The sequence below is a fragment of the Dermacentor silvarum genome, chromosome 1 (genome assembly GCF_013339745.2).
Source record: "Dermacentor silvarum isolate Dsil-2018 chromosome 1, BIME_Dsil_1.4, whole genome shotgun sequence".
In the NCBI taxonomy this organism is placed as follows: domain Eukaryota; kingdom Metazoa; phylum Arthropoda; class Arachnida; order Ixodida; family Ixodidae; genus Dermacentor; species Dermacentor silvarum.
Window position 1 is genome coordinate 259,510,811 of NC_051154.1, and position 144,179 is coordinate 259,654,989.

The window sequence follows — 144,179 nt, forward strand, 5'->3', positions numbered from 1 at the left end:
CCGGCTTCAGTTCGAACCTTTATCAAGGCGAATATGTTATGACGTTGGCGAAATCTCCCGAGCTCTGGTATTTATGACTACTTAGAGGAACGATGAAGCAATAGAAGGAAGTGATTTGGACGCACGCGCGGAGGAAGGAGGGAAGCGTTGATCACCTGAATTACATTGCATACAACGCAGTACCACGAGATGTTTGCAGAAAAAATAACTACCGACGTGACAGTTACTGTTTCCTCAAGAAAAAAAAAGAAATACTAAGGTGAGATGGTGTATACATACCTGGGAACTTTCCCGAACTTTCCGCAAAGATTTTACGAATGTTGCATGATGTTTAGCGAAAAATAAATTCACTTTGTAAAGTAGTTTTAAAAGATTTGAGATAAGTGGTGAGTGCAAGATTTCAAGAATACTCGTATGCTTGACGATAGGCAATTGTGATGGTACTTGCGCCGCCTTCTTGTAGAAGTTTAAGATTCCGTATATAGTATTAGAGTCAATGAAGCCGAATGAGTGGAAGACGAAGGAGTGTCATCGGAGAAGACGAGAAAGAGAACGTTCTTGCCCGTCTGAGGCTCGCCCTGAAGCCTGTTCAGTGAACCCCGCTTTTCTCGCGTCGTAACAGTTTGGTGGAGGTGCGGGATACTTGAAGTAACGACGAACCTGGAGCCATTTATTCTTCGCTGGAGTCGTCGCCTCGCCGGACTACCACCTTGGCCTGTTAACATGTGCAACGAAGGAGACACTCAGGGACCGATGCCTGCCGCTCCGGGATCAATGGCTGCTGGTGCGTGGCGCTACTACCGAGAACCTCCGGTTTTCGCCTGGAAAGCAGGTGAAGATGTAGACGAGTGGCTCAGGCTTTCCCACCGAGTAAGCAAGTCCAACGACTGGGACACTACCGACCAACTAACCAACGTTGTCTTCGCACTCTTAGGAGAACTGCCACTGCCCTGATGTGGTATGAGAACCACGAATAATTGTTAACGACATGGAAACGTTTCGTTCATGAGCTAAACGAATGCTTTGGCAACTCGGACGCAAAAAAGAAACGCGCCGAGCGCACCCATGGCACAGAGAGCACAACTACCAGGTGAGACTTGCACTACCTACATCGAGGACATCTTGAAATTGTGTAAGCAAGCCAACGCAAGAATGTCCGAGGAAGACAAGGTCGGCCACCTGCTCAAGGGCATTACAGCAGATGTGTACAATTGCCTGATCGGCAAGAACAGTCTCGCTTTAGTGCCTGTTGTCATGAAGCACTGCCTGACGTTCGAGGCACTCGAGATGTGCCGAATAACGCCAAACTTTGGCCGAATAGCCAATGTTACCACTGTGGCCAGTATCGATATAAGCTGTTCATTTAGCCTGGCATCGACCATAAAACCTCGCTCTCGTTACGCCCGCTCCTCCGGACGCCCCACCACTGGCAGTCATTCGTCTTAGGCGTGCTGACGGGTCTGACAGTTCTGAAGACTAGCGCAGAAGCCGTCCGCTTCCGACATGCTACACCTGCGGCGTTCTTGGTCATATAGCCCGCTTTTGTCCTCACAGCCAAAAGTCTCGGTACGATCAACTTGCTGTCCCAGCGCACAACAACCAATGGCCTTCTATTGCGCAAACGCCTTCTTGCAGCAACTTTTTCGCAAAGATACTTCCGGAACCGCTCACTTGCCTCCGGCCATAGCGTGACCCCGCCTCCTGTTCCTCAATTGCACTGGTCGCCTTCACCATGGCGTCGTTCAAGGTTACCACCACCAGAAAACTAGAGAGCGCGGCCAATGGAGGTGAGGTCGCTGGAGATTCGCTCCTGAAAGATATGCCTCCGCCTATGTTTATGTTGAAGAACAAAGTGGAAGTCCTTGTTGATGGTGTGTCTACATTGGCGTTAGTGGACACTGGTGCTGTTGTTTCTGTGAGGAGTCTCGCTTTCAAAAGGTTATAAGCACGCAAAGTGGTATTTCAGTGGAACCAAGTGGCAACAATTTGTGGTAAGAGCGGAAATTCGTTGCGGCCGGTTGGTTTTTGCACTGCACAAGTGTCACTGGTTGGTCATGTTTTCATGACTGAATTTACAATTCTCCCCCGTTCCTCACATGATGTTATATTAGGTATTGATTTCCTACAGATGTGCGGTGCCACCGCTGATTAACGGGTCCCATCCTTCTCATCCTTCGGACGACGGGTCCCATCTTTCGGGTCCCATCCTTCGGCAGGAGGATAACGCGCCGTCCATTCCTGCGTCTCGAACCATGCACACAATTAACACGGGGTCGGCGCAGCCTGTTCGACAGAAACCCTATTGAGTATCACCGTCAGAGTGCAATGTTATTGACGAACGCGTTTACGAAATGCTACATAAAGGAGTAATCCAGGAATCACACAGTCAGTGCGCTGCTCCAGTTATACTTGTGAAAAAGAACTGCGGTACTTGGTGATTTTATGTGAACTACCGCCGTCTCAACTCCATTCATTACCAAGAAAGACGTTTGCCCTCTTCCAAGGATAGATGGCGCATTGGATTGCCTTCATTCAGCATCCTATATTTCTTCTGTTGATTTGCGATCGGGGTACTGGCAAATCCCAATGAACCCGGCGGATAAAGAAAAAAACGGCCTTTATAACCCCTGATGGCCTTTTTGAGTTCAACGTCATGCCGTTTGGGCTTCGAAACGCACCCGCGACTTTCGAAAGATTTATGGACACCATTCTTCGAGGCCTCATATGGCATATTTGCAAGTGTTACCTAGACGGCATTGTCAACTTTGGAAGCACTTGTGAAGAGCACAGCAGGCGTCTGGAAGTCGTCTTCGACTGCATTGAACACGCCAGCCCAGAACTCAATTCTAACAAATGTCACTTCGATGAGCGCCAGACATTGGTGCTTGGCCGTCTCGTCTCGTAGACAAGGATGGTATCAGGCCTGATCCACAAAAGACAGCAGCTGTTGATGCGTTTAAGCCTCCTCGATCTGTTAAAGAGCTTCGTAGTTTCCTAGGCCTCTGCTCTTATTTCCGCCTATTTATACCTGCTTTTGCCGATGTCGCCTATCCCCTGACTTGTCTGCTGCATAAGGACGCCGTTTTTGAGTGGACTCACGAGTGCGACGCTTCTTTTCGTCAACTGAAGATCTTACTGACGACGGGTCCCATCCTTCGGCATTTCGACTCAGCCGCACCGAGAGCGATTCACGCCGAAGTGAGTGGCGTGCGTGTCGATGGAGTCCTCGTTCAGCGATGCGACCCGAAAGAGCAGGTCATAGCTTATGCGATTCGTACTTTAAGTAAGCCTGAACACAATTACACCATTACAGAGCATGAATGCCTAGCCGTAATTTTTGCTGTGCAACGTTCCCACTCGTACGTGTATGGACGCCCATTCACAATCGTCACAGATCATCATTCGTTGTGCTGGCTTGTAAATCTTCCTGATCCTTCTGGTCTACTCGCTCGCTGGCCTCTAAGTCCCTAGGAGTACAACTTCACAGTTTCATACAAGAGTGGTCGCCGACACGCTGATGCTGACTGCCTTTCGCGAATGCCGCTAAACACGACACTTTGCGATGCGGATAACTTTGACAATTTGATTGCTTCTTTGGCACCTGCGTTTCCTGATAAAGAAACCTTGGAGAAGGAGCAGCGAGAAGACTTCAGCTTAGAGCCGCTTTTGAACGCTGCCCATGATTCCAGAACAAGCCCAGGATATTGTGTTCATGTTGGCCTCCTCTACAAGAGGAATTTCGCAACCACTGGTGCCCGCTTCCTTCTTGTATTTCCGGAGACGCTACGCTCCACTATTTTGCTGGCCATTCACGACGATCCTACCTCTGGACATCTAGGAGCAGCGCGTAGATTTCATCGTGCCCATTAACGGTTTCAATGGGCACCCGAATGCGTTGGTCGACTGAAATGTATGTGTCCAGTTGCGCTCAGTGTCAGGACCACAAACGCTGGCCTCTTGCAACCACTGACGCCTCCGAGCTCTCCTTTCGAGTAAGTTGAAATTGACGTCATGGATCCCTTTCCTCGCTCATCGAAAGGGAACCGTTCCGATCATCGTATGTGCCGACCATCTGCCCCAGTACTGCGAGACGGCTGCTTTGCCATCTGCCACCGCCCGCCAAGTTTCCTTTTTCTGCTACATTCGATCATTCTCCGTCACGGCCCTCCACGAGTCATCATCAGCGACCGCGGCCACCAATTTACTGCAGATGTCGTAGAAGAGCTTCTTCAATTGTGCGCTTCCAGCTTTCGCCATTCGACACTGTGTCACACGCAAACAAATGGGCTGGCCGAGCGTACCAATCGCACACTGGTTAACATGTTGTCCATGTACGTCGCATCGGACTATAAAAACTGGGACGACATTTTGCCCTTCATTACATATGCCTTTAACACTGCAAAGCGCGAGACTACTGGCTGCAGCCCGTTTTTCCTGCTCTACGCTTGTCCGCCGCGTCACACACTGGATACCATATTTTCTTTCTCCACCCACAACGATCTCACCATCGCCGAGACTCTCTGTCTCACTGAAGAAGCTCGACGCTTGGCCCGCATGCATACTGTGGCTTCGCAAGACCGGTAAAAAGCGCGGTACGACAGGCACCATCGGGATGTCACCTATTTTCCAGGGGATCTAGTCTGGCTCTGGTGTCCGGTGCGCAACGTGTCCTGTCTCAGAAACTTCTCGCCAACTATACTGGCCTGTACGTTATTACTGATCAGCTCAGTGAAGTAAATTAAGGACTGGCGCGTCTCACCGCAGCTGGACGGCGCTCCACCAAGACTGCGGTTGTGCACGTCGCTAGTCTCAAGCCTTTCACTTCGAGAACTTGACTGGCCCGGCAGGCTTCGTCTAGGAGGGGACAAATATTACAGTCAATATAGCCGCATGAGTGTAAGACGTAGGAGTGTCAGCGGAGAAGACGAGAAAGAGAACGTTTTTGACCGTCTGAGGTTCGCCCTAAAGCCTGTTCAATAAACCCCGTTTTTCTCGCGTCATAACAATACTATACCAGCGTGGAACTTTCTCCGAGCAAGTTTATTCAGTATAGCGTCTGAAGCAGGCCAGGTTGGCAACAGAAAAGTCGCTTAAAAAGATTGCAATCTAGCCAGAATGTGTTGCTTGTCAGTCTTTGCTGGGCCAAGTTTGCTACTGCTCAATTGTGTACTGCTTCCAATGTTAAAGCATCGTAATAAATCGCGTACGTATACCATAAAAGATGTGTGCTCATACCAAAGTTCTTAAAAATGCGTGCCATCCTCTCTCTCTCTGCCCCCTCCCACTCCCGCTTCGCGGGATTGCAGGTATGTGTACAGGATGTTCATTTTTAAGTTTTACGGAATTTTTAGAAATCCCCCGTGGCAGGTAGGATAATCTTATCATTGAGTTGGGTTATTCAATGAAGCGAACACTTGTAGCACGAGAAATTGAAACACATATTCAACTACTGAACAAAAAATCACTAAATAACTTCTGTCTGAGTTGATTACTTTACGATACATATTGCAATTTACGCATTGTAGGCGGTGCGCTTGTCAGGCGTATCCACTTCGAATGAATTTCTAGAATGACACTAGTTGGAGATATGCCCCATCAAACTCGCCGTAACATGCACTGTTGTTCCACTTACTGTTTCTACCAAAATTATGTTTCATACATTGAAGCACAAAAGTAACTGGAACGCCCATTTATTTCGTCCCACGCTTTGGGAATATCTCTAAACTGGTGTCATCCTAGAAATTCATTTCAAGTGAATGCGTTTTGCAAACTCTCGGGCTACAAATCGTGAATTGCAATATGTGTCGTGAAGTAATTACCTAGCAGTTCATTAGTCAATTTTTGTTAATTAGTTGAATATGTGTTTCCATTTCTCGTGCTGATAGTGGCGGCCACTTCGACTAACCCAGCTCAATGATAATAATTAAGGCCCAACCGCATGCACGCGATATTCAAGCGACAGCGACAACCGACGCGACAGGCACACCCTGTCGCGCTGTCGTGTCGCGGCGTGGAGCAACCACATGAACGCGATATCACGAAAAAGTGTAGAGACGGATTTACATTGTTGTGCGAATAAATGTTATCGTGCGCGCGTAAAGAAATCTCAATTTTGTCAAAAGCTCAACGTTTTATCTAGACCTAGCTAAAATATGCTATCATCTCCAGTGGAAATCCGTCCCATGCCGCCAGCGTAATATGCCGTGGCGCCATCTGTTGAGTAAAACTTAAAACACTTTCTCTGCTGTCAGTGGCACCTCAGGCCTAACAGCGTCAAAACAAACAACCGCTCTCAATAATAACGACAAGAGAGCGCCGATACTTAGTCCTCGGCTAGCGATGATGTGAAGCGATGACTGATTGTACTATTAATTTTTTGCTGTCACAGCAGAGAGCAAGTTGCAAGAGCGAATTCAGATCGAAGCGGGCAGACTGATTGCTGCCATGTTGTTGCGCAACCGCTGTCCCCAGCGGATGTCGTCGCGTTGACTTCTGGGCGACAAGCGATATTTTCTGGCTGGCCAGAAACCGGCGACACGACCAGCGACAGCGACGGATCGCCCTCCGCGACGGCAAAACCTGTCGCTCGTCGCCGTCGCTTGTCGCTGTCGCTCGAAAATCGCGTGCATGCGGTTGGTCCTTTATGCTACCTGCCAAAGGCAATTTTTAAAATTGCGTAAAGCTTAATCTTGAGTACCAAGTATATGCTCGATATAATTTCACTTTGGGAAATTGCAACAATAACGACACAAACATAGATTTCGCTTTTCAGAATTTTCATCAGCTCGTCGCTTACAGCTAAATTTAAGAGCACTAAAAACTGACGTATGTGCGTATTCATGTGGCCATCTATATTTACAATGACGCGGTGCATAGCAGAGTGACAAAGAGAATGGGAGGCATCCTCAAACACAAATACTCAATGCGGAACACTGATAACATACCATCGTGGTACAGAAATTAAAAGTGCCGAGGCAAACGTTGCATATTATTGCATCATTTGCATAAAAATGGGCGGACCTGAAGGCGCGATATGCTCTTTGCTTGCGTGTCGAATCAATGTTTAACATAATGAAACAATTTCAAGCCTCCTCACTGCCTAAGCAGATGAGGAAATAGTATCCCAAATGGTACCAATATGATAACTTAAAAGAGTGTTTTGTGCCTGAGTAGACAAATTATCTGATCTTGTAAGGAGTGCTGAAAAACACGAAAGCTGCTACCTTCTCTTGTATTTAATTCCAGCAGGTTGTCATGTGGCGTGTCATGGTAGATCTTGAAAGCGTTCAGGGCCTCCTCTTGTAGAAATTGTTGGAGTCGCTTACAGAGCTGCTTGTTGTCATTTAGCCAGTGCGTATAACCATCAGCTTTTCCACTTCCTTAGATTGGCAGTTCTCATAATTTTCTCCCATGTAGTCCTCAGTTCTTGGTCACAGCCAGAGAAGCTGGCGAACTTCCGATGTGGTCGCTGGAGCAGAATACTACAAACAGCTTCAGTCTTGAGGTGTTTGACCCAAAGTCCATATGAGGGAAGATGTAAGGGCCGCTCCAACCTAAAGTTCCATAATAGAAAATAATAAAATGGAAAATATAAAAACTAAATTCGACGGTTTGACGTGCCGAAACCACGCTTTGATAATAGGCACGCCGTAGTGTGGGACTCCGGATTAATTTGACTTCCTGGGGTTAACGTGCACCCTAGACCTCAATAAAAAGTGTTTCTTTTTATTTCTCCGAAAAGAAACATCCTCGACGAGGGAAAGGTTACGGAGAAGGGTGCAGATAAACTGAAGAACTAAGCCAGGTGTGTCCTGTCCTACAAGTGATTTTGGGGCTACATGTATAGAGCGGAAGTCTGAATTGACGGAAGAAGGTAGGTCTTCTAATGTGCAGACAGAGTGAGAAAGTCAGCATTTCGGTCCGCTAGATTGTTGTATTGATTCTTACGATATTTTTTTGGCACCCAGAGTACATCTGGGATTAATAACAAAGACTTGTGAACATGTTATCGTAGATTGGTGGCGTCTTGAAAAATTGCTTGAAGTGCTGTACTGCGCCAAGCAAATTATTTTTGCATCCAACATTAATGTTGGTCAGTGTATTGGCAGCTTTATTTGCATCATACATATCATTCATAAGCAGCTAGTTTTCTTATGAAAGTTTACTGCTCGCGCCTTCATCGTCGTCTTCTTCCACAGCTGGCTCCGATGCCGCTCATCATGCCAGCGTTCGCATACTGCCCCTCCCTCTGCGAAGGCGCTGACGGCACTGGCCCGCTGCCAGTCGGTGCGGTGACTTCGGTCTCAAATTAATTGCCTCAGTATATCGCGAAATGAAAACACGTATACAGCTCCGCTCAAATTTCGCATTAGGGAGTATCGTAATCGTCAGACGTATTTTTTCTCCTTTCTTAATTTTCATCCCTAACCTCTTCTTTTTAGCTAGGGTAGCAAACCGCGCAGGTTAAGAAGACTGTCTTTCCTTTCCTCTTCTCTTTCTCGCGATTTCAGCCGCCATGAATGCTATGTTGCCGAGCAGACAGTGTTCGTCATGTTCGTTGTACTGCTTTTAATATTCAATTATTTCTTGAAACACTTGGTTTTAGTCAAGTGAGTTAAATGAGCTCTGCAGCACCTATCACCAGCCGTGGCAATGACATTGCGCTACTGAGCTCGAAGTCGCGAGTTCGATCCCCGACTTGGTGGCCGCATTTCGAGGGGGGGGGGGGGGTGGAATGCAAAAAACGCTCGTGTACCATGCATTGGGTGCACATTAAAAAACCCCAGATGGACAAAATTTATCTAGAGCCCCCGCAATGGCGTGCCATCAAATCAGATCGCGATTGTGGCACGTACAACCTCACGTAAAACTCCGCTAGCCTTGGCCCTGGAGTAACTCATGATTATGACCAATCGGCCATTAGCTGATGTCTGTGGCTGTCGCGTTTATTTACAACCTCATATGAGGGACATACTGTATAAGGGGCCTCTAAAGCTGCAGAAGAAAACGAGCGATTTTTTATGCGAGATTGCGAGATTGTGGGTTCCCTGCTTCACGCAGCGGAATAATATTTGGCTCCGATTTGCACGGTAGCAATGCATACAAATCGGCAACCTATTTGTAAATCGTCCTCAAAATGTGATGCAGTGTTTCCTAAGTGCCATTTTTCAGGTTATCTTGTGGCTGGATCCTGTCCTTAAAGGGCTTGAACGACTTTGGCTGGTGTTATTCGTGTGGTATCACAGATTCCATCGGGGACAGTGACCCGCATAAATTTTCCAACCGAAGGGGACGTGCAGTGCATAATGCTTCCTAATGTTTTCTCCCATTTGTGGTTAACGCAGGAATTTGTTTGAGGTTACTGTAAAGACACCCAAAAGGCTCCAAGCGAGCGCAAGGTGAAGCAGTAATTAGCAGAGTGATTTTGGTATGCTTTGGCCAATAATGCTCCTTTCCTTAAAACTGGAATTGCACCTTTCTCTTTCTCTCAATCGCTGCTCCAAGGAGGCAGCTTCTTTCTCTATGCACTACACGTCGGTGCGTTATACGCCAGGCGTTGCTGCCGACCAGTTGGGCATAGATAGGTTGCATGAATGTGTGACGCGGACTTGTGGCTTTCCGACCTTAAAATAAATCCAATAGCATTACCGTGAACTTTTGTGAGGCAGCCGTTTATTTTCGATAGGACAACCATAGGTTGTGAAACGCATCTTCGTCAACGATCCAAATTAGTTTCGACGTTAACTGAACATCTTGAACCTGCAACCGACATGTGTGCTTTTCTTCCCTTTCTCTCGAAAGGAGTCCATTCTGTCCCAATAAGCACCAGTGGGCTTAATCAGAGGATACTTTTCCCATGTGAGCGACAATGATGTGCTTTTCATGGTTTACTGCGCGGAAAGACGGAGAGAAGCAGAAGAAGGCACGAGACAAGCGCTGTCTTGAAACTGAAATGTTGACAGGTTTTTTTTTTCTTATAAATTTGACTGACAAGATGCGAGGAGCTAGCCAGTCCAGGCTAGCGCAGTCGAAGCAGATAACCGGATGAAGAGGGTGGTGCCGGAATCTGTCATTGGTCCGTTTCCCCTTGCTTAGCTTGCGGAGGTTCGTAAAAAATCGCGCTGGCGTGCAACGGAAGGTGAAAATACCACTAGAACGTATCCTCAGCAAACAAGAGGTGGCAGAGTGATGTCGTATACGTGCCTAAAGAGCTCGACAAGCCAGAGCGATGGTTGGATAGCCGTCCTTTATCCTTTCGTAACAGGCCAGTTTACAAGTATTCCGAAAAACCACAGTTTTCTTCGGCATAATAATACATCTGTAGTGCATACACGCAACTTTGACGTGTGAGTTTTCGCGCTCTTGTGGTGTCATGAGACAGACAGGTGAAGTGGGCGCAGCCTCCCCAAATTTTGACTAATAGATAGGGCATGGCAAAAGAAGCCTAGAGTGGCTAATATTTCTTTTACAGCGGAGCTTTTATACGCTAGTTTCTGCGTGCATAGACCGAGCGCGTAGACCAAAAACGCCGTACCCTCGATACAATGCAAAAGCGTATCGCCGGTGTGCCCCAGCTGTGTGTCTCTTTGGCTGGTGACGTCACGCACTGCTAACGCACGTTATCTCAGTTGTGTTCCGGCCGTGTAATAGGAAGGCCGCGTATTGTGTGGACTGAGGAAGTACAGCATGCCTACGAAGAACGACGACGTGAGCTTCTGCGGGAATGGGCGCGAAAGTGGCTGGAGGCTGCTGAAGCCTCCCACCGCCTTTGCGCCCATTCCCGCTCAAGCATCGTCACAGAACACATGGTCGTCTACCACAGTGACCACAAAGCTATAGCCACCTTAGTGACAAACTAGTAAAGACGGTAGAAAATCACAATTCGTGTGGTATGTGTCCTTACTTAAATCAATGTAGTTTATCACCATATATACAGCACCGCTGCTGATGCACCTTCACAGAGTGGAATGACACTGAGTTTTTTTTTCTCGACCTAATTATGCACAATCTTGGGTATACGTTATATGAGATGGGGAGTACTTGCAGTTTTCTTGACGTCGCGTGACAGACAGGCGTAGTGGGTGTGGCCCGAAAAGTTTTTGACCACTCGTGGAGAGCTAGTGGCAGAATTGAAATAGACACAGATTTGAATAGCTTTACGTTATAGCGCCCAAAAAATTATTTAGCTTCAAGTCGATTAACAAGAAGCTCGTATTCCAACAGCCCTTAATGTAGAACTCTGCGTCAAACCAGTCCAGTTCAATCAGTTTGCATATTTGATGTTTTTGATGAACATCGTACGCTGATGCTATACGCCACAATAATTTTTCTTCAACAGCAACGACCGTTTCATTGCGCTCATCAAAACTGTTGTGGTCAATTCCACGGCTCCACTCAACTACCTTTCTATGCATGCGACGGCAACCAAACAAAGACACCATGGATGCTTTACTACCGGTGCGCTTCAACCTTTGCTGCTTTTCATCCACTATTTCAAAGAGCATCAAAATTGTCAGAGATAAAGTAAATTACCATGCGGTGATACTGAATGGTGGTGCCACATGGTGCTGCATGGTGATACCACCGGTACCAATTCCCCCGTTACCACTGATTCCAGCGGTAACGCATGGTAGTGCCACTGGCATCGATACCGCCTGTACTACACAGTGATACCATACATGCCACTATTACAGATACCAGCGATACCACACAGAGCTTCCAACAATACCACGGACCGCATGGTGGTGCCACAGGTACCGATTCCCCCGTTACCGCTGATTCCAGTGGCAACGCATGGTGGTGCCACTGCAGTAGTGGTACCGGGCGACCACTATTCCATCCATACCACCATTACTGATACGAGCGATACCACACAGAGCTTCCAAGAATACCACGGACCGCATGGTGATACCACAGGTACTGATACCACTGAGAGCACCGGCACCACCAGTACAACATCTATCTTCGGGGTCAGCACCCAACCGTTACCAGTGGCACACTCAGTACCGGAAGGTGGTACCTCCTGTACAATATTACTGGGCGCACCGATACCACACAGAGCTTCCAACAATGCCACGGACCGCACGGTGGTTACTCGCCGTGGTGGCCCAGTCAGCTAAGCCGTTACGCTGCTGAGCACGAGATCGCGGTTATCAAATCCCGGCCGCGGCGGCTGCATTTAGATGGAAGCAAAATGCAAAAACGCCCGTGTGATTGCGTTGTAGTGCACGTTAAAGAACCCCAGGTGGTCAAAATTAATCCGGAGCCCTCCACTACGGCGTGCCTCATAATCAGAAATGGTTTTGGCACGTACAACCCCAGAAAGAAGAAGACCGCACGGTGGCGCCACAGGTACCTATACCACTGAGAGCCCGGCTCCACCAGTACAAGATCTATCTTCGGGATGAGCACCCAACCGTTACCAGTGGCACACTCAGTACCGCAAGGTGGTACTACCAGTACGAATATTACCGGGAGCACCGATGCCACTGGTACCAGATTGATCTTCAGGATTGGCGCATCACCGATAATACCAGTAGCGATATTACTGGGAGCAGCGGCACCAGACCTATCTTTGGGATAGACGTACCGGCACTGATACCACCAGGAGCGCCGTTCCACCGGTACCGCATATTCGGGATAGGCGTACTGGTAACTATACAACCAGTACCAATAGCACCAGGAGCACCATACAACCGCTATCAGATCTATCTTCAGGATGAGTGCACCACAGGTACCATCGGTACCAATACCACCGGTAACACTGGTACTTCTCCGGGATGATCAGGCACATTTTATTGCAATAGCAATTATATGGACACTCCATGTTGTGTCGGCTGGCGCTCAGTTGATAAGAGCACTCTGCGAATTGCGCGTGCGCCACTAAGTGTTTAAAGCAGAGTGCCGCTCAGTGGCGGGATTTTTTCTTGCCCGAGCCACGAACCCACTAGCATTAAAGTCCCTATATAAGAAAAGTACCGCCATCCTTTGACAAATGCCGCTTCGCTCTCTCCTGTGTTATCCTGTATCTCCGATTGGACGATGATAGCGCGCGCTTGTCACTTCTTTATATTTTCTTTTTTTCGGCCTCAGAGCAATGTTGAAAGTCCTCTGCGCAGCCGCAGTCGCCGGCGGCGGCACGCGCCCGGCCTGAAAGCTTCAACGTGGACTTTCTAGGTGCGCCACCGTCGACTTGGCTTTCGCAAGCAAAAAGTAAAGAAAAAGCAAGCGCTTTAGGAGAGGAGGCGGCGGAGGAAAGAGTAGATGGCGGTACTTTTCTTATATAGGGACTTTAACTAGCATGGGTTAATAAATGTCGTTCACCCGGAACTTGTCTGATCCTTTCGGCACGTCTGGCGCAAAACGTAACACGTGGCGATGAGGATGGGATTTTGAAGAGTTGCACAGCGTCAAGGAAGGCAAGTGTTCTGGGTATCCAGCTTCTTTTCAGTATCGACGATTGAAGAGTGCTGCTAATTATTTTCTTCGCTGACTGATATCATAACGAAGAAGCCAGTGCAGGCTAGACGCAGTTTGCTGCTCAACTCAGCCAGATGGAACCATTCGACGCTTCCACGAATGGCTGGGCGTCGTACGAAGAACGGCTGACGTCGTTTCTAATCGTCAACCGCCTTCCCGAAGGTGACAGAGTACATGCATTCCTGAGCACCATCGGCCCCAGTACCTAGTCTTCTGAAATCGCTGGTTGCCCCGGAGCTGCTTTCAGCGAAGAGCTTCCAGGTACTAAAGAAACCCTGTGGGACCATCTGTCGCCCAAACCGTCGGTCATTGGCGAGCGAGCAAAATTCCATAAGAGGCAACAAGTCGAAGGCGAGTCCATTTCTGATTACGTTGCCGAGCTACGGAAGCTAGCACGAACCTTTGATTTTGGAAGCGCGTTAGACGAATGCCGCTGGGATCGCTTCGTGTGCGGCTTGTTAAGAGAGGATAGAAAGGTATATGTAAACGGGTAGCGTAGCTTCTATAGAAGCCCACATGTCAAGAAAATTACCGGTCGTAGCAATCGTCGCCATCTACGCATCGGGGGGACAACTAACAGCAAGGAAAAAAAATAAGTGACGTCACAACCGGAAATGGCAGTGACGTGAAGATCTCATGTTGATTTCAGCGAATGTTTGAACTTCTTCAGTGTCCGGCAGTGACCGCGGCGCCAGCAGCTATCTTTTTTTTTTTTTTTTTGAGGATGAGGCAAGCTTGCGACTCGCCTCAGGTGAAGTGCCAGCACGTCATTAAACTATAGGCACCCTGCGCTAAAGCTTTGCAGAGTAGACAGCAGTGCCAGAACACACAGCCTAACGAGTGGTTGAAGCAAAACTGGAGGGACGCTGCATACATTCGCCGTGACACTTTCGATCGCTTATCACGGGGCAAGAGTGTCCGAGTTGTGAAAACGTTGAAAGTGCGCATGCGCAGGGCATAATGCACAGACGAGAGACGAAATTACCGCTATCGTTTGGAATGGCGTATCATTTTCATCGTCTCTAGCAGCCGGTGTCGGCAACGCTGTGGTGAAAAATGAAAATGTCGTAGCGCCCTCTGAACAGTGCAGGGCTGCCCATAGGAGTGGTGTATGTCTTATTGTGGCCATAATTAGGATGTTATTGACGGCAATTGTTCCAGTAGATTCCTTAGGAAGGTGAGCGAATGCGATGGAAATCAATGACAGTGCCACAGATGTTTCAAAAGCAAGTTCACATTTATTCGTCTAGAATAATGCAAACAATATAATTGACCAAAGAAAACGTGTTTCAATGGATCGAAAATAATATGGATCGCAAACAGTCATAATGTATAGCAACATATGCGAAACCTTTTCACAGAATCATTCGCCATTCCGGCGACACTATGTATTGAAATGCAACAGTTGTCAGACAAAACATTACCCCACATTATCATTTAGAAAACATTAGACTTACTAATTTTGCTTCCTGTCGGACACTCAGAGCCTGTGTTAGGGGGAGTGAACGAACATAGCGCGACGTCTCTTCGCGGAGCGCTCCGCATTTATCGTCACGACGAGAGACAGCGCGTCAGATGCCGTAGCGGAAACTTGCACGATAACAAAAAACCTGCGCTCACTCTTTTCGCCAATGAATGCCGTGTGCTAGGCAACGCAAAAATTTAAGTGAAGCGCATGTGACACATTGAACAAACAGGCAAGGAAAGAAAAAACTCGGATGAAACCGCCGCGTTCAAGTGGGCAGCGCCATTCCGCACGACGTAATAGCTGGTTTGCACAGTTTTTCCAAGTCTTTCGCCAGAATCCCTGGTTGGTAGGGGTCACCAAGAACGAACTAATAAATTGTGATATAGAAACAAAATTAACATTTGTTGTTTTAGTTGAGGAAAACTATTTGAAATGGAATATTTACTCGTATGACAGTATTCGGATTCAAACATTTTGAACATTTTTTTTTACATAGGTTTCCTCGTTTCAGTGTTTGTCCCCCCCCCCCCCCCCCCCTCACCTAGTGGCGCTTCAATCGTGCACCACTAACTGATATCTCTGGCGATAGGTTTTGGCATGCTTTTCGTTCCAAGCTTTGCGACATCTTTAGATCGACCTTGGAGGATGTGCAGCGAGTGCTGTTCACTGAGGATAGCAAGCTCACGTTTCAGAGAGCGGTAGAGCGCGCTGTCGCTATGGAGGCGGCAACGAAAAGCACTGCTGAAGCCCGCACGGGTGTGTCTGCAGCCAACCCCATGCATAAGGTACAGGCGACTTTGAGTGTCCAGTCGCAGGCATGTTTTCGCTGCGGGTCGCCGAAACATTCCGGCAAAGCGTGTCCCCACGTAAAGTACAAATGCTATAAGTGCAACAAATGGGGGTACATGGAACGCGCTTGCCGTAGCGCCACCGGCACGTCGCGTGGGAAACGCCCCATCAAGGACACTGTAAAAACGTTATTGGTGGTATCCCGCTCGGAATTGGTAGCCGTTTGCCGTAGTGCCTCCGGCACGTCGCGTGGGAAACGCCCCATCAAGGACACTGTAAAAACGTTCTTGGTGGTATCCCGCTCGGAATTGGTAGCACAGCGGCAACACGGCAAGTCTTCCTTTATACGTCGTCGACCAGGAGGGGCCACCATTGCTGGGCCGGGAATGGCTTCAGACAATTAAGCTGGAGTGGCGCAAAATCTGAAACGTCCACCATCTGCCAAGGTCAAAGCTGGCCATTTCTTGTCGCTTAGAGGAAAGGCTGCACGCTTTTATTAGAAAGTACGACTCTCTTTTAAAAAAAAGCTAGGCATGATTACAGAAGAAATGGCCGAGCTGTATTTCAAGCCTAACCAGGCACCGACGTTTCTCAAAGCAAGAAACTTGCCGTTCGCGTTGCTGAAGGCGGTTGAGGCTTTCGAAGATGGAAAAAATTGGCATCATAACAGCCTTGCCACATCAGATTGCGCTACGCCAGTGGTACTTGTTATCATGAAGGACGGTGAAATAAGCCTCTGGGGCAATTATAAGGTGACAGTGAAGTCGTGCTTTTAAAAAATTAGATTATGGGGTTTTACGTGCTAAAACCAGTTCTGATTATGAGGCACGCCGTAGTGGGGGACTCCGGAAATTTGGACCACCTGGAGTTCTTTAACGTGCACCTAAATCTAAGTACACGGGTGTTTTCGCATTTCGCCCCCATCGAAATGCGGCCGCCGTGGCCGGGATTCGATCCCGCGACCTCGTGCTCAGCAGCCCAACACCATAGCCACTGAGCAACCACGGCGGGTGAATTCGTGCCTTGACGACACACGTTATCCGTTGCCGAAGGTCGATGACTTGTCCGCAAGTCTGTCTGGAGGCACGCAATTCTCAAAGATCCAACTGAACCACGCTTATCAGCAAGTGGTCATGTCTGATGCCTCAAAGCAATACCTAACCTTGAATACGCACAAGGGATTGTTTGTTGTCAACGAATTACCTTTTGGAATCGCTTCCGCGCCGGGAATTTTCCAAAAGATAATGGACACGATGTTCAAGGAGCTGAAGGGTGTTTTCTGCTACCTAGATGATATTTTGGTAACTGGGAAAACAACACAAGACCACTTAGCTAATCTCGAAGCGCTGCTGGAGCGTCTTCAAAGTCGAGGCGTCACGGTAAAGAAAGGGAAGAGCGCCTTTTTTGCAAAGTGAACTTCACTACCTTGGCCATAAAAACAGCGCTGAAGCCATTTTCCCATTGTCAGATAATGTTGACGCACTTCTCCAGGCACCAGAGCCGAAATCAAAGAAGCATCTTCAAAACCACTACCGCAAGTTCGTGCCCCAGTTAGCTACAATAGTTCAATCATTTTACATACTTCTGCGGAAAAAGGTAGCGTGGCACTGGGACGAGCATGCTAGAAAAGCGTTCAACCAATTGAAAGCTCTATTGGAACAACCACCTATGCTCACACACTATGACCCTGAAAGCCAACCTAAGCCGCTATTCTGGACATTCCGCCTCCGACACTCCGAAGCGTGACGTACGCGCGACGCTTACAAAATGGCGCCGATAGCCGCGAATTGCTTTCGTAACGTGACTCAAGTTTGACGTTTCGCCTAAGAAACTGTAATGTAGGCATTGAACATAGCGTGGTTGATAAAGCAAAACAGTTTTCCTCCCCAGTAAAAATAAAGCAGCTAGCTCAAAGCGTACGATTATTCCATCGAAATTGTTTCTCGCTTCCGTCGTCTGCTTCATTAACTATAGTCGGATACAACTTTAGAAGACAGCGGCATTTGCCCCTCAAAGGCGGATGCACACGAGCTGGCACCAATAGGCGCGCACTTCAGGTGACGTCATGAGCCGGACGGCCGGTGTCCCCGCCGACGCTTGTCAGCGGGAATAGGGGCAACATTTTTATAGCGTATCAAGGCTCAAGAACAATCATACTTTTGGCTTTACGCATTCGTTGCTAATCGAATAAATAGCACTGAATGCATCGCTTGTCTATTCATACGTGTTGTATTTTTTCATAAGGTGAGTATCGCATGCTGGACGTCAACTCTATGGAATTCGCCATACCACACTGCTGCCATGTGATTAGCGCCATCGTTGCTGCTGCTGTGTCTTACGTAGTATTTATTAACGATGTCTACGTCCCGGAGTTGATTGACAAAGTGTTTATTCCCCCTTTAAATATCAGTACCGGCAATGTTCAAGCTAAACACCTGTTTTGGTCACTTGGGGTGCTATAACGTAAAATGATTCCAAACTGTTTTGATTCCAAACTCCTGACGTCAAATTTAAGTAACCACCAGCGCAAGCATCGGGACGGTGACCCGCAGTGTTGTCTGAACAACCCAATCAAACACTCTCCCCGTTTATAGGAGGTCGCCTTTGTTCGCTTTCAAAACCAATAACATTGTCCACACTCAGCGGCTTTTCTTATATAATTAGCTAATTGTCTAATCTAATTGTATAATCTAATTGTATAATCTAATTGTCTAAAGAGGAGAGGAGCACGCTCTAGTGGAGAGGGTATCAATGGGGCCTGAACCAGCACAGTGAAAATAGACAACCGCATGAAGAGGGTGGTGCCGGCTTCTCCGACTGGTCTCCTTCGCCTTACATAGCTTGCGCTGGCTGGTCAAAAATCGCGCCGGCGTGCAACGGAAGAATAAGAATGCCGCTAAAACGGATCCTCAGCAAAGAATTGTTGGCAGAGCGATGTCGTATACATGTCGAAAGGGCTCGATATCGTTTTACTGTCACGCAAAAAGGTTTATCATACGCAAATAAATACATGCTCACCGGCAGGTGCGAGGAGCGAGGGCCTGAGCGATCGACGGGCAGCCACCTGCTATTCCTTTCGGAACGGGGCAGTCTGAGAAAAATTGAGAAAATTTTTCAGTTTTGTTCGTCATATTAATGCATTTTTTTCTGGTACACGTCACTTTGACGTGGTGAGTTTTCGCGGTTTTATGAGGTCGCGTGACAGACAGGCCAAGTGGGCGTAGCCAGAAAACGTTAGACCAATAGCAGAGGGCTAATGGTGAAAAGGCGTTGAATCAGGAAGGATTATTTTTCTTTTGTGCGGTTTAATCATGCATAATCAGTGTGTACACGTTATATTAGATGAGGAGCTATCGCGGTTTTCGTGACGTCGCGTGACAGACAGGCGATGTTGAGAGTGGCCCAAAAATGTTTCGACCAATCGTGCAGGCTGATTGCAGAAATTGGAATAAAAACAGTTTGGAATCATTTTACGTTATAGCGCCCTTGTAGTGCAACACAGGGTTTAATAAAATTGCTTTGGTGATGCGTTGGTCCGATGCAACGTGTATAAATATGGTATGTTGTGTTGTGGTTGCATTATGACTAATAAAATGCGCGAAAATTGAAGCGCTTGCTCGTGTTTTGTTTAATCTTCTGGTGCAGCTATGTAGCACACTACGCTTCATTGCTTCGAGCTCGTCACGACCATATTTGTGCTTCCCCCTACTAATGTTTTGCCAGATCGGCTGGGTTAGCGTTGATATTTTGCACACGTTGTTGCAAAATGTCGCACACGTTGTTGCTAAATGCCTACTTTAATGATCAATTTCAACATAAATAACGAGCCTCTGAGGTGCCTGTTAACTTGCATACTAATGGAATTGGCACACTGGTGGTATTGCTGCTGACGGATACCTGTTTCAAAGAATATAGCTGGTTTTAAATACGGTTCGTGTTTTTTTTTTTTAATTTTTTACAGCGGAGCTGCATATGTCAACCCTTCCATATATTTTATCAATATCCGTGCCCCAAACTCCTGCGCCATCTATGAGAACGCACAGCAAACCAGTAAGGCATGTGCTGACGTATCCCAGGGGTAGCAAGAGGAAAGCTTCGAAACCACCCAATATTACATAACGTCGCCCTCTATGAGGAGCCGGAGCAAACTAGTAAGGCATGTGCTGACACCTGGCGTAGCACAAGGAAAGCTAGGAAACGGGCAGCGAGTAGCAGCAAAGATCGGGCCTGAGAGGCTGCCCGTAAGCGGTGGGCTCGATAGGAAGGAGGGTGCCGCGAAGCCGAGAGAGCGGTGAAGCGACGCAGGTGCCACGTCAGTAAATTGGACGAGCACAAGCATGCGTATGCGAAACTTCAGAAGGACTTTCGGTACAAACATTTCGGGTTCAGGTGTGCAGTGTGCGAAAAACTGTGGTTCTAGAGTGATTTGATGGAGATTGGTAACGTTCCAAATGGCGAAGGCGGAATGTGATGCGGTTTCGAGAGCTACCCCAGTTCCTGACTTATCCAGCTTCTCGGTTTGGCTGCGCCGAGGGAGCGCTAATGGCCCTAGTGCGCATGAATCATGTGGTGGGACAGGTAGATGCTAATAAGCCACCTGCTGCATTCCCGTGCCTGCGTAAAGAACCGAATAGGCAGTTAGTATTTTGCGTGCGCTGGTACGGGGAGGCCGCGGGGAAAGCAACGGGGATCGCAGCCATTCAGAGAGGGGAATGGCTGCGAATTACAGGCATTCTTAAGGTGCACTAGGAACTCATTTGTGAAAGCGCACATTTCATAACTGTGCCCTTAAATGATGCATTAAGTTAATTAGAAAACAAATTAAAATCCACGCCCTCGAGAAAGTCGGCATCCATGGTTGGTGTTTCAGCCACTATCAGTAGTTGGCATGGTGTTTTCGCCTGTGTTCTTTAATATATTTATTTTAATGAAGAAAAAAAAAGCAATGAAGAAAAAAGTCGCAGTTTCGCTCCGAAAAACGAAGCATCAATTTCGATACCAAACATGTGGACAGCTACACGAAGTAAGGATAGTAGTTTTATTGGCCGTATAAACTTGTAGACAAAGGGATACTAACAAAATTAACAAGCATGGTGTCACGCGCGCACAAGCAAACATGAACGCATCTCACTCGATGACCGCGGAAACTCGCCGTCAAAACGTTGTAGTGAGTAAGCGCGGCAGCAGCAGAGAGCGAATTGACCTTCGTCCCGCCTCTCGCATCAACGCGAACTAAGCCGCGAAAACACAGCGCAGGGAGGAAGGACTCCGCCCCCGCCGCAGATGGTTTCAAGATACAGCCGCCCAGGCGGAAGCGCGCGGCGTAGTACGCAGCCCACCCTCCCCCCGGAGCCTTGGGGCCCGGCGGGCGCGCACCTTCGCTGGGGCGGCGTGGAGTAAAACGCCCCCCTTCCCACCCTCCCTCTGCAGCGCTGTGCGTGACTGGAAGACGTAGCTTACGGTGCCACCGTAACGTTTTGCTTCCATCCCGCTTCCCGCTCTTGCGTGCGCGAGATTGAGCCGCGATCGCCGACTCACCCTCGCACGATTTCTCTCGCACATAGAGCATATGGCACGCGGCGACAATTTTATCGCCCATGGACTTTATACGGAACCTCACGGCGACGGCGACGCCAACGGTAGAAATGCGCCCGGAGTGTCCATATAATTGCTATCACAATAAAAACAACTCCTACGGGACTTTCTTCGAGGTGCATGCCTACTTTAAATCCATTGCCTTGCTCCTCAGGAGCTACAGCAGCAAGCTGTCGTAGATGACTTTTGGGAGGCAAGGGTACCTTTTGGAAGTATCCCGTCGTTCAAAGCATTGACACAGTTCCGTAGCCCAGCAAGGCAGCTGTATAACATTGCCGGTGGGCGATGACCCACCCATATCACGTGGTACGCTACCCAAAAGGTCCCCTCTAACGTAACATCAAGGATTTTAGAGGCAAGCCAAGCAGTGTGCTTGGAAGATGGCAACTTACCCCAGCACTCATTAACAGACCTCGACACGAATCTTTTCATCGACTCCACCGAATGATGCAGACCGACGCCCCTTCGCTGATTATAATATCAGGAATCGCCGTGAAAAAAAAATAGTGTAGCATGCACAGGAGGCCCAATGCTAAAGAGACAGCGGAGCTGATCGGCACCTACCGAGTCCTGGCTTTTGGGCTAGGCTAAGCACTACCAAGTCATCCCCAGCATTTCCTGGAATTTATTGATTATTGATCGATTATAGCTTAGCGATTGTATATATATAGTATAGATTAGTATAGATCAGTGATTATAGATTGGCTATCGATTGGCTATCGCAATGTATTGGCCACGTATTTTGGCTAGGCTAGCACTACCAATCATCCCCAGCATTTCCCGGAATTTATTTATGATTGATCGATTCTCAATTAGCTATTCACTGGCTATCGATTGCCTATCGATGACTGACTAAGCTTAAGTAGTCCCAACTATGCTTAGGTTAGTTCACAGGGGTACGTGCCATTGCGCTTGGACCCTTTCTGGACTGCCGCCAGGATCGGGCCGCATTTTTTCCGACGACGGACGGACTAAGGGCCGGCTTAAACAGCTGCGCTGTTAAAATTAGGTCGAGGGCCATGGGCTATTTTTAGCCTGCGGGAAGTGCCGAGCGGTGGAAGTTTCTAGAATACCAGGGTTAAATAAAGGAAATAAGAGAGAAAAGGAATGATGGTAGCCTGAGTACCGTGCCGATGGTTCGAAAGGAAGGAAGGTAAGACGTCCTGTCAAAACGTTGGCATTTGAATGAGGCCTTCCTTTTCACTAGTTCTACTCAAGTTACTTAAAGTGACGTATTTCAGGGCTGAATCAGTGCGCCCTTGGTGCTACTCATTGTTGAGCGAAACACGGTCCAGGAATCGCAAGAACGAACAAGCTGTATTCCGGCTCAACCCCTACATGGCGCCTTGTCCAACGCTTACTTATTCTCCTCCCAGGCGCGGCACGGGCTACTTATTCATACTCGTGTCGTGGCGGACCGCGCCTTGATGAGTGCAGCTGAATGCGATGGGATGACAGATTGTGGATTTATTATTGTGAGCAGTGTCACAGATGTGTGAACAACAAGTCCGGCGCAAATACTTGAAGGGTGTTGTCACGTATTTGGGTTCGTTTTACGAATGGTAAAAGCGCAGCAAGGCTCTAGATTCGCATGCCCAGGGGCATAGACAATCAGCGAAAATGCCCTAAGAGATCTGAAGTTAATATTTGACCAACCTGGCGACTTGCGTGATGGCTCATTGAGAATTGAAAAGTCGCTGTTGCTGTACCTGGATGAAACGGACTTCCATGCTTATATTATCTAATTTCATTCTCACGTTATGCAGCGTAGCATCCGAGGCGAACGAAAATGAACTTAATAAAATGATAAGGCAAAATACGAATATACATTATGAAAACTGTGTTCTTTGCATCAAATATGTCAATGACGCTTATATGTAACGATGTTATTTAATAATTTATTCATTTAACATTTATTAATTTATTCAAGCAGAGTCTTGTTTTGAGATTTTTCATGAGTCGTACGTCAGAAAGTCAACGGCGCAGAAAAGATACAGACAAGGCCCTGTCGTATGTGTTCTTTGTCCGCATCTTTTCGCGCCGTTGATTTCCCGAAGCAACAATTATTCCTTTACTCTAACTACACGCTTAGAGTGGAAAGTGAGTTTCAATACAAAAGTGTTAACAGCGTCACCACACCATCCCTCCCTATCGAACGCCGTGGATGGTGTCTTCATCGCATCTGCAGTGGGCTGACGCCAGATGATACAATCTCATCAGGCGAAGTGAATTTATCGGTTTTTCGTAGGAATGGGAGCTTATTATTTCATGCACAAGCTACGTTTAAATTGGTCCTCAATTGCCTAGAGGGAACTACAGAAATGAGGAATAAGAATGGTTGAGCTACAAACAATCCATTGGCGATAAGCATATAAAGTTGCCCTGCACCGACTATGCTCGACTTATGCCGCTCCGGACCTCTTCGAATAAAGTTTTAATTCACACACACACACACCGACTATGCTCGTGCGGCCACCTTACGTCGTGAAAGCTTGAAGAGCAAAAACCTTCCTTTTCTGTTTTAAACAATGACAACGCCAGTTCCTCTCTTCTTATTGATGGCAAACACGTCTCTAATATTGTTGCCCTCTATTTAAATTTGTACAGTCGGCGTCACCCTCGCGTAGGGTGCAGGAACGGCGGCCTCCGGGGTGATCCTGAGCCAGCCAGCGACGTCTAACGTCAGCTGCTGGGATAAAACGGGCCCAGCAGCTACAGTTAAGACGTCGGATCCAGCAGCTAGCGTTAGACGTCACTGGCTGCCTCCGGATCAGCCCGGAGGCTGCCGTGGCCGCGCTCTACAAAAGGGTGACGCCGACTGTACTGCGCTTGCATCGGCCTTTTTATTGTTACTGTGATTAATCACACCTTATTTTGTCGCGAGAATGCAACTGGTTTATGTTTTCGCAAAGATAAGCACGAGGTAAATAAAAACGCACCGTGATACACCCATTACAATGCACGTAGCATTGCCTTAATTTTTGCGAATATAGCCCAGGAAGGCTTATATTTTGCCGAGCACAACTGCACAGGCACTGTGGCCGAGATTTTAAGGCACTGTTTCCGAACTATAGAAACTTGACGTTAATCACAAGGTTGCTAGAAAATGCGCTTTTTTTTTCATTGTGCTTTATGTTTTTTTTTTCTTTTTCTTACCGTACAGTATTTTCAGCCGATGTCACCGGCTCACAGGTGGTGCCTACAAGATTCACCTGATTGCATCACCCTCTCAAGTCAATATCAAGTCAAAATGAAACAAAATATAAAGATTGCATAAGTGCTAGCTTGCCAGTGTCCGCGCACCGCAATTTTGTGTTTCCCCCACGAATATTTAAAGAGCTGCAGTTTGCGCAACTCAATTTTCGTTGAAGCCCGATGCATTAGCGAGCGACCCAGCGACCCCGGTGTTGTAATTCTTAGTCGTCTTATCCTGGATGGCGATCACGGTCGAGTTTTCGACGTTTTTCCTGGTAGTGCCACCGGTTTCCAATGAACACTCATTCCTGATGAGCATATTAACCTTCCGTTGGTCGCGCGTGAATACCAACGTTTGTGCTTATGACGTTGGTGAAGGTCAAGAGCAGGAGGCGTCCAGAAGACGATAAAATAGCGGTGATGACGTCAACGGCTATTTTCAGCGTAACGGATGGACACACCCAATTTCAAGCACTGAACTGCTGCCGCTGGGGAAAAATGCTACGGCTACACATTCATGGCAGCAAAAGCCCTGCATCTGAAAGAGAAAGCACTCGTCGAACAAGCGAAGTCAGAATGTCTTTATTGCTGCTACTAGGTTTCTTTGAATGACGTGGGGGGGAGGGGGGGGGGAATTATCCGCATTCTGCAGGACAGCAGAGCTGAGGAAAAATACTATTGTGCTGACGCTTTTACGACAACGACGTTTTACGAACCAATAGTTTAGTTTGTGCCCTCTTAATAAAGAAAGGCAGATCATGCATTAGTGACGGAAAAACAACATATACGTAGTTCTAGCACATGTTTGAACACTTGGTATATGACATGTTGCCAGACAGTTACAGTTATTTTGTTGAAAACGTGCGATTACGCTTTACAATTTAATCTGCTCGCACGCCGATTTAATAAAAGAAGCAATATGACTGAGGGCTACCTTAAAATATTTAAAGTCCTTCGTTGATGGAGGACTCAGAACATACACTATTAGCTCATGTCCAGATATTCGGGACATTGACCACGAGCGCAATCTTTCGGTGGCGGGCGCTTTGCCGTCGTGTCACTCAATGGGAAACGAATTTCGAAAGCTGACTACGGAGCAACATTTCTGTGTACACCCCAGTGTTTTTATTCAAGTAATCTGTATGTCGCCCTCTCGCCATGTGCAATGTTTGGTTTTAGTACAGTTACTTTTCTGGATTCAATGTCCACTTATTTGTACCATTGTAAAGTCGAGGTAGCGATGTTTAGAAATTATTACCAGATAAATGCACCTTCATCAGCCTAAGTCACTGAAAATACGTAATCACTATGACTCAACTTTTCGTACGTGTGGATTTTTGATTTTTTGCGCAAAGTTTGCGAGGTGAAATAAGCACGTTTGTAAAGCTGCACTGCAGTGAAGCCCCATTACGGGGCATGTGCCTTTTATGAGAACATCAGACGCCCCAAAACACATGACATTTGCAGCGCTTTTATGGAAACTAGCATTTTTGAAAGGGTACAACGTATCTCGAACACACCACGGGGTAAGACGACTTTCAAGTGAGATTTGCGTTGTTCAAAATTTCGCATCCACCAAACCGCGAAGCACTTTCGTAATGCAGTGAAAGCAACGCATAGGATTGAGCTGAGAACGAACAAGTTGGAAAAAGTTACTCGGTACATAACAAAATTATTAAAAGAGCAGCTGCAACACAGGAGGTATTAAAAAAAACAATGACCGGTACGCGTATTTTGCTTTCCGCGGATGATTCCGCACGCAAGAGAGAAAAAAAGGAGGGCTAGGAGGAGGGCGCAGCTCCCGCCGTACACCCTGGCACACTATTAGTTCTCGCCATGAGGTCATGTGGCTGTGCACGCGTTCATGTTTACAGCTGTTCCAGCCTACGGGAGCACCCCTGCCCCACGCCATGCCGCCGTTTGGCCATTGTAGGATCTGAAAGCTAACGTCAACTTTGTTGGAAGTGCGCAATTTAGACCTCAGGGCACATCGCGGGTTTCTTTCTATTGCGCGTTTCAGGCAACAAGTCGTGATAGCAGCAGCATAAATTTTCATGTACAGAATTTTCCGTGCGTACCGCTTCCCCTACTTTTCAATTATCTGTGATGCTCTTTTTGCTACTTCTGGCGTGTGATGAATACAACCCTTGAAAGGTGCCCTTTACCTAACGCGTGAGTGGTGTATATTCCAGTTTGACGAATGCATTACTCCACGCTGACTAGTTCAGAATTTGGTTGTGCGCGCAGCGCGCGTCCAAAGCAGCCTTCGCTAGGTTACATGCACCTAGTAATAAGCTCGTTCACGTAGACTGGTGCTTGCTGATGTTTTAACCGTTCGCGTATGTGGCTTCCACTCGTGTTCCTTCGCGCCAGTCCGAGTGCTAGCTGTGAATTTATTACCGCTGGGTTCTCAGGATTTTACCTACTGAGCAACTCACAATATCTTATTATCAATCATTCTGTGACACTTTAGGGGACTCTGAATTGGGAGTATCGTTTATAATTATCCGATAGTGTGGCAGAAGCATCGCGACAATTTAGTGAATTTAGTAAGCAATGTACATTTTTTAATATCAGACTGTGACATACGGCATGACAAATATTGTGTAGCCCCTTTATAGTAGAAATCTGAGGTATTGTATTGCTCCGTCATGCAAGAATCGCTTTATTTCGATTGCACTGATCTGACTTCAGCTTGACCATCCAGTACATTGCCGAAAAAATTGTCCCTGTGTAGCTCTCCAAGAGCTTTTTTTTATTGCTCTGCCCTACATTCAATCCCATTCCTTTTTATGCAGTGATATGTTAAGGCAACCTGGAACATTGCTTATATTTCAGTTCAAAGCCCAAAATATTTATGAACAGGAAAACATAGCATTTGAAGCACATGAATGTCCTGGTGCCTGCCATGCCAGTCGGAACCACGTTGGTCATAGAAACGAATAGATTTCTAAGGCCAGAATCCTACTGCTTTCCACTGTAAATACAAACAACGCGGAAGGCACTTCTCCGTTCTTCAAGTATTATTGATCCACTAGCAGCGCGTACAAAACAGGTAGCGCCGAAACGGGGCATCCAGCATCTGCGCTCGTCTAACAAAACGTACGCGTGGCGAAGGGCCCGTGCGCGCGTCGCGGTTTAGTGGGGGGGTTGCCGGCACTAATGGGAAGAGCCGCGTAGACAGCACGTGACTTCCAAGGGGATAACCAATAGTGCGTAAGGGGCTCCCGATGCGACCTGTGCCATCCTCCTCGCCATAGGCGGCAAATTTTCATTGTACCGGGGGGGGGGGGGGATGGCTGGGACCCGACCAGATTTCCAAAACCTACCCATGTATGTATATATATACATATATATATATATATATATATATATATATATATATATATATATACCGTTTGCGAACAATTTCATATTTATCGCTGTATGGCGAAACTAATTATATCGACACTCCAGGCAAACTTTCGCTGTTGTCGTCACTGTGATGTTCCGTACTAATTCCAAAAGCCATATAAACCAGCTTTCGGAGACCTACCCATGTGTGTGTGCGTATGTATATATATATATATATATATATATATATATATATATATTATTACAGTCAATGTAGCCGCATTAGTACAAGAGGAAGGAGTGTGAGCGGAGAACACGAGAAAGAGAACGTTTTTGCTCGCCCTGAGGCCTGTTTAATAATCTGCGTTTGTCTCGCGTCGTAACAGTTTTCGGTGAAGTAACGACGGACCCGGAGCCATTAATTCTTCGCCGGAGTTGTCGCCTCGCCGGACTACCACCTTCGCCTGTTAACGTGGCCAACGAAGGAGACGCTACAGGACCGATACCTGCCGCTCCGGGATCAATGCCTGATGGTACGTGGCGCTACTACCGAGAACCTCGGGTTTTCGCCGGGAGAGCAGGTGAAGATGTAGAAGAGTGGCTCAGGCATTACCAACCGGTAAGCAAGTCCAACGACTGGGACACTATCGACCAACTAAACAACGTTGTCTTCGCTCTCACTGACACTGCCCTGATGTGGTTTGAGAATCACGAAAAATTAACAACGTGGGAACAATTCGTTCATGACCTAAAGGAATGCTTCGGCAACTCGGACGCAAATAACGCCAAAGTTTGGCCGATTGGGCAATGTTAACACTGTCTCCAGCATCGATATGTGCTCTTCATTTGACTTGGCGTCTACCATACGACAGATCGTCCGCGAAGAGCTGGACAGGCACAACGAGACGACACGTCGCCTTGCCTGATGTCTCTGATGCCTCCTTTTCGCAAGCCTCGGCGACTTCTCCACCTTTGAATGGATGGCAACCGCCGTCAACGATTGTGGATTTATCAGTAGTACCGACACGCACCGGCATCGAGAGGCCACTACTCTTCGGATACCCGATTTGAACCTAGCCCTCCTTACGCACGTTCCTCTGGACTGCCCCACCACTGGCAATGCTCCACGTTACGACCCAGTCATTCGTCCTAGGCGTGCAGACGTGTCTGACAGCTCTGAAGACTACCGCAGAAGCCGTCCGCTTCCGACATGATACATCGGCGGCGTTCTTGGCTATATATCCTGTTTTTGTCCTCATCGCCACAGGTCTCGGTACGATAAGCTTGCTGCCCCATCGCCCAACACCCAATGGCCTTCTATGGCGCAATCGCCTTCTAGCAGCAACTTTTGAGAAGGAAACTTCCGGAACCGCTCACCTGCCTCCAATCGTAGCGTGACGCCACCTCCTGTTCCTCGATTGCGCCGGTCTCCTTCACCACGGCGTCGTTCAGGACCACCGCCGGAAAACTAGAGAGCACGGCCAATGGAGTTGAGGTCGCTGGAGATTCGCTGCTGAAAGATATGCCTCCGCCTGTGTTTATGTTGAAGAACAAAGTGAAAATCCTCGTTGATGGTGTGTCTACATTGGCGTTATTGGACACAGGTGCTGTTGCTTCTGTGATGAGTCTCGCTTTCCAAAGGTTCTTAGGACGCAAAGTGGTATTTCAATGAACCAAGTGGCCACATTTTGTGGCGTGAGCGGGGATTTGTTGCGGCCTGTTGGTTTTTGCACTGCACAAGTGTCACTGGGTGGTAAAGTTTTCACGACTGAATTTACAATCCTCCCCCGTTCCTTATATATTAGGTATAATTTCCTACAGATGTGCGGTGCCACCGTTGATTGCCGAACAGGGGAGATGTTTGTGAGTGGTGGCATTTTGTACGAGCTCATGCAGGATGCTCCAAACGAGGATGGCGCATTTCATGCCTGTGAGGACACTATCGTGCCTATTTTGTCAGCTGTGTGCCGGCGGGCTGCGCTACTATACCATTCATCAGGCTTTCGACGCCACGCTAGAGCCGGCGTATTTACCGTGCATGAAGAAGAATATTTTCCTACCACATTGTCTTGTGTCTGTTGCTCAGCGGTGCTCTAAATTATGGGTTGTCAACCCTTAAGGCGAAAACGCAGTGGTACCTGCTGGCATGAAGCTTGCTTCCTGCAAAGAGCACAGATCAACGCCAGTCGCCGTGCTCACAGATGCTCCACATACACGAGTTGACGTCTGCTCGGAAGACTCGAAGATTCTGCCGATGATTAGCAAGTCGATCAGCATGGACGAGCGCCGGTACATTAGTAAACGTCCTGACTAAATACTTAAGCATCTTCGACTTCGCCCAGGGGGATAACGCGCCGTCCATTCCTGCGTCTCGAACCAAGCACAGAATTAACACGGAGTCAGCGCAGCCTGTTCGACAGAAACTCTATCGAGTGTCACCGTCAGAGTGCCAGGTTATCGAAGAACAGGTTCACGAAATGCTACAGAAAGGAGTAATTCAGAAATCATCTAGTCCATGGGCTGCTCCAGTTATACATGTGAAAAAGAAAGACGTTACTTGGAGATTTTGTGTGGACTACTGCCGTCTCAATTCCATTACCAAGAAAGACGTTTACCCTCTTCCAAGGATTGATGACGCATTGGATTGCCTTCATTCAGCATCCTAATTTTCTTCTGTAGATTTGCGATCGGGGTACTGGCAAATCCCAATGAACCCGGCGGATAAAGAAAAAAACGGCCTTTATACCCCTGATGGCCTTTTTGAGTTCAACGTCATGCCGTTTGGGCTTCGGAACGTACCCGCGACTTTCGAAAGATTTATGCACACCATTCTTCGAGGCCTCAAATGGCATATTTGCGTGCGTTACCTAGACTGCGTTTTCAACTTTGGAAGCACTTTTGAAGTGCACAACAGGCGTCTGGAAGTCGTCTTAGACTGCATCGAACACGCCGGCCTAGAACTCTATTCTAACAAATGTCACTTCGGTGAGCACCAGACATTGGTGCTTGGCCGTCTCGTCGACAAGGATGGTATCAGGCCTGATCCACAAAAGACGGCAGCTGTTGAAGAAGAAATTTAAGGCTCCTCGGTCTGTTAAAGAGCTTCGTAGTTTCCTAGGCCTCTGCTCTTATTTCCGACGATTTATACCTGCTTTTGCCGATGTCGCCTATCCCCTGACGTGTCTGCTGCATAAGGACGCCGTTTTTGAGTGGACTCACGAGTGCGACGCTTCTTTTCGTCCACTGAAGATCTTAATGACGACAGGTCCCATCCTTCGGCATTTCGACTCAGCCGCACCGAGAGCGATTCGCGCCGAAGTGAGTGGCGTGCGTGTCGATGGAGTCATCGTTCAGCGATGCGACCTGAAAGAGCAGGTCATAGCTTATGCGAGTCGTACTTTAAGTAAGCCTGAACACAATTACACCGTTACGGAGCATGAATGCCTAGCGGTCATTTTTGCTGTACAACGTTCCCACTCGTACGTGTATGGACGCCCATTCACAATCGTCACAGATCATCATTCGTTTTGCTGGCTTGTCAATCTTCTTGATACCTCTGGTCGACTCGCGCGCTGGGCGCTACGTCACCAGGAGTACAACTTCACAGTTTCATATAAGAGTGGTCGCCGACACGCTGATGCTAACTGCCTTTCGCGAATGCCGCTAAACACCACTCTTTGTGATGCCGATAAGTTTGATCACTTGACTGCTTCTTTGGCACCTGCATTTCCTGATAAAGAGACCTTCGAGAAGGAGCAGCGAGAAGACTTCAGCTTAGATCCGCTTTTCAACGCTGCACATGACTCCACAACAAGCCGAGGATATTGTGTACGCTATGGCCTCCTCTACAAGAGGAATTTCGCAACCACTGGTGCCCGCTTCCTTCTTGTAGTTCCGGAGAAGCTACGCTCCACTATTCGGCAGGTTATGCACAAAGATCCTACCTCCGGACATCTCGGAGCAGCGCGTACATTTCATCGTGCCCATTAGCGGTTTCAATGGGCACCTGAATGCGTTGGTCTACTGAAATGTAGGCGTCCAGTTGCGCTCAGTGTCAGGCCCACAAACGCTGGCCTCTTGCAACCACTGACGCCTCCGAGCTCTCCTTTCGAGTAAGTTGAAATTGACGTCATGGATCCCTTTCCTCGCTCATCGAAAGGGAACCGTTGGATCATCGTATGTGCCGACCATCTGACCCAGTACTGCTTTGCCATCTGCCACCGGCCGCCAAGTTTCCTTTTTTCTGCTACATTCGATCATTCTCCGTCACGGCCCTCCACGAGTCATCATCAGCGACCGCGGCCGTCAATTTACTGCAGATGTCGTAGAAGAGCTTCTTCAATTGTGTGCTTCCAGTTTTCGCCACTCGACACTGTATCACCCGCAAACAAATGGGCTGGCCGAGCGTACCAACCACACACTGGTGAACATGTTGTCCATGTACGTCGCATCGGACCGTAAAAACTGGCACGATATTTTGCTCTTTATTACATACGCTTTTAACACAGCAAAGCACGAAACTACCGGCTACAGCCCGTTTTTCTGCTCTACGCTCGTCCGCCGAGTCACACACTGGACCCCATATTTTCTTTCTCCACCCACGACGATCTCACCATCGCCGAGACTCTGTGTCTGGCTGAAGAACTTGACGCTTATCCCGCATACGTACTCTGGCTTCGAAAGACCGGTCTAAAGCACGGTACAATAGGCACCATCGGGATGTCACCTATTCTCCAGGCGATCTAGCTCTGGCTATGGTGTCCGGTGCGCAAACGTGGCCTGTGTCAGAAACTTCTCGCCAACTATGCTGGCCCGTACGTTATTGTTGACCAGCTCAGTGAAGTGAATTATCGACTGGCGCGTCTCACCACAACGGGACGATGCGCCGCCAAGACTTAGGTTGTGCATGTCGCTCGTCTTAAGCCCTTCACACCGAGAACTTAACTGACTTGCCCGGCGGGCTTCGTCTTGGAGGGGAGAAATATTACAGTCAATGTAGCCGCATTAGTAGAAGAGGAAGGAGTGTGAGCGGAGAAGACGAGAAAGAGAACGTTTTTGCTCGTCCGAGGATCGCCCTGAGGCCTGTTTAATAAACTCAGTTTGTCTTGCGTCGTAACAATATATATATATACCCTTTGCTGATAATTTTCTATTTATTGCTTTATGGCGAAATCAATTATATCGACACTACAGGCAAATTTTCGCTGTTGTCGTCCGCTGTGATGTTACGTATTAAATCCAAAAGCCATATAAATAAGCGACCCATACACTGTGGGTGCGTGAAAAAGCACGTAACAGTGAGCCGAAAAGCATGGCGGCTTCAGGGGCATTATCTTCCCACGCGCTCAATATGTTCGGGTTAGTTGTAGGTCCCTTAATCAAATGCGAATGGGAAGGAGAGCACGCGTCTACTCCTCTAACTCTGCTGCAGCTGTGAATGACCGTGCGCGGCTGACGATTATCCGTCCCTCGTTTTATATGTAATTGTTGGTAATCATTGGTGGGTGCAATGGTAAAGGGCAAGCAGGGACGGCTGCTAACTTCATGCACGCTTTCTTCCTTTCCGGGCTGTCTTTCCATGTGCCTAGTGTTGCGGAGTTGAGACAGGTCGTTGCAGATCGCTGACAGAGGCCGTCTGTAGAGGACATAAAAATAATACTGATAATGTTGATGAACCTAATTTTACGAGTTGCGGTGAATCGCGCGGCTGTACGAACCGTTCGCCTCCGCTGCCGGTGTTCTTCATAATGCTTGAGTTGTGAAAGCGAGTGCTCGAGGTTATCCAGTGAGGTATTTAGAGGTTTACATGGTCGGTGCATTACACCATTCTTGCTATTTTAATTTTAGGTGTATGTTTCCGACAATTTATATGGCTACTATAACTAACGTATAGACTCGTGTAAGGGCCGCACTTTTCTGTCGCGATTTTGACGGGCCTTTCATGGGACCGGGCTATTTTACCTAATTGTTCGAACTACAACTAGGAAATCCGCCGTAAACCTCCGCGATCGGTTCCTCTCCACATCCAGTAGCGACGCGCGAAAGTACGCTGCGCGCGACAATTCGCTGTTGCGCTCGATCAAAATAAGCGCACGGAACGCGATTGCTTCTCAGTTGGATGTCTTTTCTTTCAATATTGGCAGTCAAGTGGGGGGTGCGGCACTTACACGGGTGCGATCCTTACACGGATTTACACGATAAGAATCTTTCTTCCTGTAATTGCCTTCCACTTCGCTATCAATAATACTGCTTTGCCTTCCCGGCCAAACTGCACTCTTTTTTTAGTACTTTGAGAAGGAGTATTAGCGCTGCTGCGCTTGACTTCTAGATTTCTATTTATTCTGATTTAGAGTGAATCCAGCTTGGCATCATTTCGGTTGCTGAGTGAATTCTATATATACAGGGTGTTTCAGCGAACACTTTCAAAAATTTTTAAAGGTTGCCTGTATCAGATAGCACAATTATAGTTCATGAGCTCGTCAACTCGAAGAGGTGGACATTACATGCACAAAAAATTGAATTATATTTACAAAATTAACCAAATATGTTTTCAGCTAATTACCTTATGGCCCATGTTGCAATTTACAAATTCTAGCTGCGGAGTTCGGATCCACTTGGAACTAATTCTAATTAATACCATTCTAACTAATACATTATTAGTAACATTATTAGTTAGAAGGTAATTATTGCCATTCTAACTAATACATTAACTAATACACTATAACTAATTCTAACTAATACCAGTGTAGAGATATTAATTCTCTGACTTTGCAGAGAAATACATTAGCGTGCCAGTCACTTTCTTAACAAAACGTCGTTTTATGCATCGAAGAACGAAAGTATGAACAGATATATAAATTATGTGGATTTACATGCATAAAACATGATCCGATTGTGAGGCACGCCGTAGTGGTGGGCTCTGGAATAATTTAGACCACCTTGGGTTCTTTACCGTGCACCTAAATCTAAGTATACGGGGTTCTAGCATTTCGCCCCCATCGAAATGCAGCCGCCGTGGCCGTGATTTGATCCCACGACCTCATGCTTAGCACTCCAACACCATAGCCACTAAGCCAACATGGCGGGTAAGCACAAAAGTAACTGGAACGACAATGCATTTCTCCGCAATGTTCGGGAATCAATATCTCAAGAAACTAGTGCCATCCTGAGAATTAGTTCCTAGTGCATCCGCCTTGCAAACATCATCGCTAGAATTTGTAAATTGCAACATGGGCCATAAGTTAATATGTTAAAAACCAATTTGGTGGATTTTTGTTAATTAGTCGATTATGCATTTAACTTTTTTGTGCAAGTAATGTCCGCCTCTTCGAGTAGACCAGCTCATGAACTAGAATTGTGCTATCTGCCACAGGCAACTTTTACAATTTTTTTGAAAGTGTTTGCTAAAACACCCCGTATTTATGGCCTCTGCATGCAAGAGACGATGTTTCCATTCCTAATGCGTAAATGCTGTGAATAATTAGAAGAGCTTTTTCTCTTCTTTTTTTGTCGCCAGTCGTTAGCATTGCCTACTGGAAAGAGAATCAATATTGAGACACACATCATCTGACGGGCTTTCCACATGCCGTCGATAGAAGACTCTGCCGAAGGGGTCACTGAAGTCTGCAGGTTCTTTTTTTAGGGTAAAAAAGCACGCAAAGTAACTTGAAGTGAGATGCAACATACATCAACATATTCATTCTCTAGGCATAGGCTATCCATTTAGTTGGCTACCTCCTTGTCTTTAAAAAATAGAATAAATTTTGTCCTATGTATATATTTCAATATATTGTGTCTGTCCATGGTGTTCTCAGCGGAAATTTACAAAAAAATGAGGAAACACGGATCAGGTATATAGCTGCCGCTTGTGCTTCTCATGCGCTTGCCCTCCTATTCTCAGTATTTGCCTAAGTAAAGCTAAATTATAAATTAAAAGCCGTGCACGTCCGCGCCAACAATGATGCCGTAAGCTTTTAGCCACACCAAAAGGTGAAAACGCGTAGAGGCAACTTTAGCGGCGGGGGGCTCTGCCCCTCCCCCCGGGAAAACTCCGGAGGGGGCTTGCTGCCCCGTAGCACCCCCCCCCCCCCCCCCCGTAGTCGGCGCCTATGCTCCTCGCCCTCCTTTTTTTCTCTTTCGCATGTGCAGTCATCCGCGGAAAGCAAAAAAAGAAAGCCACCCGGAGCGTCGTCCCCCCAACCCCCACCCCCGCTCCTTTCATAGTGTTCCAACTAGACAGCAACCTCAATGCATCAAGTCAAACTCAAACTTCAAACGATTAACGTCTTACCCTACCTCGAGGTGTTCTCGGCATTCAGTAAGGTGTTCGGAGGCCGGAATGTTTGTTTCGCATGTTTTCACATAAAACACTCAAAGCACGAGTAAATTGTGTCCACCTCCCTTGTACTTCAAGCGATGGCCGAAACAAGGGGCGTAATGTCGTACAAAGTGAGAGCACAGCCAATACTGCCGAGACTATGGATTTGGCTTATTTCTACTTGCGACCGCCGTGTTGTGTGAATCCGTATTTGCAACGTTATAAATCTCTCATTCTCGGTTCTTTTAATTCCAGATATACGTTCATCTAACAGGAACTTATAAGGCTTTGCGTAGGTAGCAGTGTACTTTTTTTAACGAAAGCTGTGCTCCTGGGGGTGCGCACGAAGCGCAATTTACGAGTGCGGTGCCATAACGGACAGGGACACGAGACTGGCCCCAGTGTCCGGGACCTGGATCGTGACTTATTAGCTATAATTGATAGTTTAGAGTGCGGAAAGTACGCGCTGATCTCTGTGGTTTGAATTAACGCTGATGTATGCCAATACAACACTATATATATTATACGGGCGCCACGTCACCTCAACACTTGACGCCATGCTACTTGTGACTGATAATAGCCCGACCAGCGAAGACGTGGAAGAGTTTGTGCAAAGAGCCGAAGAATCCCAGAAAAATATAACATAGATCGAAGACGGAGTCTTGAAAAAATAGACGCTTCTCTTTAATGGCGGGCCAGAAGAAGAGCGTGCAGCCTACGCGCTTCGTCGTCTTTCATGGCGCCGACCTTCGCGCGGGCCATCCCGCGGTGCGGGAGCCCCACATCATTGTGTCAATTGCCCCCCGTGCGACAAGCGACCGTCTCGTGCGCGTCAAAGAGTTCTTTCAGCCACGATAATAAATGGAGCTCCTCAGGTGCATCTTGGCGTTCACGTGCGCGCATATATATATATATAGTGTTGTATTGGCATACATATGCGTTAATTCAAACCACAGAGATCAGCGCGCACTTTCCGCACTCTTGAAAGGCAGCCGCACAGCTGTTGTCTCGACGGCTTTATTCGGCTGAGCCACGCGTTGAACGAAGATTACGTGCACAGTGGTGCTGATTTTAGACAGGCGAAGAGGATGTAGGCTGAATATTGTGCTCATACTAATTACCCCATCACGCGGAAGTGGCCAACCTGGCCGCTGTGTATAGCGGTGCGGTACGCCGTAGAAATGGTTTTAGGCGCGAAACGTGGACGATTTGAGCCCGTACACACTAGCCACGTACACACTAGCGGCAAAACGCGCGCGGCGCGCCGCCGGCGGCAAGACGCGCGCCGCGAGAGCAGCCGCGAAACAGGTTTTTCTTGCCGCGGCAGGGATCGCTCCTGGACCGATTTTTTGCGGTTTGCCGCGTGCCGCGGATGAAGGAGACCAATGAGAGCGGCCCGCTTCTGTGACGTGCGCGCGGGAAACTGGTGACATGCGGACCCGCCCGACCGCTCGTTTCGTACTCGCGTCCGCTGTTAGCAGGAAACTCGTTTCGCACTATCATCTGCATGCATCAGCTCCCGGACCGAGCTGACGGATAGTTCGAGAAGGGGGGAGAGAGTCTAGTCTGTCACGTGATTGCCGCAGCGGCGCGCCGACGGTTGGTGTGGCCGCCTTGCCGCTGCTGCGTTTTGCCGCCGGCGGCGCGCCACGCGCGTTTTGCCGCTAGTGTGTACGTGCCATTAGCGGTGCATCACTGCATGCTTCGCACCTCCCCAGGTTTCACGTTAGTGGAGCTGCATTTCGCTTAATGGGTCATTTGACACTTACGAATAAAATTTAATTCACCGCTCACACCGAGTCTATGACTTAACTCGTGCTAACTACAATAACTAATAAAAACTAAAACAGTATGCAAGGCGTCCATAGTGCCCAAATTGCTGAGGGAGTTAAAGCAAAGAATGATCATTTCACAGCATACAGATCAGCCCTCGTTTTCAAAATAAAAACCACAAAACAAGCATCAAAACCACATGATAGATGATATAGCGCGTGTGAACAATGGCTACACCTTCCGACGCATTCCGGTAAAGATAAGGTTTGCAGCGGCTTCGAAAGGGGTTGACGTCATTCAAAACCCTCGTATGGAGTGCAAACCGTATAATGTATGCTAACGACGTCTGCCAGTACTGCGAAGCACGTTCCTTCTCCCACGTGTGTTTCCCGGTAAAGATTACGGTTGCATACGCTACTCCGAGTGGAAAAGTACCCAACCGCATAGAAATCACGTAGTGACGTCACCACGGTCTAGCAACTCGTTCAGTTCATTCCAGGCTACTATGGGTAGACCATGGAAAGTAAAGACGCCAGAAGAGCCGCGTGAATATTATTATTATTTTCAAATACTGTTGGCCGTCTTCGCCGTAACAGGGTGGGTACAGCAATATTGCACATAACATAAAGAATGTAAACACCTTACAAACGTAAATAGGACATGAAGCAATGAATGTTGCAAATACAATGCAATAACCACCAAAACAAATTACTAAATACAAACACAATACTTTGACTAAGAAATACATGTTTGTGGCATTTTGACAGTGATATTGCAAGCAACATAGAAGAAATACTACAGTATGTATTCAAGAACAGTGTGACAACGTTTGCACGACAGCACTAAGATTTCATTTCATAAAAGGTTTTTAACACGTTCTTCAAAACCTTCGATGCTACTCGACTGCAAAACAGACACCGGCAAACTGTTCCATTCCTTAATCGTTCGTGGAAAAAATGAGTAAACGTACGTGTCCAGATATGATTTCGGAATTGAGAACATGCAATGATTGCTTGACCGACGTTTCTAGACTGCCTAGAAGCGAGATAGGGTGTGGTTTCAATATTGAAGTGGTCTTTTGATAACAAAAAAAGAAATTTTAGTCTAGCCAACTTTCGCCGTGGAGCCAGTGGAGACAAATCAAGCAACCGAAGCATTTCAGAAACAGAGTCAGTACGATCATACCGGGAAAGAATGAACCTTGCGGATTTTCTCTGTATCTTCTCAATGCGGTTTATTATTCCTGATTGAAACGGATCCCACATGACACTGGCATACTCTAACGTCGGTCTAACGTAAGTTAAATATGCAAGCAGCTTGACGGATGTGGTTGCTAGCTTTAATTTGCGGCGAAGGAGCCATGACGTTTTTTTTCTGCACCTTCCCAAATTATATCTATGTGTGGTTTCCAACTTAAATCTCTCGAAATTGTTAAACCTAGGTATTTTATTATTTCCGCTTCAGTTGGAAATGTTGAATTCATCTCATAATTATACTCAATAACATGCTTTGTTCTGTTCGTAACTCTGAGCATGACTGATTTAGATTCGTTAATTTTCATTTTACATTTCGCGGGCCAGACTTCTACAGCTTTAAGGGCCTGACCAAGTGACGTCCGATCCTTTTGGTTATTGATTTCACGATATAATAAACAGTCGTCTGCAAATAAACGGACGGTTATGTCGTTACTAATGTGATGAGCAATATCATTTATGTAAACTGGAAAAAGAAGTGGACCTAAAACAGATCCCCTGTGGAACGCCTGAGGTTATCTTTAATTGGTTCGATTTGTTACCATCTATTTCTACGTATTGTGTCCTATCTGTGAGGTATGAGCGGATCCACATAACAACTTCATAATTTATATTCATTTCCATCAGTTTATTAATTAATTCATTAAGTACGACCCGATCGAAAGCCTTCGTCATTGTCTTCGTCAATATAATGTCATTGTGAAGTAATTAAGGGTGTGGTTAAGTACATTTCACTTGTCTCTGGTTTCACTCTTTGTAGAGGCATGTGTGTTAATTCAAGATGCGCCACAATGGGTAATAGTTATGGGTGTAGTTTACAGCTTCGCTGTCCAACCACCCTCACAGCGTGGATTGCAGCCACAGTTTTTTTTTTGTCTTGGTCAAAGTTCTTTTCATCTGAAAAAAAAACTGAGCATTTCAGGCTCCTGAGGTCTCATCAGCTTGCTTAGCAAGCGCTTGGACCGGAGCAGGCGATTCTCCCGAGTTTTGTCGGACATGAAAACTTATTGGTCCACTCGGCCATATCGTACACTGCGTCACGTTTAAATAATGTGCTATCTGCGGATAGATTTTATGCGGACTTGCCGTAGTAGTGGTACTTTTCAGCCGCAGGACTTTTACTGCTGCCAGTAAACCAGACGTATTACACGTAGTCATCTTTTTTTTTCAAGCATCTATATGACGTCAGTATAGATGACAAACTCTGTACAATGTTATGACAACTACATGTTGTCATCAGCTACCTGAAGGCTCGAGTAACTTTGGTGCTTCATAATGAAATAATTAAGATTTAAGAGCACCTACGTTCCCGCACACACGTAGAGAGTACCGCGCTTTAGAAACGGGCTGCGCGGATCGTTTTTAGTAATGGTATACGCTACAAATTTCTTTTCTCTTCGACATATTATGTAAGGGTACGTCTAAGGCTGTGCATGTCTCGAACGTGTATTTAGAAGACGGCAGCATTTGAGTTTCATTTATTGCGTGGAAGTACTTATAAATAAGCGCGAATCTTCTTGTAGTCCTTAACGCTTAATTTGCGCATTCATTTGTGCTTTATTAACGGATGTAGAGTATGAACAGACAGTTCATGACGTTTGTGCCGCATATGATATTTCAATGACCATTTATTTAGGGTCATCCTGCAGTTAAGTTGGAGGATTATGGTGTTGAATACCTAGACGTGTATTGTTCTGTTCGGTTTTTTTTTTGTAGTAAGCTGAAGGTCGTAAGTCCGAATACTCCTCCAGTCCACTACATTTTCAGGCATGGAGTGGCACCTGACCGCCGGCCAACAAAAAATATCAATCACCGAGAGCTAGTGGGGCTATACTAGTCAAGGTGCCACAAAATCAGGAAGGCCCACTAAGCTTCAACAAAGTCACTCCCACACCAAAGCAGGAATTGGCCTCTCTGGTGCAATATTCGGCCGCTACCTCCAAAATGACTCCTACAATTTACCCATGGCCCTCATTCTCCAGCAGCTGCGGAGCACCTGACCAAGGCGGTGGTCAGACCTGCTATGCGGCAGAGGGTGCTAAGAATCTCTGGGTCCAGACAGGCCGCCAATGGAAACTGAACCCGGCCACGTTGAACACGCGCATCCTATCGAATGAGGATAGTTTAGCAGGGCTATTTGAAGAATTATCAGGTATTGCCTGGGATATTATTGGCCTTAGTGAGGTGAGAAGAACTGGTGAGGCTTATACAGTGCTGACTAACGGCCACGTCCTCTGCTCCAGAGGTGTTCTAGATAGGCCAGAATGCGGAGCAGGATTTCTAGTCCATACGGAAATGGCGGGCAACAGCGATGAATTCTGCAGCATTATAGAGAAGGTTGCAGTCGTCGTAATAACGCTGCATAGGAGGTACAGAATCGAGGTTGTAGAAGCCTACGCCCCAGCCTCCAGTCACGATGATGAATAAATAGAACTGTTTTATGAAGATGTTGAATTAGCAATGAAAAAGGTGCAAACTCCGCATACTGTAGTCATGGGCCACTTCAATGCAAAAGTGGGAAAAAGCAGACTGGCGAGCAAGCAATTGGCAACTATGGCATCGATTCTAGGAACACTAGAGGAGAGATGTTGGTAGAATTTGCGGAAAGGAATAGGCTCCGAATAATGAATACCTTCTTCAGAAAGCGCAGCAACAGGAAGTGGACTTGGAAAAGCCCAAATTGAACAACAAGGAATGAAGTGGTTTTCGTACTCTCCGATGGTCCCAGCACAGTGCAAGATGTAGAAGTGTTAGGTGGGATAAAGTGCAACGACCCTAGGTTAGTGAGGTCTAGGATTTCTCTCAATTTGAAGAGAAAAAGAATAAAATTAGTCAAGAAGAAACAGGCCAACATAAACGCAGTAAGGGTAAAAGCAGACCAATTCAGGCTGGTGCCTGCAAACAAATATGCGGCTTTAAAACAGGAAGATGAAGACAACATAAGGTAATGAATGAAACCGTAACTAGGCTGATCTAAGACGCAGCAATTGAAGGGGGAGGTAAGGCACCAATGCAACCAGTAGGTAAGCTCTACTAAGGAACAAAGGACCTAATAAAGAAACGTCAAAACATGAAAATGTCAAACTCAAGACTTCAGATAGAATTCGCTGAACTGTCGAAACTGATCAACAAGAAGAAAGTAAGGGATATCCAAAATTATAACGTGGAAAAGGTTGAGGAAGCCGTAAAATATGGACGCAGCATGAAATCAGTGAGAAGAAAATTAGGCATAGGACAAAGCAAAATGTATGCACTGAAAGATAAGCACGGTAATATCATCAGCAATTTCGATGACATAGTAAAAGCAGCGGAATAATTCTATACTGACCTGTACAGTTCCCAAAGCAGCCAAGCTAATTTCTTTCGAAGTAGCCATGAACAGGATACAGAAGCCCCTTCTATAACAAGCGATGAGGTTAGAAGGGCCTTGAAAGACATGACCAGGGGAAAAGGTGCTGGAGAAGATGGAATAACAGTCGATTTAATGAAGGATGGCGGAGATATCATACTTGAAAAGCTTGCGGCCCTTGATTCGCAATGCCTCACGACTTCAAGTGTACCAGAAAGCTGGATGAACGCCAACATTATGCTCATCCATAAAAAGGGAGACGTTAAAGAATTGAAGAATTATAGACCCATTAGCTTGCTCTCAGTATTGTACAAGAGATTCACCGAGGTAATTTGAAATAGAATGCGGGCAACACTTGACTTCAGCCAACCGAGAGAACAGGCTGGCTTCAGGAAGGGATATTCTACAATGGATCATATTCATGTCATCATCAAGGTAATAGAGAAACCTGCGGAGTACTATCAACCTCTCTATATGGCTTTCATAGATTATGAAAAAGCATTTGATTCAGTAGAGATGCCAGAAGTCATAGAGGACATTACGTAGACAAGGAGTACAGGATGAACACCTGAATATCTTAGCAAACATCTGCAAGGATTCCACAGCTACCTTGGTTCTTTACAAGAAAAGTAGAAAATTACCTATCAAGAAAGGGGTCCGGCAAGGAGACACAATTTCCCCAATGCAATTCACAGCATGCTTAGAAGAAGTATTCAAGCTCTTACCCTAGAAATTAAGGCTTAAGAGTGAGAATCAATGGCAAATATCTCAGCATCTTTCGGTTTGCAGATGACATTGTCCTATTCAGCAACAAAGGGGACGAATTACAGCAAATGATTGAGGACCTTAACCGAGAAATTATAAGAGTGGGGTTGAAGACTAATATACAGAAGACAAAGATAATTTTCAATAGCCTGGCAAGGGAACAAGATTTCAGGATCGCCAGTCAGCCTCTAGAGTCTGCAAAGTACGTTTATCTAGGTCAATTACTCACAGGGTACCCTGATCAGGAGAAAGAAACTTCTAGAAGAATAAGATTGGGCTGGAGTGCATTCGGCAGGCATTACCAAATCCTGACTGGGAGATTACCCCTGTCGTTGAAAAGAAAAGTGTACAACCATTACATTCTACCGGTGCTAACTGATGGGGCAGTAACTGGGAGGTTAACAAAGAAGTTCGAGAACAAGTTAAGGACCGCACAAAGAGCGACGGAAAGAAAAATGTTAGGCCTAACGTTTAGAGGCAGGAAGAGAGCGCTGTGGATCAGACAACAAACAGGGATAGCCCATATTCTAGTTGACATTAAGCGGAAAAAGTGGAGCTGCGCAGGCCATGTAATGCGTAGGATGGATAACCGGAGGGCCATTAGAGTTACAGAATGGATACCAAGAGAAGGGAAGCGCTGTCGAGGACAGCAGAAAACTAGGTGGAGTGATGAAGTTAGGAAATTCACAGGCGCAAGTTGGAATCAGCTAGCGCAAGACAGGGGTGATTGGAGATCGCAGGGAGATGCCTTCGTCCTGCTGTGGACATAAATGTAGTCTGATGATGATGATGATAATGATGATTTTATTGAACAATGTCTACGGCCACATTGTCAATACTAGCATTTCTGTCATATTTCTAAACATCAGCTTTAGTTCCTTGTGGTAAGCTCAGTATTCAAGAGTTCTTTTTCGTGTTCAAATAAAAGCCCACAAAACTTCAGAAAGGGTGATGGAGCCTTCAGGTAGCGCACCATATCAACAGTGCACTCAAACACGCTCTACACGAAATAAGCTTGCTCCATCCAAAATTCCACCATTTTTGTTATTTTGATAGAGCTATCTTGCTTGCTGTGGCCGTGAACATGCTACTAAGAGCAGGCCTCACATTTTGCCTCATTCTATCCGGACGTGGCAGTGTGAGAGATACTGATCAGCAATCTGCAAAAGGGAACTAATCAGGAGCCGTGGCACGTACTCTCGGTTTTGCGCAAGAGGCGAGCACACACGTGTGTAAGTGTGCTGCAGCGTCAATTTCTAATTAAGGCGACGTGTCTCATATATGGGCCAGACAGGCTAACTGAATTAGTTTATTCACAGTGCACTTGAAAGCAGCACTGGTTTGATGTGCAAACGGGAAGCTTCGTGTGCTTTACTTTTTTTTTGCCGGCTCTCATAAACTCGGAGCAAAAAGATAGGCATTCGCTAGTGCCACGGAACTGACAGAACTGTAACCGAGTTTTTGAAAAGTGCTCTAGAATACAATTTTTTCAGGACGCGGCCTCAATATTTTACTAATAATTTACAATAGTTAATTGGCAATTCACACATATTTAACTAAGAACACGTATGTTTTTTAGGTCTTTCAGGTGATTGCGAAGAGCAAAATATGTTAGGTTTCAGGCATATAAGAGGCTTTCTGCGTGTCTTTTTTTAGTTTGGAAGTGTTCACGGGGACGTCTTGTAGATCCCAACTGTCCAGGTATACCAGATGATACATTTTGTTGAAATTAGTGTCAGTGTCTGCGGAGTTTCCACCTCATATCGACATGAACCACATAAGCCTTACGCGTGACTAACGAGCGTGTGGTAATATAAAATGCAACAACACGAAATGTGACGCAGTGAAAAATCTTCACAATAGTCTCACGTCTATTGTAAGGATTTGTAGAGCACGCATCGTCTAATTTTTCAACCACTGTCACAGGGCGCCGCCCGTCAGGACTTCGCCAAAGCTGGTTTGCCTAGACATCATTAAAGAAAGAATATCTCATTTAGTCATATGGCGTCCCAGCTAACGTTAGTCAATCTTTTCAACAACAACATAAAATATTTTAAAGAAACTGTGCAAGATACGATTTTAGGGCCTACGTTGTTCGGTCGTCAGATCTCTCACGACCAAACACCTTAGGTCTTGTAGTTGTATCTTGGACCGTGTCTTTCTAACTTTTTTCGTTGAAGAGATTCGCAAGCGTTAGGTGGATACACAATATATTTGGAGTTTTTGAACACGTAGAATAAGCGCTACGACAGAGCGCACCAGCCACACCAAACGAACAGCAGAGGTTCAAAAGCGGTGCTGTACGAAAGGCGCTGACGGCAAAAGTTGCTCACTGAACACAAATAGTTCTAGTACAAAATATCAACGGAAGGTTATTGATCGAGAATTTCATATTCTACAAGTGCCAAATTTTCTAGGCATGGGCCTCATCAGAAAAAAAAACAAATATGCTTTATCATAAACGACAATACCAAGCGTTTATTTGACATGTTTGTCATGTTAAATAAATGCATTGTCATGATTGACATGATTTCCATGGCACTAAGGCGTAATGCGACAACATGAGTCACCTGACTAGACCGCCAGCAGCATGTTCCACTTGTACACACGCAGAGGAAAAATATCAAGAACTTGTACAGTAACATCATTGTAGAAAAAAATTACAGCATACAACGAGATAATATAGGTTTTTTAGTAAGAGATATTCATTTACAGGAAGGCCATATAGTAATCTGTTAAACAATGAGTTTCAAAAGGGAATCAATGAAAGTTGGTGAGAAAAAAAATAGTTTCAGTATATGACAAAAAAGAAACGATACAATATAGGTACCACAAGGGATGTTATTAACGATACATATAAGCATTGTGAGGGTTGCGCAATACATTTGTTTACACATTTACAACACGAATGCTAACTCTTATTACGTCCAACTGTAACAGCACAAAATGGCCCTGAGAAAAAGAAGGATCTCATGAAAGAAGAACATGAAAAAAGGCTCTCGAGTGCTTCCTAACAACAAGAAGAGAAGATTATTATTCCATACTGGTGAGTAATAGAGCGTGACAATTTGATAAGTGTGGGTTTCGTCAGCTCATCAGTGGCATTCCATAGTTAGTTCTGGTTTTAATTGTTCTGAGGTTATGGGCTTTATGTTATAATTTCTTTCAGTGTTACGGTATAATAATAAAAATAATTCATGTCCATATTTATAGGATAGAAATATATTTTTAGATAGCCTACTTTATACATGAATTGCACGCCTAAGATTTTGTCCAGCCTAAATACGCTGATGTGGGATCCTATTTGGATTAGTTGTGGATGTGGTGAATTGCCTTCTTTTGGAATAAGTGAAGGATATTCATAGTGGTCTTGGAAGTAAAGCTCCATAGCACCAAACAATAGTTTAAACGTGAATGGACAATGCAAGAATATAACTGTCGTTTCAGGTTTACTCGCTGCAACGTACGTTATCCCTTCAGCATTACGCTAGTTTGGTCAATGTTCTGTTTAAAGAATTAACAATATATGTCCAACGAAGGTTTTCATGAAACTGTATGACTAGAAACTTGCATTCTGCAACATGTTCCAGTGGCTGCGAATGAAAGCGTACGACTCCGGAGAGGCAAACTAGATTATTACTAAATTATTTAAAGCGACAAACAGACGACACAAGAAGGGACACGGACGAGCGCTTCCGTGTCTCTTCAAGCGCTCGTGCGTGTCTCTTGTGTCGTCTGTTTGGCGCTTTAAATAATTTAGTAACATGCACCAACTAGCCCAACAAAAAGTTATGTTAGATTATTAATTGGCGTAAAATTAAGATAATTTGTTTTTAACATTTCATGGTAGTTATTACCATTTAACTGTGCGTCAAACCGTCCGTCAAATCACTTACTAGAAGCTTGAGAGCAGATGGGTTGTTACAAGAACAGAACACACATGTATCATGCTCGTAAAGAACAACGCAGGGGATCTGAGGGATTAGAACAATATCGTCTATGTAAAAGAGAAATAATATCAGCCCTAATGTTGAACGTTGTGAAACACCGTACTTTATCAATTGTAAATCAGGGTTAACACCGTTAATTGCAACATACTGAGACCACTTCAATAAGTAACTGCGTATTAGGTCAAGGAAGCTGGCTCTAATTCCATAACAGGGTGTCTTTTCAATGAGAATATTTTGTTTAATGGAGTCGAATGCTTTATGAAATTCTAAGAAGATACCTAAAGTTAATATTCGATTTTTCAGCTTCGTTGCAAGTTTATCACGAATGTTTCATGAAGTGGTTTCTGTTGATTTACCTTCTTGAAACCCGTATTGAATAATAGATATTAAACTCTACTTATGAAGATGACCTATTTTCCTTGAAAAACTAACCTTCACGACAACTTCTAAAAAGAGAGGGAAATCTGATATGGTTCTTTAATTGTTTATGTCATTAGCTGCGCCTCCTTTATGCAGAAGATTAACCCTTGCAGCTTTCATTTTATCTGGAAATATTCCTGTTGACAATATTATGTTAGTGACACCACTATTAACTTCACATATTAAGTCAGAAACCGCTGGCTTTGGAGCTGCTTTAATGCCATTGAATCCTGCGAAATATCCTGCAAACGAATTTTGCTTAGATCATTTATCACGTTAAAACTTTTTAACAGATCAGTAGAATAAATAATTATGAAATGAGCTAAATAATTGCTGGCAAAATTGTCATAAACATTGGAGCGTGTTGGTTCAGATGCCCCAGAGGTTAGAAAATGCTCATACATATTTGAGAGAGCCTTACCACTTACTATTTCGTCACCTATCCGAAGGTTGGGCTGCTCTGTATCCTTCATATTAAATTCCTAATATTGCGCCAAGTCTTCTGCCGGTCATAGGGAATCTCTGAAAACTTATCAGTACGGTACTGTATACCACATTTCTTAGTATCAGCTCGTAACCTCTTTCTAACTTTTTTGTATTCTCGTACCCGAGATAAATTTTTAGTTTGTATGAACTTACCAAGTAATTTATTACGTGCTTTCTTTTTGTATATCATGATTTATTCAAGGGCTTCTAATGTTTTTTGTTTGCCTCGTAACTATAGGGAATGTGCGATTATACAAGTCCATAATTTTGCTTAAAAACATGTCATAAAGCACGTTAGGATCAGCAGTGTACCCTTTCAAGATTTCATTCCAATCAACAAGTGAAACTAAATTGCGGAAGTTCTCAATGCTATTTTTCATTATCCATCGCAAAGTTATAGGTGACTTTATAGTGCTCATAGGTTGAGCAGACCATTCTGGGACGAAGCATATTAGTGGCATATGGCTGCTGGATATCATTCCTGCATCTGTAGCCGTTTCTTTTAAGTTTGATAAGCAGAAGTCGATGATATGACCTTCGACTACGTAAAATCTTTTCTCAAAGACAGAACGGCGACCCTGCACATGCAGAGCCTCAGCTCAGAAGAGATTAAAATAGGAAACAGGGGCACCCAGCAAGGAGCCATCCTATCCCCCTTCCTATTTAATTTATTTATGAAAGACCTCCCGCGCAAGTTAGGAAAGATCGAAGGACTAAAGACGAGCGTCTACGCAGACGACGTCAACGTTTGGCTCAATGAGGGCAGCGATGCGTCTATCGAAGAAAGGCTTCAGCGGGCAGCCGACATCATAGACTTCTATGCCAAAAGTAAAGGACTGAGATGCTCCCCAACGAAGTCGGATATACTACTCATCAGGCTCAGGACGAGGACAGACAACGCATCTCCTCCCAGAATCTCGATAGACTTAGACGAGAAAGAAATTCCGCAAGTAGATGAGATCCGAATTCTGGGCATGCTCATAAGCAAAACAGGAAACAACCACACGACTATAGCTAAACTAGACGCGCACGCAAACCAAGTGGTAAGCATCATTAGAAGAATCTCGGTCAGAGGCAGAGGGCTAAAGGAGATGAACAAGTTAAGGCTGGTACAGGCCTTCATCTTAAGTCGGATCTGCTACTCAACCCCATTTCTGAACATCAACAAAGCAGAAAGAAACAAGTTAGACGTAATAATAAGGAAATGCATGAAACGTGCACTGACACTACCAATCTCGACTTCAACTAAGGCACTAGAGGTAATGGGGGTGCATAACACATGGCAGGAGTTAGCGGAAGCGACGAGAACGGCACAACTCGAACGCCTGAGTCTAACCGAGACAGGACAGCAGATTCTAAACTGGGTAGGACTACAAGCGAACAGAGGAACTAAATAGCAGATGTTCCACATTGAGTCCAAAATTAGGAAAGCCCTCACGGTCGCACCGATACCTAAGATCATGCACCCACAACACGATCAGGAAAGACGCCAGCACAGAGCCAAACACTTGGCAACAAAGCTAAGCAGAATGCCACCCGAGACAGTTGCCTTCACAGACGCCGCCCTTGGTGGAGACGGAAGCTCCATCTCAGTGGTAGTCGACAGGTCCGGAGTAGAACAGGGCGCGATATATACAAGCGGAGTAGACGCCACGGCAGCGGAGGAAGCGGCGATCGCCCTGGCGTGCGTTAGTACGGACGCGTGGGTGATCGCCAGCGACAGTAAATCGGCAGTAAGAAATTTCTGCAGAGGCAAAATATCAGACTACGCGTACCACATAATATCGAAAGGTAACATAGACAGAGGGATCACCATAACCTGGGCCCCCGCTCACTCCAACATAACAGGAAACGAAGCCGCCAACGCCCTTGCCCGCTCGAGCGCTCATTATCCGGGGGGGGGGGGGGGGGGGGGACGGCCGCATCAACCTAACTTTAAGGTCGAGACGTCGCGACCTAACACGAGATCACAGAGCACTACAGATTAGGACGCCGGAAATATCCACTCCCGGATAGGTCCCTCACGTCCGCAGAGGCAGTCACCTGGCGCCGCCTGCAAGCCAAGAACCACATGTCTCCCAGATGGAGATATCTCACGCAAACGGGAAATCCGGAGGACCAATTCTGCAGATTCTGCGATAAAATAGGAACTTTAAGGCATATCCTATGGAGTGCAGCTACTCCCAAGGATATAATTTATTCACGGACGAAGAAGCATGGGAGACCGCGCTTCATAGCGAAGACCCGGCGGCACAGGCCAACATTGTCCGTCTGGCAGCTGAAGCGGCAAGCGGCTTCGTCTACTAACCCCTGCCCCTTGGGGTGAAATCGGGCTCCCTGGATGCCTACGTGCGATAACGGAGCTCCGGTGTCACCCCTTACGAACAATAAAAGTTTTCTCACTCACTGACTCACTCACTCCACTACAAGACGCGATACGTGTAGGCAGCTTGCAATAAAAAAGCGGGGCTGACAGATGGAGTAGCACACGTGATATAAAGGTTATAAACAGGGTTAAGGTGCCTCAGAAAGACTGGCCAACGTTTCGATAGGAGGACCTATCTTCGTCAAAGACGGCCTCGTCATCCTCGGCAGGTAAGCTTTAATGGGTTAGTGAAATAACGTCACGTCAGGTCACCTGAGTAGAGGGACGTCACGTAGAGTGACAATCTCTAAGCGTGGCCAGAGACAGTCAAACGACAGCGCTCATTTTCTTTTCAATCTCCCCCTTTACAGCCAGCCGCCACCGACATTGACGTGACGCCACTCTACTAACCCGTCAAAACTAACTTGCCGAGGATGGCGAGGCCGCCTTTGACGAAGATAGGTCCTCTTATCGAAACGTTGGCCAGCCTTTCTGAGGCACCTTATCCCTGTTTATAACCTTTATATCACTTGTAGGGAGATTAGTCATATTAAATTACCATTAGGAGAAATGATGTCAGCGAAGTCATTAACTACTTGCGACAGCTGTAAGAAATTAATATTTAAATCACCCAAGACATCAACCCGCATTTTGAGTGATGAAAATTTGTCTGGCAGGTTTTCAAAGAATTGAAAGGAATCATTAATCAACACTGATGGAGGGCCATACATGACGCCTAACACAAAGTGATTAGTCCTGACAAAGAGAAATTCATAGCTGTTACTAATGACACAAAACTCAGAAATGACGCCGCAGACAGTTATTTCTGACGTACAGCGCTACCCCTCCACCGGTTTTTTTTTTTTGTATCAGTTAAGAGGATTTCCTGCGAACTGTATTCATTTCATGGGCACTCTGTAAATGGGTGCAGTGCCCACTTTCTCAAGACCATCCGAGTGTCAGCTCCCTGGGTGCTTTTCACAGAAGCACACACACCGGAAACACATCGTTGTGAGAATGCAGAAAGAGGAAGAGAAATGCTAGTTGTCGCACACTTCTCAAAGCGCATGGTTCAAGCACCTGGATGGCACGCATAAACTTGAGCAAGCCGAAGCTGCACTCTGCCGATGTATCAGCCTGGAGTAACTGCGGAGAAAATCTGTTGCCTGCAGTAGACATGAGATGCTTGATCTCTGCGTGCAAGCTGTCGAGGAACTTTCATTTCTCTGGTTGACCAGTGGCAGACGCTACCATTAGCGTCTACCACTAGCAGTAGAACGTCTAGCAGTAGAAGCCTTGGTAGTGTGCAATGTCCCCGCGGCATAAATCACGCTGCCAGTAGCCCTTTCGTCAACGAACTTTACCGTTGTGCTGATGTAGACTGCGTCAGCTCCACAAACTTGAAGAGCATTGACTCCGTTGAATTCGAGGACCTCATCGTCGCGACAGTCCGGTCCTCCTGAACGGCAGCTTCCTCAGTACTTGCCGTTCTCTTGAAGGTCATTGCGATAGAAGTTCATCTGTCTTCTGGAACTGCGGTTAATTTTTTATATTGGAACAATTAACCTGTCATCTCGAAGGTCGCCGTGATTTGCGCTACCACGGGTGACCTCGAACTGCTACATTCCACCTGCATGAAAACTTAGTGGATACAGAGCGCATGGATGCGGATGCCATTTGCGTATAGCTCTGTTGAAGCAACAGAAGCATCCCATACTAAAGAGGCAACCAACAGACAGGTGTTTTTCCATATCCTATTTCCTTGCGAGAATACAGCTTATGTAGCGAGCAGTGAAACCGTGTGTCGATATCGCTGTCTTCGCGGTGGCAAAAGGTCAGAAAGATCGTGATCTATGCGTCAGACCTTGCGCAACTCTATTCTTGACATAGTTAACCCAAGAGGTTGGTCATAAGGGCAAAAATAATCCGTCTAAAAACTTCAACTAAACCGTTTAGCTATGCTAGGCTGCCATATTTGAGACTCAAAAGTTCAGCCGGCAGAAACCTAGTTGACTGTTTATTTGCTGCGCCAAGCAATGAGCTTGTGGTGCCTACGCACCGACTACGAATACGCGTCTACTGCATTAATCAGGAGATAGCTCATGAGAGCGACGCCAGCCGCACTAAGCAAAACATCACCTTTCGCGTATTATTTATTTTTATTTTTTACTTTTTTTGCCCATGTAGTGTTTGCGCAGCCTGTATATGGTTAGGAAAGCTCTTGAATACAGCTGTAAAAAATTATGCGCTCGTATTTCTGCGTATGCTGTAAGTCACGCCCGTGGACGTTTTGCCCTTCAACGCAGTGAAAAATGAAAACTGGCTGGGGTTTTCGAGCAGGCACGTCTTCTTAGTTATGAAGGCGAGTCGATGAAACTGGATTTTGTTCAGGTGTAATGTTTCGCCTCAAGGTTGAATGGCTCTCTTTCTATAGAGCTGTGGTTGCTTAGTGGCTATGACGTTGCGCTGATAAGCACGACGTAGCGCGATCAAATCCCGGGCACGGCAGCCGCATTTCGATGGGTGCGGAATGCGAAAGCGCTCGTGTATACTGTGCCTTGAGTGCACGTTAAAGAACCTCGGCCGGTCAAAATTAATGCGGAGTCGCACACTATGGTGTGCTTCATAATCGTATTGGGATTTTGGCATGTAAAACCCAAAAAATAATTATTTTCAATTTTCTAGTTGTCGTCGCGACCATGGGCTTGAAGGGGCCCTGCAACACCTATATGAGCATGGTATATGTATAATCTTAACCAATGGTTGGGTAGTGTTGTAAACGCCAGCCTGTAATATTACAAAGAGCTGGCTGCTTAAGCCCTGGTTGGCGAAACATTACTTCAGACAAAAAAAACTGTGTTTTAGTGCGCAAAACGTGGAAGGAAGGAAGAAAGCGACAGGACAGAGCGCCCATTGTAACAACCAAGTTTATTGCTCAGATGGCCGGAATGTAAATATGATCGGAGGAGGGAAGAGAACGGGGCGAAATAATGGCTTAGCATATGTACAATAACACGCATCATCTCAAAAGATACTGCTATTCAATATCTAGTGAAGTAGTAGGCGGCTCACTCTCACATTTTTTTTCACCTGCACCGCGAATAATATAGGCTTCATGAATTACACGTTCCCTTCTTTCACTGTATTTGGCTATAACTTTGCAATCGTGAAAACTAGGGGTGCACTTGCACTTGGAACAGTGACTTGCCTGCTGGCTGCCTAGCGACCCGCGCATCATATTGCGGTGCTGCCTTAGGGGGTGGTTATAGCGGCCTGTTTGGCCGATCTAGCAGCGACCACACGATAACGAAATGCAGTAGACAACTCCCATGGTGCATTCCACATACTTTATTTACCCTTTCTTCGTACAGCCTAGATGGTTGTTAATGTACGCTGTTTCCTGTCGCCTTCTTCATTCCTTCCTTCCACATATTGTGCAGTAAAACGGATTTTTTTCTCGTCCCAAGTACTGTAATATTACGGAATTCTCCTTTTTTATGGCAAAGATCCTGTTAAAGCGACATCATAATTTCGTCAGAACTCTGTAAATATTTTCGTTGATCGGATCAAGCACTAGCAAAATTTGCAAGAGTATTTGAAGTAAATATTAAGTTGAGCAAGGAACATCTGGTATATTTCGACAGCGATTACTTTCGAAAAACACGTCGTCTACGGTGTGCACATTTTCTGTGGCATGGTTACGCTTACAGAAAAGAGCGCAAAAGACGAAACGTGTTCCTCAAAATAAAGTAGGTGTCCAATGCTCAGGAACGAGCTGAACGGTAAAGTCTATATTTTCAAACACGTGCTTGACAAATGAGTGCGCTATTTTACTTTTACTCTCATGATGTGAGAAAGTTCCCAGAGTAGCTACTGGGAGCTAGTGAATCACTCTAGGTCACAGTAAAAGGAGGCTGTCAGGGGTGGTGTGCTTGGCAGGCCCTGCTTCTGACGTGTTACAAAATGCAGCGTTTTCTTTTTCTTGCACACGTGGATAGAAAGCACCAGAGAATAAGTGCGCGCACATAGTACTTCAAAAGTCTCCCAAAGAATTGACGCTTGTCATAACAAAAAATGGTGAGGACGATATCAGCGACACTATACGCGTGCATTTCACAAAATTATTGCAAAGGTATCAAGGAAGGAAGGAAGGAAAGAGTGGGGAACGAAAGTCAGGGAGGTTAACCAGTTCAGCCCAACCGGTTTGCTACCCTACACATGGGAGCGGGATGAGGGGGAATAAAAGATGGGGAGGAGAGAGAGAGAGCACACAGCACAGCACACACATCGTCAGTCACAGTCCGTGAGCAATCTTGCGTGGTACGTGACATCACTGTCACAGCCGCTTGTCCAAGCCAGTTTCTTTTAAAACCCTAAGTAGTCCCTTAAAAGGCACTCATTGGGGGTGTAGCTGTTGAGAATGAGGTCGCACGTTCGATTCCTCACGGCGGCAGCCGCATTCCGATGAAGGCGGAAATCAAAGACGCTTGCGTGCCGTACTTAGTGTGCACGCAGGTTAAAGAAACCCAGGTAGTCGAAATTAATCCGGAGCTGTCGACAAATGCGTCCCTCATAACCGACTTTGCAGTTTCGGGATGTTAAACACCTGTAATTATTTTGACAACGCATGAAGAACGACACCTGTTGATGACGCGACATATGTCCTTTACATTCTGGATTCGAAAATTAACTCTGAATCGCTCCTCCGAGTAAGTAACCAATGGAGCGCATAATCGGGATTTTCATTTGAGAATGATAGCCAATTCTTCCCAGACAACAAGGCCCGCTTATTGAGTGACGCGACATCATTAATGAGCTCATAAAGCCAGCTAGAACAACGCCTCGAAATAAAGGTCATGGCCGTAAGTGTCACATCGCGTCCGCCGATCTCTGCGGGCGCTTGACGTCACTGCTTAACGCGCGCAGCGCTTCTGTCGTCCTAGAGACGCTGTAGAGCTTTAGTTTCGCCCACAATGGGTTATATGATATCAGTGTATATAGTAGTTAAGTGCATGTATATGTGGCGCTATTTTCGCTATCGTTGTTGCATGTGGTGTGTACTATGGTTATTTTCTGCTGTCTTGTTTTGTTGAGTATGGAGTAATACTGGCTACATTATACTTTCACGCGCAGCCAAGTATATTGGGCCTATAAATACTTGTCTGAGGCCCTCAGTTCACTCTCATTCTTCTGATATTTATGCATTCAGTGCCCGCTTCATTGGTCCTAGAACTGCTAATGTTATAAACAAATAAATGTAAGTAATTGTTTAATCGCACGCGGATTTCGGCCATGCGCACACACATACGCTGTGATAGATTTCGCCTCGGCGGAGTGGCCGGACTTGTTAGGAGAAGATGCACAAAGAAATAAAATTAAAAAAAACTGAAAAGCAGCATGCTATCGAGATCGTAATGTGCAAATGAAAAGCGCCCGTGCTCTGTCCGTCATTTCCGACTGCGTTCGAAGGCGGGAACGCCAGAAAATTGAACGACTAAGCGTCATGGTTTCTGTATTTCTTTCGCTTGTAGACCTGAATATGTAACGCTTGTAGGGTGGCAGCTGAAGGTCGATATGAATAGGCCGTAAAGCTTGGAACGAAAAGCGTGCCAAAGCTATTGCCAGAGACCAATAGCGCACCGTTACCTTTCCTGGGGGCCAATGTTTCCCGTGAGAGCGAACAATCGTTATAAGGACGTATTGGTCATAACGAAGTAAGCGCGGCGTTCCTTCAACTTGGTCATGGCGAGGCTTCTAGTTGCAAGACTTGTAACAGTTAAATGCACAGCATGAATTGTAGGCGTGTTTTCCACTTATCTGAGCACCTGTTTTCCTTGTAATAGTTCTCCCACTCGAAGCGGTTTCTTTCCTTTTTTTCACCTAAATCCTAAGCTTCTGATCTAAAGACGCCGGTTGCCACACGACTAAATGCGACTGCAATAGTTTTTTTTTCTGTGTGCACAGTATTTTCGATGAAGCTAAAGTTCCTCGAGTCTTGCCACTTCAGCTGGAATTTAGCCTAAGCGATTTTCTAGTCCTACGGGAAATATGCACTGTATGTTTCCATTTGAACTAGGGTTGCATTGGCTACAACGACATTTTGCTTGTCCTCTGATTCTCTGCTCCGAACGCGCTTGCTACTTGGGGGTACGTAAAGCATCCTTCCCTCCTGCATGCTCTGAGGGGGAAATCTGGTAAAATGGGGAACATCACGCATTACACGAAAGCGCAGCCATCGGCCATGTAATTGCAAGTCCGCCGGTTCTACTCAGGTCATCGGTGATCCGCAGAATCGGGTTATCCACTGGGATTGAGATCACCTATGACCGTCGATATCACCTTTGGTCTTCGACATAGTGACAACCATGAATTATTATTGAAACAAATAAATAAAAGCAAATAAATACATGGGAGTACTGCTGGCTCCTCCTGAGTCGAGAGAATTATTCGGTGGTTCATGTTAACTGAGGCATTTCCAGTGTGCGAACAAGACGAGCCCGATTTTTTGCTTTAGCAATCCGTGCTCCCTGTTGTTCTTCTCCACTGCAGGGTGATTTGGTAGAACGTATTTGCCTTTGAATAAAGGGCAGCGAAATAAGCTACCGTCAATGTAAAAGAAATGTGGAAAAACAAATCTCCTAAAAAAGTAATGCTGGCAAAATGCGGCGAAGCTACATCTTGATTCATTTTTGGTTGACCTCAATCACGCTGTTAAAATAGATTTTAGAACATTGTAAAGCTCCATTATATACTGTTTATAGCTGGAGTCCATGATGTGCACCAGTCTTAGGAATGGTACACATCAGCCGCTGTATCAGAAGGAAGGGTGTGGTTTCATTTGATTAACCATGCCCGTAAGAACTGGCATGGTTAAGTAGGTCGATTCCAAAGAACGAGACAATGAGGAAGCAGACCCGTTAAGCGTATAAATGAAGATCGTCGGACACCTCACTAACGTAGCCCTGATGTCATTTTGCCGATAAACTAACGCATCGACTTCCATACATCCTCCGTTCTTTTGAAACGCATCTCTGTGAGATAATTTCGGGCATATCACCACATTCACTCACTGGCAAGTGATACCAGTCATCAATGAAAAAGCGCAAATATGCTCTGCGATGCAATACAAAATGCAATCTTCTTTTCAGGGCTTCTTTATCTTTCGCATTTTTGCGTGACAGTCATGCTTCCGCACAAACATTAAAACCTTCCGTGTTTTCATGCACATGTAGATTTAAATTTCGCGCCATTTTCTTTTACTACTTCAGGTCTCTTTTTTTCTGTAACACTTATTAAAATGTATGGTCTCCACTAGGGTACTGCTGTATGGTATGAATGTTAAGTTTATCATAATGGTAAGTTTCTCATGATTTTCCCAGATTTATTTATATATACGGATGATGGCACGTATGGCGGCGATGTTTGTTGCTAGCTTTTCCACGGTGGTTCTTGAACGTATACACTGCAATTTCAGTGGTATTTTATTCCACCTTCTGCAGAATGCGGTAACTGCCACCAAAAACTAAGTCCGTGACAAGGTCCTTTGCAATTGAACACGATAGAATATGACCCACAAAGGCGTGTCCTTCACCAAAAATTGAATGTGGGAAGTCAGAGCTGTTACTGTGATAAGTGCCTGAATAAGTGCACTTGTTAGACGAAAAGAAGGCGCTCCTTCCTGGGGACGCTGAAGCGTAGAGCTCTAGAACTGTTACTGTAAGTATACTAGTGTTGCGAATTTGTCTTGTTTAGTTCTTGAAGTTCCTAAAACTCTGTCCTCGTCCGAAAGTTTGTCCATGCGCATTAGTTGCTCGAGAACTTATTAAGCATTTTATTTTGTTTTGGGGAAATCCCGTACGTACTATATTCTGCGTGTGGGAGAAAGAGTACATCATAGCGCAATTTTATTTCGTTGCGTTTGGCAGCACGCGCAGCAAGTCTTCGATAAATGAAATAAAAAAAAGATGGGGCGTATATTAGTGGGTGCATATTGATTTTAAATAGGAAGTCTGGAACTTTGCCAACGACCGTGCGGTGAGCGATGACATCCTACGCATTGGCCTACTCGGCACAAAAGATTGGTCTGGATGATGTGTGATAGAAGTGAAGTTGAACGGCTGACGTAAATTTCAGGTGTGCGAGAACAAGTGTTTATGTATTTCTTCAGATCAAGTTCAGTACTAGGAATGGTTACTTCAATGTTCTAAAAGACGACGATGTTTGTGTAATTAGAAGAACAGGAGGAAAATATCCTCTTGGGACGCAGGAATGTGTGTTCGATTCTCACCGTGCAATGCCCCCGCATGGTTCAGACATTGCAGCCAGTACTTAACATGTTGCACTGACAACAGCAATCGCCATACTTGCGTCGACGCGAGCATTTTATGAGACGTCGACAGGAAAGAAAAAAAATAAAACGCTGGCCGACGTCCGTTGGCATGCCGAGCTTTCCGATACTCTCCGCGGCGTTGGCTTACCTCTCACATCCACACGTGCCAATTCACAGGAGCTTGACGTCACGGGAATATACGGCGCGCGTCGTCGACTTCGATGTAGAATTACAAAGAGGGTAGGTTACTGACGCACACATGTGGACGCACATATGCTAGCTGCTTTCGATACGATCCCACTTGAATATGCGGAGAAATATCTTGCGCTGCTGTACGTCGGCTCGCTTTTGGTCGTGAAAATGTCTAAATGGCATTTATTTTTATTTTACGGATATAATAATTTGCCAGTTGTATTCAAAGTAACTCTAAAAATTGAAATTGTGGGGTTTCACATGCCAAAACCACGATCTGATTGTGAGGCACGCCGTTTTGGCGGACTCTAGAATAATTTGGACCACCTGGGCTTCTTTACCGTGCACCTAAATATCTAAGTGCACGGGTGTTTTCGCATTTCGCCTCCATCGAAATGCGGCCGCCAAGGCCGAGATTTGATCCCGCGACTTCGTGCTTAGCAGCCCAACAGCATAGCCGCTAAGAAACCACGGCGGGTGCGAAGTAATTCTATGCTTCCACATTCTCAATGACACTTGCCATGAATGCCGACTTTTTTTCAATGTCAAGCGTGCGTCTTCGTGTCATGTGGAAGCACTGCAAAATTAAATTTCTCCGTTGAGAATGATGTGCAATATTTTGATGTAGATCACGAAGTCGGCAGCTCGTGTTGATAGAGTATTGCAGATGCAGATGGCCAGATGTTTCTTCTTTTTCTTTCCGACAAGGCTGATTTTAAAGCATAACTACGGAAATATGATGGATGCAGCAGTGATGCGTTTGGAAGTGGCTGTCTGAAATGGTACTTTGTGTAATATATAACGAAACATAAAGATACTTGTATTGAGACAGTTTTCGGGATTGCTCGTCAATCGAGTGGTTTAAATGAGCATCTGAATCAGTGTAACAAGCCTTTACAGCTTTGCAAAACCAGCTCGTGGTGCTATATTTCAGTAGTCGATTTATCATAGGTCTCCTAGATAAGCCTAGCTCTCATCGATACCAGAATATTTGAATGTTTAACATAGGCTCTCTGTCTGAGTTAGAACATCCTGCTCAGATCATGCTAAAAACGGTGTACTTAAGCATTAGGCAGAAGTTCTGCCGTAATAACCATAATTTCCATGCAATCGTTATTTACTATAGTTTATTCCGTGTACTTAGATTTAGGTGCACGTTGAAGAACGCCAGGTGGTCCAAACTTCCGGAGTCCCCCACAACGGCGTGCCTCATAATCAAATCGTGGTTTTGGTACGTAAAACCCCACAATTTAATTTTTTTCAGTTTCATCCTAAAGATCGATAACAAAATTGTCCGCGCTAATTATATTTGCCGATCAGACTTCACACTAAACTTTCGACCCTTATTGTTAACAAGTATGATCCGCAAACGTATTGCCCATGCAATGCATTGATATACCTTTAAAGTATTTAGAAGAACGAAGTTACTTGCTGGAGTAATTACCAATCTGCATTCCACTTTAGGCACCGGACTCCATTGCACGACGTATTTTTAAAATTTCTAAATCAGTTGTTTGTGTCCCCCATTACAGGCCGATCATTTAACTTGCAAAGTATAACTTTCTTCCAGGCTTCAGTACACTTACATTATTGATTCCAGCATCAACTATGACGTAGTCACGTCTGACGTACTTTAGGGAAGTGTTCTTGCGCCACTGTTTTTTCAAGCGAAGCTTGTATACGCTAGCTGGCGCCGCCAATGTAACGCTAAAAGTCATATTCGCATTGGATATGCGGGTAAGAGCCAGGGACAAGAAATAAAGAAAGACACAAGGAAGGAAAGAAAGAAGGCAGGAAGGATGGAAGGAAAGACAGAAAGGAATGAAGAAATAGAGAGCAGGTGCGGGGAAAGCTAGGCCGGCGCCGGCATCACGTGAGGCGTGTGACCAATAAGGATCGTTTGGTGTGTGCTCGGAGGAAAAGGGAAGGAAAGGGGGTTGGCGGGCGCTCCGCCGGGCTTCCCTCGCCTCAGATCAGTTTCGGCGCCCGGATGGGAAGGCTGCGCGTGGTGCGTTCCTCCGAAGAGCAGGCTGCGTTTGAGAAACGATGCCGCGAACTCGCTCGGGAAAGGGCTCGTCGTCGACGTGCCGATTCTAGCGTGAGGGCTCCCGAAGCCCAGGCGAAACCCCGAGTTGCGTACCCCGAGTTGCGGGAGCGCGATGTAGAGGCTAAACGTCAGCAAAGAGCCGCCTACTCTGAGTTTAGAGCAAACAATGCGGAACGTCGTCTTGCGACAGCGTCGCATTGCCACGAGCTAAGCTTACCCCCATTTCCTCGATAGGGGAAGGGCTCTGAATTTTCTTAATATACATAATGATTTACCCAACTTTACTGCGTCCCGTACTAGACTGTTTGTTGACCACTGTACACTGTACAGTAACACCTCGTCTAATAATGATGGTGAAGTACTCTACAAAGACCTAGATGCAAATATCGTGTAACACAAATAAACGACAAATTTATGTCGTTAACCCTTTATTGACGAGTGTTGCACAGGCAACATACCAGAATTTTTTTCTGTTTTTTTTCTTGCCATGTTTCAGTATTGAGTACAAAGTTTCTGGCTAAATGTCTTCGGCCAACACTGAATGACAGGCAGCAAGCGCCATTTGTTCGTTTAGTGCAGGATAACTGGACGAGGAAGAAGTTTGGCACGTGACCTACTATCTTTTGAAAGTGTGGTTTGGGCTGTGCAACATTATTTATATTTTCTATGCACACACTAACGTGTCTTTTTATTATTGAAGTATGATGTTTTACGTGCCAAAACCACGATCTGATTAGGCTATCCATGCTTATAAATCGGCTACAGAGTAACTACACGTCGCACTTCCGTGTAAATACGCGCAAAAGGTAGTCTTTGCTGTTTGACTTTCAAATTTTCAGCACTTCATGTACCTCTCAGCGTGATGACATCGGTGCTTCATTACAGGGACATATGCATAATGTTGGCAAAATGTAAGGGCGCGCCGATTAAAATTATCCTTGTTTTGCATCCCTACCGACGCGGGGATCTACGGGCAAGAGGAAGCGAGCCTATCCGCGGCGAGGGACTCTTGATTTCACTTTTACTAGAAACACGTTTGTAAGTGCGCAATACATTTTGATGTCAAAGACGTTATTCGTGGAAACGTGCGCACAGTGAACGGAAATGTTGGGTCGCTGTAAGGTTTTGATGGCCTGCCGGCGTTGCTTACTTGTCTACGCCGAAAGAACAGCCTCATCCAGGGACAAGGCATTCTCCGCTGACATGGTAGTTCTTTGCAGTAACCGTCCAATAAGCGCTTTATGATGGCAACCATTTGGCTCACTGGTTAAACCCTTAAGACTTTGTTATTTTGAGCAAACGTGACCTTATTTTGCTTTTTATGGCTTATTTTCAATACTCATTCTATCAAAAACCCTTCTAAAACTTTTTCAAAAAATTTGCTTCATGTTTCCGGCGTGAAAACGGTGTACTATTTGCCTCACCACTGTTGCCCATATCGCTTTGAAAATGAGATTATTGCCATTGACGAGCTCAGGTCATCCAAAGCAAAATTAACCAGGATCGTGTCGACAATCTGAGCTCGTCCAATACACCTAAAAGGATAAGCAAACAGGCTGTCCTGCAAGGGGATACGTAGCTAGCACAGATCAGAATTTCTGCCGATTTAGATTCTAAAATGAGACTCTTCTACAATGCCTGAGTTGCCAACTAAAGAAAATTAGTCAACTCAGGTTTATTTCCTTCTTGTAACCGTCGGCTTCGTGTGGTTTACTACTGCAATGTTTGGTTTTTTTTTTGTCTGATGTGGTGGCTCAGTGTGTACGCCGCTCAGCTGATAAGCGCGAGATCGCGGGTTCTAATGCGCTCCCCGAGGGAATCAGCAACACGCTATAATAAATGGAGATTTAGGAGGAAGGGCGAGGCGAACCGCATTTCGGCGACAAGGCTTACCGCAAGATTTTCTGCGAGCAGTGCGCTTGGCGGGTCATTTACATCACACAACGCTGTGGTTTATAATAAATCTTAAGCACCAACGCATCACATGCTAAACTTTTCTTGCTTCAACTTCTCGTTGCATGCGACTCTGTAAACATGCTGAATTAAATGTTGGAGACACGCCTTTCCTGGTGAAATTCACCTGATCACCCCGTCCGGTGCGATCAGGTCAATGTATTTCATTAATGATCAGCTGAAAAATATTGAATGACGCTGGTGATACGTATGTCTCCCACGTAATATGTCCCATTATACGAAGTCTTTCATCCCCCCATCATTATCGACCGGAACAACTTGCCGAGTCATTTCAGCACAAAAATCAATATGGTATATTTTTTTCAAGCGCCTGATAACTGCTGAAACTTATCGTCCTGCACTGGATATAAAATATATGCTGATGAGGATGATGATGACTACATAATGCCGCCCTCTACGAGGAGGCGGAAGCAAAGCAGTAAGGTGCTTGCTGACACCTGGCGTAGCAGGAGGAAAGGTAGGAAACGGGCGGCTAGTAGCTGTGAAGATGGTGCCCGAGAAGCTACCCGTAAGCGGTAGGCTATATAGGAAGACGGGTGCCCCGAAGCGGAGAATTCGGCGTATCGACGCATTGCCACGCAAGTAAATTCTACGAGCACAAGGGTGCGCATGCAAAATTTCAGACGGGACTTTCTTGACAGACATTTCGGACTCAGTTGAGCGGTATGCTACTGAACGCTAATGCCCGTAGAGCGCATCGATCATTTGGTGTGGCAGGTAGTTACTAACAAGCCACCTGCTGCACATCCGCGCCTGCACAAATAACCGAATAGGCAGTTAGTATATTGCGTGCGCAGGTATGGGGAGGCCGCGTGTAGTGCGTACTGTCCAGGAACAGGTCCGCTGCTAATCCACATTCACAAAGTGGAATGGTTGCGATTTTTGGCGAAGCTGAAGCGTGCAATACATCTTCAACAACAAAACTTTACTTTGTGTTGCATGTTATTCACTTTGTTAGGCTTTACGTACAACGTTTTTACAGAATTTTCGTCACTTTTATATGGTCCTTCACTTTTCAATCGATCAGACGTGATAACCTATTTAGGCCAGTTAGCTGGCGTACTGCGATGACTACACATCTACGCATGGTAAATGGTTCCTTGCAGCCACAATGCAGCCACAATGCAGCCAATCTTACAGGTTACATTTCTTCATGTCTTACCTGATTTAGTCGTTTCTTCCCAGTTTTCTGCAAGCTGGTGTTTGTGGAGGTTAATGCATAATGTTTACTTGGCGGTTCTCTTCCTTCGAGGTCGGTTTTCCATCCAGTACTTGAACACAGTTTCGCGCAAGACTCTATAGAAACATTTATTAGGCATGCTTTTCCCGCCCCCTTTTTTCCGGTATTATATATTCGTCTTCCAAGTCACGATTTACTAAACAGAGTTCGCGAAATTGTTATTCCTTCTAACTCAAAAAACATTCCTTTAGAAACTATACTCTGAAACCTTGCTAGTGAAAACATGGTGCCGGAGACTTTGTTTTATTAGCTGCAAAGACGTAATCACTTTATGGGATTTAATTCAGTCAACTCGGTAAAAAGATTTCAACATCAACCATCACACTCTGCGATGCCTGTTTACAACTTCTTGTGATGATGAACCAGTTGACATGTTTTTCCATAGGGATGAGCAGCTTGTGGAAAAAGCATATGCAGGATCGTAGCGCAGAACCAATTATATCTTCACGAATTCATTTTGCTCAAATGGCTATCCATCTTTGACCACGGATAAACCTACCTGTCAAAACGTAGGCCAGCCTTTTGGAGGAACCTTATCCCTGTTTGTAACTTTTATACCACAGTGTGCTAGTCCATCTTTCGATCCCCTTCTTGGTTTTGCATATCAATCTAAACGACATTTATGATGAATGTGACATTACACCAGACTGGTACCCCCGCTTGGTGAGGCGTTTATTCGTGCCCACCTTTAGTGCAAAGTGTACTTTTGAACAACTCCCTCGAAATGGGAACAACGTGTTTTGTTGTGACTCTTGAGGGTGTACGGTACTGTCAGGTTAATGTCACTAGTTCACATTTGTGGTGTTGGCATAATTGCGCCATAGCATCTGTAAGTATGAGTATCAATAGTTTGTTTATCAGGTGATGCTTCTTCACGACGGCTGTGTGCACTGCAATACATACCATACAAGAATAAACAAGTAATAAACAAGTCGGCGGTGTGGGGAGGGGCACAACTTCTGACTGACATTTGGTAGGTCCGCTGTTTGAATCACTGTGAAGTGCATTCTTATTTTTTTCATAAATGTCTCGGAAGGCACTTTGCTTCATTTCGTCGGACAGCCGAAATAATAGGGCAGTGATAGAATAAAAAATATTGCTCTAAAATGAAAACGTAATGTACATTGCGGCAAAAATGCCATTGGGGGAATGGGTGCAATTCCGAAATAATCACCTATTCATATGGGTGCGTTAGTTCGCTCAAAAACGGTTTCTATGGGTGTAAGCTGGTTATTTATACACAAAAAACACCCTTAGGATGCAATTTTTCCTAGTGTCCTCGTTCTTTTACAAACCTCGAACAACCATTCTTCTGCAGCTTCCACCATTCACCAAGGTGTATGATAGTTGTCGCCCAAAAACTGGCGAAATATTTTAACACGAAAGTGTTTTATGCCGGGGTCCACCAAGACTTCACTGACGTATTTCCGTCACGGAAATACGTCATACAACATAATACAAAGAAAGAAACCAGAAGAAAAAGTTCCACAAACATGCAAAATTTGGAAATCGAACCCACGACCTCTCGGTCCGCGACGATAGATCGCCGAGCGTTTAACCCATTGCGCCACAAACGCATTTGCAGAGAGCTACACAGACGCGCCTTATATATCTAACACTCCTCCGTGTACCCGCGCTCTTGCTCGGGGCGGTGCCGCCGCCTACGAGCAGAAAAGAGAAGTACTGCATTATGACACTAACGCGCACCGACAGTGAACGCTTCGGTGGTCTCAGCACTACGACGCCTCGATGCCAGCATTCGAAGGGACGCTGGCATCAAGAAGCACTACCAACGCCACCTAGGTGGCGTTCACCGTACTCAGCACAGCGGAGCGTGGCCTCCGCAATTAGCTCTGAAAATGTTTCTGAAGTTGATCGCGGAGGCTGCAATTACGACGCGCTGTACGCGCTGATTTGACTCGGTGACGATTCAGTTACGTGCTTTGTCTTGCGCGTTGTATTAGTGTGTCAGTTACGTGCTTCGTCTTTCGCGTTGTGCTAGCGTGTGCAGCGTAGTGCAGCTTCCATATGCACGACGGTTGCTCATGGTCATCGACGTTGGTAGTCGTGATGGAGGAGACGTGCCACCAGGCGTCAGCGTGGGTGCATCAACGCCTAAGGGCGCTTTAGCCACAAAACACCAATAGACATTATATATCAATGTGCAATAAACATTACACTACTTCTGTGAAGACACGTTTCACTTTCGTGTTCTATACCGATTCCTATATAAGAGGGATCAACCACATTTTTTTATTTTCATATTGAGTATTCACAGAGGTGAGGAGGACATGTACAGTAAATGAGTACACATCGTAGCTGCAAGATGTAAGCTTTGTATAATCATTGTGAGCCCCTGTTGAAATTCAGTGTTTGCATTGCAATCAACTTGTACGCACTTGCTTCGTAATCATGACGTAGGTCCGGCGTTTCCACCATAGTCTCTCTCGCCCAGATGACATGTAACGCAGAGTCGCCCGATTCAAGTACTAGCTTTTTTTTTTCTTCAAGGGTCCCTGAAATGGCTCGGACAAATTTTGTAGATGCATAGGGTACAGCTACAGTAAAACATTCGCGTCACAATTTAAGTGAAGCGTCCCATATTAAGAGAGCTACGGACCATTAGAAGTTACCCTCCTCCCTAGCCATGCATTTTCTCATCAACTCGTTCGCCAAGTGATCGGGGCTAAGCTCGGCCTTCGCGGGATCTACGTCATGATGCGATGTCATGTCGTCTACTTCAGGTTGTCTTGGAGCCAGCGCCCGAAGGCTTTCCAACCTCGCCGCTAGCCGCCTGGCCATCGATCACCAGAGAGAGCAAGAAGCAGCGTGCGTTACAAGCGTTCTGTCGCAGCGCCGAGCGTGTCCGGTATTCCGATAACCACAGACGAGGTGGGCATTTTGGCGTATAGGCAGAAGCGTAAACTAAAGCCCCTCCATACCGCTGTGCTGAAGGAGCTTCGTAGACGTACGTGAGCGGCCTGATCGGCATGCATGGTCCAGTCATCTGGTGGCGCAGAGCTTAACCAGCCAAATAGAGAGCTAATGTTGCTGTAACAAAGTGCAAAACATTTTAAACATATAAAGAGACAACGTGTTCAAGATTACGCTCCTGGCAAAAAATTTGGGCCAGCAGCAATGTAGACTACACTTGGTTACTGCTATATTAGCTCTGTGTTTGGTTGAGCTTTGTTCCGCCATGTGGCTGCATTGTGCAAGCAGTTCAAGGGACACTATAGGGAAAAATTATTTTTTTCTGTATCAGTAGATTACCTTTCCACAATACCAAAAACACCACTCTTACCGGGAGAAGCCGCTTGGTAAGCGAGAAAGAAACGAAAAACACATAGCCGAGTGGCGACGCCACCTTGAAGTTCCCGCACAAGCTCACCATGAAGTCATGGATTTTTACAGCGTCTTCTAGGTCTCAGTTAATTTTTTAGCGGTAAAGATTGACTACAGTGTGTTCTAAAAGAGCGCCAAGACTGAATATGGCAAGTTTCGCGAACTTTGGCTTAGCCAACGTGGCCCAAATACGAAAAATTACTTTAGAAGTCGTGACGTCACACCGACGTGCTGACGTTGGGGTTTCCGCGCGAAATAAAAAAAATAACATTGAGCTTCATTTTCTCGTCTAATAATTGACCTGGCGCCGTTTATTGCAGTGTAATAAACGACAGCAGAGTTTTCAAAGAATACTTTATCAGTCTTAGTTGATTTATTGTTTTGCTTTAGTGGCCCTCTCACGTTTGCGCATCCGTTCATCACGTAAAACGCCCAGTACACTTGCGCTTCCGTTTACCCGAACACCGGACGCGCTAAACTCTATTGTGGTAGTAATCCTTCGGCGTGAAGTGACGGGCGCAAACGCGTAGATGCTGGCGCCGTTTGGATACCGACCGTCCAATGCGCGGCAGCCACTCCGCTCGTCTGCTGCTTTGCAGAGGGGCGCGATGTCGCCGCTTGACATGTCGCCGATCGCTATGTTTGCAGACCACGACGCAAGGGCGAACCATGGTGCTCGCCAAAAGAAAGAACGAGACCAACACTGACCGCGCAGCTCTCGTAAACACGGAGCACGTTGTAACACAAGCAGACAACGCTTGCTGTGGGCCGGAAGTGTTTTTAGTGTAGTGATACATGTCCTAGTGCATTTTCTTTTTGTTACTTTCTTTTTATAGAAACAAATTAACATCTAAACTATTACGAACAACATTTGTTCAACATAACTTTAGAAAAAATATAGATGACGCGCCCTGGGCAGCCAATCGGATAGCTCACCTTACTGATGTCATATGGTCAAATCGCGTCACTTGGTCAGGGGTGGCTGAAAACTCAGCCGATTGCCGTGCTGCGATCGGTAGTGACGTACCTTTGTAAAACCTCGTAATAAACTACACGCTTTATCGAGAGCTTAAATACGTCAATTAATGATCAGAAGGACCTACTCTAATGACTCAGTACGTTTGTAAGAAATCGTTAAAATCGTTTCAGGGCCCATTTCAGTCATGTCTGTGCATCAGTGAGGGATTATAATGTTCATGGGAGGAGACAAGAATTTTTCACTTCAGAAACTGCGTTTCGACCACCCGCTTAAAATTCGATTGTTCTAATCATCATCATCATCATCATCATCATCATCAGCCTTTATTTATGTCCACTGTAGACGAAGGCCTCTCCCTGAAATCTCCAATTACCCCTGTCTTGCGCTAGCTGATTCTAACTTGCGCCTGCAAATTTCCTAACTTCATCAACCCACCTAGTTTTCTGCCGTCCTCGACTGCGCTTCCTTCTCTTGGTATATCCATTCTGTAACTGTAATGGTCCACCGGTTATCTATCCTACGCATTACATGGCCTTCCCAGCTCTATTTCTTTCTCTTAATATCAACTAGAATATCGATTATCTCCATTTGCTCTCTGATCCAAACCGCTCTCTTCCTGTCGCTTAACGTTAGGCCTAACATTTTGCGTCCCATCGCTCTTTGTGCGGTCCTTAACTTGTTCTCAAGATTCTTTTTTAACCGCCAAGTTTCTGCCCCATACGTTAGAACCGGTAGAATGCAGTGATTGTACACTTTTCTTTTCAACGACAGTGGTAAGCTCCCAGTCAGGATTTGGTAATGCCTGCCGTATGCAGTCTAGTCCAATTTTATTCTTCTCTAAAATTGGGTTGGAGTGCATACGGCAGGCATTACCAAATCCTGACTGGAAGCGTACCACTGTAATACATCCCGTTATTCCTAATTCCGACATCGTGTTGCCGCGGTTCAACAGCTATATAAAAAGTTATACTTTTTAGCAGGCAGTGTCAAGTGCTTGCACAATCTGAGCCTAGACTACGAGTGTAATGTGAGCACAGCCTCAATCATATGAGTGCGCTTCCTGTCAACGTGGAACCAGAAGAGTATCACATGTAAGAGCACTTCGAGTGCTGATGATTCTCCCCTGATATATCGCACATACGCAGCATGCAGAAGTGACGCTTGTATGCACCAAATAAGATGACTGAGTATACTATCTATAGATCTCAATGAAACCATCGTTTTCTCTTCGTTCGTCACGGCTCCCCTGATAGGCCTAAGCGCGTTGTAATACTATTTACACAGCGTATTCACCCTGTTCACCATATGCACAATGGGATGGGGACACGTTCCTTCGTCACTTTCATTTTTCCTAGATGGCTTGAGACGGCCCGGTAGGCGGAGGTAGAGTGGCTGTACACAAACGCCTCAGCAAAACGTGGTGCCGTGTAGACAGTGATGAAGGGGGCATGCTCGGCGCCGACGCCATTATAACCGACAGCACTCATTACTGTCGCTTCCGACGAAGCCTACTCCTGCTTCTAGCGAATCTCCATTGAGGTATTTCTTCGATGTGTTATGTTCGACGAGGTCGACAGGTATGCTCTTGGCGATGCTGCTGACACCGTTGTTCTGTACTCTATCTTTAGCTTCGTTTGACCGCGAACCTTCTTTTAGTCGCTGGGGCATGAAGGCCATCTTCTCGAGCTGCCCCGTTGGCCCTTCGCAGAAGATAAAGAGGAAGTAGCTCAAGATGTAGCTCCAAGTCACGACGTAGAAGCACTGCGACACCTGCGTGGTAATCATACGGCAAGTTGGAACAAGATCTTCTTGTCTCTGCCTTCAGTGATTTTTCTGAAACTGTATTCAGAAAGTATTTCTTACCCTATAGGAGATAGGGTACTTCGTGAGGACATGCACCAGTAAAACGCGATAACGGGCGTAATATTAACAATGGTGAGCCGCCAATCATACACTATTCTTATCAACAAAAAAGATTCGTGAACTTGGCTTCTGATTCATTTAGAAATTCACATTGGCGCACAAGAAAGCTAAGATAAATGAAATGTAAGTAACTGTTCAATATTCGTCAATCGTTTCTCACAAGGCAAAGTGTTGTCTGCATCTTTTTACCAAGATGGTTTAGCAATACCTATATGAATGGCAGAACATTGAACATGCTATACGCAGTGGTGGCAAGTAATAGAGCACATACATTAAGCTTAGAATAAATTGAACAGTCTGCAAACCTATATTGCATCCAGTTTACTTCTGAGTGATATGTATCGTTACAGAGTAACACTTTGGTGAAGGCACTACCATGTTTTCAAACGTCACGATAGTGACGTTTGACGTGGGACATGTCGGTAGAAAGCTTGAAATATTTTTTTTGCTTTCTTGAAATGCTTGCGGCCCAATAAATAAATTGTGCATGTAATTCGAACGAGTTTTTCAACTTTTTCATGAAGAAACGTAGCATGACTGACTTTACGATATTGAAATATTTCGTTACTATGTAATTATGATGACTCATCATAAACTACACAAAGAATCATTCTAACACCTTGATTTGCTTTCAATGAAGTCTCAAGCACCCTGGCATAAAATTATGTGTTTCACACATCTATCGACAGTGGATCATAATTCGTGTCTGAAGGGGATATATTCAACCTTAATTGGTATACTTATAAGGACGACGAATGAGATTATTTGAAAGGAATTGCGGTAGACGTGCACATGAAAAGAATGAATGGTGAGTATATCTGGATGCCACTTTCTATGAGTGGCATCCACATATAATGTCAACGTTCTGTTTTCAGCTCCTGGTAAACTATCAGCGATAGCGTCATCAAATAGAGATGGAAAACGACAAGAATGCGTTAAGAAACTGTGTATAGGTATATATAGGTCAGTCCGATCGCTGTTTCAAAGACAGGGCTAGAGAACACAAGTTGAATATGCGCAACTATTGCGGCGGTTACTTATATTACCATCGCAAAAGATGCTTCTGTAACTCATGCCTAGACCGCACGGCATTCTTAAAACGAGAGAATGACAAGTTAACACGTCAAATCACGGAAGCATTATTCATCAAGAACAAAGGATAAACGAGTGTTAGCACCCCATCAATTCATTTATTGAAAGCGAACGTGACTTTCAAAAAGAAATGTTTAAAAATTGATATTCAGTGGCACTTGTTATATTGTGCAGCCAGTCACGTGCTGATGATTATGAACAAGTAGAACTGAATGCTATTGGGGGAATTTTGAACATAAGTGTGTGCCGTTTGCATCAAGATTAACTGATGTGGAGGCCTCGTGGTACCGACACCCCTGACGCACATGTGCACGGACTATGACCGTGCTGTCAAAAACCCTTTCAACACTTGGCCGGACAACAGAGGACAGAGGGTCCCCCAGCATAATTTCCCAGCTTCCGGCAACACATTGAATGTACGGTCTCTTGCACTGCTAAGACCAAGGTCGTGGGATAAAATTCTTGCCGCGGCGGTCGCATTTCGATGGGGGCGAAATGCAAAACATCTGTGTACCTGCAATGATGATGATGATTTATTGGCATCCCTTTTGAAACGGGTCGGCGAAAAATACTCACCTAGACTGCTTGATTTAATCAGGTATACTATACATGCTCTTATTCTAGCATTTTTGTATACCTCTCCTTATTTTTCTTTTTCGAAAACTTACCTTCTACCGCTACCTATGATTTTAAGAGATCAGGTCGTATCCATCTTTTCCCTGCTTTTTTTTTCCACCAGTACTCTAATCGTCTCTTGCTTATCTATACGGCTGATGTGCTGATGTTTCCTTCCACTTTAAACCCAAATGCTTTTGGGAGTTGCACGTTACCTACGGTTCTCGCTGGGTGGATCCCGTCGCATTCCATTTGGATGTGCTGAGTGGTCTCTGGATCTTTACTGCAGCATACACATGTCTCATCTAGTTCCGAATATTTGTTCCGATATGTTTTCGTCCTTAGGCAACCGGCTCGAGCCTCAAATAGCAAGGCACTGCCCTTTGTGTTATCGTACAGATTTTCCCTTCTAATTTCTTTCTTCTCATTCTTGTAAATCTCCATTGTACTTTTCGTTTCCATTCTGTGTATCCAATTCACGGTCTCTGTTTCTCTCACTTTCTTTCTGATGAGTCCTGGTTGTATATTTACACATTCGATTATCCTGTACTTTGCTAACTTCCTTGACCTCTTCCTCCATTCTGTGTCCACGCTTTTCATGTAGAGATACTTGTGCACTTTAGCCGCCCATTTATTTTCATCCATGTTCCTGAGCCTTTCTTCAAAACTAATTTTGCTCTGTGCTTCTCTGACTTCAAAACAGGCCCAACCCTAGTCACCCTGCACTGCCTCATTTGTGGTATTACCGTGGGCTCCCAAAGCCAACCGGCCTACTAATCTTTGGTTAACTTGAAGCAATAGGTGCACGTTAAAGACCCCCTGGGGGTCAAATTTAGTCCGGAGTCGACCACTATGGACTGCTTCATAGTTATGTAGTGGTATTGGAACATAAAACCCCTGAATTTTATTTTTAATGTACGGTCTACAAATTACGATTAAGTGCTAGTTGGTGCGTATCAAACTTACGTTTTTCGCGACAAAAGTTGATGCAACGGTGCAGCTAGGTGTGACACACTGGCAGGTTTCTATACGTTGCAGAAAAAACGTGCTTTTTTATTGCAATTACCAAAACAGCCCCATGAAAGTCATTGAGTAACTAATAAAAAGTAGTGTAATACTTTAACGTTACCTTCCACCCTACTTTTATTATCATTCCACAAATATTGTAGATAGAACGAGCTCAATGGTGAACTCAGTGGCGCGATGCTCGCTGTCTGGGTCCTCTGTAAAGCGCAGAGCTTCATTGTTCTAGGCTTACGCCAGCCAACGTTCACACTCCTTAAAAAGATGGCCAAATCTGTAATTTATGTAATACAAAGCTGCACATTTTCACCCATATAATGATTTTTCGGGTGTTATAGTCGCAAAAATAGGTGTATATGAGCCACGAAATTATCCAACAGATAGAAGCGTTTAACGGCCAAAAATTTCGGTTTATATCAGAGAAGTCGTAGATTGCACTAACCTAAGAAAAGCTGAGCAACAGCTCTCAACTCCTATGCAGGCCGCTCAAAAACGCGTCCAGGCAACCCCACCTAGATAGCACAAGTCCTACGCACTCCGATCTATGACGTCATGCTACCTGGCCCGACTGCCGTAGAATCTAATGGGGTTCCTCCCGCGTAAGCAATAGAAATTTTGGCGTCACCGCTTTCGTCACGCCAGCGTTGGCAATAGAAATTTCGGTCCAAATAGCATGACGTCATAGATCGGAGTGTGTAGGCCTTGTGCTATCTAGGTGGGGTTGGTCCAGGAGAGAGAAAGAGAGAAATTTATTGCCATGTAAAGTCAGAGGTCTAACTTCAAACGAGCCTGTGCATCTGTAAGCCTACCATGTTCAGTTGGTCGAGGTGTTGCTGCAGGACAATGATTGTGATAAGCAGGTAACATATGCACAATCGCGCTCAATATGAGTTGGAACACGGCAAACACCCTTCAGTACTTTCAATAATGAAAATGAGAAGTGCCATTTCTCATGTAAACAGGGTGCTACCAGTAATCAGAATGGTGTACAGCAATGTTCGTGTGTAGGCGCTTCTATATGGCCGCTGTATGGCAGCATGGCAGCGCCTACACACACAATAAAAAACAAATTCTCGTGTTGTAAGTCATATTGAGCGCGATATACACATTTTAAACCCTGTCAACAGTGTAGTTTCCGCAAAATTTAAGTGCTCAAAGCTGAGAAATTTGAGTGGTTACATGTAATTGGTTACTGAACAAAGTTGTTAAATTACGGTGAGCTTTGCCAAGGAAACAAAGTGGTCATTAAATTACAAGATTACCAAAAAGTTATTCGATTACAAGTGAGTAATTTTAACATAATTTCTTACGTACAAGTCTGCACACCAGGCACGTGCCTGTAAATGGCGCATAAAAGGCGCTGTAATTATTTGTGGCACTCTGGAGAAATGGAGGCTTTTTAATGTGATTATGGAGTTGACCGTGACCTCAAAAATGAAAATAAAACAAATGCACGACATAAAATATCTCTGTCAGTACTAATTTGAGGGTAGAACAGCACGGTCATTAACGTTTGGGTAGCGTTGCTACATTTATGGCGAGGCCCTATAATATTACTCAGCTGAAGCTGGCCGCAACTGCGCACACCAAGCAGCGTTGAAATATGGATTTGTTGCGGAATGAGACACATAAAAAAGCAGAAACATTAACGATGACGTGACACCTTATTCTGTAGTGAGCACTAACCAGGCCATGAAGTAGTCGTGGTATTCTAAAAAAAAGATCTTACTCTAGAACTGTTCGCAAGAGTCGATGCCAACGGATTTTAGGTGTTGCTAGCGAAGGAACCTGGCCATTGAGAAACAGTATATGCGTACAAAAGGCTTTATGAATTCGAAAAGTTGATGAGCTGTGGATCCGTATTCACAAAAAGATCTTACGCTACTGTTATTCGCAAAAGAAAATTTTAGCCAATCCTGATACTGGACATATGATTAACACAGGGGGCCGACCAATGGCAAAAACAACTTACGAAAGAAAAGCTTAGTGAGTTTGGCACCAGAAGCAAATACTATCCCGTCCGTTTGTCTTTCTTCTTTACATTTTATTTAGGAAATTACCTATGCGAAACAAATCAGACTGGTCCGCCACGCAGTCACTACGAAGCGGAGAGCAGAGCTAGAAGTGTTGCGAGCTCAGGCCCGTATTCACAAAAACCTCTTACGCTAGAATTCATCATAGGAGCGAATTCTATGCACTCCTGATGCTTGTCATAATGCAGGAAATATACATGCCTGAGGTCTACATAACTATACTATATGCTTTTGTGTCAGCACCTTTAAGGACAAAAACACAAACGCAGTCTATGTATGGGATGCAAGGGCAATAAGCAGCGGGAACGAAACTGACGAAGCTTTTAGACTATAAGGGCTGTCTGCCATTAACCAGCCGCCTTAACGAATAAAATGTGCCTCACCACGATTGTCTGGTGTTTTCTGTTATAAAACGCGTGCGTGCGCGAACACCCAAGTAGGCCAGGGTTTCACTTCAGGGGTATGCTTGCTGAAACTCACCAGCGTGAAGTGTGAAAAGAAGATGCGCTCCCTGGAGATGTAGTAGATCAGGATAAAAATGGGTGAGTGGATGAGGTACACGCCGAATGACAACCGACTCAGAGGCACGAACGCATCCCAGGACAAGAACCGGTTGATAAATCCTACGTTGGTGTCGCGAGAAAAAGAAAGAGTTGCACAGAAAAATAAGAAAAGTCAATTATGTCACTTCCTGTAACACAGGCGCATGTATTTTCCTTGATATGGTTTGCGAAGATGTTAGATCTCAATTGATCGGTGAAGCTTAGAGCTAAACTTTAAAATCGACACTAGCGAATAATTTGCATGCGGAAAATTGTCTGCGCACATCTTCAGAAAATTTTCTGAAGTAAGCATAGGAAGTGGTTAGATTATATACCAACTTTATTTCCATCACTGAGAGGCGAGCAGGCATTAGAACCGTTAATTGACAACTATCCAGGCAATACATTTTACATTCTTCATTTCTTATGTCAACGTTTACTTTCCAGCCATTACTTCGAAAGTATTGAATAGAGATTCTTCAGACGTAATGTCAGGTCATCCGTTTAGCCGATAATCACTCCATCTAAGAGGTGTAAATTCTTACTCTCCTCGAAATACAAGCAGTTTATGTCAATTCTCGTCCTGTGAAAAGCTTTGGAGTCATGAGGTCCTGCAGATATTTTCCTTAGAGTTATATCAGCGTCTGGAGAAGCTTTCGCACAAATTACAACAAAACTTGAAAGAATGACCACTGACCAGGCTTTTACCACGTATGTATATAGTCTTACCTCCTCTGCCAGTGGAGCAAGCGAAGACGAACCAGGCGATGAAAACGGACCAGAGGATGCGGTCAGTAAATGCAACGAACAAACGTCTTGTTTCTGTCATCGGCTGAGTGCTTCGGTAAAATTCGATTTTCATGAAGATGCAGTACAAGCCGCAGAACAGGGAGATACACCAAAGCGAAGCTTGTATTATCTGTTAAAAATAAAAAAATAAAAAAGAAACAAGCAGGTGTCAACAGTTGACAAACGTATAACAAAAAGATCCCAGAAAACCGCGCTAAGGTTAGAAGGACTGACTGTCGAGCTAGTCATTCTTGAATTTTGACTATGGTAGCGCAAGGTGGTGGACAGACACAAACAAAACAAACTGAAAAAAAATTTCACCGATGATTACGATACTCCCTATTGGGAATTTTAAGCGCAGCTGTTTAGGTGTTTTGAATTCGCGATATACTGTGGCAAACAATTTGATTCTAAACGACAGGGCCCTCTCGGCGGTGGCGCTGAGCCTCTGCTCGGGCGTCTCGTTTAGCAGCAGTGGTAGACAAAGTATGTCCACGGGTTGCGTCACTCATTGTTCAGTAAGAAATCTTGAACACGGGAGCGCGTGACTCGCGCGGAGCGCATTCTCTAGCGGCGGCGTCGCAGGCGATGTAGCGCATGCGAAGTGGGTCCTAAGCCCCGCCAGCGCTTTGTATCCATATATGGTATCGGTGGACGCGTTCGCCGCATGCCTGGTCGACACCGTAAAGCACATCTCGTGCGGCCCTCCGCTTTCCATCTCGCGCTTTGTTTGCTGTCGCCGTCTTTATATTCAACGTTCGATTAGATATAATAAACAAGAGCCCGCATTTACAAAGAGCTCTCACAATACAATTGTTGAAAAGTGCTATTTCTAGGCAGTACTGCTGCTGAACATATTATTAGCGAAGGCAGCTGGCCAACGGTATAGAGCACTTTCGAATGACAGGATTTGCAACTTTCGACCCTTGTTTCTTTATTTCTTTATGAATATTTGGAAATGATTCCAATAGAAAATCTTACTATTTACCTACAACTAAGGAGAAAGCCTAATGCCTGCGGATTACAATTAGCAAAAGCTGCATGGTTAACGCTATACAATGCGTTCCTAATATTGGAAAGTTGGAGGTTAGCAACATTCAGGGATTTAGTTGTTCCTTAACTGCCTGGAAGCGCGCTTCTGCACTCAGTCATTCGGGGCTAACTCATCCCCGACCCGCACCCCTTGCCACAACATCACAGCATCTCTTGTCACACTCATTTTCAAGAGCTTCGGGCTAAGACATCGCCGAGTGCCGGTTTCTGATTGCTGCGAACGATAGAAGAGGTAGCGAAGACAAGCTTACTTTAGAAATCTTTGTCTTGCCGTACTTCTGTACAAGAATGAAGGTGATGCACCCGGAGAAGTAGCAGACGCCGTGGTAGAATGGAAGCAAGTAGTAGTTGTTCAGCGTGTCTGCGACAGTACTGTAAACGAGATAGAAGCAAATATAACATTACCAGTAGACTCCAGCGACTAAAAAATGTAAGCAAAAAATAAGGTGTAAACAATGACGAAAGGCTTACAACATCACGCATATCGTAGTCTATGCACAGTGAGAGGGCATGACTTGTCTGCCACACATGATAATGGCCCCATGTATTACACGGAGCATATTGGCCGCTGACTTGCGCTGTCAGTACGTGCAAGGCTATGTGGTTAAACCAGAGAAAAAAAAGAAGACAAAACAACCTTATACAGCCTCCGGAATAAATTCAAATTATTACGGGGCAGTATTACCTAACTATTGTTTTCACTTCCCATTCTTTTTCGCTTTAGTCATTCGCTCGCAGGACGCCACGCCTATACGTTATCGCCTATACTTATCGGTCACTCGTTGCAATGGGGGATAAAAAAATCAGCGTAGCTTGCACTAGTGGCGCAACGCTAAAGAAACAGCGGAGCTTATCGGCACCTAGCTGGTCCTGGCCTTACGGGTTATGCTTTTCTGGAATTTATTGATTATTGATCTATGATTGATTACCTATTGATTGGCTATCGCAAGGTATTGGCCACGTATTACTTCTAGGCTAAGCACTACCAAGTCATCCCCAGCATTTTCTGGAATTTCTTGATTATTGATCGATTGTAGATTAGCTATTGATTGGCTATCGATGACTGACTAAGCTTAAGTAGTCCCAACCATGCCTATCTAGACTTAGCCAGACTCAGCTTCACTAGTTCACTAGGTATGTGCCATTGCGTTTGAACCCTTTCTGCCCTGCCGCCAGGATCGGCCCACATTTTTTGTTCGCGGTTGACACCTTACGCCCGACTCAAACAGCTCCGCTGTTAAAAAACAATAAAATTGATGGAAATTAATTCTGACGTAATGCGGACACAGATAATGCGTGTATGGAGGTAGATGAATAAAAAAGAAGCATCAAAGTGGACACGGAGGTACGACATGAAAACAACCATTTTATATGTTGAATTATTGGCATTGACCTTACCGTGGTAAGCCTGCACCGTGGTCACTGATGGCTCCATGCCAGAGAGCTCCACGTCATCCTGGACTACCTTTGAGTTCCTTAACGTGCACTACACACTTACTAACACGAGCTTGCCTTGCGTTTCATCTTCAATGAAACAGCGATGGGCAAGGGCCGAAAAGCGAATTCACAAGGCTGTTTGTTCACAAGTGCATTTTGCTATAGCTGCCAGCCTTCGCAAATATTACGTACAGCATTAGGATAGGCTAGATTCGCTATTACTAATAATTTTAGCGTAAAAGCTCTTTGTGAATACTGGCCTACTTCTCTGCGCCTTTGTCGCTGAGAGGACTGTAATACAATTACAAGAAGAACACCATGCGGCCAGACAACTACAAACAATCCCTAAACACCTCTGTATTTAATTGCTTTGCGGTCATGACAGGCGTACCTCCTGCAAATAATATTCAGCATTTATTTATTTATTTTTCATTCATTCACTTATTCGTTCATTTTGCAGTTCGAGAAACCGTGCTATCAGAGATGCAAGTAAAACGGAGTTTGGCTGTTGCGCAAGTATTCAGTCGACCACAGAGACATTCATCGCTCACATCTTATCTGACGCCTTCCCTTGATCTTTTTTGGAGCCAGCGGGTGCGATCGTTCCGCTAAACCGGCTGGGCTTGCCTACGACTTCTTTAATTCCTCTCTTTCCTCTTACCTCATTCTATTCTTTCTCTCTCTAGCCATGCTTCGTGACCAGCACCTCTCGCGCAATAGACGGAAAGCACTACCTGCAACTGTCATGTTTTTATAGGCTTTTTACCTATAAGATCATTTCGGGGCTGAAAAGTGCATTTGTCTCGCAATGAAAGGATAGCGCCATAGCGACGGAAGCGTTGACAAGGCCTCATCCGCGGGTTGCACGCAGTCCGAACAGGTACCCTTACCTGAACGTATCAGCCACGGCTATAACGAAGGGTTTAAGGTTGGTGCCGTATATCTGCCACGCAGAGATGGAGCAACTCACGAGGGAGAGCAGTACGAACGTCGCCGCGGCCAGCCATTTCCTTCTGTAAAGAAAAACATACAAAATCATGCGTGGAACATTTTTAAAACCTTAAGCCAAACAAAAAAGTCGCAGTTTCGGCCGAAAGGTGAAGCATCGATTGTAAAAGCAAATTAATGTACTGCTATAAGAAGTACTGATAGTAGCTTTATCGGCCGTGTGAACTTGTAAACATAGGCATACGAACTCAATGAACAAGCATGGTGTCACGCGCGCACAAGCAAACATGAACATATCTCACTCGATGACCAAGCAAACTCGCTGTCAAAACGCTGGAGTGAGGAAGCGCGGCCGTTAGCGAATTGACCTTTGTGCTGCGTCTTGCATCAATGCGAACTAAGCCGCGAAAACACAGCGCAGGAGGACTGTGCCTTCGCCGCAGATGGCTTTCAAGGTAAAGCCACTAGGGTGGGCACGTGCGCAGTAAACCCCCCCCCCCCCCTACCCTACCCTCCCTCCGGGCGTTGCGCGCGACTGGAAGACGGCGCGCTCCCTTCCCGCTTCCCACCCTTCTGTGCGAGAGATTCAGCCGCGATGACCGGCTCATGCTCGCACGCTTTAACTTGCACATAGAGCATATGGCGCGCGGCGACAATTTTATCACCGTTAGACTTCATACGGAACCTCGCGGTGACGGTGACGACAACGATGATGGCGGCGGCAGAAATGTGCCTGGAGTGTCCATTTAATTGTTATCGCAGTAAAAATGGAACAAAAATTCTGAATTGTCTACTAACGCGTAAGCCTTCTCTGGGTCGGCTGCTACTTCACTTTTGCTCACTTATTTAGCTAGCTTATATATGTCTACCCATTGCTACCAATCATCTACTATTATATTATTATAACAATTACTTGTGTTAACTTCACTAATTATGCAGTTATTTTGCAGGTATATCGCATCAACTGAGCCAAAACGCCGTTACAAGCGCTTGTTTTTGTTTTTGCCACACCACAGTTGTCGTTTTTTTTATTTTCCTTGTTTATTTTCCTTTTCGTACCTTAACCTTGACGCGGCAACGGTGATGTAGCCAATATATATATATATATATATATATATATATATATATATATATATATATATATTCTCCCCTATTCTAAAGCAGGCTTCTTTGCACCCACACCTGTAATGCGGGAAGGCAAGCTTTCAAGGGGGCATGAGGAGCAGGGTTATCTCTTATAAATTTTTATTTTGTTCATTTTCCGTTCCTTCCTTATCGATTCTAAAGCTGCCAATCATCTACTTTAGTGTATTATAACGATTGAATGTCTTAACTTCGGGAATTATGTTTTCATTTTGTGGATAAAGAGTGACACTTTTTTCATTACGGACACATTTTGCTGGGTTACTCGCCAAAGAATGATTACACAATAATAAAGTTCGTATCCGATATATAGCAAGTTTAATTTACAAAAGAAATGTCTCCCACACGCGCGTCTATAACACCCCTTGTGTTTGCGCATGAATCTGCTATGGCCCGCAAGGAAGCTTCACGCCTTCTTCTCAGATTTCTTCTTCTTTGTGTGGTTTTACTCGCCAAAACCAGTCCTGATTATGAGGCACGCCGTAGTAGAGAGCTCCAGATTAATTTATTCTCAGACTTCTAAGAGGCATTGAACTGTGTGACAGATGGTAAATACCCCAGTGAGAATAAAAATGTTATGTGCCTCACAAGGCTTTACATGAATTAGTGTCAATGTTTTCTTCATGCTCTGATGGAATGCGAAGGTGATTGCTCTGCTTAGTGCAAAATCCAAAGCACTGCCTTTAATAACAATGTCCTGGAAGTGCATTTCGGTCCTCTGTTTAGAACTCATTACTCTACCAGGACGTCAGCATACCACACCAGGCACTTCTTTCTAAAAAAAAATCAATTGTACATGGTCTATCTTAAATATGAAGAGAGAGAAAAAAGCTTACGTCTTAAACGTCTGGATCACGACGATTGAAACCAGAAAGAACTGAAAGTCTGCGGAGAGGTACCACACCTGCACCAAGGTTGTCTGCAACGAGAAGAAACGAGAAAAGAAGTGAGAACATCAGCTCCAGAATGTGACGTCAGATAGATCTGGTATCACTGCAGTGAGTTTCGGCGTCGGCACAAGAGCTACATTTGCTCTATGAGTGGCATGCTTACATGACGACGAACCAGTGAATACAATACACTTGCAACCAACTCTTTAGGAATTAGTTTTCTCAAAAGGCTTGATAGTATTTCAAAGCAATTTCAAGGTGAAACTAGTGTCGATCCCACGTTTTGTTTTCCGGCCGCGTAGTTTCAATCGCAGCCTTTATAGTAATAACAAAACAATTACGCATTATTTCGTGTGTTTGGAGCCCGTATCCTCCAGTGCAGCCTCCTGGTGCTCTATCCATTAGAGCCCAGACGTAGGCCTCGCTCGATAGAATGACAAGGTTACCAGTCGTTTTACACGTGCAAAGATGGTAGGCACGTGCGCTGCATCACATGGCGCCAATTCACTGACAAAAATTAGAGCACACTAGCTTCTCTCATCTTTTTCTCCTTGACAGCTAGAACTTTGACGCGACCGCCTTTGGATGGGCTAAGTTCGGCCCATACGCAACAGCCAGCTGGTGTTGCGTCTGCTTCAGCGGGTTGTGCGTTCGAGTGTTTTCTCGTCCTTTCTAGGCTGAATGTATCGTGCTTTGTCCTGTAGGTGGCATTAGGTGCTCCCTCAATCCCAGCCTCCGCTGCCGTGCCCGCAGAGCAAGTTGTATGTATGTGTTTCAGAGTGACGTCAAGTGTTCTCTGTCTCGTTCTCTCACGCACACAGCAGATGATGCGGCTAGTTGTGTGCCACGGGCCTGTATGGGGTTGCTTATTCTTTCTCATCGTGCTGACGTGACATATACGTTGTACTCGTGATGCGTTATATGTTCTACTACACATGGTGTTGGAGAGGTGCACGCAAGTTCACGTCACACTTTTAATGTATAAAACATAGTTCTTGTGGGGTGTACGCCAGTCTGATTCTAATGGGCGCTTAGCTAGTCCAAACAGCGAAATCAAGTAGGCTCAAACTGAAACATCAAAACATTTCATCACAGGTGTTGTGCGGCAGATAATTCACGTTAACATAGGCGTCAACATTGCGTGGGGTCTGCGTATTTCTTTTCTGATGTTTTACATACAGCATTGTCCTCCAAGATAGCTATAGCGAAGCAGAGACAACACATAACACGACAACGTCGTCCGTTTCACGCTCTTCGTCTAAGAAGGCGTTAATTTATCAACTCGCCCAGCTTGATTTTTTTATGAAGACTATGCTCCTGCTCTCTTCAGAGATATTTTTTTTCTTACGAAAGTAATCTAGTGCTACTTTTTCAATGCGACGACGGAGAAAGACATGACAGGACGGGTGCAGTACGGTCCTGAAAACAGAGACAGAGACATGTCAGGACGGTCTTGAAGAAGTAGCGCTGGATTACATTCGTAAGAAAGAAGAAATAATGCATCAACAACTAGCCTCGCAATGTTTTTTCTTTGTTCAGCGATTAGCTGATTTTTCATTTCGACGTATGTGTGTAAAACATATCACATCCACCAGTGTGTACCCGTTGCGCCAGCTTTGAGAGGCACATATGATAGGGAACTATCAAATTAGGGCCCGTACTCAAGTAAAAAAAAAGTTTTCACGTTAGAACTGTTCTTAAGTGCATATGCCAGCAAATTGTGATGTTGGACTGGTCCTTAATGAAAACGGTTGGTCAGTCACTGAGAAAATAAATTAAAATTCTTCCAATCACAAAAAGCACTTACGAACAAAATACTTTGTGAATTCGCTTCTCGATGCGCACGCTACAAGTAAAATTTCTCGCCAAATTGGGCACTTTGGTTTGTTCAGTACATACTAAAAAAACCATTCTGATAGTCATGCGGCAAAGATGTCCTGGCAACAATTCGTGGCAACAATGATTTTATATTATTATTACCGGGGGACTCCGCGTTGAGCCCTGCACGCCTGATTCCACAGGAGTGGGCACGGTTTGCAAAGATTGCACAAGGTTGCTGCTTCTGCTAACGCGACGTGCTAACCTTCTTATTCGCTTATAGATGTTAGCACGGCCTCCCTAAAAAGGCGTTGGTCTCGTATGCAATCCTTGGACCGGGGCATCCTTTTTTTTAGGCTACGAAGCTTTCTCTCTGAGGAGTCCAATGTAAGCAGTAATTGTTGCCATCCTGATGAGGTCACACCTGGTTTTATTACATGACTTCATAAGAGCTAACGTGCGCACACATCTCGTCTTTCTTCTTTTTTCGTTTCTTGTTTTTTTTTTCTTGTTTCCTTTTAAGCCTCCATCCCGCTCCTCAGTGCCTTTTCGCTTTGAAATGTACACATTGTTTCCGGAAATACTGCGCTCTAGCTTTAAGTTCTGACAACAGTATTCCAATATAAAGCCTGTAATAAGCAGTATAGGTATTGTTATTAAGCTGTTTTTCACGGATGTCTGTAGAAACAAAATTCGGCAGAATCCATCTACCGACGAATGTCGACGTCAATGCAATTAGCATTCAATAAATGTAGTCAAACTCCTTATTGCCAGCGCCGAAACGCATTATACGTGAGGCGTGCATTGCAGCTAGGCCATCTAGTGGCGCCACCACGAAGTGCGCCCGTGGCGCGTGTCTGAATTGATATTCAGAAAAAATCGTCGCAACATATACGATGGGAGTTTGATTCCGCCCAGAACTGGAGAAGTCATAACTGATTTTCTCTCATTGAAGAGCGGCAGCTACTCAGCCGCGCATACCCAGTGAACCAATATGGCTTGAAAGAAGTTCATTGAAGAGGAGCGCATGCCCAGTGTCGCATACTGCCGTGACCTAAGTTTATTATACACTTGGTTTCGAACATTGTTCCCTCACCACAGCAGCCAAATGCTCTACCCACTATGCCATGGTGTACCCTGTGACCCATGTTGGCGGGAAAATGTTTGGAGACCTTCGAACATACCGTAAAGTGTGCTAAAAGTGGTAATCACAATAAAAAGTACATTGGCATTATATATAGTATACAGGACAAGTCAATAATGTGTTGTGACTCGAGGTCACGTTTGGGCCAGGAATCCAAAGCCCATTGATGAGTACGTCCGGTAGTAGGAATGGAGGAAAAAGGGTTTATTCTACAGTTTCACTCTGGCTCCAGATACGAAAGCCCACTTCATGTAGGAGCATATTAAACATCTGAGTTCACATCAGGGACATGTCAGCCCCCCTCCTGTACCACACGTCCCCGCTTTTAATACCGTCGTGTATTAAAAGCGAGGAGCTACTGAAATTCCATGCTCACCCTCACAATAATGCAAAAATGAGTTCATTCTCCCCAGTTCATCTTGCACAACGTTATATTCTATATGATGCTAGCAGCGCAGGTCGTTACATTTAGTCTTTTATGCAGGCCGTGCTTTCGACTATCAACGGCCGAAGGGTCCGTGGATATTCTGACTAGGGAATCCGACGACTATATTAGCCAATCACAATCGTTGAATCGGTCGCAATATCCCTCCTAGGACGTCACACCGTCCCGCCGGACTGGCCTAATCTGTGGCACTCTTGACCCGCATTCTTGAACCCGCGTGGTCATCTGGGAAGCTGAGATTGACGCAGTTCCCCCGTAATGGTCGACGTTGGTCCCTTTCAACAATCAGTGGGCTCTCCGTGACGGTCAGCTTGTAGGATCAGGATTAGAGAGGCTGGTCGTAGCGGTAATTACCGATTCCACTGATGGCGGCAGTTGTCGCCTCGACGTGAGCTCCTTTGTTTACGTGTCATAGTCGATGACAAGTCCCGTCGCTGTCGGGGCACGCGCTGATGCACGGACTGACTCGTGGGAAAGGTCCTAGGAATGTGCTTTTCCAGCACGAGACGTAACAAAGGATACAAACTAGGCTACAAGAAGTCTACGGGCAATTTAAAGACCCTACATTCATTATCCAGCCGACTGTCTCTTTTTGTATAATACCCTACGGTTCGCGCCGGTACTTTTTAACAGTGTAACCAAACAAAGCCATTTATATTTGTTTGATTTCAATGTACCTTTGTTTCTCTGTATCATAACGTGCGAATGGATGGATGGATGCAAAACTTTAATGAAAGTCCTGGGGTACGTGACTCAGCGCGCAGCGGGCCGCTCCCACGTAGGGACAGTCAGGCCATGCCCGACCGCCGCATCGTGGGCCCTCTGGACAGCCCATAGTTGCACCCCAGCATCGGGGCTCTTGATAGCGGAGAGCCACTTGTCATCATTGATTTGTTCCGTGCCTCGCAACGAGGTGCAACACCAGAGCATATGGTCTAGGCTAGCGAAGTCATTGCAGTGCCTGCAAGAACTACTGGCATAAGTGTCAGGATAAAGCTTGTGTAATAAAACCGGGCTGGGATACGAGTCTGTTTGCAAATCTGAGGCTCAATGCCTGCGCTCTATTTAACTTCTTGTGAGGAAGGGGAAAGTTTCGCCTGCCGAGATGAAAGTGCGGCCTAATTTCGTTATATGTGGTCGGTTGATCTCTGTTCCCCACCACTGTAGGCCGGCGGGGGAGTTCTCCATGGTCGCAAAAAGATGGACTTTGCGACTTGGAGTGGGCCAGCTCGTTAAGGTTTGTGGGGCCTCCCATGATAGATCCCATTATGCCATTTTTACATGTATGGCATCTGTATGATTGCATGAGCCAAAAAGTGCCTTGTAAGACATGAGATTATTTGATGTCCTGAAGCTGTCTTTACAGTTAGTGAGATCATATAAAATTCGAAGTGGACAACGATCATTTCGACGTGTTTCTTATTATTGCATTATTGCATTTAAGCGTACCACGTAACACATGCCTTTTAAAAGTAAGAGCTTTATTGTCGAACAATATCAAAAGTTTAATCTATCAACAATCGCCTAATATGCCCTTCGGATTGAATATTAAGCTGCAGTTCGCCGTTTTGAAAAAATGAAGTGATGTTCAATTCAGTAATGGAAATCCTTTATCTGAAGCGACGCTACCTCTTTCATAGTATAGCAAAAAGACGACGTTTTCACTGTTTCGATAACATTGGTTTAAATCTAATAAGCGGGATTCTCGTTATGGCTCGAGCTACGGAAATTCCATGCTGACCCTCACAATAATGCAAAAATGAGTTCATTCTTCCCAGTTTATCTTGCACAACGTTATATTCTATATGATGCTCGCAGCACCGGTCGTTACATTTAGTCCTTTTATGTGCAGGCCGTGCTCCGGACTATCAACGGCCGAAGGGTCCCATGGATATTCTGGTCCTCCTAACACATCCTTTGTCCCAGACTCCACCACCAGAAGCAAAAAGAAAAACAAAACCTTGAGACTCACTATATCTTGGTCCCCCCTCCAATTTCGCATCTGAAACAGGAAGTCCCACCAGTGCTTGCGAACTTCGGCGTAGAATCTGGTGTAGAATTCCTTAGAGTTGGGACCCGATGCGATGAGTGGCAGCAAGTACATGCACATGATCACGAAGAACAGTGGAACAGTAATCCTGCGAGGAAAACGAAAGCGTGCTCGCTCCAAAAGCCCCCGTTTCAAATGTTTACACTAAGTATTGCACTTGCAAAGCTATTTGCACTAATATTTTCATATGACATATTCTAAGCGGTGTATAAGGTTCTTTTCTATTTTCTTCTTTTATGCGGTTACAGTATAGATAGCAACTGCTCTGGTAACGCAGGCTCTAACTGGAGGTTCGCAAGTCAACGATACAGTGCGCTTTGACTATTCATTTCATTTCATTCATTTCTGAAAGTGCGCAGGAACAGCTCTACGCCTTAGCATTGGTGCACTTGTGTTACACAAAGAACAGGAAGCAGAAAACATAACAGAAATCCTGAAAGAACAGTGGTACACAAAGCAACAAAAATTGAGGTAAATCAAATGCAGCAGTCACATAAAGAGCAAATACAAGAGTTTGAATATCAAGATCATAACGTAAGCTATTTTGTTGTGTTACAAGACGTGTTATAGCGTTACAGGTGCAATCTGAATTCACGTAGAAAATGCTGGGATTACGCAAGTTTGGCGAGGCATGCAGAACATTACAGCCGACAGTAACACCCTTACAAAAATGAGTTAAGACTGTCTATAGAGTATCTTGTAGACCTCTTGTAGATGACTTTGACTTTCTATAGATTCATTCTTTTATTGATACAAAATCTACATACTGTCTGTTGACAAAAGGTGATAAGGTTTCTATTTCTTTTTGTCTACTCCCATTCTATAGTCGATAAGATATTTGTTTCTTTTTGTCTACTTGCGCTCTATAGACTATCCTATAGACAAAGGTCAACACATTCTCTATTCTTGTTCATTCTTTGTCTATAGACTGTCTATAGGCGAGAGTCGATAAGGTGTTGATCATTTTTGTCCCGGCTTATAGATTGTCTACGGAGAAAAGTTGATACGGCAAATATTTCTTTTTGTCTATTCCCCGTCTGTAAATTTCCTTTTGACAAAAGTAGTTAAATTGTCTTTCTTTTTGTCTATTATCGGTCTATACGCCGTCTATATACAAACGTTTTACGGTTTGTCTACTCCTGGTTTATATATTGTCTATAAACAAAAGTTTATAAGGTTTCTATTTCTTTTTGTCTACTCTCATTCTATAGCCGGTCTATAGAAAAAATGGCGATAAAATATTTGCTCCTTCTTGTCTACTTGCGCTCTATAGACTACCTATAGACAAAAGTCAATACACTCTGTTGTTGTTCATTCTTTGTCTATAGACTGTCTATAGACGAGAGTCGATATGGTGTTGATTACTTTTAGCGGCACGACCGCCGAGGGACAGTCTTCGTTTCGTGTGCAGCAACTTCCGATGAGGGACTGACTTCCGGTTTGTCATGCGGTCAGGTGGGACGAAATGTAAAAAATAAATAAAACGACCCTAATTCTTGGATTAGGTGTCTGCTAGTGGCACTCGCACCTCGGCGTTGGTGTACCCGGATGTATTCTTCGGATTAACTTTGTGTTTTACTTGCGTTAATTTTGTGTTATCAAAGTCAAGTACGACAAAGGCACAGGGAATACTGGTGAATTCCTGATGTAAACGATATAAACTGCACTACACTAGGCCTGGCCTCCTCGTCGTCGGAAACTCGACGGTACACAACACTTGGCCCGGCGTCCTCGTCGTCTACTTCCATGGTGAACGGAACAGGCGGGAAATCGAACTCTGAGAAGCGAGCGAACGGAACTGGCGGGAATTCGCCACGCACATGGCGCCCAATTGAGTTCAATTTAGCTCCATGGAGCTCAATTTTTTCTTCCGCTGTTTTTCCTATAGGCCTTTTCTCCCGCTGTTTTCTTTCTTTTTCCGTAGATTCCTCAGTAACTGCAGTTTATTTTGAATGATTGGGACAGCCGGTCCTTCGATGTGCGACTGTTGTGTCGGGTTCTCATTATTTAATAACGAACAACAGCGTTTCAAATCTAGCCATATGCAAAACTTATGAACATGAAAAAATATACAATTCTCACAGTTAAAGCAATAGGTTGAGAAAACTTAAAGACATCAAATTTTCGAGCTTGAATTCTGTATTACATGTTCAATCGTACGTGCCCCACAGGAAGCTGGGAAAACTTGAGCGCATTCGGTGCAGTAGAAAATTTGCATTTAATTTTTTTATATATATCGCCGTTGAGTTTACATCAGTGTGGCCGGACTGATAACAAAATGAAATTGCACCCTCAGAAACGGCTTCCTCGGGGTAACGGAAGCTGATCTAGAAGGTCATAATTTTGTGCGCTGCAAATAAGGAAAGTGGGTGCAGGAGCTGCCAAACCGCCATTCGTTATTTTGATTTTTGCATGTGCGTCTCGGGGGTTCGCTGCTACTGTTCATCGCGCGAGTGAAAGAAATGCGGGCACACTTCAACGGTGACGCCCTTGATGCGCCGTTGGGCGCCAGAGTGTACGGAGCAAAAAGTACGGTGGGGTCTTGAACTGTTTCGGAGCAGATGACGCAGCGATGGCCTCGTGTTTTTTGACGTCACACGGTCCGCACGAAAATGGCGGTCACTCTGGGTGGGAGGTGCTTAGGAACAGCGACTTCAACTTGAAATTTCGAATTGAAATGTGCTCTGAGAACCTAGTTTTTTGCGTATATAACGATATTGGGATCGGTACTCAAAGTGAGATTGATAAACTGAAAATAGCCGGACGTCCGCGTCTCATGGATCTGTAAACAACCTTGTGGGGAAAGTGCAATGTATTGTGGTCGATATGTGCTTGGAAGTAGAGAAATAATACTTTGTACTTAGCATAATCAAATACATACAGCCTACAAACGTTGGAGGTTCGGCTGCCATCTCCCGTGGTTTGTTCTACGATCATTGGACAGGCCATGTTCGAAGGGTGGTGAAGGGTGCGTGTATGCGTGTGTTTTAAGGCGGGGGGCTATTACACACTTTCTGACTTTTACGCGCACACTGCTTAGGGCCTGTCGCTTCTACGCGAACTAGGCGCGCGAAAACACAGCGCACGCGACGCCGTCAGCTGTATCCGGCCGGCTAGCCTTCGAACCCACCGTAGATTGCCTCCTAGTTAAGACGCGCGCGGCCGCGTTCTCCGCCGCAGCTGGAGTAAAAGAGTAGGCAGATAAAAGAATGAAATAGTAACCTGGCCCCCTTCACGCCTCCTAGCGCACGCCCATCTCCCCGCTCACCCCTTGCACGCGTGAGAAGACGGTGCACACCTCCCCGCCTTCCTCCCTTGCGACACCACCGCATCAAGCCAGAGTATATTTCTCGGCTCACCCCTTCAAGCTTTTCCTCGAACCTACAGCGTACGACACTCGACCGCGATGTTATCGCACTGGGAGTTTGCACGTAACATCACGGTCACGGCGACAGCGCAAATTCGCCTGGAGTGTCCATACAATTGCTATCACAATAATAAAACAAATGCGTTGGCAGAAAACAGTAATAAAACAATCCGCTTGGCAATGACTTGTACAGAGACTACAGAAGTATCGCTACGAATAATCTTCGAAAGAGTGCCCCAACTTCATTCTGTCCTGCTTTGACCAGAAGCGGAGGTACGCTGAGTATCGCGAAGGTTCTTGGAGACGCATCTTTCGCTAAGTGCTTGAAGGTGCAGTGTGGTATATTTCAGTGTTTTGTTTTTCATCTGTCTGTGGTATCGGATGAAGTCTCTATCTGGAGAGACATCTTGTCACCTTTCTTTCTCGCAGAACATCAGCCTTGGTATCGCAGTGGCTATGACCACTGTGTGGCCAGAAAAGAGCACTTCCAACACCCGAGCGGTACAGTGGCTTGTGAAAAAATCACAGCCTATCCACGAAGTGAATGATGATGAGTGGGCGAAGCACCGGGGGATCATTCGGGTAAACCACAGCTACGGACGAGAGATAAATAGAGCGCGCGTCGGGAGAGAGAGGGCGCGTGGGGAACGAACGCCCTTGTGCAATGCAGCGCCCCTAGCTACGGACGAGAAAGAAAGAGAGCGCGCGTCGGGAACGAGAGAAAGAGAACGCGCGTCGTGAACGAGAGAAAAGGGCAAGATATAGTCCGGCGTAACGCGCGCGCGCGGCCACGCGCGGCGCGGTAAGCAACGCCGGTGAAAAGTGCACAATCTACAGTCCGGCGTCACCGCGTAGCCGGCGTGCCCAGCTGCGTCTGGCGCGCTCAGCGCCGCCGGCGCGGAGATAGAAGATGTTCTATTTCACGCGGCTGCCGCTAGACCAGAATGCACTGCGCGCTGTAGGGGCAGTGGGCAGAAAGCAAAATGGCGGCTTGCGGCGCTCGTAGTGAAAGCGCGTCTGTGGCTTTCTCCACGTCCGTGGACGATGAGAACGCAAGTGAGGATGTATGCACATGTATGCACATGTTTCGCTTCCGCTTTTGACGTAGCCCACGCACTATCACTAGGACTGCGATCTTCTCTGGCTGTCAGGACAAGTTAACGCCATGCCGTGAAGGCAGTCAAACAGCACACGGAGCGAGACCTATGTATAAGGTATTTTTTTGTTTGCGTATGTAAAAAATCACGATGTGCTTTCTTGTCGAACTTATGTTTATATTTTATGCATGGCTGGCCCCTAGGCAACTATGTATGTTGGTTGTCTGAAATAAAGTGTCTTCTCTTGTCAAAAAAAAAAAGCGCGCAACTCGGACGGCGCGGGCACATTCTGTCAGAAAGTGAGAATTAGAGCACTGCACGGGCCGATTTTTTCAGCCCGAGCCCGGCCCGGGCCCGTTTTTACGTTGGGCGGCCCGCCCGAGCCCGATCAAAACTTTTATGGCGAGACCCGGGCCCGGCCCGGGCCCGGAAATAATCTACGTTACCCGCCCGGCCCGGCCCGCCACCCCTTTACCTTAGACCCGAGCCCGGCCCGAGCCCGGCTCGAAACTGGTCCGAACCCGGCCCGAGACCGAAAAATACATGTTTTTCAGAGTTAACAGGCCCGAGAATAACTCGCTGCATGTTACACGCACACCACCATAAAGCCCGAGCCCGGCACACGCCGTGCCCGAGCCCGGCCCGAGCCCGTGAAAAAACTGCTCTACCCGGCCCGGCCCGGCCCACGGGCCGGGCCGGGTTCGGGCTTTCGGGTAAGCCCGAGCCCGTGCTGTGCTCTAGTGAGAATGCGCATGCGCCATGGATCGCGTGGCCGTGAAGTTGCGCTCCCACACACAGAGATGGCGCTAGCCTCGCGCGCCGTGCGCGCCGAACTGTAGATGAGGCAAATTTCTTCCACAGGCTGGCGTGGCTGGCATAGCGTATCCGACTTCGCCTGTCGCGGCTGGCGCGCCGAAAACGCTGGACTATATCTTGGCCTAAAGAGAACGCGCGTCCGGAACGAACGCCCTTGTGCACCGCAGCGCCCCTAGCTACGGACGAGAAAGAAAGAGTCCACGCGTCGGGAACGAACGCCCTTGTGCACCGCAGCGCACCTAGCTACGGACGAGAGAGAAAAACGCCGGAAGCGTTCTCCGGAAGCCGGAAGCTGGCTTCCGGAACCGCAAGTGGAACCGGAAGCGGACTTCCGCTTCCGGTTATACTATACATATACATATATATGTATATATGCGTATACATACATACATAAAGGTCTCCATGCCAACCAGAGCTACGGACTTACGTCATCTAGTGAACACTTCATAAAACTACAGGTGGCTACATACTACATCGGAGGAAGGACAGACCCACGCCCTAAGGAGCTTCGCTCCTAAAACATATTATGCACCGAGTGAACTCATATAATGTGCAATATAATATAAGTTAATTGTCAGCAAAAGCCTACTTATTGAAAACCACATCCGTTTGTTTGCTTGCTTCTGTATTTATTTATTTATTTATTTGTATTGTCCGGCAAAATAAACGTGAAAATGCTTTCGCACGGGCTCTCGTTCCTTCGGTCACGTTGTGAATTGAAATGAAACTGAATGGAATACCATAATGCTGTGTATATTAGCTTCATTTCAAGCTCCAGCCTGAGACACCTCTACTTCGACCACTGTGTAACCATTTGCCAAGTTTCAAATGCTATAACGCTCGTTTCTCACTTCTAGGCAGTCCAGCTAAAATAGAAGCACAGCTAAAGTTCCCACTGTCATCTTTGAACTGAGATCATTGTCCTTACTTCCCGGAATAATATTTTGCCGTTTCTCGAACCTATATATATATATATATATATATATATATATATATATATATATATACTCAGCGCGTCGCAGTCGGCCTGCAGTTCTCATTATTTCACTATATCACAGGTTTATCTACATATCAAGAAATAACAAATGAGATATTGTGACATTTTATTAATTCGTCTTGATCCGCGAAAAACCCGCACTCTCCACCAAAATGTTACGGGGAGAAAATACACTTGGCAATATATTTACATGATATATACAACGGGCAGTAGACAGGCATACAAGATGAAGCCAGCGCGCGCGACTATCAGCGATCGTCGTCTACGCCATACCTGTCATGATCGTTCGCTATTACAGCGCTTCGTAGCAATATTTAGATAACGCTGATTGTGATAAGAGGTAATGGTTTCAGGATATTGATATATTGTTTTTGTGTTCAACTCACCGAATGAATCGTCTGATGATTGCCACCGCAGTTACAGCAACACGATTCCGAGTTTGCTTCATAAGCATATAGTATAGCAAAAATCCGCTGGAAAAAACAACAAGAAAGCAAGAGTGAGAACCTCGGTTAGTTCATTTAGTGTTTAAAAGATAACCTCTGAAATTTCTATAACAAGTGGTTGGCACAGTCTGCTCTTAGACAGAGGCTATACATTACTGCAGTATTAGTATTCAGCTTTCGTAATACCTCAAAACGTATCAAAAATACCTTGGAGTTCCGTGCATGAGAATCTTTTTTCTCTTCTCGGAAGAAAGACTGGAAAGCTTACCTCAAGAAAAAGAATGTGTCCACAGCCATGAAGCCTGCTGTTACGATCAAAGTCTCCCAACGCTCGAAGTAGTGCAGACCATTAATCAACCTCGCTGAAACAGAGAGCACGAAAAGATTAATATGAAGAAGGTGCCTGTTATCGGGCTTAAGTTCAAATAAAATGAAATTAGTTTTTATATACACCATAAGAATGTTTGGAAGCGCGGACAAGAAGTCATTATGGAGGTCTGACTAGAGGCCCGCGCCCCCTATGAACATGTCCTAAAAATTGGTGTTTCATGCACACAAAAAAAAACGTACAATAAAACCACAAGAGGCAGGCTTGCTGCAAAAATAGCGCAAACTAAGGAATAGAAAACAGTAATGGCACTACTCAACGTTATATAATACAACGCAAACGCGTAGTAGAAAACATATATCTAATAGGCAAAAAGACAGTTTATCAAATTAAATAACGTTCTTCAACCATTATTAGTTGCATAGCAAATTCGGCAAGCGGTCTCGCAATATCGCACAAGCAAGTTGAAGCGAATAATTTAAATGTCAGATAGTTCTATGACTCTCGGTTCTGTGTGAAGTGTTCTTTATTGCTCGAGAAACGATGAAAATGAATGCTCGTTTGAAAACACAGCACCGGCAGAAAACTAAGGTTAGAAAATTAAATGATGCAAGTACCAATGGAAGTGCAGTCAACCACAAAATTTTACAGCACACGAAATCTCAGAAAAACCTGAATATCTGGGCAGCCTCACGACGCCGCGTAGTATTCGCATTTACACCATCTTTCAGTATATCTGAACAGCAATGTGATGTTCGGTTTTACTGACTAGTGTCACAGGCTGCTAGGAACTTGAAGTTTTCTAAGATCCCGTGGTCCACAAACTTTTGTCGTTGACTGTACATAGTATATGGGAGAGTATACTTGTCAACGCTGTAAAAGGTGGCTTCTATTTTTTTATTGCCTGACGTTGTCGTATGCAAACTGCATGGGCATGTGGACAGATTTGATAAGGAATAACCCCGAATGGCATTTTGAAAATTCCATTCACCGGCGAAAGATACAGGTCTTTGAATAACATGAAACAGATATAATATGCAGGGCGTGAAATATTGTTGTTGTACCCCTAATAGACATGGGCTCACAGGCTCGACTTAGTGAATCAAAATACTTTTCTGTATAAGGCCGGTTCGCTGAGGCGTAGTTTGTCTGCATCGTGAACAATGTAGAGGCAGTGGCAGACAGGAGGTGTCTTTTTTTTTTGCTTGCTTGTCTTGCTGGCGAGGGTGAAGGTGAGCCTGAGGAGGCGGCTGGACGACCACACTAATGTCGGTGACGACAACGGTCGTCAATAGCGTAAGGCAATGGCCTGCCACTGTAGTGAAGGGCAGGGCTTGGGACTTAAGATTTCACGTAACATTAGAGGAACGTCATTTATCATGCTCATTTGGTGGTGAAAACAATATCTCTGGTAAGCACAGACATTACCTAATCAATATTTTACGGTATCTAAACTACCACAGTTATCACAGTAAAAATAAGTGGTTAAACCTATCAACATAGATAACTGTTCGTGATTGATAAATTCAGTCGAATCCTATGGTCTAGCTTCTGTTAAAGCGAAGCGGTTAGTGCGGCTATAAGCGCTCAAAAACGTACTTATAAATATGCGCTTTTTCTTTGTGTAGTAAAAGAACCAAATCATATATCAAGTTTATAATTGCATGGAATAAGAAGCATGTTAGTGTTGATTTGATGGGAAATTTTTAAGTGTGTGGGGTAATTGGGATTCAATAATTAGTTCGATGTTCCTTTTCTGCTTGTTTAAAGACGTGATACGAAACCCTTACAAAGTTTCTCTGATGACATCGGAGAGCGAGAGTTGGCAGTAATTTTGTAATTGGAGAATCTGGATGCTATTTTATTAGTAATGTACACTTACAGTTTCAAGGGCCTAGGTTAATTTAGGCTTTTAAAACACTTATCAAATGGTCGTTTTGTTCCTCTAGGGGAGTTCTATGAAGCGCGTACATAGTTAATCTGGTTTTCTGTGATAAGTAAGCATAGACCCGAGGGTAGCGTGCCATGGGGGTGTGAGCTATGTCGATGGTGACAGCCTGTAGACTGTCGTCGAAGTATTGACAGTGGTACCGACTTCATATTTCGTCTAAATGGGTGGGATTTTATGTCTGATGTTCATGCACTACTTAAAGTGTGTGGGTTAATTTCGGGGTCATACAAGCGTTATACGAGCGTTTGTTGCCCGATGTCCTGAGAGAACGCAATATGACTCAGAGTTTGTTCTTGCACTAAAGTAGAGTCAATGTATTGAATCATATGCGGGCACAGCTTTAAAGTGTGCGGTTTAACAACAGGCCATTAAAATTCACAGTGAAACTTCTCAAAACAAACAGCGGCACTGTAAAATGCGCGGCGTTTCTGCAAGGCGGCACAAGTCTTCTGCGCATTATTTTCACATTTCTTCGTTCTTTTGTTAAGTCTCCTCTTGAATCTTTTGACCCTTTGCCCTCTGCATAAGCATAGTATCATGCTAGCGATGATATGGATTCCAGCAAATATACATGCCTTTAAACGAAGGGATTCTCTGAAAAACCATTTGTGCCAGCCAAATAAGTGTAGAAAAGTGCTTGGAAAAAGGATGACATAAAGAGTGACGCAAGTTTACTGGTACAGAAAGCCATCCATGAATTGTGACTGGTTATTGGCGTTGACCTTACGAATTGACGTTCTGATTGAAACTTTCACTTAGCTGGCATTATGAACTCCAGTGCGAAGAAATAATAGAGTCAACAGTTGGCTTACCTATGTTATCGGTGATAGTTGCGTAGGAGTGTCCGAGGCAAATCCAGAAGATGCTCAGGAAGCGGACGCCATGTATAAAACGCAATGAGTAGGCTTCAGAATTCTTGTCGTTGCTGATGTTCACAATGAACCTCGTGTTTGTCATGACAGAAAATGCTACGAGGCACTTGTATGGGATGGCTGGAGAGAAAATAAAATCACCAAACATAATTTTAAGGGGCCGCTTAAAATTATGCGCAGTAAAAAAATTAGTGACGCCCTGAAGGATGCTGACCTAATTAAACTTATTTTTTAATTTTTGGCGGCTTCTTGCGGCAGGTAAACATGATAGCTGCGCCAGACGAGCCGGAGACTGCATGAAATAAAGTTTATTAGCTGTCACTGTCAGACTTTCATGACATGTGTTTCGGCGCACTCGATGGTCAGAATTATTAGTTTTCAACTATGGCTCCTTTCATAGCAGATGTAGTTTGAACTCGCTGCTGTGTAGAATATTTTTTTTCACCGCGATAAGAGTAAGGCAGTTAACCATGAGGCAAAGCAGCACTTTATGGGTGCTGCTTTTTGAATTTACCACGGGTCAGCTGCACCGATGAACAGGCCTATAGAACGCGGGCATGCGACTAGCGTAAGACATAATAAAACAGATTGGAGTCTTGAATCAATCATCACGAATAACCATGCGAGGAGCTGGTCTAGCTTATGCAAAAATCTTTCCTGATATCTACCGGTCTTTATCAGTGATCTGATGTAAGCTATGTGAACAAGGGGCAAGAGAAGAATAAAAATGTGTTTTTGTCAAGACACTGAATGATGACCTGCTGGAATCAGGTTAAAAGCAGAGCTATAGCGTGCATTCATCAATTATTCGTAACACAAAATCGTTGATTAACCAGAAAAGGTTCGCAGGGGAGCAAGCTTACACGAGAGAAGTAATGTTGCTCTATTGTGTGATATCCGTCTACCTCTTTCATCGGCATAAGTTAACTCGCCAGCAGGAGATTATTTCTTTGATCAGTTGCAAATTACCGTAGACAGAAGTGGTATCACAACTCCGAGTGAAGGTGTAGTGCTTCGAGGACTGTACCCGGCAAAGTGTTAGTGTTAACAAGACAGAATAATATATGTATATGAACACCCGAGGCCTAGTTGGAGACGTAAAAAAGAGGGGGGGGGGGGTGGCGCACGTGGAATTTTCATACTTTGCAATATTTAGCCCATCTCATCTACACAAGTATACTCGTATGTCAAGCCATCATTTGAATTTACCACCCTGAACGAATCTGCCGCCAAAATTGGGACAGTGTACTGCACCTGGGTTCTACTTGGAAAGCGGAAATTTAGCCATATAAAAGATACATCACGCATGCCCTTTGTTTTCCAATTTCCATCTTTATACTGCACGACCCGTTGACCGGAAGTACAGTATTATCCGGCTTAATGTATGTAAAATCGAACATAATAAAGGTGACGTTGGCTTATTTACATAAGTATTTTTTCTTGCAATGTAACATAGTTATACTGGGTGTTGAAATGTAAGCTTCACGGAATTTTTTTTTAATTGCCTGTGGCAGGTAGCATAATTGTTATTCTTGAGCTGGGTTATTCGAAGACGTGGACATTAGTAGCACGAAAAATTGAAACACATAGTCAACAAATTAACAAAAATTGAATAATTAACTTCTTAGTTAATAACTTTACGACACATATTGCAATTTGCGAATTGTAGCCGGTGAGCTTGTCAGGCGTATCCACTTGAAATGAATTTCCAGGATGACACCAGTTTCGAGATAATATTTCCAAGAGTGTGGGATGAAATACATGGGCGTTCCAGTTACTTCTGTGCTTCAATGTATAAAACAGAATTTTGGTAAAAACAGTAAGTGGAACAACAGTGCATGTTACGGCGAGTTTGATGACGCATATCTCCAAACTCGTGTCATTCTGGAAATTCATTCCAAGTGGATACGCCTGACAAGCTCACCGGCTACAATTCGCAAATTGCAATATGTGTCGTAAAGTTATTAACTAAGAAGTTACTTAGCAATTTTTTTAATTTGCTTAATATGTGTTTCGATTTCTCGGGCTACTAATGTCTGCCTCATCGAATAACCCAGCTCAAAGATAAGAATTATGCAACCTGCCACCGGCGATTTCTAAAAATTCCGTAAAACCTAAAAATAAACACCCTGTATAACAGTGCTGTGACAGATGTATAAATGGGCCCCGTACATGAGCATTTCGGGTACTCAAGTGCCTTCGCGTATTTTTTGTCTTCAAAATTTAACCATGGAACTGACTTCGTCAACACACAGAGTGTTTCGGAAAATGCGCTCGAAACTCCTCTCAAATATGTAAGATGTGATGGTGATGCGACTTCCTCGGCATCGCTTTTAACACAGAAGCATGCATTTTAGTCTCACTAGCGAGTTTAGAGAACCGATTATAAATTAAACAAGCGATTATAAAAATTACTGTATTAGCATCTTAAACAATGGAGTCACACGATTGATCTTAATGCAAGACGTGAAGCTCCTCATGCAAGAAGTTCATAACTCGTCCTAGGCTTGCAAATAGATGGCGCTGCTAATTACAACGCTGTAAGTAATTCGGTCAATTTCATGAACAAAACCGAAACTGCACAGCCGAACAGCGTAAATATCACTCCTTTAGCATGCCCCGCATGAGTGACGTGACCGTTCACACCTCCTCGTCGGGCCAGCTTGGAGCAAGTGTCCTTATCAAGCCGCGATCCCGTCTTGCAGGCGATACGGTGATGGGTAAATAGTCACATCACCCATATGAGTGTCTGCTAAGGGCATGACAGTTACGCTCTTCGGTACTGTAGTGTCGGTCTTCTGGCTGAAATTAGGGAGGATCGATTACGCTGCAGAAGTTGTCAGCTGCCGCGTCTTGCGTGTCTAGAACCATTTATGAAACGGACCACGACCCTTGCATTAGTATCAATCGGCTGATTCTGTTGGTTAAAAATTAGTCTGATTTTCACAATTACTTCAATTATTATCGGGAATGAGTTTCAGTTGCACGCTTGTGTGGCAAAACAATACCGAGAAATCAATTAATTAACGCACCCTTCACTATTTTTTTTAAATTTCGAGTGCATTTTGTGAAACACCCATTGTATTTGTGGACGTGCTAAGAGAAGCTTGCATGCCTCCATTGTAGCTCTATGCAGAAAAAAATACGAACAGAGCCCGCCACCCATAGAGTTTCTTACTCACTCATCTTGTACTGTCATAGATATGGCTTCGGGCACATTCTCTTCCCTTTCTCAGGTATCTATAAAAGCACGTTGGCTTCCCACTTTGCGACCAGCTTTAGCAGTTTATTGGCCAGAACAGCTCCACACATTAAAGATTCTTTTTTGTTGATATTCTTTTTCCATCATTCTAGAGCCGTAGCTCCTTACCAATGCCTTCCGCTCAATTTTATTCCACTCATATCATCCACTTTTCACGGGTGCCTAATTCCGTTCATAAAACGGGCCGAGCGTCACTCATGACCACTACGTGCGAAAAAGAGTGAAAATTAATAGCATCGGAAATGGCATCGTTACAAAATTGCGGCCTAGGTGTATATCACCATTTGGAATTTGAATTTCCTACTTTCAGTTTTGTTCCCTCTAAGGTACATGAAAAATGTCACATAATTTACTCTATAATCCTTATATTCGTTCATGTTCACGCCTCTGAAAAGAAGTGAAAAGGCATAGCATCGGAAATGGCATCGCTACAGAATTGCGGCCTAGGTGTCTATCACCATTTGGAATTTGAATTTCTTCATTTCAGTTTGGTTCCCTCTAAGGTACATAAAAAATGTCGTATAATTTAAACTAAATTCCTTTTATTCGTTCACGTTCACGCCTCTGAAAAGAAGTGTATGTGCCTATCTTCAAATAATGTGGTTGCGAATTGAAGTTTCGCAAACAGGGTCCAGATTCGAAAAACATTTCGTATGAGGGAGAGCTTCGTACCAATCGTAGGAGCGGACATAATATTCAGTGAAAGATGCCGGCCAATGAGAAACGAGTGAAAATATTTTGAGCTCGACCGCGGCAAACTATGCGTTGTTTCTACGTACAGTTTTTGCGCTCCTTGTCCCAGTTTTTTGTGAGCAGCTCGAAGCTTGTTGCAGCTACAATGACGGTTGCGAGGACCGCCAAGACGGCTCTGAAAATATATAAAGAACGGCACTGAATAAAAGCAATTTGCTACAAAATAAACAAAAAACGCCAGTACGTTAAGAACATAAATAGTTATTGGATGCTTCGAGCTCATTAACGCTTGCTGAAACTTAAAAAATTAAAGCCGTCTGAGGAAACCTGCGTCTTTCTTTTCCCCTTGCTTGCACATCTATATCAACAAACTTTATTTGAGGCACTTCGGTAGTTGTAATAAATCAGATTTTTTTCTTCAATTATTGGTCACAGCCTTGAAACAGGAGGTCTTAGATTAGCAATCACCTCGTCAGAACAACAGTTAATAATTCATGGCTTTATTAGAGACCTATATTTTGTTTTGCACGGCTATTTTGTCATTCGTCAGGCCGTAGAGAAACAAAAGACAACGAGAACACGTGTTTGCTCTTGCACGATTTCGTGTGCTTGAGTCATACTTGTGTAGTTGAATCTAAGGCGTATGTATGTATGTATGTATGTATGTATGTATGTATGTATGTATGTATGTATGTATGTATGTATGTATTTATGTATGTATGTGTGTGTGTGTGTGTGTGTGTGTGTGTGTGTGTGTGTGTGTGTGTGTGTGTGTGTGTGTGTGTGTGTGTGTGTGTGTGTGTGTGTGTGTGTGTGTGTGTGTGTGTGTGTGTGTGTGTGTGTGTGTGTGTGTGTGTGTGTGTGTGCATGCATGCACGCGCGCACGCGCTTGTGTGTGTAGCACTTTTGCCTCAAGCACTTTATTAATGCAGACTGACAGGACCATGGACTTCCTGATGCTTTGCCGCCAATAATAAGAATGTTCTAGCATACCGTGAAATCCGGAACTTTGCGTTGTCACTCACCTTGCTGAATGTGCAAGTGGTCAGTTGATGCTGGGCTTAGCGGTAACGTATCGCACGTAACAATGTGCTGAAACATTCTAACATGTTAACGAGAAAGATGATCCCTTATCTATTTCGCACTCCTTAAAAGTGAACCTTCTACCTATCGTGATAAGAGAACAAGTCTTACAAAAAAATGGCCGCCGATCCACGAAGTGAATGCTGATGATGGAGCGAAGCTCCTCGGACCATTACGGCTGCTGCTCGAGCTTTCGCTTTGGGGTCTTGCTGCCGTGGCCGGCGTGCTGCTGCTTCTCGTGCTCGTAGCTCGGGGTTAGCTCCGCGGCGTTGCCGTTGGGCTGCCGCGTCTCGTTCTCGAAGTGTAGGATCAGAGTCACGACGCTTGCGCTTACGTTCGCGCTCCTCCATAATACGCAGGGCTAAGTTTAGCGACAGCGGTGCGGCGCCGGCGCAACACCTGCGCGTGGTCGGTATATGCGCGCTGCATGCGCTCTGCGAACGGTTCTGCGCATGAGGTCATGCGCTTGCTCGAAGAGGGGTTTCGGAGAGGGGTCGGCGCAGCGCAACACCTGTGCGCGGTCGGTATGCGCGCTGCGTGCGCAACGGGGAGCTACGACGACGACGGCGACAACGGCCATCGTTAGAGCATAAGGAGCTTCGCTCCAAATAAATATCCCATTCACTCTTCGTGAATGAAAGGGACGATGTGCTCTCCGCAACCATCTACAAAAACTCTTTCCTTTTCCCATCTCCTTGCCGTCGTTTCAGACTGGCCATGGCTACGCGTAATGAAGCGGCTCTTCTGCTCAGAAAAAAAAAAAAACAATGTTGGCTTTTGTCTTCATTAACGCATTTCCCTGCATCCAGGGCAAGCGCTTATACGAAAAATGCCAAGAATTGAAAAGTCAGGAAATGGCTGTTGGACGGGCCCTTGAAAGGATTCCCAAAATAATGTTACTCGCGCTATACTTCATTCGAGTATACTTATGTGCCTCGCGTCCCATTGTCAGGATAACTTTTTTCGTACTACAAGCATTCGATGGTTTCCTTGCACTTGTGCAAGCGTTACGGAAGAAATGAAGATCCAATAAACGGAGCAGGCATTTGCATGAAATGACCAAACCATGGGAGTTTAATGTTATAGATCTGGGGGCAAACTCTGTTGCATACGGCACCCTCTCAATGACGACAGGAGAAATAAAAATTTTGGGGTGTGCGAATAGTACCTTTTGAGACCGAATCGAATACGAATAGAATAGTACGAGAAGCGAATCAATCGAATATGAATGAATAGTGCCAGTAGCGAATCAAACCGAATGGAATGTCGAATACTTTTTTAAATAGCTGGCGAATATTGTGCTGCCGTCTCACCATTCTTATCGAACAATTTCCTCATCCTGGTATACACAACATCAGAAAGTTTCTTCCAGTACACTTCTATAACGCTACATAGCAGTTTGTTTGCAAACTCAAAAAACACGCTTGGAACACACGCGGTCATGCATTGCACAAATGTTTATAAAGTTAATCTTGTGGCCAAATAAAATATGTGCAACTCACGGCGGAAGCACAGTGGACATGGGGTGGCGCTGCTTAGCTCTATGTTACGGTGGCTAGATGGGTAGGTGTGCCGACCGAGCGTAGTTCACCACTTCTCCGCATCATGACGCAGAAGTGGCGCTGCGGACAGTATAACGGCTGCGCTGCGCGGAACATCGGCTGCGCTGTGTAGACGAGCAGCGTGTTTGATAGTATCGCTGCCTCTGCTCTAGCTGTGAAGTACGCGCTAAACAATGCCGTTTTGAGCAGTGTAGGCAAAGCCAGAATGGGGAATTTGTTACTGTCGTCTAAGAAGACACGATATGCTCAATTTTCTAGCTTGGCGATTGGTCACATTTATTGGTATAAACGCAGCGCTTGCATTAAATACGTAGATGCATTTTTTCCATGCATAAAACAATACTGCAGTGGTTTTATACGGTATATGGAAACGTGTTTACGTATTATTTAGTGAGTTCTAATGTTTCAATTTCGATAAATCCAGCTATTGTGTTTATTGCTGCCCCAGGTACGGCATTTAGATTGTTACGAGACGAATTGTGTTGGTAAGTGCATATGGTTCACTGTTTGCATGGTTGCAATAAAATAAAGCAATACGTCATTGGCTAGATTCGTGAATATATATTTAAAATACAAGAAGCGCTCTCATAACTTATTCAGTCAGCAGACGCACCAACATAAATAGCCTAGCACCAGCAAGGTTGCAACGTTGGTCCACCATATCATAACATTATTCACAGCCCATGCCTCCGCTTCAGGTGATTCCTCTTCTCCCTGGTTCTTTCGCGCGCCGTGTTCTTGCCCTTGACAAGAAAGTAAAGGCGTGTAATTGAATAGAACTTCACAACATCGTTTGTGAGCTTTTTCTTGTGCCGCTCACAGCCGATCAAATTCGGAGGATTCAGCTGCAGAAAGGATGCAAATTAAGTCGGTGATACTGTTCCTTCGTAACTCATTTAAACTGAAGCACAGCTTGAAGGCGTCTTCGGGCGATGCTACCAGTTCTTTTTTTTTAGTGCTTCAGAAGGGAGCAACAGTTCTGACCTACTCGATCAATCTGTTGAATTCAGTAATGTCCCTGAGCAATCGCAACACTTGGTTCTTTGCAGGAACTTTCTTGCTACATAGCCTGCTATATAGAATATAAGCCTAGAGTCACTTAAAAATTCTTTTCGCCGTAGCAGCGCAGCGGTGCTTGATGTCGCAGGCGCTGAGCACCTCATGTGCGGCTTGCAAATTTCCAATGTCAAGGAGCTCATCGACGTACGCCTTTCGGTGTCCGCGGCTTGCTCATTAACGTCGCCGATACTGAGCAAGCTACTGAGCAGCCCGGGGCGAACATTTCCGCTGTCAGACAGCGGAACATTTCCGCTGTCTTTGTCACAAATTTAGAGCCTGAAGCCGGACTTGCAGTTCGGAGCGAAGCAGTAAGTCTCCTTGGTGGTCTTTGGTGGAGCAATGCCGCCGCTAATCTCACCGGTCATTTTTCCGACCTGAAAATTCCACATCGCTTAGGAACTTGCAAACAGTACGAGAGACGCGGAGCTCTTCACCTTTGAAACTGACACGAACAGACGACATACAACTATTCCAATACGGGCTTTATTTTTTTGCTCGCCGCCAGCCCCTTGTAGCTGACGACGCGCACTGCGGAACCGTTCTACTGACCGCAGCGCCAATTTTGCGTCATGACGCGGAGAAGCGGTGAACTACGCTCCAGACGCGCCGGTCGGCACACCTACCCATCTAGCCACCGTATCTATGTCACGGATTCTATGCCGGCCGTGGCGGCCGCATTTCGATAAAGAAGCAGTGCACAAACTCGCGTGCTCGCGTAATTAGATTTAGGTGCATGCCAAAAAATCCCAGTTGGTCAAAATTAACCCGAAGTCCCCTGCTATGGTGTGCCTCATAATCATATCGTGGATTAGGCCCGTAAAACTGAAGAATAATTTTTTTAACTATGTGTGTGTCATCGCGACCAAACAATTCACGCGCGTCGTCAGTGGCAATCTTTTAGCGAAAAAAAAATACTTTTGTTTAGTTTGAATCATAGTGCAGGTATCACCACTAATATAAAAAGTATGTTGCAATGTAACGCATACTTAATTAATCCGATGTGAGGACCAGACGTGCTATATTTATAAATAATAACAAACAATACTTACTGCCGAATGTCTAAACAGCAGTTTATTGTGAGTGATGGTGCTTAGCCGAAAATTTCTGGCTGTCTGAGCGTGCACTAGTACCTTGTCTCCTTTGTGGGTGATATGAAAGTTAACATATTTTTGCTTGAATTTCATTTCGAATCGCGCATAGTCCACGACGTAAATTATTCGAAAACTATTCGAAATATTCCGATTTCCTAATTCGAATTGTGACCATTCCATTGAAGGAACAAATCGAATAGTGACTATTGGATTTGAGGTCAGAATTGCATAAGAAAGTATTTAATACCTTATTAGAAAGTTTCGAATATTCGCACATCCCTAAAACTTTCGAAGGCAAAGAGTGTGGAACGCTTCCACGAAAGGCATTTTATACATCATTTAAACTGCGACACCGCGTCTGTTCCTCAATATCACGCACATTGTCATTTTTTTTTTCAACTCAAATGCACATCTTGCTCATCAAGGTCTGCTGGAAGATGATTGCTTCACACTTACATAATACATGCCTGAGTGTTGTCTATCCCCTCGTCCACGTTTGTCACGCAGTTCTTGATGTCGATTGTCGCTGCAGTTCCCAGTACTGAAATGAAAAGTCGCGTTCATTTGACACCTTGTGCTATTCAGTTCACTTCATTATCTTTTTAAACATACATCTAGATGCTATTACATAGCAGGATTCTACATTGCATCATCAATGTGCTTGCCTCTCGTCCTCAGAATTGTATTGAACAGGGAAAACTTATAGCGAAAAACTTGATTTCTTGCTGTGACCAAACAAATGTGCGCGTTGTAAGTATAAGGAACCCTATTCACAAAAACCTCTTACACCAGAATTATTCCTACGAAAAAACTTCAGCAAAGGTTGATCCTGAACTTTTTATTAGCAAAGGCGACGAGCCAATAGCAAATAGAACAAATAGAAAGAAAAGCTTTGTGTAGTGGTCCCACGAGCTTGTTCCGATTAGCGTTTTGCGCACCTCCCGATTCGACCCATAGTCACTTTAACAGCAAGGGTGAGGCAGACCACTTTATGCAATTTGAATATAAATATTCATATTTCACGCGAACAATCACGGAATGGAATTCCTTACCAGAAGAAGTGTTTGAAAATTAAAGTTTTGGAAATGCCGTTGCCAACGTTGTATAATTGTGTCCTTCTATTCATGTTTTCCATACGCTGCCTGTCTGCTGTTTGTGATCATCCCTGTATTTAATTGACTTGCACTTCTGTTTCGTGGCGTTCCGAATATTTCATGTTTTAGTTTTCGCCTATCCTGCTTGGACCCGTGAGGTCTACAGTATCATGTAAATAAAAAATAAACACATGGTGCTGTATGGCGAAACTTCGTTTTGCGCTCGCTACCTTACTACATCACAGGGGGGATTGCACCACGAGCCGCTCATGGTGGTACCGCATGCTTAATCAGATAAATTGAACAAATAATTTCACGTCAGTTATTTTGGTCTACATGACCATATGCAAATGCAGAAAGCAAGACGTAACTTGACTTTTACGACGATTCCCTACAACATTCCAACATAAACATGCGCCATAAAGTTTGTTAACTGAGACGTTAATAACGTAATTGATTTGTTTAGGGAATAAATTCTAGTTTTTTTTCAAATGATATCCGCCATCACAATCATTCATCTACAGTGACCTAATTCAAATAAATTTTGCCAGCTGTTTTTTTAAGTGTTCGATGTTAGAAAATACACTGTGTCTTGGCATAGGTTGCCTAAGGTAACGCCAATAAAAACCAATGGCAAGTGTTTGTCAGAATAGTATTTAACTAGCCAGTTGGTTGAAAGATAAAACGAATTTAAAACAGCTCAACAGAAAAAAAGCCTAAGACGTCCTAGTCTGTCTTGCTTAGTCCTTTGCTTTTTCAGTTCAGCTGTTCAAACTCATGTAAGTGTTTGTCGTCTGCGGTGATATGACTCAACAGATGCCAATTTTTTATCAACCAAACGGTGGCGTCATCTGCCACAGCGCGGCGGGTTTCGCAGTGTCTTTCCGTAACGGTGATAGATGGCGTCACTATTTCGTTTCAGTGACATCGTGAGCTGTCTTATCATGCCATCATCTCTTGATATGGAGAACCAGTATCAAGAAGACCGCCGAGATAGTGTGGGAACAGATAAAGCGTAGCTAAAGTCTACGACACCATTCGCTTCGCATAGAGGGGACACATTGGTTATAATCGACTACCCGTTCGGCTTGAAACGGGCAGGCCTGGACAGGCCAGATCCCGCCATGTCAGGTGATGTAATTTTTGTTGAATCCTTTCAACGGAAGCCTGCGGACTACTCAACAAGCACCGCTTCTACGGTAAAAAATATTACGCTATAATATTTCGTAAGAGGAAATGCCAGCAAATTCTTATGCTGGATGTATTATTTGTGAAGGCAGCCAGCCAATGGCGGAGTTCACTTAAGAACGAAAAGCTTTGTGAATTTGGACCCCGTAAATGAAATGTCGGAGAGCAATGGTAAAGCAATCTCTAAAGCATAATGCTTCCCAAAACTCACAGGCTTTGGCGATGTTGTTGAGGTCTTGCTCGCTGCACGAGCTGATGACACAAAGGCCGAGGCGAAGGCCGGTCAACTTCTTATCCATGAGATATCCCTTGAAATTTCTGACCTAGCACATAAAATTGACATGAGGTTAATTGAAAATTAATAATTTGCCGGTTTACAATATCTCGCTCACACGCATTCGAAAAAAAAACTACAATTCTAAACAATAACGGAAAGCTTCGTTCCACCCCAGCTCCCAGCAAGACACGCTTTACTTTTTTTTATTTGCAGTGTTGCTTTACTATTAAATGCGTGGACTTTTCCAGGTAATGCTCATTGCACTACAAGCGAGTAAGATGTACTTATTTTTTGCACATGAAATTGATTTTAGGCACTGTCAGTAGTCTCATGTCTCATAGTGAACCTTCTTGAATGCTAAATTTTCTAGAATATATTAACCCTGCATTTCCTTTAACAAAAATGTACAAAGCAAATAGAAAGGAGAAAAAGTAAACAAGTCCCAGTTGCTTCTTTTGTACAATACGTTGCCGCATATGGGTTGAAAGAGTGGCTAGGTGTCATTCCGCAAATCATTATTGAACATACACACTCAGAAAAATTACACTCTCGAGGGTGGGTTGGATGTCGAAACATCATTTTAGCACCCTTACTCTCTGATAATTTTTAAAATGGGTGCCTTTGCTAGCAGAACACCCTTAGTGCACCCTTTCAATAATTTTAGGGTGCTAAAAGGGTGTTTTATGCGAAGCACACATATTGCAGAATTTAAGGGTGCTCCGGCACCTTTTCTTGCACTTAGTGTTTTACACAAGTCCCTTTAATACAAAGCCTCACAAAAATTAACTCAAATACGTCTCCTAATTCCTCCTAGCTATGGGAAATAAATACCGTAAGCGTGTATCTTGCCCCTTTCCGGTCAGCTACCGCAAACGGTGAGCACACCACAGAACATTATATTTTCGCATGAGAAGTTTGACCATAAAAAAATTCTACCGTATTTTTAAAACCTAAATTCTAAATGGAGAAATAGAGCATTGGACCGGACAAGCAAAATTAATGGACAATGCGCTTCTCTTGTCCTATACGCTCTTGCCTAATTGCTTATAACACGTGCAAGCCAGCCCAGATGACACTCTTGAGCCTTCGCTTACGAAATGGCGCCCTTTTATTGTGCTATAGCGCATGTGCAAACTCACATGACTGACGCTTCAAGCGAGTATACGAATCTAAAAGTGGTGTTAACCAGAAAAGGGCCGTGTTTACTAGACAAATTGTGGCGGACGCATTCGATGGTGCACTCTAACGTGAATGACGAGGCAAGCTAGACGCCAGGAGGGCCAAATTATTCGTCGTGTCTTTGTCGTTGTATGGCGTGCGCTAGCACTGTAATTTTTTTTTACATTTCCAATGTCGCGTTCAACACAGGAAACTAATTTCTTCAGCCCTATGCACCTAGTAGCGTTGACAGTCAATAGCACTCATGTACTTCTGCTGGTTTAACACAGTAGCTCCCAATCGTCTGCGCCCTCATGTTTTTTTATAATAAAATTTATCAGCATGAAAAAAATACACCTCAGTTTACACTTGCTCAGAAATTACGAACACTGTAGTTTCTGGGCCGGCATCGCATTCTGCTCGGCATCGCAAGCATTCTGGGCCGGGATCGGAACACGTGCCAGGAAGATGTATTCACTTCCACAAAGACGCGCTGGCTGGGAGCAAAACCAGGCGGAAGCCGGGCACATTCACTCGATAATGTCCGCTAACGGAATCACTGTGCTCCCGTGCTTGAGGCAACTGCAGTGGCGACTACCAGAATGAGTGTCAAAGTTTTAGGAACCATGGCATTAGAGAAAATGTTAAATTGGTGAGCAGTTTTGAACACCAGCCAGTAAAACCATACTCTTTTATTGCTCAGTCTGGAAAAAATAACCTTTTTTTCTAACGCATAGATGGCCACTCGGCATAATATAAAGAAATGTGTGCGCGGAGGCCTGCTTCTTGTATAAACTGCCGAAGTGCCTCTTGCGACCGACTGTAGATGATTAACCGCACGTAGTCGTTAGCCTGGTATGTGGGTATTACCCGGCGCTTCTAAGTGCTCTGTCTTGTGTAACTGCTGTCCCAGGACACGGCCAATGCAGAAAGCTTAAGCAGATGCTTTAGCACGAGCAAGCAAAACCAATTACATAGCTAACGCGACAATGTGTCTTTCTGTAATTGCTGAGAAAGAATAAAAAAACACCCAAATTTACTTTCAGCAGGTTATATTGGTGGCTGGCAGTGTATATAACATCAAATTTCTCAAAGTAACTACAGTTCAGATGAAATTAGGGCTCTTAGTACAAGTTCGCATGCTACTTTCTGGTAGCCAACCGGACAAAATAATGATAAACTTTCCTGTAACTTATAGCATATTTATCACTCTCTTTCAGATGTAAGGATTCATCAATTCTTGATAACAAGTTCAGCATGCCATCTTATATATCTGATGGTTGTAAATATATCGTAGTGGTGTCTCTCTTTACACAACCCTAAAAAAATAGGAGTAATCCAGCAAAGACTGGCAGGAAACGAGGTAGAGACCGAGTGACAAATTGTAACAAAGTCAACTAACGCGTTTGTGAGAAAATTCCATGGCTGGCATCATCTCGTCGAGGAAACCAAGGTCGTCTCCGAGTTTCACATGCATGTTGCAGAACTGACCGCGGACTTTCTCAACGCCGTTGTCGTCGCGTACGACGGTCTCGATGCATTCATCGTAGGCACCCACGTCAGCCAAGGTCGCCTGGAGGAAGCCCGTTGGATACTTTGCCGTGGCGTCAATCACTGCGCCAAATTGCAGCCGTAGATGCACAAAAGAAAATTAGCACCTTCATCTCTGGTATATGTATAAAAAGGTAACATGAGCGTCTTATCTTCTGCTTTGTTGTAGCACATAGCGCGGACAAAAACGCCAACACAGCCACCTTCTCGAATTCAATGTTTCATGTCTCCGAACAAAACGCTCCAGACGACTATAAGTATGCATTGTCGCCTGCCTAATTCGTCGATCGTTGGAATGTTCTACAGGTGCTCCTGTAGATCGTTTCCGCTACTGACGACGTTAACCTTCATGGTGGTAATGGATATACGAGCCCGAAGAAAGTACGGATTATTTTCATTCGGTTCTACACATTTCTTACCACTTATGGCTTACGACCCGCCCACCCCGGTGTCAACGCACGCGTAGTGCCGCTCGGTCGCCTGAAGAATTGCAAAAAGGAGAATTGCAACTAGGATCGTAACGTTATCCCGGTAATGATTTACGTTGACATAATACCTAAAGTAGGTATTCGAAGCGATGACGGATTTGGTACGTCGGCAAGAACTATGAAAGTCACCACTGGTCATTTATATTTAAGCTGCAATAAATCAGGAAACAATTGGTATGTATTTACTTAGTTCTCGCGTATTATGCTTTTTAAATGCGTCAGAATTTCTATGATTGCCCCACCAGAAAACTGTCCGAGCGTCCGTCCATCCTTCGCGTAAGACGATCGCTTTCAAGATAGAGCCAGCTGTGAAAGAAGACGACGAAGAACGCGCGAGCGGAGGCACGAGCACGTCTCTGTGACCACGTGACATGTGCAATCAGGCAATCACTAGGCACACCTTTATTGAGCTAGAACTGTGGAGCAGCCGTGGCTTAGGATTGGAACGTCATCAGCGCAGCTGGCCCCGCCACCTGCAGTAATTTGCTAGCCTCATCAGTTCACATTCAGCCACCTCCCGCAGCAGTTCGTGTCGCCGCAGCGCTGTCGCATTTATCGTAATGGCACCAAGACGACCACAGCCACTGAACAGTACTAGCATTACCAGCAGTGTTGAAAGTGAACACTCAACACCTCGTCGTTACTACGAAATGCTTGCGCATCATTCAGATAATTTAGCCCTGAGGAGATTCTCCGTAATTTTTTATTTATGTTTTGAATGTAAACTTATTCAGAACTGTCGTCTAGCATCTGCCTGGGTACATGGACCCCGTCAAGCTGTCGTATGACAAGCCTTTTGTGCTCGTTCCCCGCATTTACTTTGTAAAGAATGCAAAAATAAAATAATCAATGAACGAACGAACGAACGAACGAACTTCTAACAAGAAACACCCCGAGATTTGCTTTAGAAAATTGACACACTGTGACAGAAAGATATTTTAACGTAATATGCTCACCATTGCTTGCCAGTTCGCTAGTTGGTCACCACCGTCACTAACATTATACATTCGCTAACACAGTTGGCCAGTGAATCGTGATAGCGAACATGACATTATAGTGAAGGTGGTCGACCGGTGACAAAAAGTACTTACAGAACAACAGTTTTGTGGATTCCACCCCGGAGCATGAATTTACAAAGCACGTTGAACGTTATAGCAGTTATTAAGAGTAGGAGCCGGCCAATTATGATGACGAAGGCGGCTGGACAATAGCCAGCAGCTGTTACGAATGAAATGCTTTGCGAATGGGGATCAGGGACCGTATTCACAAAACTCCCCTAACGCGAGATTTCCTCGTTGGCTGGTGTCGTGCACCCGCCACTCATAATACCCATCAGTGCGGTAACGAGAGAGTCTTAGCAGCGGTGGCCTACCGCGAACAGTGCTTACGTAAGACAAGTTTTGTGAATACGTGCCCAGGATCCGGATCCACAAAACATCTCTTACGTAAGAGCATTTTTTTTCAGTGCCTAAACCTCGAGGACGGGCCACTCGTGATAGCGATTGCCCTACTAACATGACAAGCACCGCGGCAATGCCCAAAAGCGAATGCGTTAACGTAAGATAAGTTTTGGTAATAGTGGTTCACGACGCGGATCACAAAAGATTTCATTCGTAAAAACTCTTCGCCATTGACCACCTGCCGTGGATATTGATATATTGATCACTATTGTGTCATATTTGCGATTGCGAACAGTTCTAGCGTAAGCACTTTCTTGTGAATGCGGGAACGAAAGAAAGCTTTGCTATTGTGAAGCCTACTTATTATTGGCTGTCCCAGTGGCTGTATTTGTTATTGCTCTCACGAGGGACCGCTCCTTGATCTCGCCAGGCGGTCTTGCGCGTGGGAGGCTTCATGATTCTTATCCCATAAATTAGGAGCCCTTGGAAAGGCGTCAGAGCCTGCATTCACAAAAAAGATGTCACGAGATAAGTGCTTGTCAGATCAGGTGCCAGCCCCCTCCCCGATGTTGCACGTATTAGCTAAAGCAGCCAGCCTATGGTAGATATCTGTTATGGACCCGAAAGCTTTGTTGATTCGTCAGCAGGGCCGGTCTTCACAAAACTTCTATTATGTATAGGAGCTGTATCACACTACTGGCCATCGCAAGTTCTGTCACCTCGTTGTCACACTGATCATTATTGCCGTAAATCTGAGCGCTCGCCAATGAGGAAATGTTCTTACGTAAAAGAAGTTTTCTGAATATTGGGTTAGCATTCGAATAGCTTACATTTCGTAATAACATTTTGTCATTGATCGACCACCTTCGCTATTATTATGTTCCTTACGACGATTGGCCAGGCGCTCATTCTTACGAATGACTTTAACGTACGAAGTGTTTTGCGTATTTAGCCCTTGAAACTCAATTCCCAAAGCCTTTTATTTCCGAAATAAGTGTTATTTGCTATTTTCCTGTGGTATCCGCTAATATTTCCAACATCATGATTATAGCGTAAGAACGTCTTTGTGTATACAGGGTCTGGGCCTGTATTCAAAAATGCTCTTACGCTATTAAGCGTAATAAAAGACAAGGGCAAAGAAAACGACACGAAGAGAGTTAGAAAGCCAAACTGCAGCACACTCACATCTTAAGGCCCAAGGCTCGAGTGCTTGTAGGGCGCGCATAAATTTTAACAGGCCGAAGCTGCATTCTGGGGATATATCCGCTTGGAGTAACTGCTTCGTGAACCCTGGGCCTGCGCTAGACATGAGCTGCGTAATTCCAGCCCGAACGCTTTCTAGAAATTTGGACCTCTCGGGACGAGAAGTGTTAGCCACTACAGCCCTAGCAGGGGAATCTGTGCGCTGCGTATCCGTCATGCTGCCGCTCTCGACTGCTGTAAAGCTGGTAGTCGTTTCGTATTGAGAAGTGCTTTCTTGCGTAGTCAGGGGTTCCGCCGACGTTAAAACAATTGAAGGGGTCACGCCTTCTGCACGCCGGTCTTCTTGAACTGCGTCTTCACCAGTAAATTGCTTTCGCTCGGCCGTCGCCACCACCAAAAGGGAATGACCTTCTTGAGCCACGGTAAGGTTGCGTGACAAAAACTGCGACTCAGTATTTCCCACTTCAAAAGGCGTTGTGGCTTCAGGTACCGTTGAGAATCCTCCTTGGCCACTTGTCGATAGCCCTGGGATGACAGTGGCCGGCGAAGTGACGCTTGCGTGTGTGGTTTGGGCACAGTACGTAAAGAGAAGCGATGCCCAGAGAAACTGCAGCGCCAGCATTTTAGTTCTCCGGAACAGTAATCTGGGGCCGAAAGCCAACATTGATGTACCCTTCTCCAATACCACTCACGGTTTTAGTAACACTGGCACGGTCACAACAGTCTTCGAAGAGTGATGAATACTGGAGGAGGCCAATAAAGTGGAAGACAATCCACCGCGGCGCTCCCAAAATGGGAAAACGACTTCTTTCTTCAAAAAATGGTAGTCTTCTAGAGCCCCAACGACCTGATCAGGCGCTCATAGCCGTTAAGAAGTTCGTTTCAAAAGTTCGTAATTTAACGGCTGCGTGCCTGTTTCGAACAACAGTGTCGTTTTAACAAGAACGCCACATTCCGTCTGAATCTTTGCCGACTGCCGCTATGAGGCCCATGCGGGTTTATCGCCACTGAAAGTTTTCAGGAGCAGCTCCTGATGCCAAGTACGAAATCTCTCCTCCTCTACATTTTCCCTTTCTTGCTTAGAGAATCAAAATTCCACTTAACAGGCACACGACAGAATAAGAACGACGTGTGGCTCAGAGTAGGAGCGTCAGCGACCACCATACACTGACCCTGAGGTTTTATTAGTCCCTGCCTAGCTCTTCAATATTTAGCGATAAAACAAAATGAAAGAAATGACCGAATGAGGAGGGATAAACGGCGCGTTGCCGGCACGCACGCCGTCACCATAATGAGGGGGAGCTCATTTCGCAAGCCGTGCAAGCATTTGGTCACGTCTAATGCACTGATACGCGCGCGTGGAGGTGGGGCTTTCGACAAGTCTCTCTCAAGCGGTGTTCGGATGCAGTCAACCGCGTATATTACGGCGTAAGGCGTATGAGAAAGCAATGGTCTTACGTGGAAAAAGAGAGGAGGTAAACGGTGGAAAGCGGGGAAACGCGATCTGTTTGCAACTTCTGGTTTTCCCGCCAGCCGTGACTTCGATACTCAAAAAAAAAAATAACGTAAAACAAAAACAAAGCAGTGGTGCGTGAGGGGCGAGCGAAGTAAACCAGCAGCGAATTTCGTCTCAGCATCCCACAGATATTGTCCGTTATAATGATGATGCGGCTCTCATGGCCATCTTACTTTGAAAAGGTGTGTTCATACCAAATTCACGGCGCGAATGCCCGAAACAGTAGGCGCGACATAAAAGAAGCTATTCTAGTTATGCGAGTCACTGCTTTCCTGTCACGTGAGATGGGGCATGTTGTCAGGAAGCTTTTGGCGTATAGTTAACGTAACTGCAGTTCTGTTGGCATACCTGGAGGTAAGTCGATCTTAGGACATTAGCAACGCTGAGGGGTTAGAAGCTTCACCATAAATAAATGCAGGCAAAAAGGACCAGACACTCAAACATAAGTGATAATATCAGCCTTCACTCAAATAGCTACCTATAGGTACCCACAAATCACAATAGGAGGAGGTTATGACGATTTATTGGCAAAACCCTAACAAGTGCCAACAATTTCAGTTAGTTTAGAACTTCTTGCTGGGCGAGTTGGTGCATAGCTGAATTGGGAAGCGTTGCGCATACACACGGACAAACGCTCGATCCGTTTACGTCTCTTTTTTCCTGTGTTTGTCCGTGTGTATGCGCAACGCTTCCCGATACAATTTCAGTGTTGGATGGTAATTGATACTTCACTCATTTTTGGGTTTTGTAAGTGACAGCGCGTATGTTCGCGCTGTCATTTTTTTACAATTCGCATTTTCAGTGTTTTACAAGTACAATGAACTTGTAAGAAACGGCACAATCTGAAAGTCTGGAATCACTTAAGCACTGCAATGGTTATTATCCATAACATTTTCACAACTTAGCAATTTGTGGATGACAGAAGACGAAGTACTTGCTCAGCATTTTCCAGCAGCCTGATCATATCTTCAAGAAAACATTTGGCAGGCCTGTTTCGTACTTTGAAATAAAACCCAATCTGCTGTAATTTAAAGGTTACTAGCGAACCAGTTACTTCGTAGCTTCTTTTCAAGAGGGAGGAATAACGCACGAGCACGCTTAGGTTTGGGCTTCGCCCACAGCTATTGCTCCTCGGCAAAGATGTGCAACTGATACCGCATTTACGTTTCATGCCTTGAGCGCCGGTTTACGGCGCATATCTGAACTGAATTACCCTATAGAAAGTTAGAGATAGAAAAACTCAGATGTCTACGAATGCCGAGTCAGTCATGCGTCACAGAAGCCCGCATTTCCGAAACAACAACAAAACTAGTTAGGCGAGGAGTGAAAAATACAGCGCACGCAGCAACGACCATGGTTACACAAATTGGGAAAAAGTACGTGCCACTTCATTTTATTTGCGCTAAACGTGTTTTCATACACCACCTCTGCAAGTAAACACGCCGGACCCATAATCACGCATGACGTCGGTGAAGGGAATTTCCCCGACTGCAGAGGTTATCGCCCGGCGTCAAGGGGCAAGAGAAGAGGCACTGTCGGGTGCTGCAGGTGCATGAGAAGGATTAATAAGTGCCTTTGGAGTGTCCCTGTAAGAGCGCCGTTTATATTGGCGATGCGGCTCTGAAAGCACTCACAAGCTATGCGAAAGGACTTGCCCTGACCTACAACAGAATGAAGTTAGTCAAGGCAGCCCTATGTCTATGTGCACAGAACAGTTGTTTCCATGCTACTCAGCAGCTACCGAACGATGTGGCCTCAGAAAATTAGGTTTTACTTCGGAACGATTGATTGCTGCTTTACTTCTAAAATCAACACCTGCGTTATGAGAAGCGACGTAGTAGAAAGCTTCAGATCAGCATTAACCTCTTTAATATTAATAAAATGTCCAGAAATCTCGTTCAATTAGTGGAACTGAAAACACGGCACCAAGGGAGACAGACAGCGACGTCCTTGTTTGTCTCTCGTTCTCCCGTCTTTTCAGTTCAACTGTTAAATATCGTCACAGCTATCAGCCAACTAGCTCAATTGAGTTCTTTTCAATAGCATTTTGTGTGTTACGCTCCCGTCAAAACCTCAATCAAACCCTCAACCTCATGCCCAGCCTAGGAGTGCCGCAGCCAATTATTCACCGTGTTGGGTAGCGCAGATATTGTCTTGCACTTTCCCAAGACCCGCACCATCTGAAAACTTGCTTGCCTATGTCATTCTTTACTGAACTGAATGACATAGGCAAGCAAGTTATGCCCCGGACTATATATGCCCCGATCATGCCCCGGACTATATATCCATTACAATGCACAACCGATTTCCGTCAGACTCCGTGTAGCAGACATGCAGATCGGTCCCGTGACAGGTCTGATGCCTCGGCCCGGGGGAAACCGATGGTATTGAATTCTAGAGTACACTGGTTCGCATGGCAGACGTACCAAGTAAAGCTTCAACATCATGCGCATTTACCACCGCTGTAACTGTGCGGTTGGTTGCTATGGGCTGACAGCAGAACTATAGTGTAGTACACAGCTGGCCTCGATTGGAGCCGCTGACTGCTGAGTGGTACTATGACTATTAGCCGTCATCATTATTCATTAGTCACCATTATCACAAGCCGAAAAAAAGTATTGTTCTGGCAGACCAGGCTCCTAATTTCAGGCAATATTTATACGTCACACCTACAGCTTCTTGCTCGTATGCAGCTACAAATATCATAAGCTCATCGGTCTATATGACGTGCACCTGAAAACATGTTTTCTACCATTTCTCTCCATTCGGTTATTCTAATCGACAATCAGTGTTCTCTTCGACGTCTTTTGTGTACGCGAACTATTTTCAGCCAACAGCACCGACAGAGGAGGAGGAGCACAAAACATTTATATGAAACCAGAGTCTCGTGGTTTCTTCAGATGAGGGAGGCGACGGCGGTCAGTCGGCGTGGAGCCCCTGCTCCCTGATGGCATAGAAACCTCGCAGGAATGGAGCATGCCTTCTAGAGTTACTGGCGAGCGCCCATAAAGGTGTGTGGTAAAATGCCAAGTCCCGCAATTAAGTATCGAATTGGGAATGAACCTTCGCAGAACAGGTTTGCGTCTTGGAAGCCGCAGGCTGAGTTTCTAGCGGTGTTAATCTATACGTGTGCTCACTTGAGTGATTGAAGACTGCAGCATTAACTAAGGATTGCAAGTGGAAATCCGTGTCGGCCTTCAACTGACGAGGTTGTGTGTGCATGCTGTAAGAGTCTGTAGCAATCAGCTATAGTTCGTTTCTATCTCTCTCTCTCTTTTTTTTTGCTTGCTTCAGCATTTTTATCCTCCATTCACATGCCGTCAATTTCTTAAAGAGGTTGTTTGGCAATGAGCACGCGTGCCTAACTTTTCTGTTCCTGTTTGCCGGTGGAGCAGAGGATTGAATATTTAATTAAAGATCGTTCGTATTGTTCCTGATAGCTTTTATATCTACTGGGTGCACAAGGTATTTGAGCAGACGGGTTGGACATTACATTGCATTGTCATTGTCAATGTATTTAGGGGCTCGAACCTCATTGATTCTCATTATATCTCTCTAAACGCCTAACTTCGACTTCGCCAGGCCCTATGTTACCTATCTAGCACATTTCTCCCAGGGTATCAATTTACAGTCTGATACAGGAGGTGAAGCCGTACGTACTCTGTCTTAATATAGGCTTACACGCAGACCGCCGAGACTTGGAGATCACCACCTCCTATAATATCACAAAATCATTTCTATTTAGAGTGGGAGAACAGTTTATGGTCAATTACCATGTGATACAAAGAGAAATAAGTCAAACGCCATCCAGAAGGTTGAGTTTTTCCAGAGTCCATGCACAGTGAGAACCCTGAAAAGGCAATTACGACCATTGCGGAGAAGCTTCAGTTGGGAGAGTCAGCAGCCAAACTTTCTGTGTACGATGCCTTTAGGCCACACTCCTCAGTATTTGATTTGCTTGCTCCCACCGGGGCCTGCCCGATCCAAAATTGCCTGGGTGGGAAATCTTGCGGCCACGTCACCCTCTGTGAGGTGTCCTAGTTCCCAATAGAAACCGGCCACGCTGCTATGTATAGGTAGTGTCATTGAGAGGGAGATAGACAAACAGCCAGACAACAATCAAAGGTCGCTAATGGCTGCTACTGCGGAAGGTCTTCCCAACATTAACACGCATTATTTGATCCGAGCATGCAACCGTTATCGAAGACATATTCATTCAAAACTTGAGGCTTGGAATGGTTTTATTGAACGGCCTTAGAAAACCCTGGTAAACAACATATTTTAAAAAAAGTATGACGAATATTTTGATTCCAATATGAAATAGTGTAGCTATTTCTGAAGTCGTCATTATTCCCTGAAATACCTCGTGCAGCCAATAAATAAAAAATCGGCAGTTTTTTCAGGCCAAATGTGTGTACGCATCCACAGCCATCGACATGGAACGCAGACGGGAAAAAAGAAAGGAACTGTGCTTCTATAGTGATCAGGTGGTGTCACAAAAAATTCCTCATGTTTGGTCTATAACAGTGGTACATTTAAATTCTGGTAAGCGCTCTTTGTACTTAAACATGTAGGCTTGTCTAGCGTTTCAGAAGCTTCAGCTGAATTGCCAAAGAATAATATCTACCTATACAGCCGTTTTGTTTTATCGTAAACTAGTTATATACTTAAATGCGTTAGCCCAAAGTACATTATTACGTTACGGAGCGAGAAACATCGTTAGCCGTAGACAATCGACGCCATTCAAAATCCGCGTTGGAAGCACATTGCTCGGATGGGGTTATCATTATTAGATGTCTGACCGATTCGAAAGCGTGCTTGAATTTTCCAATGCCAGAAAAACGAGAACCAGAACGAGTTCTGGTACGGGCGCTGCCTTTGATGTCAAGGCTAGACGACCGGTACTGCAGCATTCTAGACGATGGCACGAGTAGCACCGCATAGTAGCTGAAGAAAATAAAGCAAGCAAGGCTATAGCGACTGCTAAACATGCCATCGTGACAGGAGCCGACCGATACCGAGATGAGCTACACCTTATGAGCAAGTAGAGAAACCGGTGTTTCCACGGGTGTAAATCTTCAAAAAGAGACATCAGTAAGCAGGAACTTCTTTTTCTGCAGCTAAGCGATAATATCTGCAAGAAGGAGGAAGGCGATCTGCAAAATAAAATTATTCTGCCCTACGGTGCCAGGTAAATGAAAGCTCCGGCGCGGCTCTAGTTGAGTGAGCCGCCATTCCTTGTTAAGCCGCCTACGCTGTATTTATCAACGCATTAAGAACCTTCTCAATGACACATGTTGAGATAGATAAATCATTACACTTTATTGGAGAGCACGTCGAAAGTGGGAGCCCTCCATCGCAGTTACATTATTCGTGTCCATCTTTCTTCAATGATACTCCTAATCGTTTCTTTCAGCCTGTGTTAGCTCCCACCCAACAACATGCAATTAAGTTCGTCGAAACAGGTTGAGCAGGACCAACACTTTGGCTCACGCACAATCGACTGATTGGGTTTGACGTCCCAAAGATACACACGTGCTATGATAGGTGCCGTAATGATGAGCTCGGAATTAATTTTGGCCACGTCAGTTCCCCTATGGTCAACGCAAAGCACGGTAAACGAACCGTGTTAATTTTTTTTTCGTTCCACACGCATCGGAATGCGGCCACCATGGCAGCGAATGGAAGTCGCTAACTTGTCCTCCGTCGAGATACTAACGCAGAAAAGTCATTTGATTGCGAGGCACGGCACAGCAACGCGGGACCCTGCTGCGACGTTCATTTCTCTTGAGTGATACGGGGCAGAGTGCGGCCGCGGTGATGCATTTTTAACTGACGTCATCGGTTTCTGGGTGGTACGATATTCTGCGTGGGTAGTGTTGAAATTAAACGCGAACGCAAATATCCTAAAAGCAGGTTTCTCTGTGGCTCATGCTAGACAGCGCTGCTGTATTTATTCGCGTACACTAAACAAGCCAGAGTTAATTAATTGTACCCACTGTGAATGTTCACGTGAATAGTGAATTGGATCTTCGACTTAGGCAAAGCCTAAGTGCAACGTTAGAACATGAGGGCGTTTATGTACAAGAATACCAATCATTTTATTACACCTCAAACAACGCATATAGTAAACAGGCATCAGATTAAATCAATGTTTGCACATTTTGACAGCAACGAAAAAGTCAAATTTATAGTTTGCGCAATGTCAACGTTATATTTCACGTGAAACCTTACCAGAAAGCTCACCAAATAACTTGGAGGACGCTAAACGCTAGCCTTTAAGAGTGGAACGCGACAGCGTTATCGGGCACCGTTGACGCTGATACTGACTTCGGATTTTCTGCGATACGGGGTCCGATAGAAAACAATGGCGGCCGATCCCGGCGGCAGTGCAGGGCAGGGCAGTGGCTCATACCCCCGTAAGGCAGAGGCTACAAGCAGTGACTCATCAATGGTTGACAACCCCGTAAGCAATTGTGGAAAAAGGGGTTTGTGTTTCAGTTTCCGCGTAGCAGAATTATGTTTTCTCGTATATTCAAATTACAGTCCGACGTTATCATGTCTGTAGGTTGTGTGTAAGTCCGACTTTACGAATTTTCTTACGCATTTTACTTTGAGAAATTTGGTTAGTTCAGTAACAGGAGGAAGGATAAATAGAAGGAAAGACAGGGAGGTTAGCCAGTTCTCATACCGGCTGGCTACCCTGCGCTGGGGAGAGGGGGTGAGGGGAATAAAAATTATTAGAAAAGAGATGTTGCTAAAAAAATTCAAAATAAAACAGGAGAATACGGCACTACTCAAAGTCTGTCGCTAAGACCAGTTCTCCGCAAAAAGCGCAACAACACTTCCAAACCTTCTGTGCTGAGGACGGTCTCGGCCAGTGTCCCAGGACCCTTTCCTCCGACAAAAGGGGTTCGTCAAGTCTACCTAAAACTCTTGAAAGTGATTTCCTTGGTACACTGAAGCGGAGGCAATGACAGAGAAGGTGGGCGATTTACAAACAGTGCTGATGTGTCCCATCTTACAGCAGTTCCGAAACTGAAGTGATCTTGGCACAAACAGCCGCAACGGATGTCGAAAATGTCCAACTTTGACTTGTGATGGAAGCATGTTTCCTTTGAAAACAAGTTTTACACATCGCGAATTGCCAAGACGACGCGCGTGCTATATAAAACCTTCAGTCACCGGCTTGATCAGTATCAGAAGGTGCCCTTTTCACTGATGGAAGTGTCGTCATCGTAAATAACACCTGCCGTAGATACGTTCGCGCCGTCTGGTATGTAAGAACGTACATCGATGTCTCCTAAGACATTGACTTTGCTCTCAAGATCCAGCGCACTACGTTGCGTAACGTCTCTGGCGAGAATTTTCTTGCCAGCGCCTCCTCTATTTTTTCAATGCCAGCCAGATGCCGTCGATTCAACCGTTCACCACCCTCTAAGATAGCCCTTTCCTACTCTCCCCCGTCGGCTAGCGTCCGCGCCTGCTTTACGGTCGTGGGGGAGAGTACCCTCTGGGTGGCGCCTGGCGACGGAAGTCGGAGGAAGTACTCCTGATAGGCGCGTGAAGCGTCTACCGTATCTCCTCCGGAACAGGCAGCGGGGCGCGCATCAGTATCTCAGATGCACGCGTGACGCAAGCATTCGTACCCTCGGGGTAGCATCATATCGCGGCAACTCGCTGAACTAAGGCGCACCAACGGCTCCCATTGCGGAGCGAGCGATCGCACTGCCATTGAAAAAAATAGAGTAGGAGCCGGTTCTTGCGAACATTGATCCTCACATCTGTGATTTTTCCCGGGGCGAGGGCCTCAAGATACACAGACGTGGCTTGACGATTAAGCTGGTTGAGGACTATCAGCAGCATTCACCGGTACAAACAAAATACTGTGAACCGGTGGCACTCGCGTAATAATGGTATCCTTAGTTTCTGAAGGAGAAGACGCAAGTACTCTTCTCTTTGCATTACACTTGGTCACAGGCACAAAGTCACCTTCCTCCGAGCTTTCGTCAGTGGGCGTAGAGTATATCAGCGTGTTCTCACTGTCAGCGTCGCTCGGGTGGCCGGAGCGCTTTCTTGGACCAGCTGCACTCGATGTGCAAGGTATGGACGTGATTCCACGTTCATTGCCACAGTCACAAGAACGGCGTCTCAGTAACACACACCTATGCGCCACGCGCAGGGCCTGCGTGGCTGTGCTTCGGGTTGATCTTTTTTCTGATGGACAACGCCGCCGGCGGCGGATGCCGACACCTGACTTTCTGCGACTCGGAGCCCTTAACTCTGCGTTAACAGTCATCAGTTGCATAGAGAGCGATGGCTTACGACGGCTTGAGGTGCAGGTGTTTCCAAGTTGGAGGGAATAACGAAGGTGAAGGTGCACGGGGTGCGTTTTGGCCCCCCTTAAGCGAACTCTGAGGTATCAGCGTCTCGACGTCAGATGTAACACTCCCAGTGCAGCCAGCGGATGGAAACTCGCACTAGCCTTGGAGGTTTGTCTTTGCTCGGCTGATCTGGGAATTTTGATCCCCGGAGCCCGACCACTTCCTCCAGTACCCGATCTTGTTCTTGTTTTTCTTCTAGTGAAATGGCACAACGCACTCTGGGGGATCGCCCATGAATCAGGCGGTGAAAAGACTGTTATTATAATTTCTTTTTTTTTTGGGGGGGGGGGGCGGAGGTAAGCTGAAATGAAATATTTATCTTGTAAATGTGAATTAAAATGTCTTGTGTAGCAGATAGGAATTCTCAAATATATAAATATTACAGTAAAAATTACGTGAGCATAAGAAGTAAAAAAGAACAGTTTTAGAATGTAATTGTTTTATCTCGCACAGAAAGTTGCAGAGGGTTTCAGAAACCGTATGGTAGCCCCAAAGAAAATAATTACCGGAAGAGTAAAATTTAAGCCAAGGTTTTGGAAGGGATTTCAAAAAGTCTTTTCCTTTGAATAATGAACCGGCGACATGTTGAAAAGAGGTGTTGGAGAGATTCCCTATCATTGTAAAAAGGACACAGATGTGATAAGGCAAGACCACACGTGTGGAGGTAAAAGTTCAGTGGGGGGACTCGGCACCGTAGTCTCGTAATCGCTACTTCAATTTTTCTAGTGGAGTGCCATTTGTTGTTCCAAGGTAAGTTCAAATGCGGGAAGTCAGATGTTGGCAAGAATGATATGGCGAAGTTATTTGTAGTAGTATATTTTCTGAATCGCGCCGCAGTGATGAAAGCTAGCTGACGTTGGAAAAATGGGGATTACAGGACCATCGTGGGATGCTACTGTGAGTTCATCTGCATATTCATTTAAGGCTAGACCTTTCTGGCCTGGCACCCATACTAAACGAATGAGACGTAAGTGTCTTGAGATAATGGACTGCTTCTAATCAATTTGAGAAGCTGGACGCGATTATTGAAGAAGTGACAGACAGATAATCGGTTAAAATTACCGCTGATGACAGAGAGTATGGTAATTTATATGAAGCTATGACAATTGCCAATAATTCTGCTTGAAAGATAGGCGTGAAGTCAAGTAGTCGAATGGAAAAAGACGAATTTAGATATGGTGATACAATACCCACGCCTGTCTTCTCTTCATGGATGGAAGCATCAATCGATGTCCCAGTGTTTGTATCTAGGTGTGTAAGGTCGTTTTCCAAAGTACCATTCTGATATTCATAGGGCAAATGTTTAGCATTGTTTGAAGAAAATATCATCAAATTCAATTTTAGCGACTGGACAAGAGGAATTTGGCTAGACCACCTCGCATCGGTGAACATCTTATGGGTCCAATAGTTTTTGTACGAATACAACTCGAAGGCAACGTCAGCGAGACCATTGATGATAAAAAATGATGTGGATTCAATAATGAAGACATATTGTGACCTCCTTTCTGGCGACACATATATCTTTAGGAAAGTTTGTACTTTTAGGATATGAAATCACATGAGAAGAGAAGGCAGGTGTGCTTCTTGATATATCATTCACTACAAATTAAGGAAGGCCACGACATCAACGTAATGTCTATAGTTCGAATAGAATTAGAGGCCGAATTTGGCACGGAGCTCAGCCAGAAAACAAAACGCAGCCGAACTCTATTATCGGGCGAAAATACATGCAATAGATCGTAATGAGGGCATGCCGGCGCATTCCTGGTCGATTGCTGCTAAGTCTACGCACCATTCCTACTGTGCATGCCCCCTTTGAGGTAATGTGCTCTCTATGCGGACTCCAATTAAGCTTTTCGGTGTATATGACTTCTAAGTATTTAAGTAAATTCACCTGCCGGATACTCAATTGTTGGTTAAAAAAAACGAAATTTGCACACGACCGCTTTGAGGGAAAACTAGGCTGGCGCTTTTTCTGACATTAAATCAGAGATTAATGTCATCAAACCACAATTTAAGGCCACTCATAAAGAACTGTAGCATTTGGTACAATGTATGTATATCTACCGATGCAGCAAAAAATGCAATGTCACCGGCGTGTACGTACACATGCACATCCTGTTGCCAAGGAACAGTACTTAGTAAAACATTAAACAGCAATGGCGGAAGGACTCATCTTTGGGGTAGACTTGAATTTTTATATGTTAATGAAGACAATTCACATAGAGAGCCGTAAAATTCTCTTCTGGTTAAAAATCAATAAACCCACGTGACAGAACCATTTGGCAGACTTGCATTCTGAAGCGTGTTTATTAGGCTTACATGCCGTGCACTGTCATACGCTTTAGTGATATTGAAAGTGACTAAGGCAGCGTATTTTTTCTGACACCGAGGTAGTTGAATTCGACTTTCTAGGTCGACATGGGCACGCGAAATCGAGCACCCATTTCTGAAGCCAATTTGCCATGGGCTCAAAATCATGTTCTCGATCAGATAATTACCTATGGGGTCGTGCAAGATTCATTCGATGAGGTTTACTAGGTTAGATATAAGAGCCTAATGTTATCTGAGATCTAAGCAGCATCTTGCGTTTTTAATAATGGAATTACTTTTGCAAGTCTCCATTTTGGAATAATCCACGAAATTGTAATAGAATGGTTTACAGTGGTAAGCTATGCGTGAGGCGATATCTTAAAAAAGTTCTTATTACTGGCGTAGTAATGCCATCACGACCTGGCGCTGAATTGGGCAGCTGGATAACTAAATTTATTAGGTCCGAAACAGCACCCTCATCAAAGTCTTCACCATGAGTAGGCTGCGCAGCGGCTGTGTCATTCCTACATAACGTGGCTTGTTTTTTTTTTTTCTCTTTTGGCTTCCACAACATGGCTTTTACCTACTGCGAGCAATTTACCAAACAGATGGCTTTACAAGCATGCTCCTTTCGCACCCCAGCGTTTCGGTCGTTTTTCTCTTGTAATACACTTTGGTACTCGAAAATTGGCCGTGCGCTATTTTTGCTATTTGGTCGCTGCCCTCTGTAGTGTTACCCATAGTTTCTCACTATATTGCCTAGAGGGAAATCTGGCACCACCGTCTGTGGGAGTTTTCCAACGAGCGCTGTCTGATCATGGGAATAACGGTATATGGCTCTGCGAGATTTGTGTTGGCTGGTGTTGCATGAGGTTTCGTCTAAAACGTGGATATAGCTACACAGATAATCCGTTCGTAAAATAAAATCTTCATATTACGTTTTCATTAACCCATATCGCACTTTTCAATAAAGTTTACTCACCTACCATGCATAATTAAGCGAAGAAAAGCAAAACAGACTGCAAACTGTTCCAAAGCGAGCAGGAATCTGAATCTTGTTGTCTGTCCTCCCAATTAAGCAGCCCACTAATACTTTTTGCATTTAATATATTTGTACAATCAATCACAAGTCTGCAAAATTCAACAAAACATGTTTTTGTGTAATAATAAAGCTAAAAGAGCTCTTTACGTGCTTTTTTAGTAGGAAATGTATCATTGTGACAGATGGAAATGCGCTAGCCAGACCTATCTTCAAGGTGTTATGGCTCTCCGAGAATGATGACAATTCGACGTCACCATATACCAGCATTCCCATGCATACAACAGCGTAGTAGTGCTACAATTCCATCTAGGTTATATATTGAGAAACTCTACGGCGCTACCATACCTTGATCGTTGTTTTGCTGCTTTTGCCTGAACCTTGGTTCCGTACGCGGCTATCGGTCTCGTTTTTCGCTCTTTAGCGCACTCTCATGGGGCACTTCGCACATGACACGCATTTTTGGCAGCATGAACAATAAAATCAAGGTCTGCCCCTCAATATTCGAAGAACTACGCGTGCCAGGAGGCACACTCGTTGACAGAAAGCTGCACCCGTGGCCAACGTGCAGGTTACACGTTGCTAATTGCCTGCCGAGTATTTCTAAGTTAGCACACCCCACTGTTGGGGCTAACTTCTCTCCAGGGTGAACACATCACAGCTTTCCTCTCCTCAAGCCAGAACACCTCAGCGAAACAAATGTTGTACCCATGAGAAAGTGTATAGGCAGCTGAGTAAGTAGAACACGTCTTCGTAAGAACCTTGTTGATCTCGAAACAAACCTGTGATTGAACGGACAGAACATTATAAAAAACATTATCGTTAATAATGCCATTAGCATTCTTTGGATTCTTCACAAACTTATTGGTCTGTCGATATATATTCTAAAATCTTTCACAGCGCTTTTCAATGGAGAAAGAATCATTTAAAATTTATTTGATGCTGAGTGGATCAAAACCGTGTCAAACCGGTTCCTTCAGCACCGCAGCCCGACCCTTTAGATAACACGAATAGACAAAGCGCCTGTTATCAGCCGTTCAGGTTGCTGTGCTGACTGAGAGCCCGCTGTGGCGCCAAATATACCACTCGAATCGTGTGAGAAACATTGTCTCATATATCTTACAAACTCAGATAGGCAGCGCAATGGCTTCGTAATATGCTTGCTCAAGTGGTGACTTTCCAGGCTTAAGGAGTGGTATCAAGAGGCTGGCCTTCCACCGTTCAAAAACGACGCTATCATTCCATGACCGGTTCTAAAATTACAGTAGTTGACCTCGGCCGTCTTCACCTAGGCGGCATAAAGCAGCGTATGTGATGCCGTCCGGCCCTGGCGACGATGAACGCCTGCAGGTGGCCACAGCGCGTCCATTTCCTTGATTGAGAAGGACACGTTTAATTCTGGAAGCGTGTCGCAGGAACCTCGCCCATAATTTCGCCATTGACGGTGACCACATTAACCGCAATCTCAGCGCAGAAATTTTCGGCTATATCAACTTGCAAACGGCCTTGGGGAGTGTGTTCGAATAAGGACAGAATAATGGGGTTCCCGACTATTTTTAGTTTTGAAGTTTTTGTATGTAGTGGGAAAAATGTGTCTGTACAAAGTAATCAACCTTCATCTTGCGAAACTTAGGTCGAATTGCTGACCATCATACTTACGTACGCCATTGAACAATGAAGTGGATAAAAATGTTTAGTCTGCATCGAAGACTTTTATTATTAACAGAGTATAGCAACACATTTTTGCAAAAAGTTCACCAAGAAATGGTCCTCAAGTTGATTTAAAGAAGATGGAAATTTTTTATTTAAAAAATAGGTGCAAAGCTTACTTTTCAAGCTTTCTTTTTCTAATTTGCCCACGAGTTTCAAGCAAACGCAATAAATTGGTGAACCCACTATTTTGTAAATTGTGTAGCATTTAACAAACGTAGCAAAAACAACGTTTAAAGTTGAACACTTCATCCAAGGTGCCTTCGGAAAACGTCCGAATAAGCCTTTAACTTTTTCGCCTATTGTCGGGCGAAGACTTATAAAATTTAGCTTGCCTTAATTCCACGTGAGAGGTGGTATAGATGTGGAGTAGGATTAATGTGTCGAAAACTGTGATCTCATTACCACGCGCTTTAAAGTTTGCAACGTTTTGCGACTGCATAGGGATAATTTCGCGCCTTGTCTTAGGATTTCTTGAAGTCACAGTTCCGCGATATCAAAGGATTTTATGCCTGATTTAAAATATTCAGTGAATACGAAAAATATTCGGGCCCCGTTTTGCGAAAGTCCTCATCTGAACATACCCAGCTGGCATCATCCACTGCAGAGGCGTCATCGCACTTTCCCGCTAGGCTGGTGCATCGTTCATTTAACGGGGAGAATTTCCGAAAATGACGTTCTCCCCGTTCATTTAACGGGAAGAATTAGAAATAAATGCCAGAAATGCTTTACCCCGACTAGTGTTATAAAACTTAATTATAAAACTTAATGTAGATGCTCTCGCGTACTTGCGGCCTCAGCGTACCGTAGTAAGAATACGGATGCAGGAGTTCTGAAAACTGAAACTCAACTCATTTAATAGTTAAAAAGAGGCGAAAAAGGCACAGTCTGAGTCACTATTCTTTACTACAACAAGAAGAATGAGTTCATAATTTGATATCTGTGATTTTTATTTTCTTATTAGAACGAGAAACATCGTTGGGATGACCATGCATGGGTCTTAAGATAGGCTCAATTCTCCCACTATAAATAAAGAAATGCCTTATGTTCTCACAGTACTAGATTTAACAGTCCTTGGTGTGTATTCTATACAATTTTATAAAAGGCGGCTAGGATTATCTTTTATTGTCTTTAAATGTTCCAATTTTCGTTATTTTTGACATTTCAGCATTATTGGGATATTATAAAGAAATAAATATCTGGTGTAGTTGCATATTTCTTCTTTAACTAGCGAGGAATCTTTTCAAAATTTGTCAGAAATACTTTTCAGCTTCACCACCTTAGCTGAAATGGCCAAAGAGCGTCAGTCACGTTGTCAAAAAGCAAAGTTAGGAAATTTTTAAAAAGATACAATGGGTAACATAGCTTTAACTTGTCATGAGCCAATAGTGTACGTTCACCAAAAAAGGTTAACGGGGTACAATGTGTTAATTTTAGAGTGATAGGCCTTCGAATTTGAAAATTCTGCAAGTCATCAAAACGCTCTTTAGGGAAATAATAACTTTTAAAAGAAATTCGAGCAAAGTTTCGCAATACCAAGATTTATTCCTTTCTGCAGAGACATTTTCCCACCCCATATAAAAATTTCGCTGAAAACTAAAAGTAGTCTTGATGTCCTTAGTCTGTCCTTATCTGAAGCGACCCTTAAGGATGGCGAGAGCTTAGAATAGCTGTTGTAGTGCTTACAAGCCACAGCTGGGCAGCATACGATGGACAGTGGCTTACGACGGTCAAGTTATTCGCAAAACGTCTTGAACTATTGATCTTCCAGTCTGTCCACTGGAAAATTCATTATGCCGTGAAGGCAGTAGACGAGTCAGGGTACCTACGCAAAATTTGCAAGCACTGATTTCAGGGCATGCAACACTTGCACTGCGCTTCGAGATGTTGGCGTATTGGAATTGCCGACAAGCGTGCCAATCGCATTTATAAAATACTTGGGCATCGTCCCAATTTGGCGGTCATGCTCTGTCAGCGTATCTGGGTGAGGTGTGGAGCATTGCGGTGCTACTCCTTGTTGCAGTTTATCCGCAGGGCTTATCCTTTGCAATGGTGGCCAGTCTTTTTCAACGCACTGTTTGCAGCTGCTGCATTATCAATGCGCGTGTTGGATACATCCTTCCGCTGTGGTGAAGCGGAGGCAACATGAAGATTTATGGGACATGTCTTCTCTGTACGCCTAGCAGAATTTCTTGATGAGCGTCTGCGACGAGAAGGACGTCGCCTGGCGTCAGCAGCTACTCATCGATGAGTTGAACGGTCCCTAACAATTTTCTTCAACACGGAGAGTCCCCGCTTAACCTTTAGACATTGCTTTGATGAGGTGTTGTGGCGCCCGAGACAGCCTTGACACTTATAAGTTTTAACCTGGCAGATGTGTACATAATGTTGTGCAATACAATGGCAACATATCGTAGACTTTCCGCATAGGGCGCTCACGTGACTGAATTTCTGGCGTTTTCGGATGAAGTGGCTTGGGAACAAAGGGCCAGAAAGCACGTCGGGAACGACCCACCTTGACATGCAATGGAGGACCTTTAGAGGTGATATTTACGCATTTGGAATTTCTGAGATGGGACACCTGGTAAATTTTGGTGCCATCGTTGGCAGGCTCAATCAAAATTCGCAGATCCTCACTTGAGATGGCCACATCAATGTCGTATATGACGCCCGTAGTTGTCTGTTTGCCCAACGGGATGATGGTACGAAAATGCATACCGAGGATAGTGACAGCACTCAGAGAGGCGAAAGCTGGCGGTTGAACGACGTCTACCGCTACATTAATAAGTGCGATAATTTTAACGTCCTAAATGCCATTCAGCAACACTTTGCCGAGCTCAACAAATACAGCTTGCCTGTTGAGGAGCCTCATGTTGTCGTAGGGTAGCGCATGTAAAAATAGCAGGTGTACTTCGGCTAAATCTGCAGTGTCATCATGGTAAATGAATCAACACAGGCCCTGGGCATCCGCCGCTTTGCTTTTTGACTCAGGACATACACGTAGTCGTCGTCGGAGCTGTTATCGTTGTCGGCCAAGTCTATTAGGGTAGCCTCGCTGTCGCTCGAGAGGCAGTTCCGCTTCCTTGAGGCTGCAGAGGCGGACACTGCCAAATCAGGTGGTAGTATGGGTGCCTCCATTTCTATTCCCGTGAAGCAGGGCACGGTGTTCCAAAAAACGATAATTAACAAAAAATCCGGGTGACCGAGAACAAACACTCAGCAATAGGATCCCTTCGCGGTCTATCATGCGAGGTTGAAGGCTCAATGGAAGCAACATTACCCTTGTGTGTAATATTTACTTTCACCACTGACTTCTGTCTTTACTTTTTTTTCGTATGTGCTTGTGAAGGTATACTGTCTCCACCACTAAACTATCTGTCAAAAGCGGCTTTTATCAACAATGGAGTAGTTTGCATTTGTCCGCGGGGTAAATGCGCCTGCGCTAGGCTCTATGAATGGTTAAGAGGATGAACAAATCAAGGTGTTTACAGGGCTACTTTGCCACTGGAAAATTTACCTGCGCCACTCCTAGCTGGTATAGCGTGTTTCACGTCTGATGGCCGGGCTTCGTATCAGTGGAGCTCACCTAAAATAGTTGGATTGCAGAGGAGCATCAGCAACATTATCATGCCGTATGTAGACCACACCACCGGAACGGTTTCGACTCCGAAGTAGTCAGCTATGACCACGTGCTTCATGGTAGACAAAGATCCCATGAAGGGGAGACGACGGCCGAACAAGAAGCGTACGTAGCGTAGCTGCGCGTCATGCAAGCACTGCAACGGTGGCGACGAAGAGGAAGTATCGAGCACATGGTACCGTAGTGCGGTTGGTGAAGCCGATATCAGCCACTAGTGGAACCACAGTGCGACCGAACAACGGCGTTGGAGCCGAACACGTTATTACGAGGTCCGCCTGGACGCGCGTGGCTCTACGATCGAGCACTGAATCCACCAAGGTAGCCATCAGGCCTGAGTAAAAGCTGAATAAGGCGTGGGCCCCGTTTCTCATTACAGCCTGATTTTTGGCTAGCTCCGACGTTTTGGCCTGATTGCGGTGCCGCTGATGCTTAGCACATCCCCTGTAGCCCTTGCCTTGGCTCGGCTGCTGGAGGCATATCAATCGGAACTTCTACTACGTCACTTGCCCTCAGAACTACGCTGTTATCCATTGTCACGCGTGCAATTTTTTAGTGAAAAAATCGTAGGTGGTGCTGCATCGTTCCATGTCATTCTGCCATTCGCCTGAGGTTTCAGAGCTCAGTTGATTTGTTGCGTTTCTGCTCTTGTGCTCTAAATTATGTTCTACTGATTTTACAGTACTGTGATCCACCATGCTGCGGGTATTTTCTGAAAATATCGCGTTCCACACTAGATAAACTACGTAATGTCCGCAAAATGTATCGCTGATGATTTCTGCAACTTGCAGTTCACTGCGGGTCACCAGATTAACGTCACCGTCTTCGTCGATTAGGGTCCCGACTTCCGCCAAATTTTCCGAGTGCCCTCCACGCAGCCCATCGTTACTTGATTCACGACATTCACGTGTTCCGCTGAATATTTCCCTTGCCCCTCGGAATCGCTTTGACAGGCCCTACGTGACGTTGTCTCGTTCGCTGTCAGTTTCTTCGGGCGCTCGGACTTTCTCTCCCACGGAGGCGCTTTCAGAGCGAGCACGAGTGGTGTCAGGTGCAGGCTGATGCCGCCGAAGAGCAGAACCATCTGTCGAAACGTAAACGACTGCTCCACGCGTGCGAGCGGCAGAGGGTAGAGCAGCGACGAGAGTGAGTGGCCGGCGTATCGAATTCCCGTGGCCACGTCCTTGTACTTCTCGAAGTGCATCATGAGCACGACGGTGAGTGCCATGTACTCAACCCCACATCCAGCTCCTGCGAGAAAATAAAATTCTGTGATTGAGCGTTTTTTCTTTTTTTCACCTAGTGAGTCAACCATTGCTCATTTTACATAATCAAACACAAAAGGTGACTTGACAGCGGTTTTCATCGAAGAAAGAAAAACCGGCCATTGTTGCTTAGTGGCTATGGTGTTGGGCTGCTAAGCACGAGGTCGCGGGATCAAATCCCCGCCCCTGCGGCCGCATTTCGTTGAGGAAGAAATGTGAAAACACCCGTGTACTTAGATTTACGTGGACGTTAGAGAATCTCAGATGGTCCAAATTATTCCGGAGTCCCCCACTACGGCGTGGCTCATAATCAGATCGTGCTTTAGGCACGTAATACCGCACAATTCCTTTTTATGAAAGACAAGGTCTTCTGGGGCGCATTAGTGTATCATGTGGTCTACGCTTTCATAAAGCCCTTTACTTTCTTTCTTTTTAAACTGGAAAATCTCCGGGATAGGAATATATTTTTCGTTCAGCTAAGCCACCATTTGAGTTCCAGTTAAGGGCGCGCGCATGTTTGAACGCGAGCATCCGTGTTTCATTTCGGCCTTTTTGCGCGAATAATACATAATTCCTGCTGTGTGCATAGCTCTACGCTAACGTGGTGCATCTATTTTGTTCCAAGCGTGATTTTTACGTCTTTCTTGTTGACCCGTGTGAACTATAACGCCTCACGTCACCTTATTTCGATGAAAGCGGTCAGAAAGTGGTAGCCAGGTACACAGATTCCACGAACCCTAAATCGATCTGAAGTCGCGAAAGGAGACCTTGTCTTGAATAATGGCAACATAGTGTGATGGGGAATGAGGCACGGCTGTTGGTAGGTATTGGGTTAGAGAATACGAAGGACAATGAAGGACTCATTCATGTGTTCAAAGGTGCTCAATAAGAATTCCTTCTCGTCTGTTAGTGTTCATTCTTTGTTTTTGGTTTTCTTCTAGACTTGAAATATTTACTACAAGGCTAGGTTTTTAAAAACAATTCAACGAATGAAGACATCCAACCCCGTATTGTGCGCGCGCGTACCATGCGGACAATTTGGCATTCCTTGTCAAGGAACGGGAATTTGGCCTGTTTCGACGGGTTCGTTCCCGAATAATCACAATGTACTATATAACCGTCCTTTGTATTGAATCTCGCACCAATATAAGCGGGAGGTGTGCGTCACACTTTTGGCTAGCCCGCTTTCTCATTCACATTGTCATTTTATATTTCGATGGCATTTCGTGGCGCACGCAGTAAAAGGGCACGTTCCAATGCATTACCTGCCTGTTAGTCTAGAAATTATTAGATCAAAGTACGCGTCATCTGCCATGACACCAAACCACTGACGTGGTTTGGTGCCACTAACGTGCACTAACTGGGCCAAGGCCACGAAACGTTGCCACGCGTTTTATATCGAAAGAGCCGCACAATGCAGCTGCGAAAACCCGTAAAACTAGATAAATGCAAATCCCCTGCCGCCTTCGCTGCTCGTGCGCAACATTGTCGTCAGCACTACGCACTGCGGTAATGTGTGAGATAGGTTGCAGGATGTCGTTCTGGGCCATATGCCTCATTCTTGATTTTCACTGGTTCTGCCTCGCTATGTTATCACGCCTCTGCTCCAGTGCAAGACATGCCCGTGGCTTCAGTAATTAAGTATTCTATTCTTCCCGACACGCGTGGAAGCTTTCGAAACGATCGCGGTAGCCACTGATCTGCAGGTAATGTGGCTATAGGGGCAGGCTGTCAGACATAGCACTTAATTTATTAAAATTAGGTCACGCGGTTTTACGTTCTAATACCACAATCTGATCTTGAGAGACGCTGTAGTGTGCAGTCGCGGAGAGGGGGGACTTCTGTACTGTGGTTTATCGCATGATGCATGAGCATTTTTTTACATTTAGCATCCCTATATTTCAGTAAAATGTATACGTGTCAATGAAGCATGTTTCTCCAAACGATTGCTCTCAAAGAAAGGTGGCAGCATCTTCGTTTTTATGGAAACAGAGTTCAGACGTTTCGACCTGAAGTTTGAGAACGGTACAGTGCTTGAAATTGCCAATATAAAAGACCTTACAGAAAATTTCAAGGGCAAAGAAACCAACACGTTGCATAGTCTGCCTAGCACAATGAGGATGCTAATTTTGTAGACCATTTAACAAAGAGTACTCGCGCAAGTTATTTGTTCCTTCGCGCAGTGGAACTTCGATTTATGATTTTTCGCACCGGGTGCAGCAGAGCACCGAGATGCTTACCTTGAATAAACCCAAAAGTCAGAGTCATCCAATAAATATCAGGAGCAAAATAGGAAGTGATGATGCCCGACCAGAACAGCATCCTTCCAATTAGGCCGATTGTTGAAACAGCTAAATGTTTCTGTAGGACAACTAGTATAATTCCTGCAGTCGTAGAAAAGTAAGAAAGGAACAGTACTAACTGGAACACTTTCATATGTCGCATAGTTTTGGCGAGCTGAAGAATATGAAAGCACTGCTATTAAATAGTGCAAGAATTAACCTTGCCATTTTACGTTACGAATCCATGGTAGCTTTCAGCATATTCATAAAACTAATGTAATGACTAAAACTATAATGGAAATATAAAATAGCAGACAGACGAGTAGAAAATAGATACTTTTTAGCCCCTGTGTGTGCGACCTGCGCCGAAAGCTACCATGTATCCGCTATTACAACTTGCCCATGGCAACACTTTGTTAAGCTTTTGTTGCTTTCGTTTTAAGGTGGACCGCCATAGCTCCGATGGGCTTTTCTTGCTTGGAAGTTAAATGATCACACAGGAATATATTTCAATCAATTTCATGATTAAGCAACAGCCGTTTCTCGTGCGCATAAGCTCCGACATCCCGTACCCAGTGGATGTTTGATTGCCCAAGACATTGGAAGGGTGGTTTGCTGGGCGAGTTGACAAGGCATGCTTGAATTACGCAGCGCGGAATAGCATGGAAGGAAAGAAAACGCGGACACTGCGCTTGGTCCGTGTTTTCTTTCCCTCCATTTATGTTATTTCGCGCTCCCTAAGTCAACCAAGACATTGATTGAATAATTTTACTAGTGACAGTTCTTGATTATATTGCTATCTTGAACCTTAATTTTCCCATTTAAATTAAATCGGAAGCGAATTGATTCTTTTGAATATGCACTTTCCTATCGAAAGCGATCGTCTAAGTTAAAGAACAGTCATTTCATAATGATCATTCAGTCTGTAGATACCATTGCCGTTACCCCGTTCCTCAATCATTTCTTCAGCAATGAATATTATGGTTGCTTTTCTATTGCTCTTTTATTTGTTTTATATTTTTCCACGAGCTGATATTTTTTAGGGTTCAGTGTCACTCATGTCCATGTTTTTATGCTTACGATTGTAATAACGGATGTTTTTCCTACTGTTTTCCTTATGTTTTATTTTGTTATTCTTTTCTTGATATAGGTTGTATGAAACACGCCTCCCTCTGAGTTGCGTGCGTCTTTATATTAACGAGCGACGAATATTGGGGGTGCGTCTACCTAACAAATGCAGAGTGTAAAGGTGACGTCAATTTATATAGGGTGTCGCAATTAACGTTAGCCAATCCGTTCAACGAAATAAAAAGAGTAAGAACAGATGGTGCAAGATACAAATTTAAGGCCTACGGTGTTCGGTCTAACGTGTAAGACATCTAACGTCCGGACACGGCAGATATATCTTGCACGGTGTTTTTTTATTTTTGTGTTCTTTAAACAGCTTGGCTAACGTTAGCAGGGACACGGGGTATTTAGCGCATAGTTCTAATCATGAGTTTTATCTCAGTACATGACGTGCACGCGTTAAGGCAAGCTATGATCAAAGTTGCTACTGTATGCTCTCACCTGAAAGGTTGTCCATCGCTTGGAAGACGCTGGTCGGCCAGGATTCGGTCTCGTGGTTTACGCCAAATTCACGCATTAACGCCACATAAAAATTGGAGGACGCTTAAGCTTCGCCTTTAGGAGTGGAACGCGATAGCGTTATCGGGCCCCGTTCGCATCGCATTTTTCTTTGAGTAGGCTTCACTGCAGCACAGAACGTGGGAAAGCCAGTTTACAAAGACCAAACTTACGCCGATCCCCTTATAGTCGGCTTCACTTTTAAACAGAAATGCATTGGTGGGGAGACGTTTTTCCAGGGGCAATGTAAGTCGTCTTATATTAAAATGTGAAGGTCCTAGGACCTTTTTACTTATTTTATTAATTGTTTGCTATTGACCCGACGCGCGCGCGTGTCCGAAACGCATTAGGCAGGCCAAGTCCCAATTTCACCTGCCGAGGATGCAGGCGCCATCTGGATCAGATTTTCGCAAGTAGCCCACTCGAGCCCGCCGGTGTTGGTATGGTAGAAATCCTGGAAAAGGGGTTTGTGTTTCAGTTTCCTCGTAACAGAATTATGCTTTCTCGTACATTGAAATAACAGTCCGACGCCACCATATCTGTAGGTTGTGTGGTTAAGTTGTACTTTTGCACTTTTCTGACGAATTTCACTGTGAGTAAATCAATTTTTGTTCACTAACACGCTGCACCACGTGGAGGGCCTGCGCGGTCGGGGTGGTTGGGGATGATTTTCTCCTGAACTAACACCTTGTGCCACGCGGAGAGCCAGCGTGGTCGGGGTGGTTCGGGATTATTTTCTCCGTCACGGACGCCGACATTCACTATGACGCCGATGCCGTATTTTCTGCGAAACGGGGCCCTTAACGCTGTCGCGTTAAAAGATGCCCGATGTCGAGTGACCGGCAGAGGAAAAGAACGTGGCCGCGCAAGCAATCACCGCTCGCCCCTAACTCTTGTCCAGCTGAGGTCGACTGCCTTCGCGGGAGCTTGTACGTGCGGGTTCGTCGTTTTGTTTGGACATAATTTCGACGTCTACAGGTCCAGGAATTTTGCACCGCATAACCTGCGGACGAAATTACGACAAACGTTTAAATGTTGCGGACGAATTTCCAAAGCATTTCATTCGTGAGTGATGTTTGGAATTTCTGGGCCGGCTTTCACTAGTAAGATGCTGAATATAAAACGATTGTCTGCCAATTGCTCTTGTCTACATTTATAACTTAAGCAGTCTCTTGTAAATTTCTAGCCATTGTAGCTAAATATTTCTCGACAGATTGCGTTCCAAGCTTATAAAAAGATTTTTCGGCACCGACAAAATCTGAAAGAAAAATGCTGCAGTGTGCTAAGCCCAAGAAGTGAAACAATGACATTAATCGCTAGTGTCTCACTAGGAACTCTATGAGTTGCTGAAATTATTCACCGCAATGCGCGAACTATAATATTTGGAAAACCAGAGATTTTGCCTTCCTCTCAGTTATACTTGCACCACCATACGGATTTATTCTTTTATCGCGCCCATGGCGGTGCCTAATCAACGCTAGCGTTCTGTTGCTGTGCACGAGGACAACGGTTTCGTTTCTCGGGCGGGCTGGCCGCATTACAATGTGGACGAAATAAGAACTACGCGTTTACTCAGATTTACATACGCGTTGAATATCCCTATGATGGTCCAAATTATTTTGATCCCCCCAACTAAAGCGCTTTCATAGCCTAGCTTTGTGTAGATTTAGAGCATTTCATCCCATAATATTACCCAATTACGACCTGTGGCGACAACACACTCTGAAAATTCCAGCTGAAAGGGCACTTCAAAAAAACACGCACTCTAGTTACACTTTTTTATTCCCTCAGGTCAATGAGAGCAGTTTATAATACCGGCCCCCGCCCACCTTATCCTTCACTTCTGGATATATGCAGCGACTCCTACATGACCTTGAGAATCCGGCGTGATCACAGGCTTAGATGTCACTCAACGAAGTCCTGTCGTGATGCCGTCGTTGTTGTATGCGTAAAGGTTGGTAGTTTCGCCAAAATGTGAAGTATTGAAAGTAATCGTAAGTTTTAGCGTTGCGCTGCAGCTCCCCATACGGTGCTCAAAAAATATAAGTAGAGACGACATGGCGCGACTCAACACGCGGGACAACTGCTGCTGCACCGAAGCAACAGCACCATATGGAAGATACCAGTTCGCGCGGTGAGGAACGCCAGCAGCGGTACTACTAGCGTCGCACATAGGTGGTGCATGAGACGAGACCAACGGAAAACTGTGGGCGTTTTTCAGCGCCCACTGAAAGAATAAGGTAGATTTAGCTCGACATATACAGTCCATTGCGCTCAGACCAGTGTATGCAGCACGGTGTGGTAGCCACACAGCTGTTCAGCAGGAACGGTAATGTGTGTGCGCACAACGCTCGTGCCAGCAGAGGATACCAGAACGCTGCCCTAGTTCCGGTAGAGTCCATCGAGCGAAGCCAAGTGACGGCGCGTCCACTTGGTTTCGTCGTTATTGGAATCAAACCCACTAGGCGTCTCTGGAGACCTCCTAGCCCTCCAGCCGCGCGCCGCGCATGCACCATCGATCCTAGGACAACACAACGGCGGCGGTGCGAACCTGCCTGGAGTGTTCGTTTAGTTGTTGTAGTAATAAAATAGTTACCTGTGTTAGTATTTTATTACGATAGTTACCTGTGTTGACAAAGATGAAGTTGGTTCGATCCAATCCCCCTGCTATTTCGCATCCTAGTTTTTTTTCTGTCCCTTTTTAATGTTTTAGCAGGTGGAATCGTCCAAGATGTCGGACGACTCGCGAAGATACTTTCCCAACCGGAGGCCGCGAGGCCTTTGCCCCTCGCCGCTTCGAAAGGAAACGGGAAATCCGCGTCCGGTAACAGTGAGAGCGCCGTCATGACTACACCTGACCTGACACTACAGGCCACCGACGACAGATAGAGATTGAGCGTAACCGTGAATGTGAGCGAAATCATACTCCACAATTGGGCGACGAGTCTACACCATTAAGGACGGTAATGTAGCTGACTTAACCCGCCGCGGTGGCCCTGGTGGCTATGGCGTTGCACTGCTGAGCTCGAGTTCGTGGGTTAGATCCCGGCCCCGACGGCCGCATTTCAACTGAGGGAGAAATGCAAAAATGCCCATGTACTTAGATTTAAGTGAATGTTAAAGAACTCATTTGGTCCTAATCATTGCGCAGCCGCCCCCCCCCCCCTGTCCCCTACGAATGCATCATCATCGTGTGATGGATTTGGTGCGGTACACCTCAGAGTATTTTAAGGATTTTGCATCATCGTAAAAAGCGGATTGTCGGCCTCCAAGATTTAATTACACCTGTCACAATAGGATCTGAACTCTGCACACAAAAATTTCAAGAACTATTGGCACGTCGCCAGTTAGAAGCCGGTTTACTGCTCACAGAATGTTGCTTTTCGATATGCAGAGAGAAGAAGACCTCGTGCATGCCCTTCTCAGTTGCAAGTTGGCCTGAGGGATCGCCGCCTCAGCACTAGTGCCCAATTCATGCCTACAAAACACTTGTATTGAGGCAGGGGTGCCGAAGTAGTACACCGATGAGGACTTAATAAAATACCTTAGACCACAAGGTGGTTATCACGCAAGGAGTGTTACCCACCGCATGCAACTTGTGAGTTCGACTGGGAGTCCCGGCACATGGAAACCATGGTTCTCACGTTCCCCCTAACACGGACCGTCCCGAGTAGATCACCTTGGCCTTCACAAAGAATGAGACCATTAATTGAGTACGTAGAGACACCGCCTTGGTGTTTCGAGAGTCGGCACTATGTATATGTGGCTAAGTACTGCCGTGGTGATCAGCGGTGTAAACGATGCTGAGGATGCCATCACTACAAAACGTGGACACGCAATTAAAACTTTCTTTGCTCAAACTGTGGCGGCGGACATCCCGCCTGCTGAAGCAAGTGTCCTATGCGCTCCATTGCCCTAAAGTGTAGGAAGGCGCTTGTCTTGTGACCAAGGACCCCATTAGATGAACTAACTAGACGTAGAAAATGGATGAAAGTTGCAGGAATAGCATCACACTGGCCTGAAATGGGCACATGGATTTTCCATGCTTGAAAGCCACGTCAGGAGCCCAGGCCGCAGTGACATGATTGCACAGCGGACCGGCTAAAGCAGTAAAACCACCAAACAGCGGCCCTGTCAGGAAAACAACTGTTAAATCACCGGAACCGCGAATTTCTGAAGATCTGCACTGAGGAGACCTCAACCGCGTTATGACAAAACACAGCAGGGAGGACTGTCACCAGGTATTCCGCGCCCTCTTTACGGCTCTGCGACTGCCGCTGCTCGTCACGTACACCCCTGTTACGATAGTTTTCGGAACGATGAAGCCGCGAAGAAATAAGTAAATTTCGTGTCGACTAGGTCATTAAATGCGGTGCTAATTAGTGGGCCAATGTGGGTGGTGGTCGTAAGGTGCCGTACGGTACGTATTCGCTACACCGTTCAATTTTGATGCAAACGTGCATTGGCTTCAACGTACTGTCGCGTTTCTTTCTTTTTTTTTTTCCTCGATCTCGCGCTCCGGAAACGTTTACAGTTCGGGGTGCGACGTCTGCGTTAATGCAAACACGAATGCAACAAAAAATGCCTAACTTGCTAGGACTACTAAAGCAAAACAATTACATCTACTCTAGTGCATTTTCTAGTCTTGTCAGTTGAAGCAGAGAGAAGCTAACAACCACTACAGCATGATCCATGTCACTATGGGACTGCGGCACGTTCACAAATGAAGTAAAGCTTTACTGAGCATCGTAACCGAACTCTGCTATATATCGAACTGAGCGACAGGACCAAAATGACAGTGATAACCTCGGCGTTTCGGCAGAGTTGGCCATGATGCAGTGAACGACGGCAATGAACTGCCTTTACACGAAAGCTTAACTTTTCCCAACTCTGATTACAAGGTTCGGTTGTATTTTTTAACGCATGTTTAGACAAAGCAGCACTAGATACCATTAAAACTTTTAGTCAGCATTTGTGTAAGCAGAAATACCATTGTGCAACTAGAACATTTTCCTCTCTCTCTAATCTATGCATACGAAATTCACAACTGCATATCAAACTTTAATTAATAAAGGCGAGCACGTAGAAAAGCCATGAATGGGTGCTGAAAAAGTAAGTTTTAAGAAGCGAGAGAAGTTTCTGTTACCCACCGCGTGGGCAACAGAAACGGCTTAATTGGATTAAGGCAAAAACTGGAATAACTGTTGCGGAGGCTTACCATATGACATTGTTTTAAGCTGGTATTTCTTTACTCTTACAGCTGCGGCCGTCGAGGCTATATATGTTTGATAGTGTTAGAGTGTGTCAAGCGAGTTTTTAGAACGCGCTCGCCTGCGTTGAACTTATTGCTAAGCTATCTCTTGTAACAGCCCACCACGAATGACAGTAAAGTCAATTGAGACTAGGACAAATTCAAACGACAGGCCGTCTGGATGGTCATCACCTATTGTACATTTTTCATTAGCTTCCGAAGATAAATACAATTATTTTTTTCAGAAAATTACCAAAGCTGCCAACAGGATCCCCACAATCGGTTTTGGGTCCTATTGCTAAAACTGAGAGTGCGAAAAATCCCCGACGCACAAGCAGGGAGGTTCTTGTGAGCTTCAATTCTCGTACAGCGGGATGTGTTTCGCCCTCGACTCATGTGCCATTAATCGTGTCCATTAATGGCCGATGAAGCCATGCGTGGTCCCTTTCCTTTAGGAAGAGCGCAGTGGTGTTCAGCTCAAACTCTGTATCGGTGTTTCTTCAAGCTCGTAGTTATAGCAATGGTGTATTCATGAACCCAAAATGGTTATTCCCAACAGTTATTGCGTATGCAGATACATGACGC

At 45.2% G+C, this 144,179-nt stretch overlaps 2 protein-coding genes across 2 annotated transcripts; both read right to left on the reverse strand.

Moving 5' to 3' along the window:
• Window positions 1-69,772: 69,772 nt before the first annotated feature.
• Window positions 69,773-94,342, reverse strand: LOC119439846 (nose resistant to fluoxetine protein 6). Its single transcript, XM_049660911.1, has 8 exons — window positions 94,252-94,342; window positions 87,511-87,676; window positions 82,078-82,160; window positions 80,041-80,163; window positions 77,965-78,085; window positions 76,601-76,790; window positions 75,810-75,952; window positions 69,773-70,413 (listed from the first exon to the last, which is right to left on the reverse strand). The coding sequence occupies exons 1-8, from the start codon at window positions 94,317-94,319 to the stop codon at window positions 70,111-70,113; spliced, it is 1,197 nt and encodes a 398-aa protein (XP_049516868.1). The 5' UTR covers window positions 94,320-94,342; the 3' UTR covers window positions 69,773-70,110.
• A 233-nt stretch (window positions 94,343-94,575) lies between these two features.
• Window positions 94,576-115,816, reverse strand: LOC125942668 (nose resistant to fluoxetine protein 6-like). The gene is made up of 7 exons (XM_049660918.1): window positions 114,554-115,816; window positions 111,332-111,543; window positions 108,706-108,817; window positions 106,669-106,753; window positions 101,504-101,592; window positions 97,403-97,582; window positions 94,576-94,673 (listed from the first exon to the last, which is right to left on the reverse strand). Exons 1-7 carry the CDS (start codon window positions 115,233-115,235, stop codon window positions 94,576-94,578), a joined length of 1,458 nt encoding a protein of 485 aa, XP_049516875.1. The 5' UTR covers window positions 115,236-115,816.
• Window positions 115,817-144,179: the final 28,363 nt, after the last annotated feature.

Coding starts and splice junctions, on each gene's coding strand:
- LOC119439846 (XM_049660911.1), bottom strand. CDS start 94,319: ATGCTTATGAAGCAAACTCGGAATCGTGTTGCTGTAACTGCGGTGGCA. Junction 80,164..82,077: donor GTGATCCAGACGTTTAAGAC/GTAAGCTTTTTT, acceptor TTTTCTTTACAG/AAGGAAATGGCTGGCCGCGG. Junction 75,953..76,600: donor TTGCTCCACTGGCAGAGGAG/GTAAGACTATAT, acceptor ACACCAACGTAG/GATTTATCAACCGGTTCTTG.
- LOC125942668 (XM_049660918.1), bottom strand. CDS start 115,235: ATGTTGGCTTTCGGCCCCAGATTACTGTTCCGGAGAACTAAAATGCTG. Junction 108,818..111,331: donor TGGAATTTTCTCACAAACGC/GTTAGTTGACTT, acceptor TTTATGTGCTAG/GTCAGAAATTTCAAGGGATA. Junction 101,593..106,668: donor AACACTCAGGCATGTATTAT/GTAAGTGTGAAG, acceptor ATATATTTTCAG/AGCCGTCTTGGCGGTCCTCG.